This window comes from Ranitomeya variabilis, chromosome 1 (genome assembly GCF_051348905.1).
Source record: "Ranitomeya variabilis isolate aRanVar5 chromosome 1, aRanVar5.hap1, whole genome shotgun sequence".
Classification (NCBI taxonomy): Eukaryota; Metazoa; Chordata; class Amphibia; order Anura; family Dendrobatidae; genus Ranitomeya; species Ranitomeya variabilis.
Genome location: NC_135232.1, coordinates 594,410,327 through 594,554,505, shown reverse-complemented (window position 1 = coordinate 594,554,505; position 144,179 = coordinate 594,410,327). Strand labels below are relative to the sequence as shown.

Sequence of the window (144,179 nt, the reverse complement as noted above, 5' to 3'; positions counted from 1 at the left end):
GCCATCGGGCACTTCTGGCAAATGCCAGAAGGGCCGATGCCAGTCGTGAGCCGCTCGATCCGCCTCCCCCCGCCGCCACCGACTCACCCCCCTGCCGTCGCATTCAATGAATGCAATAATGGAGGAGAGAGCGTCTACAGATGCTCCCTCTCCCATCATTCCCCGGTCTGCCTCTGACACTGCGGGTACGCGATGACGTCATATCATCGCGCACCTGCAGCCGCTGAGACAGGAGCAGGAAGCAACGCGGGCAAGAGGAAAGGTGAGGAGAGTGGGTTTTTTTTGTTTTTTTTTACTGGACTGTGGGGACATTCTCGGGGGGGGGGGGAGGAGGAGGAGGAGGAGAGATGCGGGCTGTGCTGGATATACCACTGTGTGGGCTGTGCTGGATATACCACTGTGTGGGCTGTGCTGGATATACCACTGTGTGGGCTGTGCTGTATATACCACTGTGCGGGCTGTGCTAGATATACCACTGTGCGGGCTATGCTGGATATACTACTGTGCGGGCTGTGCTGTATATACCACTGTGCGGGCTGTGCTGTATATACCACTGTGCGTGCTGTGCTGGATATACCACTGTGCGGGCTGTGCTGGATATACCACTGTGCGGGCTGTGCTGGATATACCACTGTGCGGGCTGTGCTGGATATACCACTGTGCGGGCTGTGCTGGATATACCACTGTGCGGGCTGTGCTGTATATACCTGTTGTGAATTCCGTTCTGGAGCTCCCTCCTGTGGTTGTTAATGGTATTTTTGTGAGTTCTGCCCTTGGGCTCCCTCTGGTGGTTTCGAGTGGAACTGCTGCTCCGTTAGGTAGCTGTAGCAGCTGCCATTACTAATCGCCTTGCCTGGGTTTGTTATTTAAACCTGCTCTGGGCTCTAGTTCATGCCAGCTGTCAATGTCTTAGGTTGGATTTGGTTCTCTCCTTGGATTTCTCATATGGCCTGTCCTTGTCAGCAAAAGATAAGTTTCTGCTAGTTCTTGTTTGTCCATTTTCTTTGGACACTATTGCTTTGCAAATATGTCTCTTTTTGTCCAGCTTGTCACTATGTCATATTCAGGCTAGCTGGAAGCTCTGGGAAGCAGATTTGCCCCTCCACACCGTGAGTCGGTGTGGAGTTCATTTTTGTAAACTCTGCGTGGATTTTTGTAGTTTTTTAATACTGACCGCACAGTATCCTTTTCTCTCTGTCTATCAAGTTTAGTATTGGCCTCCTTTGCTGAAAACTGATTTCATTTCTGTGTATGTCATTTCCCTCTCCACTCACAGTCAATATTTGTGGGGGGCTATCTTTCCTTTTGGGATTTTCTCTGAGGCAAGATAGCTTTCTATTTCCTTCTTTAGGGGTAGTTAATTCTTAGGCTGTGAAGAGGTGTCTAGGGAGAGTCAGGAACATCCCACGGCTATTACTAGTGTTGTGTTGTGGATTCTGTTTGTGGGCTCCCTCTGGTGGTTGCTGCTGGTACTGGGTGACTTTGGTGGGTTGCGGCCTTTGGTTTCCACCTGTCCATCAGAGGCTGGGTGTTTCCTATTTTACCTGGCCTTTCTGTCATTCCCTTGCCGGCTATCAATGTATTCAGATGTGCTCTGTTTGGTTCCTGCCTACCTGCTCCCAGATCTTTCAGGATAAGCTAAGTGCTGATTTTCAGTTGTTTGTTTTTTTGTCCAGCTTGCTTATTATGTCTCTATGCTAGCTGGTAGCTCTAGTGGACTGAGGTTCTCCCCATGTGCCATGAGTTGGCACATGGGTTCTTGTAATCTCAGGATGGTTTTTTTGATTAGGGTTTTTTGCTGACCGCTCAGTCCCCTTTTGTATCGTTCTGCTTTCTAGTTTACAGCGGGCCTCAATTTGCTAAAACTATATATATCATCTCTATGTGTGTGCCTTCCTCTCATTTCACCGTCAATACATGTGAGGGGGCAACTATATCTTTTGGGGTTCATTCCTCTGGAGGCAAGTGAGGTCTTTATTTTCTCTGCAATACTAGTTAGCTCTTAGGCTGGTGCGTGGCATCTAGAACCAACGTAGGCACGCTCCCTGGCTATCTCTAGTTGCGTTTGTCAGGCGTAGGGCAGCGGTCAGCCCAGGTTCCATCACCCTAGAGCTCGTCCGTTATCTATTTGTACTTTGCTTGTCCTGTGCTATCCCTAGCCATTGGGGATTCATGACAGTATAGCCGGCCCACAAAGTGTTAATTGTTTGGGCTGAAGCAGGAGAAAAAGAAGTGTTTAAGGGAAATTTTTTTTTTTTTTTTTCCCTTCAGAGTTTTGCTGCCTAGCCCTTAATTGCTGTCTAGCTGCTTCTTACCTCCTCTTAACCCTTGAATGGCTCTGATCTTAGCTGTTTAACATGGATGTCCAGAGTTTGGCTTCCAGCCTGAGTAATCTCACGGCAAAAGTTCAAAACATACAGGATTTTGTTGTTCACACTCCCATGTCTGAACCTAGAATTCCTATTCCAGAGTTCTTTTCTGGAGATAGATCTACCTTCCTGAATTTCAGGAACAATTGTAAATTGTTTCTTTCTTTAAAATCTCGCTCCTCTGGAGACCCTGCTCAACAGGTCAAGATTGTAATATCTTTCCTGCGGGGCGACCCTCAGAATTGGGCATTTGCATTGGCACCAGGGGATCCTGCATTGCTCAGTGTGGATGCGTTTTTTCTGGCATTGGGATTGCTCTATGAGGAACCTAACCTAGAGATTCAGGCTGAAAAGGCTTTATTAGCCCTCTCTCAGGGGCATGATGAAGCGGAAATATATTGTCAAAAATTTCGGAAATGGTCTGTGCTTACTCAGTGGAATGAGTGCGCCCTGGCTGCAAACTTCAGAAATGGTCTTTCTGAGGCCATTAAGGATATTATGGTGGGGTTCCCTACGCCTACAGGTCTGAATGAGTCTATGGCTATGGCCATTCAGATTGATCGGCGTTTACGGGAGCGCAAACCCGTGCACCAGTTGGCGGTGTCTTCTGAACAGGCACCTGAGACTATGCAATGTGATAGAATTCAGTCCAGAAGTGAACGGCAAAATTATAGGCGGAAAAATGGATTGTGTTTTTATTGTGGTGATTCAGCTCATGTTATATCAGCATGCTCTAAACGCACTAAAAGGGTTGATAAATCTTTTGCCATTGGTACTCTGCAGCCTAAGTTCATTTTGTCTGTGACTCTGATTTTTTCACTGTCTTCCATTTCCGTCGATGCCTATGTGGATTCGGGCGCTGACCTGAGTCTTATGGATTGGTCATTTGCTAAACGCTGCGGTTTTAGTCTGGAGCCTCTGGAAGTTCCTATTCCTCTGAAGGGAATTGACTCTACACCATTGGCTATGAATAAACCGCAGTATTGGACACAAGTGACCATGCGCATGACTCCCGTTCATCAGGAGGTGATTCGCTTCCTTGTACTGTATAATTTACATGATGTACTAGTGCTTGGTCTGCCATGGTTACAAACTCATAATCCTGTCCTGGACTGGAAAACTATGTCTGTGTTAAGCTGGGGATGTCAGGGGGTTCATGATGATGCACCTCCGATTTCAATCGCTTCATCTACTCCTTCTGAGATCCCTGCGTTTTTGTCTGACTATAGGGATGTTTTTGAGGAGCCTAAGCTCAATTCGCTCCCTCCTCATAGAGATTGTGACTGTGCTATAGAATTGATTCCTGGCAGTAAGTTCCCTAAGGGTCGTTTATTTTATCTGTCACTGCCAGAGCATACTGCTATGCGGAATTATATTAAGGAGTCCTTGGAAAAGGGACATATTCGTCCATCTTCGTCCCCTCTGGGAGCAGGTTTCTTTTTCGTGGCTAAAAAAGATGGTTCCCTGAGGCCTTGTATAGATTATCGCCTTCTGAATAAGATTACAGTCAAATACCAGTATCCATTGCCATTATTAACTGATTTGTTTGCTCGCATTAAGGGGGCTAGGTGGTTCACTAAGATAGATCTTCGCGGTGCGTATAATCTGGTGCGGATAAAACAGGGTGATGAGTGGAAAACCGCATTTAATACGCCTGAGGGCCATTTTGAGTATTTGGTAATGCCTTTTGGACTCTCCAAAGCTCCGTCAGTCTTTCAGTCCTTTATGCACAATATTTTCCGTGAATATCTGGATAAGTTTATGATTGTGTATTTGGATGATATTTTGGTGTTTTCTGATGACTGGGAGTCTCATGTTCTACAGGTCAGGAAGGTGTTTCAGGTTCTGCGGGCCAATTCTCTGTTTGTGAAGGGTTCAAAGTGTCTCTTCGGAGTCCAGAAGATTTCTTTTTTGGGGTACATTTTTTCTCCTTCTACTATTGAGATGGATCCCATCAAGGTTCAGGCTATTTGTGACTGGACACCACCTACATCTGTTAAGAGCCTTCAGAAGTTCTTGGGGTTTGCTAATTTTTATCGTCGGTTCATTGCTAATTTTTCCAGTATTGTCAAACCTTTGACTGATTTGACTAAAAAGGGTGCTGATGTTGCTGATTGGTCTCCTGCGGCCGTGGAGGCCTTTCAGGAACTTAAGCGCCGGTTTTCTTCTGCTCCTGTGTTGTGTCAACCAGATGTTTCACTTCCTTTTCATGTTGAGGTTGATGCTTCCGAGATTGGAGCGGGGGCGGTTTTGTCACAGAGAAGTTCTAATGGCTCGGTGATGAAGCCATGTGCATTCTTCTCTAGAAAATTCTCGCCCGCCGAGCGCAATTATGATGTGGGTAATCGGGAGCTTTTGGCCATGAAGTGGGCATTTGAGGAGTGGCGTCATTGGCTTGAGGGTGCTAAACATCGTGTGGTGGTCTTGACTGATCACAAGAATCTCATTTACCTTGAGTCTGCCAGGCGTTTGAATCCTAGACAGGCTCGTTGGTCGTTGTTTTTTTCTCGTTTCAATTTCGTGGTTTCATACCTGCCAGGTTCAAAGAATGTGAAGGCAGATGCTCTTTCCAGGAGTTTTGTGCCTGACTCTCCTGGAGACTCTGGGCCTACTGGTATCCTTAGGGATGGGGTAATATTGTCCGCCGTATCCCCAGACTTGCGACGTGCTTTGCAGGAGTTTCAGGTGGATAAACCGGATCGTTGTCCACCAGAAAGACTGTTTGTTCCGGATGATTGGACCAGTAGAGTCATCTCCGAGGTCCATTCTTCTGTGTTGGCTGGTCATCCTGGAATATTTGGTACTAGAGACTTGGTGGCCAGGTCTTTTTGGTGGCTGTTGTGAATTTGCTTTTTGCTCCCTCTAGTGGTTACTAGTTTTTTGACTCTGGTTTTTCTGTCATTCCTTTTATCCGCACCTGGGTCGTTAGTTAGGGGTGTTGCTATATAAGCTCCCTGGACCTTCAGTTCAATGCCTGGCAACGTAGTTATCAGAGCTAGTCTGCTGAGCTCTTGTCTACTGATCCTGGTTCCAGTTATATCAGCTAAGTCTGCCTTTTGCTTTTTGCTATTTGTTTTGGTTTTGTATTTTTGTCCAGCTTGTTCCAAATCTATATCCTGACCTTTGCTGGAAGCTCTAAGGGGGCTGGTGTTCTCCCCCCGGACCGTTAGACGGTTCGGGGGTTCTTGAATTTCCAGTGTGGATTTTGATAGGGTTTTTGTTGACCATATAAGTTACCTTTCTTTATTCTGCTATCAGTAAGCGGGCCTCTCTGTGCTAAACCTGGTTCATTTCTGTGTTTGTCATTTCCTCTTACCTCACCGTCATTATTTGTGGGGGGCTTCTATCCAGCTTTGGGGTCCCCTTCTCTGGAGGCAAGAAAGGTCTATGTTTTCCTCTACTAGGGGTAGCTAGATTCTCCGGCTGGCGCGTGTCATCTAGAATCAACGTAGGAATGATCCCCGGCTACTTCTAGTGTTGGCGTTAGGAGTAGATATATGGTCAACCCAGTTACCACTGCCCTATGAGCTGGATTTTTGTATTCTGCAGACTTCCACGTTCCTCTGAGACCCTCGCCATTGGGGTCATAACAGTTTGCCAGGCCAGTATTAAATGTTTAATGCATTGCAGAAGAGGGATTATAAGAAAGAAGATTCTGAGTTTTTTTTTTTTTTTTTTTCTTTTTCCCCTTTACCTCAGAGTGGCTATGCTTGCTGCAGACATGAATGTCCAGACCTTGATTACAAGTGTGGACCAGCTGGCTACTCGTGTGCAGGGCATACAAGACTATGTTATCAGAAATCCTAGGTCAGAACCTAAAATACCGATTCCTGAACTGTTTTCCGGAGACAGGTTTAAGTTTAGGAATTTCGTGAATAATTGTAAATTGTTTTTGTCCCTGAGACCCTGTTCATCTGGAGATTTTGCTCAGCAAGTAAAAATTGTTATTTCGTTCTTACGGGGCGACCCTCAGGATTGGGCTTTTTCGCTGGCGCCAGGAGATCCGGCATTGGCTGATCTTGATGCGTTTTTTCTGGCGCTCGGTTTACTTTATGAGGAACCCAATCTTGAGATTCAGGCAGAAAAGGCCTTGCTGGCTATGTCTCAGGGGCAGGACGAGGCTGAAGTGTATTGCCAAAAATTTCGGAAATGGTCCGTGCTGACACATTGGAACGAGTGTGCACTGGCCGCTAATTTTAGAAATGGCCTTTCTGAAGCCATTAAGAATGTTATGGTGGGTTTTCCCATTCCCACAGGTCTGAATGATACTATGGCACTGGCTATTCAAATTGACCGGCGGTTGCGGGAGCGCAAAACCGCAAATTCCCTCATGGTGTTGTCTGAACAGACACCTAATTCGGTGCAATGTGATAGAAAAACCGCAAATTCCCTCATGGTGTTGTCTGAACAGACACCTGATTTAATGCAATGTGATAGAATCCTGACTAGAAATGAGCGGAAAATTCATAGACGCCGGAATGGCTTGTGCTACTACTGTGGTGATTCTACACATGTTATCTCAGCATGCTCTAAACGTATGGCTAAGGTTGTTGGTCCTGTCACCGTTGGTAATTTGCAACCTAAATTTATTCTGTCTGTAACTTTGATTTGCTCACTGTCATCTTATCCTGTCATGGCGTTTGTAGATTCAGGTGCTGCCCTGAGTCTCATGGATCTCTCATTTGCTAAGCGCTGTGGTTTTACTCTTGAACCATTGGAAAATCCTATTCCTCTTAGGGGTATTGATGCTACACCATTGGCAGCAAATAAACCGCAGTATTGGACACAGGTTACCATGTGCATGACTCCTGAACACCGCGAGGTGATACGTTTCCTGGTTTTACATAAAATGCATGATTTGGTTGTTTTAGGGCTGCCATGGTTACAGACCCATAATCCAGTCCTGGACTGGAAGGCTATGTCAGTCTCAAGTTGGGGCTGTCGTGGTATTCATGGGGATTCCCTGCCTGTGTCTATTGCTTCTTCTACGCCTTCGGAAGTTCCGGAGTATTTGTCTGATTATCAGGATGTCTTCAGTGAGTCTGAGTCCAGTGCACTGCCTCCTCATAGGGACTGTGACTGTGCTATAGATTTGATCCCAGGCAGTAAATTTCCTAAGGGAAGACTGTTTAATCTGTCGGTACCTGAACATACCGCTATGCGTTCATATATCAAGGAGTCTCTGGAGAAAGGACATATTCGTCCGTCTTCTTCCCCTCTTGGTGCGGGATTCTTTTTTGTGGCAAAAAAGGACGGATCTTTGAGACCTTGTATTGATTATCGGCTTTTAAATAAGATCACTGTCAAATTTCAGTATCCTTTACCGCTGTTGTCTGACTTGTTTGCCCGGATTAAGGGTGCCAAGTGGTTCACCAAGATAGACCTTCGTGGTGCGTACAACCTTGTGAGCGTTAAGCAAGGTGATGAATGGAAAACCGCATTCAATACGCCCGAAGGTCATTTTGAGTACTTGGTGATGCCTTTTGGGCTCTCCAATGCGCCTTCAGTTTTTCAGTCCTTTATGCATGACATTTTCCGGAAGTATCTGGATAAATTTTTGATTGTTTATCTGGATGATATTTTGGTTTTTTTCTGATAATTGGGATTCGCATGTGGAGCAGGTCAGGTTGGTCTTTAAAATTTTGCGTGAAAATTCTTTGTTTGTCAAGGGCTCAAAGTGTCTCTTTGGTGTACAGAAGGTTCCCTTTTTGGGGTTCATTTTTTCCCCTTCTGCTGTGGAGATGGACCCAGTCAAGGTCCGAGCTATTCTTGATTGGACTCAGCCCTCGTCAGTTAAGAGTCTTCAGAAGTTCTTGGGCTTCGCTAACTTCTACCGTCGTTTTATCGCTAATTTTTCTAGCATTGTGAAACCTTTGACGGATATGACCAAGAAGGGCTCCGATGTAGCTAACTGGGCTCCTGCTGCCGTGGAGGCTTTCCAGGAGTTGAAACGCCGGTTTACTTCGGCGCCTGTTTTGTGCCAGCCTGACGTCTCACTTCCCTTTCAGGTTGAGGTGGATGCTTCGGAGATTGGGGCAGGGGCCGTTTTGTCGCAGAGAGGCCCTGGTTGCTCTGTTATGAAACCTTGTGCCTTTTTCTCTAGGAAGTTTTCGCCTGCCGAGCGAAATTATGATGTGGGCAATCGGGAGTTGTTGGCCATGAAATGGGCATTTGAGGAGTGGCGTCATTGGCTCGAGGGTGCTAAGCATCGTGTGGTGGTCTTGACTGATCACAAAAATCTGATGTATCTCGAGTCTGCTAAACGCCTTAATCCGAGACAGGCCCGCTGGTCATTGTTTTTCTCCCGCTTTGATTTTGTTGTCTCGTATTTACCAAGTTCAAAGAATGTGAAGGCCGATGCTCTTTCTAGGAGCTTTGTGCCTGATGCTCCTGGAGTCGCGGATCCTGTTGGTATTCTTAAAGATGGAGTTATCTTGTCAGCTATTTCTCCGGATCTGCGACGTGTGTTGCAGAGATTTCAGGCTGATAGGCCTGAGTCTTGTCCACCTGACAGACTGTTTGTCCCGGATAAGTGGACCAGCAGAGTAATTTCCGAGGTTCATTCCTCGGTGTTGGCAGGTCACCCGGGAATCTTTGGCACCAGAGATCTGGTGGCCAGGTCCTTTTGGTGGCCTTCCTTGTCAAGGGATGTGCGGTCATTTGTGCAGTCCTGTGGGACTTGTGCTCGAGCTAAGCCTTGCTGTTCTCGTGCCAGCGGTTTGCTCTTGCCCTTGCCTGTCCCGAAGAGACCTTGGACACATATCTCCATGGATTTCATTTCTGATCTTCCGCTATCTCAGGGCATGTCCGTTATCTGGGTGATATGTGATCGCTTCTCCAAGATGGTCCATTTGGTTCCTTTGCCTAAGCTGCCTTCCTCTTCCGATCTGGTTCCTGTGTTTTTCCAGAACGTGGTTCGTTTGCACGGCATCCCTGAGAATATTGTGTCAGACAGAGGATCCCAGTTCGTTTCCAGGTTCTGGCGATCCTTTTGTAGTAGGATGGGCATTGATTTGTCGTTTTCGTCTGCTTTCCATCCTCAGACTAATGGACAGACGGAGCGAACCAATCAGACTTTGGAGGCTTATTTGAGGTGTTTTGTCTCTGCTGATCAGGACGATTGGGTGACATTCTTGCCGTTGGCTGAGTTTGCCCTTAATAATCGGGCTAGTTCCGCCACCTTGGTTTCGCCTTTTTTCTGCAACTCTGGTTTCCATCCTCGCTTTTCTTCGGGGCATGTGGAGCCTTCTGACTGTCCTGGGGTGGATTCTGTGGTGGATAGGTTGCAGCAGATCTGGAATCATGTGGTGGACAATTTGAAGTTGTCACAGGAGAAGGCTCAGCGCTTTGCCAACCGCCGCCGCGGTGTGGGTCCCCGACTACGCGTTGGGGATTTGGTATGGCTTTCTTCCCGCTTTGTTCCTATGAAGGTCTCCTCTCCCAAATTTAAACCTCGTTTTATTGGGCCTTACAAGATATTGGAAATCCTTAATCCTGTATCTTTTCGTCTGGATCTTCCTGTGTCGTTTGCTATTCACAATGTATTTCATAGGTCCTTGTTGCGGCGGTACATTGTGCCTGTAGTTCCTTCTGCTGAGCCTCCTGCTCCGGTGTTGGTTGAGGGCGAGTTGGAGTACGTGGTGGAGAAGATCTTGGATTCTCGCCTCTCCAGGCGGAGGCTTCAGTACCTGGTCAAGTGGAAGGGCTATGGTCAGGAGGATAATTCCTGGGTGGTCGCCTCTGATGTTCATGCGGCCGATTTAGTTCGTGCCTTTCATGCCGCTCGTCCTGATCGCCCTGGTGGTCGTGGTGAGGGTTCGGTGACCCCTCACTAAGGGGGGGGTACTGTTGTGAATTTGCTTTTTGCTCCCTCTAGTGGTTACTAGTTTTTTGACTCTGGTTTTTCTGTCATTCCTTTTATCCGCACCTGGGTCGTTAGTTAGGGGTGTTGCTATATAAGCTCCCTGGACCTTCAGTTCAATGCCTGGCAACGTAGTTATCAGAGCTAGTCTGCTGAGCTCTTGTCTACTGATCCTGGTTCCAGTTATATCAGCTAAGTCTGCCTTTTGCTTTTTGCTATTTGTTTTGGTTTTGTATTTTTGTCCAGCTTGTTCCAAATCTATATCCTGACCTTTGCTGGAAGCTCTAAGGGGGCTGGTGTTCTCCCCCCGGACCGTTAGACAGTTCGGGGGTTCTTGAATTTCCAGTGTGGATTTTGATAGGGTTTTTGTTGACCATATAAGTTACCTTTCTTTATTCTGCTATCAGTAAGCGGGCCTCTCTGTGCTAAACCTGGTTCATTTCTGTGTTTGTCATTTCCTCTTACCTCACCGTCATTATTTGTGGGGGGCTTCTATCCAGCTTTGGGGTCCCCTTCTCTGGAGGCAAGAAAGGTCTATGTTTTCCTCTACTAGGGGTAGCTAGATTCTCCGGCTGGCGCGTGTCATCTAGAATCAACGTAGGAATGATCCCCGGCTACTTCTAGTGTTGGCGTTAGGAGTAGATATATGGTCAACCCAGTTACCACTGCCCTATGAGCTGGATTTTTGTATTCTGCAGACTTCCACGTTCCTCTGAGACCCTCGCCATTGGGGTCATAACAGGTGGCCTTCCTTGTCTAGGGATGTGCGTACCTTTGTGCAGTCTTGTGAAGTGTGTGCTCGAGCTAAGCCTTGCTGTTCTCGGGCCAGTGGGTTGTTGTTGTCCTTGCCCATCCCGAAGAGGCCTTGGACGCACATTTCCATGGATTTTATTTCTGATCTTCCGGTTTCACAGAAAATGTCCGTAATCTGGGTTGTGTGTGACCGCTTTTCTAAGATGGTTCATTTGGTGCCCTTGCCTAAGTTGCCCTCCTCCTCTGAGTTGGTCCCTTTATTTTTTCAGAACGTGGTCCGTTTGCATGGGATTCCGGAGAATATCGTTTCTGACAGGGGATCCCAGTTTGTGTCTAGATTTTGGCGGACGTTTTGTGCCAAGATGGGCATTGATTTGTCTTTCTCGTCTGCATTCCATCCTCAGACGAATGGCCAGACGGAGCGAACTAATCAGACCTTGGAAACTTATTTGAGGTGTTTTGTTTCTGCTGATCAAGATGACTGGGTTGCTTTTTTGCCACTGGCCGAATTTGCTCTTAATAATCGGGCTAGTTCTGCCACGTTGGTCTCTCCTTTTTTTTGTAATTCGGGGTTTCATCCTCGTTTTTCCTCTGGTCAGGTGGAGTCTTCGGATTGTCCTGGAGTGGACGTGGTGGTGGACAGGCTACATCAGATTTGGAATCAGGTGGTGGACAATTTGAAGTTGTCTCAGGAGAAGACTCAGCAGTTTGCTAATCGCCGTCGCCGCGTGGGTCCCCGACTTCTTGTTGGGGATTTGGTGTGGTTGTCTTCTCGTTTTGTCCCTATGAAGGTCTCTTCTCCTAAGTTCAAGCCTCGGTTCATCGGTCCTTATAGGATCTCGGAGATTCTTAACCCTGTATCTTTTCGTTTGGATCTCCCAGCATCGTTTGCTATTCATAATGTGTTCCATCGGTCATTGTTGCGGAGGTATGAGGTGCCCGTTGTTCCTTCGGTTGAGCCTCCTGCTCCGGTGCTGGTGGAGGGAGAATTGGAGTATGTTGTTGAGAAGATCTTGGATTCTCGTGTTTCCAGACGCAAACACCAGTATTTGGTTAAGTGGAAGGGTTATGGTCAGGAGGATAATTCCTGGGTGGTCGCCTCCGATGTTCATGCGACTGATTTGGTCCGCGCCTTCCATAGAGCTCACCCTGATCGCCCTGGGGGTTCTCGTGAGGGTTCGGTGACCCCTCCTCAAGGGGGGGGTACTGTTGTGGATTCTGTTTGTGGGCTCCCTCTGGTGGTTGCTGCTGGTACTGGGTGACTTTGGTGGGTTGCGGCCTTTGGTTTCCACCTGTCCATCAGAGGCTGGGTGTTTCCTATTTTACCTGGCCTTTCTGTCATTCCCTTGCCGGCTATCAATGTATTCAGATGTGCTCTGTTTGGTTCCTGCCTACCTGCTCCCAGATCTTTCAGGATAAGCTAAGTGCTGATTTTCAGTTGTTTGGTTTTTTGTCCAGCTTGCTTATTATGTCTCTATGCTAGCTGGTAGCTCTAGTGGACTGAGGTTCTCCCCATGTGCCATGAGTTGGCACATGGGTTCTTGTAATCTCAGGATGGTTTTTTTGATTAGGGTTTTTTGCTGACTGCTCAGTCCCCTTTTGTATCGTTCTGCTTTCTAGTTTACAGCGGGCCTCAATTTGCTAAAACTATATATATCATCTCTATGTGTGTGCCTTCCTCTCATTTCACCGTCAATACATGTGAGGGGGCAACTATATCTTTTGGGGTTCATTCCTCTGGAGGCAAGTGAGGTCTTTATTTTCTCTGCAGTACTAGTTAGCTCTTAGGCTGGTGCGTGGCGTCTAGAACCAACGTAGGCACGCTCCCTGGCTATCTCTAGTTGCGTTTGTCAGGCGTAGGGCAGCGGTCAGCCCAGGTTCCATCACCCTAGAGCTCGTCCGTTATCTATTTGTACTTTGCTTGTCCTGTGCTATCCCTAGCCATTGGGGATTCATGACAGTGTTGTTGTTAGGATTAGGGACTGCGGTCAGTAGAGATACCACCTCCTCAGAGCTCATCCCATGTTGCGTTTTAGCCACCAGGTCATATCAGTGTGGCCTCTTAACCACCAGGTCATAACATGTGCGGGCTCTGCTGGATTTACCACTGTGCGGGCTGTGCTGGATATACCACTGTGCGGGCTGTGCTAGATATACCACTGTGTGGGCTGTGCTGGATATACCACTGTGCGGGCTGTGCTGTATATACCACTGTGCTGGATATACCACTGTGCGGGCTGTGCTGTATATACTACTGTGCGGGCTGTGCTATATATACTACTGTGTGGGCTGTGCTGTATATACTACTGTGTGGGCTGTGCTGTATATACTACTGTGTGGGCTGTGCTGTATATACTACTGTGTGGGCTGTGCTGTATATACTACTGTGTGGGCTGTGCTGTATATACCACTGTGCGGGCTGTGCTGTATATACCACTGTGCTGGATATACCACTGTGCGGGCTGTGCTGTATATACTATTGTGCAGGCTGTGCTGTATATACTACTGTGCGGGCTGTGCTATATATACTACTGTGTGGGCTGGGCTGTATATACTACTGTGTGGGCTGTGCTGTATATGCTACTGTGTGGGCTGTGCTGTATATACTACTGTGTGGGCTGTGCTGTATACTGCTGTGTGGGCTGTGTTATATACTATGCGAGCTTTGCTATATACTATGCGGGCTTTGCTATATACTATGGGGAGTATATTATCTTCTATGGGGAGGCCATGTTATGTACTATGTGGCTGTGGTACAGTATATACTATTGTGGGGGTATATTATATTCTATGGGGGAGGTTGGGTTATATACTATGGGGGAGGTTGTGTTATATACTATGAGGGGCTGCATTATATTCTATGGGGGGCTACATTATATATTATGGGGAGGTGGGCTGTATTATATTCTATGGGGTTACATTATACTCTGTGGGGTGGCTGCATTATACTCTGTGGGGTGGCTGCATTATATGTGGTTGCCGCTTTATATTGAGTAGGGTGGTGGCTACATTATACTATATGTGGGCTGCATTATACTGTATCGAGGACTATGGGAATACATTATACTATATGAAGGACTATGGGGTGCATTATACTATGGGAAGTGAATTGTACTACATGGATGACTATGGCGGTGCATTATACTATATGGAGCACTATGAGGAGTGTATTATGCTATATGGAGGACTATGAGGAGTGTATTATACTATGTGGAGGACTGAGCAGTGTATTTTAATATGTGGAGGACTATGGGGTGTATTTTACTAAACAAGTAAATGCTGAATATTCAGATTGTTTTTGCCGCAACAAAAATCATTGTTCTCAGCAGCACATCGCCGGTGTAAACTGTAGATGTGCTGCTGATAACATGATACTGTATGGGGATCGGTTAGTGATCTGTTAGTGATCGTTCTGTCCCATCATTCTTTCTCAGACGGTGGAAAGAGGCCGGGAAACAAGTGTTGAACAATTTCAGTACTGTCGATCAAACTCATTTAGCGGCCTGAACTCAGCGCTTGTAAATACAACCGAAATGCTTTTGTGTGATGTGCAATATGTTAGCATTTTGGGCCCCATTTTAAACTTTGCCTAGGCGTAGGGCCCCACTTTGCCTAAAACCGGCCCTGCCTACAAGTGTACAAAGATATTATAAAGTCACCATGTGACAAGTGGGCCTGTGTAACTTCAAATGCCAGGGCTGAATTTTAGTCCCAGTCCGGCCCTGGTCTGTACCCTGGACTGTGGATGCTGAAGCCTCCAGTAAAAGGTAAAGAGACTACAACCTTGTGTCCTCGTTATTCTCTTCGCCTTACATCATCCACCATCACCATCTACACTTCTGGGAAGCCCTGGGGATACACTTCACCTGTGGGAAGGTATACCATCTAGCTGCCATCACATCACCCCAGCGGACCCCTAAGCAGCGTCGGTCACCCTGACCGAATACCACAGGTGGCGTCACAAACTTTATACAAACTCTCCCTTTCATTGGATGCCCCTCTAAGGGCCACGGACCGGGTCACGCCACCGTGACATCCCCCGAACCGAAGGACCCAGTACCGAGTACCCCATTGCCCTGACGTGGGGGCGATCCATACACATCCAGACACACATCTGCAACCTGAACCTCAAGACTTTCCAAAAGACTCACATCCATTCTTTACCTACACCCCAAGATATGTACATCCATCCATGTTGTGATCCGCTTTTTGGGCTCCCCTAGTGGTGGCTGGTGGTACTGGAGACTTGTGTGTTCTTTTCTGCCTCAGCTCACCTGCTTCCATCAGTTTTGGGAGTTCCCTATTTAGCCTTGCTCTCCAGTCACTTCCTTGCCGGTCATCATTGTAACCTGAGTCTTTCAGTTGCATGTTCCTGCTACCAGTCTGCTGATCAGCTAAGTGGACTCTTGACCTTTTTGTTTTGTATTTTTTGTCCAGTTTACAGTTTGTCATTTCCTGTTACTGGAAGCTCTTGTGGACTGAAATTGCCACTCCTGTGTCATGAGTTGACACAGGAGTCTTAAAGTAATTTCAGGATGGGTTTTTGAAAGGGTTTTTCAGCTGACCGTGAAGTCCTCTTTTGTATCCTTCCTCTATCTAGTAAGTGGACCTCGCTTTGCTAAATCTACCTTCATACTGTGTATGTCTTTTCCTCTGAACTCACCGTTAATATATGTGGGGGCTACTATCATCTTTGGGGAATTTCACTAGAGGTAAGCCAGGTCTGTTCCTTCCTCTTCCAGGCGTAGTTAGTTCTCCGGCTGGCGCATGGCATCTAGGCAGCCGTAGGAATGCTTCCTGGCTACTGTTAGTTGTGTGGTAGATTTAGGTCACGGTCAGCTTGAGTTTCCATCACCCGAGGGCTAGTCTGTTATTTTGTGTTTCTGATGTTCCCATGCCATTGGGGAATCATGACAGTATGACCGGCCACTGTTAAAGTAATTGGCAGAAGAAAGGAGAGTAAAAGAAGTCTGTAGATTTTTTTTTTTTTTTTTTTTCCTCACATGTTTGCTACTTAGTTGGCTCAGTTGTATTTCTGCTCTATTTACAGCCTTGCCTTTCTCTCCTTCTAATCCTTGAATGGCTCTGATCTCTCCGGTGTAAGGATGGACTCTCAGAGTTTGGCTGCAGGTTTAAATAATCTTGCTACGAAGGTTCAGAATTTACAAGATTATGTTATACGTACTCCTATTTCTGAACCTAAGATTCCTACACCAGAGGTATTTTCCGGAGATAGATCTCGGTTTCTGAATTTCAAATGTAATTGTAAATTATTCCTTTCTCTCAGACCTCACTCCTCTGGAGATCCTGTTCAGCAGGTTAAGATTGTGATTTCTTTGCTGCGAGGTGACCCTCAAAATTGGGCATTTTCATTGACACCAGGGGATCCTGCGTTGCTCAATGTGGATGCGTTTTTTCTGGCTTTAGGGTTGCTGTATGAGGAACCTAATTTGGAGATTCAAGCTGAAAAAGCTTTAATAGCCCTGTCTCAAGGGCAAGATGAAGCTGAGATATACTGCCAAAAATTTCGTAAATGGTCTGTGCTTACTCAGTGGAATGAGTGTGCCCTAGCGGCAATTTTCAGAGAAGGCCTTTCTGATGCCGTTAAGGATGTCATGGTGGGGTTTCCTACGCCCACAGGTCTGAATGAGTCCATCACAATGGCGATTCAGATTGATCGGCGTTTGCGGGAGCGCAAACCCGTGCACCATTTGGCGGTATCTTCTGAAGGGACGCCAGAGAAAATGCAATGTGACAGAATTCTGTCAAGAAGCGAGCGGCAGAATTATAGGCGCAAAAATGGCTTGTGCTTCTACTGTGGTGATTCCGCGCATGTTATATCAGCATGCTCTAAACGTACTAGGAAGGTTGACAAGTCTGTTTCTATTGGCACTTTACAGTCTAAATTTCTTCTGTCTGTAACTCTGATGTGTTCATTATCAGTTATTACCGTGGATGCCTATGTGGACTCTGGCGCCGCTCTGAGTCTCATGGATTGGTCCTTCGCCAGGCGCTGTGGGTTTGATTTGGAGCCTCTGGAAGTTCCTATACCTCTGAAGGGTATTGATTCTACACCTCTGGCTTGTAATAGACCACAGTTCTGGACGCAAGTGACTATGCGTATGACTCCAGACCATCAGGAGATGATTCGCTTCCTCGTGTTGCATAATTTACATGATGTGTTAGTGCTTGGATTACCATGGTTGCAATCTCATAACCCAGTACTGGACTGGAAAACTATGTCTGTGTTAAGCTGGGGATGTCGGGGGGCTCATGGGGACATACCTTTGGTTTCTATCTCGTCATCTATTCCCTCTGAGGTTCCGGCATTTTTGTCGGATTTTGGGGATATTTTTGAAGAGCCTAAAATTGGTTCTCTCCCTCCCCACAGAGAGTGTGATTGCGCCATAGATCTGATTCCAGGCAGTAAATTTCCAAAGGGTCGTTTGTTTAACCTATCTGTACCTGAGCATGCTGCCATGCGAGAGTATGTTAAGGAGTCCCTGGAAAAGGGACATATTCGTCCTTCTTCATCACCTTTAGGAGCTGGGTTTTTCTTTGTCTCTAAAAAGGATGGCTCGCTGAGGCCTTGTATTGATTATCGACTCCTGAATAAAATTACTGTCAAATATCAGTATCCGTTGCCGCTGCTTACTGATTTGTTTGCTCGCATAAGGGGGGCTAAGTGGTTCTCCAAGATTGATCTCCATGGGGCGTATAATTTGGTGCGAATTAGGCAAGGGGATGAGTGGAAAACCGCATTTAATACGCCTGAGGGCCACTTTGAGTATTTAGTAATGCCTTTCGGCCTTTCTAATGCACCTTCAGTTTTTCAGTCCTTTATGCATGATATTTTCCGTGAATATCTGGATAAATTTATGATTGTGTATTTGGACGATATTTTGATTTTTTCTGAGGACTGGGAGTCTCATGTTCAGCAGGTCAGGAGGGTTTTTCAGGTCTTGCGGGAGAATTCTCTGTGTGTAAAGGGTTCTAAGTGTGTTTTTGGGGTTCAAAAGATTTCCTTTTTGGGGTACATTTTTTCCCCTTCTTCTGTTGAGATGGACCCTGTCAAGGTTCGGGCTATTTGTGACTGGACGCAGCCTACTTCTCTAAAGGGTCTTCAGAAGTTCTTGGGCTTTGCTAATTTTTATCGTCGATTTATAACTGGTTTTTCTGGTGTTGCTAAGCCTCTTACGGATTTGACTAAGAAGGGTGCTGATGTTGCCAATTGGTCCTCTGCCGCTGTGGAGGCCTTTCGGGAACTTAAGCGCCGCTTTTCGTCTGCCCCTGTGTTGCGCCAGCCTGATGTCTCTCTCCCCTTTCAGGTTGAGGTCGATGCTTCCGAGATCGGAGCGGGGGCGGTTTTGTCGCAGAAAAGTTCCGATTGCTCAGTGATGAGACCTTGTGCGTTCTTTTCTCGAAAATTTTCTGCCGCCGAAAGAAATTATGATGTCGGTAATCGGGAGCTTTTGGCCATGAAGTGGGCATTTGAGGAGTGGCGTCATTGGCTTGAGGGTGCTAGACATCAGGTGGTGGTTTTGACTGATCACAAGAATCTGATTTATCTTGAGTCTGCCAGGCGCCTGAATCCTAGACAGGCGCGCTGGTCGTTGTTTTTCTCTCGGTTTAATTTTGTGGTCTCATATCTACCAGGTTCTAAGAATGTGAAGGCAGATGCCCTTTCTAGGAGTTTTGAGCCTGATTCCCCTGGTGATTCGGAACCTACAGGTATCCTTAAGGATGGGGTGATATTATCCGCTATTTCCCCAGATCTGCGACGTGCTTTGCAAGAATTTCAGGCGGATAGACCTGATCGCTGTCCACCTGGTAGACTGTTTGTTCCTGATGATTGGACCAGTAGAGTCATCTCGGAGGTTCATTCTTCTACGCTGGCGGGTCATCCTGGAATTTTTGGTACCAGGGATTTGGTGGCTAGATCCTTCTGGTGGCCATCTCTGTCTCGAGATGTGCGTGTTTTTGTGCAGTCTTGTGATGTGTGTGTTCGGGCCAAGCCTTGTTGTTCTAGGGCTAGCGGGTTGTTGTTGCCCTTGCCTATTCCGAAGAGGCCTTGGACGCACATCTCGATGGACTTTATTTCTGATCTTCCTGTCTCTCAGAGGATGTCTGTTATCTGGGTGGTGTGTGACCGTTTTTCTAAGATGGTTCATTTGGTGCCATTGCCGAAGTTGCCTTCCTCGTCTGAGTTGGTTCCTTTGTTTTTTCAAAATGTGGTTCGCTTGCATGGTATTCCTGAAAATATCGTTTCTGATAGGGGTACCCAGTTCGTTTCTAGATTTTGGCGGGCATTCTGTGCCAGGTTGGGCATTGATTTGTCTTTTTCGTCTGCCTTCCATCCTCAGACTAATGGCCAGACGGAGCGAACTAATCAGACTTTGGAGACGTATTTGAGGTGTTTTGTGTCTGCGGATCAGGATGATTGGGTTGCCTTTTTGCCGTTGGCGGAGTTTGCTCTTAATAATCGGGCTAGTTCGGCCACTTTGGTTTCCCCTTTCTTTTGCAATTCGGGGTTTCATCCCCGTCTTTCTTCTGGTCAGGCGGAGTCTTCGGATTGTCCTGGAGTAGATGCTGTGGTGGATCGGTTGTATCGGATTTGGGAACAAGTGGTGGACAATTTGAATTTGTCCCAGGAGAGGACTCAGCGGTTTGCTAACCGCCAGCGTCGGGTTGGTCCTCGCCTTCGTGTTGGGGACTTGGTGTGGTTGTCTTCCCGTTTTGTCCCAATGAGGGTTTCTTCTCCTAAATTTAAGCCTCGGTTCATCGGTCCCTATAGGATTTTGGAGATTATTAACCCTGTTTCCTTTCGTTTGGACCTCCCGGCATCTTTCGCTATCCATAATGTGTTCCATCGGTCGTTGTTGCGGAGATACGAGGTGCCGGTGGTTCCTTCTGCTGAGCCTCCTGCTCCTGTGCTGGTTGAGGGTGAATTGGAGTACGTTATAGAGAAGATCTTGGACTCCCGTATTTCCAGGCGGAGACTCCAGTATCTGGTTAAATGGAAGGGCTATGGTCAGGAAGATAATTCTTGGGTAACTGCCTCTGATGTTCATGCCTCGGATTTGGTTCGTGCCTTTCATAGGGCTCATCCAGGTCGCCCTGGCGGTTCTTGTGAGGGTTTGGTGCCCCCTCCTTAAGGGGGGGGTACTGTTGTGATCCGCTTTTTGGGCTCCTCTAGTGGTGGCTGGTGGTACTGGAGACTTATGTGTTCTTTTCTGCCTCAGCTCACCTGCTTCCATCAGTTTTGGGAGTTCCCTATTTAGCCTTGCTCTCCAGTCACTTCCTTGCCGGTCATCATTGTAACCTGAGTCTTTCAGTTGCATGTTCCTGCTACCAGTCTGCTGATCAGCTAAGTGGACTCTTGTCCTTTTTGTTTTGTATTTTTTGTCCAGTTTACAGTTTGTCATTTCCTGTTACTGGAAGCTCTTGTGGACTGAAATTGCCACTCCTGTGTCATGAGTTGACACAGGAGTCTTAAAGTAATTTCAGGATGGGTTTTTGAAAGGATTTTTCAGCTGACCGTGAAGTCCTCTTTTGTATCCTTCCTCTATCTAGTAAGTGGACCTCGCTTTGCTAAATCTACCTTCATACTGTGTATGTCTTTTCCTCTGAACTCACCGTTAATATATGTGGGGGCTACTATCATCTTTGGGGAATTTCACTAGAGGTAAGCCAGGTCTGTTCCTTCCTCTTCCAGGCGTAGTTAGTTCTCCGGCTGGTGCATGGCATCTAGGCAGCCGTAGGAATGCTTCCTGGCTACTGTTAGTTGTGTGGTAGATTTAGGTCACGGTCAGCTTGAGTTTCCATCACCCGAGGGCTAGTCTGTTATTTTGTGTTTCTGATGTTCCCATGCCATTGGGGAATCATGACACATCCAACCAACATGTAAAGACTCACATCCAACCATACCGGCTTCTATTCTGCACCAACACTTCAAGATCTACAACCATCCACCAACCTGCTGCTCAAGACCCACATCCACTCCATACTTGCTTCCATACCATATCTACATAGCAAGACCTACACCTATCACCAATCTGTACCTCAAGACCTACCTAGTTAGTATTGCACAGGTGATGGAATTATTGCCTGTGCAGGTAATGTAATTATCACCTGTGCAATACTAAGGAAATCCTGAAAACATGACCTGTTGGTGGCTCTTGAGGACCGAACTTGGGGAACACTGCCTTAGAGAGTCAGAAGGGCCTAAGTGCCTGAAGCGTCCACACGGGCTCTAGGCCCAGGACACCACAGTAGCCACGTAACATTTCAAGTGGAGAATACAGCCATTCAGAGTCCTATAGGGACAGAAGGACAGTGTACAGCAGCAGTTACAGCAGCTTGGAGTGGAGGAAAGTAAGTGGTCCAGGAAGTACAGGGCGCAGATGGTTCAAGATGTGGGAGATTATTGCATTTGCAGATGCACTCAAATCCAGGGCGAAACAGATGAGGGAAACCCCAGAAATAGTGAGTCTGGACAAGGAGAACACTGTGGTACCACCTAAGGCATTATTACCCCGTAATGTACTGAAAGACGTGGAACTGAGTACAGGGAGGATGCAGAATGTGTACTGATGTTTATGCTGATTCTGACAAGAATCTGCTGCAAAGTGTACCAAGTAAAGTTATTCCCTTTGCATTTGAACCGAACTGTGTCTCAATTCTTGTAAAGTCAACTACAGAAAGACCCAGGAGTCCCTGACGGTGAGGTGAGAGAAAACACAGGTATGCTGGTGAAGGAATGTTATTTTTCTGTGATGGGAGGCCAGGACACAAAAGCCCCGGTGTCCTCGGCCATGACTACTGTCCTGGCTGAACCTTACACATACATACTTTACCTACACAACCCATCTGCAACCTTCACGTAAAGACCCACTCCTGTCCAATACCCGTGATTCTAGATAGCTTCAGGTACAGGACAGATCTATCTTCTACCTAAACATATCCGTAATTTGGAGCTTAAGATGCTCATCCATTTAATACTTACATCCAACCACTGTCTACACCTCAAAATATACACCCATCTCCAGCTGCATCTCAAAATCCACTTCAATACCATACATGTACCTCTAGATGTACATCCATTCCATACCTGCATTCACCCTGTGTTGATATCTCACTACACAGCAGTACATCTCCTATACCCATCTTGCACTAGAACCTATACACCCATGGAATGGCTCTGGTGGAACCACTATGCCGTGGTTCGAGGAGAGCCTGGAGGAGCGTAACTAGGTGAGCACCTGACTGTTCACTTGAGCCTCTAGTGATCGGGTTAGGCTTGGCTCCCAATGGGCACGATTGAGCTACACCAGGACAGACCTTGGACACACAGGAGCTGACCCCCCCAGGGGACAGGAAGCTGGAAAGGCCCAGTAGGGAAGTACAGCTGATACAGGCAGGCATGGCATCAACACATGAACCACAGATGTTGGTGGTGTACAGATAGAGAAAAAACCAAAAAGAACTGACAAAGACCTAAAAAATATGTTTTAATATAATGATTAAAACCAAAAAACGATAATACCATATAGACCAATAGTAGAAAACCTGCAGGATCTATGGTCTCCGATATATGATACCGGAAAAAATTGTATATATAGGAAAGCTTTCTCTGGACTGCGTGCAGCGCCTACATCGCCCGCTGCTGATGCCTATGATCGGCATTCCCCTGATGAGCCCCTCTGGACCTCCTGATGGGGTGAAACACGTCGGGTTGAGACATTCGTCTCCTTGAGACATTCGTCTCCTTGAGATAAGTGCACTGAAATTACACACATGTGCTGCTGGGCTGGCGCCTTGTTATTATACCATATGAATATGAGGTTGGTTATTAAGCACAATGTTAACATTATTTGAGTACTTGCTTATCACTGTGTGGAGTACATACTAGTCCTGGTAGGGAGGCTATTGTTACTTATTTATCACATCCCTGGCAATGGTGCCTTTTTATGCTAGAAATATTATTTTGTCTGGCGAGGATGCCATCAATTTTTTTTTGATTAGGTGACCATTTGGGCATTTCCTTTTCTTGTTCTTTGGCGCTGATGCCATCTGAGTATGTATCTGCAAATGGTTTCTATCTGGCGAGGATGCCCTTATATGTGAACATATTAGCTCTCATGATCAGGTGATTGATACTCCGCGCATATATTCTTTTTTTTGGCGTTGATACCACTAAGTATTTTTATGATTATATCTCTGGCAAGAATGCCCCTTATTACATTTGAATAAATTTATTATACATGAGCTATTATCATATGAGATGCGCTCTAACGAGCATTCTTGTATGTGGTTATGCCCTTGACATTTTGACAGTAATGCAAATATTTTTAAGTGTGACTAAGTCTTTATAGCATTTTTTCAACTTTGTCATCTATATAAGTCATACTGTTTTGAAAGGGCATTTCGATGGTGCGTAATCAAATACTATATGGAGGGGCCTGAAGCCTTACTGATGTCCTGAATATTCAAGTGAATATACTTGGGACACTTTTAGTATTATATTACTGATACGTTGGTCTCTCCTCTGTAGTACTTGCACACCATATAATAGGAGGCAAGCATCTTTCTGATAATTGAACATAATATTGTTATCAACCTTTCTAAGCACCAGAATTCATCTTCAGCTCACGCTATACGCCAGAGTTAATTGAGAATAATTCTACTTGTGCCATCTTTGCACCAATAGCCAGCATTTAGCAGCACTGTTAGTGTATACTAACACACTTTTTTCTTTTTCCTTTTTTTTGTGGTGTCATTTTTTGGTGGTGGCTTGTTGGTAGGGATACCTGCCAAGGTCTTTAGGGTCAGTCCACGTTGAGCAGGGGCGCCATATCGCATCCCAGGGTGCCAACCTCCGCTGATAGGAAGGGAATTTTTTAGGGATAGGCACTATCTATCTTCCCTAGCCCTTTCCTATATATACAATTTTTTCCGGTATCACATATCGGAGACCATAGATCCTGCAGGTTTTCTACTATTGGTCTATATGGTATTATCGTTTTTTGGTTTTAATCATTATATTAAAACATATTTTTTAGGTCTTTGTCAGTTCTTTTTGTTTTTTTCTTTAAATATTAAGACATCAGTTATTTGCATGTTGTTTTTTTCTCTGGTGTATAGATAGGCACTGGCAGGCGCAGGCTGCTACAGCTGGTATACAGATAGGCATTGGCAGGTGCAGACTGGTACGACTGGTAAACAGATAGGCACTGGCAGGTGCAGACTGGTATGGTTGGTATACAGATAGGCACTGGCAGGTGCAGACTGGTATAGCTGGTATACAGCAGATACGCACTGGCAGGTGCAGACTGAAAAGGTTGGTATACAGATAGGCATGGCAGGGGCACACAGGTATGGTTGGTATACAGATAGGCACTGGCAGATGCAGACTGGTACAGCTGGTATACAGATAGGCACTGGCAGGTGCAGACTGGTATACAGATTGGCACTGGCAGGTGCAGACTGATACGGCTGGTATACAGATAGGCATGGCAGGTGCAGGCAGGTACGGTTGGTATACAGACTGGCATGGCAGGTGCAGGCTGGTATACAGATGAGCGTGGCAGGTGTCGGTTGGTATACAGATGGACATGGCCGGCACAGAGGCAGGCGGGAACGGCTGATAAGCTGGCAGGTAGGTGCTGGTGAGAACAGTTGAAATACAAGACGAGTACGGGCAGGCAGGTACTGGACAGGTAGACTGAGTGGCGGGTACTGTGGACCTGACAAGTAAGAGAGTAGAAGACTAACTATACACGTAGCTCAGGTACCTCCATTCAGATGGAGGTGCCTTAAAGAGATTGTCCACTACAATGTGTAGTGGACAGATCGATATAAACCTTGGAAAATAATACTCTCTTCAAATACCTTGCGTTTCCAAATGTGCCTGTGAGCGGAGCTATTGCTATCCACTCATGCCCATCACGTGACCCCCAGACTCTCTCCTGCACTGCATAAATTAACAGAGCGCATCAAATCCACGTCATGCTGGTCTGTGACATGCGGTGATGCTCCGTCCACAGTCCAGTCTCTCAGGGAGACTGGGACCCACCTCGGTGATGCCGGGTCACCTTCCAATTCCAGAAGTTGATGTGACAGCTGGGGGGATGAGCGGACAGCAACAGCAGCGTTCACAGGCACTTTTGGAAACACAAGGTATTTGAAGAAAGCCTTATATCCAAGGTTTAAATTTATCTGCCCACTACACATTGTAGTGAACAATCTCTTTAAATAATAGGCGACTCCTAGCCATTGGCTGGGGACACTTTAGGGCGGCACCCGTGGTCCTATTAAGAAGGAGGGAGCGCATACTCAAAGCATAATGCTCAGGTATCTGCACTCCATGTGCAGACCCAAGGCAAAAGCTTGAGAGGGAGGAGGAGGAAGTGCAGGACGGGGGGGGGGCAAAGGCAGTTAGCGAGTCTGCATCCCTGTCGGGGGAGGGGAGAAGCGTGCAGGGACGCCGGCACAACAACCCATGTCCAACCTGTACCTGCCCCTCAAAACCTATTGTATGACCATCCTAAATTTGTACCTAATATTCCACCATCCATCCTGTACCTATATCCCAAGACCTACTGGGTACTCATCCCATACCTGTACCTAAAAACCTACATTGATCCTGTACCTTGAGAACTACATATATTCCCCACCTGCACCTCAAGACCTACACCATTCCCCAACTTGGACATCCAAACCCACAATGTAATGCTGGTGGGTGTGGACCCACTGCACCATGATCCGACTTACCCTGGACGGCATGACTAGATGTCTACCGGATCTACACTAGGGCCTCTGATGGTGAGGATAGGCTGGGCCACCGGTAGACACCAAGTACTTCTCCAGGTGTAGTTGAGGTCGGAGCAGGTGGCACAGGATCAGTAGACGTAGCTGAGATCAGGAACGGAGAGGTCAGACAAAATGGGTATACGAGCCGGGTCGAGAATGGGAGAAATAAAACCACACATGCACTAACAGGACACGCGTAGACAAACTGACTAGGAACCAAACTATTGGTAAAGAGGGTGGGAGGAGCTGCCTAATAAAGCGCCTGCTGGCATGGGATAGGCAGTGGAACCTAATCTCTGCACCATACAGTAGGGTTTAATTCCTGCAGAGACCGGTAACAGCTCTCTAAAGCCAAATGGAAACACTTTCAGGTGCAGCATTGCTGAGGAGGGCTGCAAGAGGCAAAGCTCAGTGAGCTGGCCTGACACGACAAGAAGCTGCGTGTGGCGACCAAGGTGAGAAGAACGACTCTAAGGTAGCTTGTGGGTTACTACCATGACACACAGCCATGGTGTGCCTGGACTCATTCTATATTTACAACCATCCTCCACATGCACCTAAAGACCCACATGCATCCTGTGCCTGTGAAGGAGATGGACATACAGCCCACGTTCCCCCTTTAAGACACGCATATTGCTGTACTGTGTATTGTTTATTGTGACATGTGTCATTAGTAATAGATTGTATTTTGCCTGACAGTTGGGACAGTTAGACTGAACAGTTAGGACTAGCCCATGGTTGGGGTGACTGAAGTTGAGGGACAGTTTCCTGTTATGAGGTCAGATAGGGCCCAGCGTGCAACAGAAGCTGACCTAAGGTCTGACTAGTTGGCAGAGCCACGTGATGTGGGTGTCCCTGACGTGAGTCGAGACTAAGGCTGCTTTCACACATCAGGTTTTTTGTTTCAGGCACAATCCGGCAATTTTTGAAAAAAACGGATGGTTTTTTTACATGCCGGATCCGTTTTTTTCCCCATAGAGTTGTATTAGCGCTGGATTGTGCCTGAAGGACATGCGTTTCATCCGTTTTGTGCCGGATCCGTCCCTTCAGGCTTTTTTGCCTGACACAAAAAACGTTCCCTGCAACGTTTTTTCTGTGCGGCGAAAAAGCCTGAAGGGACGTTTGCGGCAATAAGCGCATGGAACGGATGTGTGAATGAACGGTTCCGACTACCGAATCCGTTTTTTTTTTGTACACTGAGCTCTCTCTCTCTCTCCCGCAATCAGGAAGTCAAAAATCCATGCACAGTAAAGAGAGCCGGATCCAGCTAAAAAGTGGATCCGGCGCATCAGTTTTTCACAATTTACGCCGGATCCGTTTTTTTGTAAATTTGCCAGATTTAGCCTGAAACCAAAAACCTGATGTGTGAAAGTAGCCTAAGGCAGTGGATAGCAAGATCCGGAATAGAGAAAGGAAAAATGACAGAACGACAGAGTGATGCACGGAGACAGGTCCTGGGACAGGACGCTTAGCAGTATGGCTCTGGGTTGGCAAGACAGAGAGGTAATGGACCAGAATGTAACAGGGAACGTGAGAAGAAGAGCGTGCCCCTGGTAGTAGTTCCGAGGTGTCAGCAAGCAGAGTAGCTAAGTATAGGCCATAGTGGCAAACCAGTTTCCCTAGGGGAAAGGAGGACAAGGAACTTGGGGGCAGAAACAAGTCTGGGAGAGGTAAATAGACAGTGTGTGAAGATGCTCCATGCTGTACTTTGTGACGTTATGCACCCGTTATCTATTGTACATAATCCCCAACAAGTTGATGCTCAGTTTAAAAAGGTTTATTGTTGTCTGGTGGTCTCCCTTATTGAACTTCACAACATCTGGTCCTGGCCAGCCGAAGTGATCATGCAGCCTGCAAGGACGTAGCACCCCTGTAGAGAAAAACCCACACAGCTAACAAGGACCCCCATCTTCATGTAGCATGCCGAGCACCTTGCACACGACTACTGTCCCACTCCAAGTTACACCTGCATTTCAAGACCTACACCCAACCCAATCTGAATATCTAAACTGCACCAATGCAAAACTCTACTGTAATTCAGGACATACATTTAACCTGTCCTAAATTAATCTCATACCAATTACCTCAAAGACCTCAAGACCTACTTGCACTCATCTTATACCTACAACTTAATACCTACACCCATCCTTCCTCAACCTGGACGTCATAACTCACCTCCTTCCTTTACCTACACCTACCCGAAAACTACACCTCCAACCCACATCCATTTGTACCTGCTCCCTCCATTCTACAACTGTACATCAAGATCTTCACTTATCCCAATGGCCCCCTCCACGTCTCCTGGTACCGTATATGCTCCACGCCCTGGACGTGGTCTGTGGTCACCCCTTGCAGAACCACTCTTTTATAGGGGCTATCTTGATAATTGACGATCATTTCTACCTTTTGTCTGTTCCATGTGCACAATTGGTGTTGCTTCATAATTGGACATGTTGATTTCACAGGAGTGCGATTGACTTGGGGTTACATTGTGTTGTTTAAGTGTTCCCTTTATTTTTTTGAGCAGTGCATAATGTACTAAGTTTGTACACCCACCTCACTTAATTCTGCCCTAGGTAAAAAAAAAAAACTCATCACACAAGGTGCTAGCACTATTACATATGGAACTAGTACAATAGTAATACCACATGTAATAGTGGTACCAGTATCACAGACTGTAGAACTAGTGTCACACACAGTACTGTTACACACTGACACTAATACTACCATCAGACACAGTAATACCGTCACACACAGTAGCACTACTGACACACACAGTAATACCGTCACACACAGTAGCGCTACCATCACACACACAGTAGCGCTACCGTCACACACACACAGTAATGCTACCATCACACACAGTAGCACTACCATCACATGCAGTAATATTACCATCACTCTCACAGTAGTACTACCATCACACACAGTAATACTACAATCACACAGTAATACTACCGTCACATACACAGTAATAATACCATCACATACATAGCAATACTACCGTCACATACACAGTAGTACTATCATCACACACAGAAGTACTACCATCACACACACAGCAATACTACCGTCACACACACACACAGCAGTACACTACCGTCACACACAGAGCAGTACTACTGTCACACATAGTAGCACTTCCATCACACACAGTAGTCCTAACATCACATACAGTAATACTACCGTCACAGTAGCACTACCATCACACACACAGTAGCACTATCATCACACACAGTAGTACTACATCACACACAGTAATACCACGTCACACACACAGTAATACTACATCACACACAGTAATACTACAATCACACACACAGTAATACTACCATCGCATACAGTAGTACTACAATCACATACAAAGTAGTACTACCATCACATACACAGTAGTACTACCATCACACACACAGTAGTACTACCATCACACACACAGTAGTACTACCATCACACACACAGTAGTACTACCATCACATACACACATAGTAATACTACCATCACATACACAGTAGTACTACCATCACACACAGTAGTTCTACCATCACACACAGTAGTTCTACCATTACACACACGGTAGTACTACCATCACATACACACATAGTAATACTACCATCACATACACAGTACTAACATCACACACACAGTAGTACTACCATCACATACACACATAGTAATACTACCATCACATACACAGTAGTACTACCATTACACACACAGTAGCACTAGCATCACATACACAGTAGTACTACCATCACACACAGTAGTACTACCATCACACACACACAGTAGTTCTACCATTACACACACAGAAGCACTACCATCACACACACAGTAGTACTACCATCACATACACACATAGTAATACTACTATCACATACACAGTAGTACTATCATCACAAACAGTAATACTACCATCACACACAGAAATACTACCATCACATACACAGTAGTACTACCATCACATACACACATAGTAATACTACCATCACATACACAGTACTAACATCACACACACAGTAGTACTACCATCACATACACACATAGTAATACTACCATCACATACACAGTAGTACTACCATTACACACACAGTAGCACTAGCATCACATACACAGTAGTACTACCATCACACACAGTAGTACTACCATCACACACACACAGTAGTTCTACCATTACACACACAGAAGCACTACCATCACACACACAGTAGTACTACCATCACATACACACATAGTAATACTACTATCACATACACAGTAGTACTATCATCACAAACAGTAATACTACCATCACACACAGAAATACTACCATCACATACACAGTAGTACTACCATCACACACATAGTAGTATTACCATCACACACAGTAGTTCTACCATTACACACACAGTAGCATTAGCATCACACACAGTAGTACTACATCACACTCACAGTAATACTATCATCATATACATAGTAGTACTACCATCATACACACACAAAGTAATACTAACATCACATACTCAGCGGTACTACCATCACACACAGTAATACTACCGTCACACACAGTAGTACTACCGTCACACACACAGTAATACTACCACCACACACACAGTAGTACAACTATCACACACAGTAATACTAACATCACACAGTAATACTACCATCACACAGTAATACTATCGTCACACACACAGTAATACTACCGTCACATACACAGTAGTACTACCATCACACACACAATAATACTACCATCACATACTTAGCAGTACTACCATCACACAAAGTAATACTACCGTCACACACAGTAATGCTACCATCACACACCGTGGCTCTTTACCTATGCAGCGCCCCAGAGTCCTGGTCGTTGCAGTATTGTGGCTCCGCCATTAAGGGGGGCTATGGTACGTCTGATGGCACTGAAGGAGTTCATCTGACCAGGTATCACATACACCAATACATTTCACAGTCGGGCCTCCAGGGGGAGCTAAGGGTGCTATTTATTAGGCCACTCCTCACCGTGTGGGTAAACTGGGGGTCAGGCAGGAAGTTAGTTGAGAAAGCTGACTGGGTTGGAACCAGGCAACACCTTGTGGCAGAGGGTGTTGTGGGGAAGATTCGGTAGGGTCCCTGTCAGGTTTGGGACCCTGACAGAGGCCTGGCTACAAGAAAGAACGTCACGGGACCGTGCCTGCTCAGCATAGCGGCGGTGCCCTAAGAAAGGATCAGAAGCGAGATATATTGTGCTGAGTGAGAAACGAGATCAAAGCAAGAAGGAGAATACCAGTAGGAGTCGTGCTGTAAGACCGAGGCAACATCCTACTGAGGCGCACAACCGGCGGCCGGAACGCCGAGGAAGTATTCATATATCTAGCTCCAAGCAATACTTCAAACCAACGGCAGGACAGTCAGTCACAGGCGGGCTGTCTCACCTAAATCACCTATGCAGACTTGGGGGGCAACCGGTGGAGAGGGGCGACTCTAGGGTCCCGGAAGAGCTCCGAGCCTACCCGTCATACGGGTGCGTTCCAACCATAACACCGGGAGGGACGGAGGATTAGCAGAACATCATCTAATCGAGTTGTTGTGAGGGAACACGAGAAACAGACACAACAGTTGTGGGGACTATCCCGTAAGCACAGCAGGGGAGGACCACAACACATAGCGCTAGCAGGAAGGCACAGGTTTCCACCTGCAAAGAGAACTCTGGAGGTGACATTGGACCGGCCGGACTTGCGCAACCTGGTGAACCGTATTCCGGACTGAGGACCCAGAGACCTTCAGTAAAGAGGTAAAGAGACTGCAACCTGGTGTCCTCGTTATTTACTGCACCGCACCACCACCACCATCCACATCCATCATATCTATCACTGTACGCCCCTCAGCAGGGTCACGGACCGGGCCTAGCCACCGTGACAACCCCAGAGCAGAGACCCAGAGGCCCGGTACCGGGTACCCCTCGGCCCTGCGGCAGTGGGGGCGCTACAACTACAGCAGGTCAGATGAGGTGAGCAGTGTAGATGTGATATTTTGTGTATACAGCCATGTGTAAGGCTGGGTTCACATTACGTTTAAGCAGTCCGTTAGACAGACTGCGTTACACCGCGGCATAACGCGGTGTAACGCAGTCCGTTAACGCTGCCATTAAGCATTATTTCAGGCGCATCGCTAGCGCACGCCCAAAATGGGCGTGTACTGGCAATGTGTTGTCATTGAGTGACGGACCCTGGGACGCGGGCTGCAGTGTTTTCGGGTCCGTCACCGCTAGCGCAGATAGAGCATCTGCTAGCTCTATGGCATGTGGGCACTTACTTTAGCGCAGCCCTTTTAGTGCATGTGTTGAACGGGCTGCTTTAACGCAATGTGAATCTAGACTAAGCTTTCGGTGATCTGCAATCTATAAAACCTGAACCACATTCACACAGATCCACAGTGATGTCCACACATAGAATCCTAGAATGTTAGAGTTGGAAGGGACCTCCTGGAACTTTGTGTCCAACCCCCTGCTCAAAGCAGGATTCACTAAACAATCTCAGACAGATGTCTGTCCAGCCTCTGTTGGTAGACTTCCATTGAAGGAGAACTCACCACCTCTGGTGGCAGCCTGTTCCACTCATTGCTCACCGTCACTGTCAAAAATGTTTTTCTAATATCTAATCTGTATCTTCTACTTTTAAGTTTCATTCCATTGCTTCTCATGTTTCCTTGGGCAAATGAGAATAATGATGATCCCTCTACACTGTGACAGCCCTTCAGATATTTGTAGACAGCTATTAAGTCTCCTCAGTCTTCTTTTCTGCAAGCTAAACAATCCCAAAACCTGTATCCGTTCCTCATCGGACATGGTTTGCAGACCGGTCACCATTCTGGTCGCTCTTCTCTGAACTTGCTCCAGTTTTTCAATATCTTTTTTAAAATGTGGCGCCCAGAACTGGACACAGTATTCGAGATGAGGTCTGACCAAGGAGGAGTAGAGGGAGATAATTACTTCATGTGATTTAGACTTTATGCTTCTCTTAATACATCCCAGAAGGTTTTTGCCTTTTTTTGCTGCTGCATCACACTGTTGACTCATGTGCAGTCTGTGATCTATTAGTATTCCCAAGTCTTTTTCACCAGTGCTGTTACTTAGTTTTATTGCTCCCATTCTATAGATGCAATTTTCATTTTTTTCCCCCATGTAGATTCTTACATTCCTCCCTGTTATATACCATTCGATTAGTGCTGCTTATTGTTACATTTTTATATTGTGTGTTATGGGGATGGAGAACCCCGATATGGGCATTCTCTCCAGGACTGTGCTTTATAGAAAGAGTTCCCTGGTAGCATTATCATGTATTTGGACAACTTGCTGATCCCCATCCAATCAGAACCCTTAGAACACTCACCTCCTTAAATGCTCTGTGCTGCGGGGAAACTAGTTCTCTCCTACATTAATCTATCATGTCTCTGCTGTAGCCCCTCTTACTTATCATCTCCACATATGTGCACTTCACACATCAACACCTCCATCTCATGAAATACTCTGTGCTGCTGGGTCATCTCGGATCGTCTGTTATCAGTCTGTGACCTCTAAGAGGATAGTAAAACAAGTATCTGATAGTTGTGCCCTTGACTGGCCTTTCCCTCTGAGATTTCCCACAGCAAAATTAATGGAACAAGTAAACACCCGAAATATTCTATATTTATGTCTCCCTCTTGTGGTGACTCTGCGCTACTACATGCCCTGGTATAAAACAAAACAGCAACTTTGCAATGCTGTTCTGAGTATACAGCTAGCTCCCGGACAAGAGAAAGGAGCAGCAGAACTAAAGGAAAAAGGGTTATTATTAATCATAGAAACACATAAGTCTGCATAGGACCTGCATACACAAAACAGTAAGTGGATGAAAAGGTAGCTAAGTCTACCAAAAAAGCTTTTGACATGTCATGGAGAAGTTTAGAATAGATCAGATCCACAAATGATCAGTAACAGACTCAGGATCCGGATCCCTTCCAATGAATGTGCCCCAAAAAGGGCAGGACATGGGGAGCCAAGGACAAGTTTTCAGATTTCTTTCCTTTAATACAAAAGTCAGATGAGTAGACAAGACAAACTTCAAAAAAATAGAACTTTTTACCATGATTCATAGACTTCACACATAAAGGGGTCCCCCACTTCTCCCACAGCAGCGTCATTTGGGCGCATTTCTTCGTCAGTTTGGGTAATTAGGCCCATATTACGCCCACATAGGGCACCGGTCATGTTAACATTTTTTATGTTTCAAATATTGTATTCAAGATCTCTGCTTGCTGTCAGTGAATGGAAGATGTTAAAAATGAGCTGAAGGTTTGTTACATTGTATCAGTCCTTTGCGATTTAATATTACTTCCACCCTGACAGTTTGTTACATTGTTTCGGTATCTTTAATACTTTTCACAGCTGAGACTTTGCTACAATTGAGTCCCTAACCTTCTGGATGTAAACACAAAGAGTCACCGTTCACTGACAGCAAGCAGTGATCTCGCGAATTTTAAAGAAAGATAAGAAATAGATTAGAAATTTGAGTTAAACCAGGGGACCCCTTTAAAAAGACACACTACTATTCAGAATGGATCATAACTAGAAACCACACGAGGTGACGGCATCACGGTACCGCAAGCTTATAGCCAGAGGACATGTTGAAAATTAGGGAAGGGGTGTTAGATATGCCCCCTCCTATAAAACGTGCAGTTTTGTATAATAGTAAAAACTAAGGAAAAAAAACTCTGTAACATAATATTTGCATATCAAGGCGAGACCGCCGTGGAGCGATAACATCCGTGCCGTGCAATGGGCAGCAAAGGGTAAAGCCATGCCACATGCAGGCAGATCAGATGGCGCCGGGGGGCCCACCCATGCTCCCTCCTAGCAATTCAACTGCATCTCCAGGTTCTCAGGGGTCTCCTTCAGTTTTCATCGTCAGACCACCATCCATGGACACATGGACCATTCGCTCTTCGTCCATCCGGCTCAGGAGCAGCTGCTAAGGCGTCTACGTAGGAGAGTCACCGGCTTCGTCTTCTCGTCCTCCTGGTCGCTTTCGCACTGCCTCTGAAAAGGTTAAAGTTAGAATGAGGTTTGTTCACAGTTTTGGCCAAAAATGTCCAAGTTGGGAATACCCCTTTAAGAGCCAAGCTCGTAGGTCACATGTCTGACCGCGGGCTGGAGACAACCTGTTGTCTGTTTCCAGGGACGATAAGAGGAATTTTGAAAATTGCTCTGGATACATTTGAAATGTGAGAAGTTTCTCTTCATGTCCAACCCCCAGAAATGTTTCTAAGGGTAGTAACAAAGCACCGACACTCTCCTCGATGGCTTCTGCTTACTGGGTGTCAGAGATGACACAACAACATGACATGTGACCACTACAGCCAATCAATGGCCATAGTGCTGACATGTTGACACCACTGCAGCCAGTGATTGGCTGCAGTGATTACATGCCCATCTTGGAAGCTCCTTAAACAGTAACCAGTGTGGGACTATGTAGACATTGGCACAGGAGTGGCAAAAGATTGGCACGATAACTATGAATTAGTATTGATTTAGGCATTATTGTTGTCTCCAGCTCAATCTCACTGTCTGTTGGTATCTGGTGCAGTCTGTAAATCTACATCCTCTTTGTTCCACTGCACACTGTACATCGGCCTGTGCAGATTGGCTGCTGAATATAAGCAGAAGCCCACCCGGATCACCATTACCTGGGGAGTTGATTTACATTACAACAAGAATCAAAGAGATGCCCCTTATTTCTCAGAGAGCAACAGCCACCCCCAACTTCTTGGAGAGCGACAAACAGCCACCCCCAACTTCTTGGAGAGCGACAAACAGCCACCCCCAACTTCTTGGAGAGCGACAAACAGCCACCCCCAACTTCTTGGAGAGCGTCAAACAGTCGCCCCTACTTCCTGTGGCGAAACAAAGACCCACCCGCACTTCCTATAGAGAGACAAAGATCTCCCTCATGTCCTGTAGAGAAACAAATACCCGCCCCCGCTTTCTGTGCAGAGACAAAGACCCAGTTCCTGTAGAGAGATAAAATCCTGTCTCCTGCTCTGTGGAGAAAGAACATCTCCCAACTCCTGTAGAGAACAAGACCAGTGCCCACTTCCTGTAGAGGCAAAAGATGAGCTCCACTTCCTATAGATGGAAAAGGAACCACTCCCACTTCCTGTAAAGATGCAAAGATCCCTCCCTCCCACATACTGTAAAAATACAATGGCCCGCCCACTTTCTGTAGAAAAACAAAACCTCTCCCATGATCTGTAGATAGAGTAAGACCAGTCCTCTCTTGTTGTAGAGAAGCAAACACTGACCCCCACTTCTTCCTATAGAGGGTCAAAGATCCACTTCCTGTAGAGATGCAAAGACCACCCCACTTTCTGTAGAGATACAAAGACTGACACCCACCTTCCTGTGCAGATACAAACACCTACCCCTATTCCTGTAAGGAAAGCAAAGACACGCCCCTATATACAAAGACATAAAGAGCTCTACTTCCTTTAGAGAAACAATTAAAGTCTCCCACTTCCTGTTGAAAGACCAAGAAACACTTCCTGTAAAGATAAAAAGACCCTCTCCCACTTGTTGCAGAGAACAATACCTGCCTCCATGTCCTGTAAAGATAAATAGACCCGCCCCCACTTCGTATAATGATAAAAAGACCTGCCCCACTTCCTGTAAAAATAAAAAACTACCCCCACTTTATGTAAAAATAAAAAGACACACCCTCACTTCCTATAAAGATAAAAAGACCTGCCCCCACTTCAAGTAAAAATAAAAAACCCACCCCCACTTCCTTTAAAAAGACCCATTCCCACTTCCTGTAAAAATAAAAAGACCTGCCCCCACTTCCTGTAAAAATAACAAAAACCACCCCCACTTTCTGTAAAATAAAAAAACCCGCCCCCTTCCTGTAAAAATAAAGACCTGCTGCCACTTCCTATAAACATAAAAAGACCCACCCACACTTCCTGTTAAGAGAAAAAGACACACCTCCACTTCTTGTAAAGAGAACAAGGCCCGCCTCCACTCCTGTAAAGAGAACAAGGCCCGCCTCCACTCCTGTAAAGAGAACAAGGTCCGCCTCCACCCCTGTAAAGAGAACAATGCCTGCCTCCACTTCCTGCAAAGAGAACAAGGCCCGCCTCCACTTCCTGCAAAGAGAACAAGGCCCACCTCCACTTCCTGTAAAGAGAACAAGGCCCGCCTCCACCCCTGTAAAGAGAACAATGCCTGCCTCCACTTCCTGTAAAGAGAACAAGGCCCGCCTCCACTTCCTGTAAAGAGAACAAGGTCCGCCTCCACCCCTGTAAAGAGAACAAGGCCCGCCTCCACTTCCTGTAAAGAGAACAATGCCTGCCTCCACTTCCTGTAAAGAGACCAAGGCCCGCCTCCACTTCCTGTAAAGAGAACAAGGCCCGCCTCCACTTCCTGTAAAGAGAACAAGGCCCGCCTCCACCCCTGTAAAGAGAACAATGCCTGCCTCCACTTCCTGTAAAGAGAACAAGGCCCGCCTCCACTTCCTGTAAAGAGAACAAGGTCCGCCTCCACCCCTGTAAAGAGAACAAGGCCCGCCTCCACTTCCTGTAAAGAGAACAATGCCTGCCTCCACTTCCTGTAAAGAGACCAAGGCCCGCCTCCACTTCCTGTAAAGAGAACAAGGCCCGCCTCCACTTCCTGTAAAGAGAACAAGGCCCGCCTCCACTTCCTGTAAAGAGAACAAGGCCCGCCTCTACTCCTGTAAAGAGAACAAGGCCCGCCTCCACTTCCTGTACAGAGACAAACACCAGACCCCACACTCATAGAGAGACAAAGACCCCCTGGCAGCGGCTCTTTCTGGTGATAATAATCCTCATTACGAGGAAGGAATAAATCTGACTGAATATGTCACCTGCAATGTACATGTTAGGACGTCATGATCACTTACCAACTCCTCCTCAGGTTGCGCAGGATTACACAGCAGCTTCATTCTACAGAGTCTGTTACAGGCTGACACCATGTTATACGAGAGCTGAGGAAACAGCGGTATCAGATTCAGGGCATGCACATCAAACCTATTGTCAGATAAATAATTGGCCAGAAATTCTCCCATGCTTATGGTCTAACCTCTTTACCTTCCACTTCCGCCGTGCGTTAAACTTTTTAAAATTCTTGATATTAATGGACGATCGACTCCTGTTGGCCGCCTGCTTCCTGGTCAGTGGCTGTATACAGAATTACCTTCATAGTGAGTGCATATACATTGGATACATTGTACAAGGCTAGACTGCCACCTGCTGGCTACATGCAGAACTACAGTTAAAATAAAATATATACAGTATGTAAAAACTAGAAGTTTTTTATTTTGAAGTAGTACCAGAATATAATAAATCAGTAATTTTCTTTTTTCTGGTTAAGTTGTTTTACACTTTTTTATTCAGTCACATATAACTTTTTTTAACTTATTATTAAACCCTTGCAGTACCCTCTAGTTTCCAGCAGGTGTCCTAATTGAACCAAATGTAAAAAACAGAAAATTCACTAACCTTAATCCACGGGTGAACGAGACATTCCACCGCTGTCATCCTGTCCCTATAAAAGAGGGAGGTTATTCTTGATTACATTAACTAAAAGCAGCACCATAATGATGCCTGTGCCTTGAGATTTGCATATACAATAGTATTGTACAGGGGTGGTGCAATGATTAAAACACCATCTCCTTCCAATAAGACACACACACTTTTAAAGTATGGTGTGAGTATCAGAAAATTTTTAAAAAATTACAAGGTTTTGCACAAATACAATGTCCACCAAAAATTGTGACTTTTTTTTACTGCTACAAAAATGGTGAAAATTTGATTTTTCAAGGACCGCCCCCGAGGAGCCACTTTTGAATACAGATAGCAGAGGCCTAGCTCCTTTCCAAATGTGAATCAAACGATCATCCCAGAATCAGGACTGTTGGCAAATATGGTACCAGATGCACCAGCAGCTCCATATTGGCCTACCTGGGCTCTTTTATTAGCAGCTGCTGGATGAATTCTTTGGCCATGTCACTGGTGTCTCTGAAATAGCGGTCATCAAATTCGTAGTTGCCCGACACCACGTTTGTCAGCGTTTCTGAGTCTGTTTCACCTTGAAATGGCGACAAACCGCTGAGCCTATCATAAAGAAAGAACTCGTTAGCGCATTAAAGACCCCTACAGGGCCCTAAAAGGGGTCTGCCCAACATAAGGCTGCGGCAGTAATAATAAGGGGTGGAGAATGATTCTGAAAATGTTACAGCAATATGTGCTTCTATTTTCCCACAATTGAGGCAACAAATATATACTTGTGACAGTGTACTTACAGTATATATGTAATTACTCCAATACTCCTGTAAAACAAAAACATGTAAAAAAAATAGGTTAGAAAACATTCGGAAAAAAAATCTAAAAAAATAATGTAAAATTTAAGTCCTCCCACTGGGTGTATTGGAAATTAAACTACCAGAAGCAATATGTTAAAGGACTTAAGTGTAAAAGTAAGAAAAGTTCTGCTGCCCCCTATGACAACACTTCCTGCTGTGGTCATTACCTATTGAGAAAGTGGCATGCTGTGCCCAATATAAAGGTCAGTGGTCCAAAACTTACCACATATCAGTCGCTGGTCCTAGTGGTTCATAGTTTATGACTTCCGGTGCTGTAAAAGAAAAAAAACACAAAAATTAATTGGAATTATATCCTCCTTGGAATTGTCATCATTTTGTTTCATCGTACTCGTGTATAAACCCCGAAGAACAATGATCGTGCTCAGTAAAAACAAAGTTGAAAACAAGATGCGCCCTGCATGAAATATTAGAAAAAGAAAATGGAAACAGCAGCTCCAATCAGAATTCATTTACAAAGTCCCGCCCCTGAGGAGCATTTGGAATAGCTAAATTGCTAATAAGATTGATTGTGATTGTGTCATGTAGAATACGGTCATATATTAGAATAATTCAACTGAACTCTTCCACTATTAACCGATAGCAGTGCAGGCTTAAGATTAACCCAATATTCCCTTAAATGGGTAATATATATAGAGAGAGAGGGAGAGAGAGAGAGAGAGACAGCTATAAATTACCAATATATTGAGGAGTCCCGCATAGGCTCTTAAAAACTGCTCCTTCTTCAATTTTCTGCGCTAACCCAAAGTCAATTATTTTGATCTTCGGGTGTGGCACTTCTTTCTCTAGCAGCATAATGTTTTCAGGCTGAAAGAGAGATTGAGCCAATTAGAGTAAATGTAAAATAGAGACCCGGACTAAAGGTTTTCAAAATATTTAATCCTGGAGCATGATGAGAGTGAATATTTAAGCTTCTCTAATTGGAAAACTTATGGTGCAAAGATTAGTTCCATCTACCATCATATATACTGTAACTACATCTTATAATAAAAACTAGGTTTAATTTTAATAAAAAATATATATATATATATTGTAATAGTCTGCATGACCACTAAGTGGCACACTTACAATAGAAAATCTATACGAGTTATATTTATGTACGATATATATTTATTATAATTTTATTTACACTGTTCCTTTAAGAGCAAGAGTATTTACTAATCCCAAAATATTGAATTTCTTATTGCCAAAAATAATTCCAAACAGCAAGAAATAAATTATGAAAAATGCACAAAATTAGATCTGACCTCTTCCCATTCGGAGACACTTAAATGAACATATGACATTCTCTGTCATTAAAGGGACAACGTAATTTATATTTTATTTCTTTCATCAAAGCCAAGTTAAAGAGACCTCCATTAATTTGCAACCTATGTATTCTTTAAAGTTGCAGGTTCTTTTAAAGGGAACCTGTCACCACGTTTTTGGAAGATGGGATAAAAATAGCGTTAAATAGTGGCAGAGGTGGGCGTTACATTAGTGTGTGTGTTATGCGTTTATTACCCACCTAAGTTGCCGAAATAACTTTGCAAAGTCTCCGTTTTCGCCTGTCAATCAGGCTGGTCAGGTCGCATGGGCGTTGTCTTCCCCCAGATTTGGCGTAGTTTTCCGTTGGTGGCGTAGTGGTGTGCGCATGCCCAAAGTCCGGAATCCTCTTCCAGGGGATTTAAAATAGCGCGGTGTTCGTTATTGCATTGGTGATCGGTGGGCGCGGCCATCTTCCTTTGGCCGCGCGTGCGCAGAAGCGGCGCTCTGCTGGCCGCGGCTTCAGGAAAATGGCCGCCGCGATATCCATCTGCGCACGCGCGGCATCCCGCGGCCATTTTCCTGAAGCCGCGGCCAGCAGAGCGCCGCTTCTGCGCACGCGCGGCCAAAGGAAGATGGCCGCGCCCACCGATCACCAATGCAATAACGAACACCGCGCTATTTTAAATCCCCTGGAAGAGGATTCCGGACTTTGGGCATGCGCACACCACTACGCCACCAACGGAAAACTACGCCAAATCTGGGTGAAGACACCACGCCCATGTGACCTGACCAGCCTGATTGACAGGCGAAAACGGAGACTTTGCAAAGTTATTTCGGCAACTTAGGTGGGTAATAAACGCATAACACACACACTAATGTAACGCCCACCTCTGCCCCTATTTAACGCTATTTTTATCCCATCTTCCAAAAACGTGGTGACAGGTTCCCTTTAAGGCCTACCAGTTCACTAAGGGACAGGATATTGAGAGTGTGATCATGTGATTGGACACAGCAATTAAAGTCTTATACAGTCAGAGGTAAGTTATGGAGAACTAACCACGCCCATGAGGAGCCTGCTGCTGCCTAGAAACAGGAAGTTGTGACACTTATAAGCTCAACCACCACGCTGTCAGATGGAGCAGCAGACTGGATACTTGGGAAATGTCCTGATCCTTCCATGATAACCTGGTCAACCGATGCCTCAAAATGGGAGGGGCTTAGTAAATCCATACCTCCAAAGTGTCTTGATGGCTTCCGTGGCCATTTGAGAAAAGACTAAAATGGCATAATTTGTTAGCTGTAGGTCACAGTGGTCTTGCATGTTCACCTGTGCTCTATTGACTTTGGGACCCCCGTTCCCAGGATCGTTGGGAGGACAAAAGGTCACACCCACAAGGATCTAATTTTTTCTTACAGCTGCGTATACTACAATGGGATCAGATCCTGTGAGGATATGCATATCAGCAGCACAAATCTCTCTGATAGTTTGCTACAATGTATCAGTACAGTCTTAAGCTCAAGGAGGAATAAGCCCAGAGAGCCCTTTTAAAAAGTTTTGAGAAATAAAATAGCAGAAAAAATAAAAAAAAACAAAAAACAAAATACTAGCGGCAAGTTGCTCAGGAAGTCTCACCTTAAGGTCAAAGTGTGCGATGCTTCTGGAATGCATGTAAGCGACTCCCTTCAGGATCTGCTCCAGGAACACGATGGCGTCCACCTCCGACAGCGCTTCCTTCTCAGCGATGAAATCAAACAGTTCCCCCCCTCTGATCCTAAAAATTGGGGACAGCAGGAAGGGGGTGAGACATTACGCACCATATGTAGGTCCATGAGGAAGGGAGATGACGATTTTCATGGAAATTGCCAGATTTTCATGTTTTTTTTTCATGAAAAGCATAGGGGCCACCCAAAGCGCAGGCAGCTGTGTAAACAAGGAGCCGCCCGCCTGTGTTTAACCCGCTGCCGGACAGTGCAGTGCTCCAGTATAACACCATGTAATCGGCATCAGAATAGACAGCTGGAGCGTAATTACTGTTATTGTACACAAGAAGAGAAGTAGCGGGCACCACAATAAATGAAAAAAAATCAAAAAATCCGGGATCAACCATATGCATATATAAGAACCATGAAACACTAAACAAGAAAAAGGATATGCATACTACTGGGATCAACCAGAAAATAATTTTATTAATGCAAAAAACACACAAAGCAAGGTAGAACATACACTTAAAAACATTTAAAATCCAAAAAACAAACACATGGTCCATACACTATGTGTAAAACCCCCAGCAGGTGGAACCCAAATGCCACCAGCACCCAATAAATTACAATATATCAAACAAATGGCATTTATATATACACATCCAATCAAAGACCACCCATCTGCTATCGGCTATACCCTACCTATATCCTGCAAATGGAACACTCAATAGTGTAAGGAATCGGACACAAATTTCATATCCTAGGCATAGTTACCAAAGTCGTGCCCCACCAAGGCATGTGCCATGAAGTAGTTAATAGGCGTGACCCCCAAACCTGGGAGCAAAACAAATACTAAGGTCCAGGATCCTAACAGTAAAACTCACAAAGATAGGCGCCTATCTTTCATATCTAGGATATGAAATTTGTGTCCGATTCCTTACACTATTGAGTGTTCCATTTGCAGGATATAGGTAGGGTATAGCCGATAGCAGATGGGTGGTCTTTGATTGGATGTGTATATATAAATGCCATTTGTTTGATATATTGTAATTTATTGGGTGCTGGTGGCATTTGGGTTCCACCTGCTGGTGGTTTTACACATAGTGTATGGACCATGTGTTTGTTTTTTGGATTTTAAATGTTTTTAAGTGTATGTTCTACCTTGCTTTGTGTGTTTTTTGCATTAATAAAATTATTTTCTGGTTGATCCCAGTAGTATGCATATCCTTTTTCTTGTTTAGTGTTTCGTAATTACTGTTATTGTGAACAGTTAAGCAAGTTTAAGATGAAATTATCTCTAAAAGGTCTAAAAATAAAGATGACACATTTCATCTGCATTTTAGGCAAAATATATATATATTTTCATGTTTTACATTTTAAAAATTAGAAAAAGGAAAATGGGCATATGCAAAAGTTTGGGCACCCTGCATGGTTAGTATCTAGTAGTAAGCACCCCCTTTTGTAAGTATCACAGCTTTTTGAAGCCCAACAAGAGTCTTTAAATTCTTGTTTGAGGGACTTTCATATTCTTCCTTGGGAAATTCTTCAAGGTCTGTGGGATTCCTGGGTCGTCTTGCTTCCTCTGCTATTTTGAGGTCTAGCCACAGATTTTCAATGATGTTCAGATCAGTGGATTGTGAGGGCCATTGTGTTCTATTTTAACCTCATCGGTCCACAGGACTTGTTTCCAAAATGCATCAGGCTTGTTTAGATGTTCTTTTGCATACTTCTGCCACTGAATTTTATGATGAGGATGCAGGAGAGGTTTTTTTCTGATGACTCTTGCATGAAGGCCAAATTTGTGCAGGTGTGTTTGAACAGTAGAACAATGTACCACAACTTCAGAGTCTGATAAATCTTTCTGAAGGTCCTTTTGCAGTCAAGCGGGGGTTCTGGTTTGCCTCTCTAACAATCCTACGAGCAGCACTTACAGAAATTTTGCTTGGTCTTACACACCTTATCTTGACCTCCACTGTTACTGGTAACTGCCATTTCTTAATTACATTTCGCACTGAGGAAAGGGCAACTTGAAAATGCTTTGCTGCCGTCTTATAGCCTTCTCCAGCTTTGTGGGCCTCCACCATTTTCAGAGTGCTCGTCAGCTGCTTAGAAGAACCCATGGCTGTTGTTTTTTTGGCACAAGGTTAGAGGGGGCTGGGTTATTATAAAGCTGGCAATTTTGCTTCACCTGGCCTTTCTTGCCAATGATGGTGAACAAGCCATAACCCTAACAGGCTAATTAAGGTCTGAAACCTTGATCAAAGTTATCTGAGAACACAAGTATCCATGGGTACCCAAACGTTTGTATCGGCCCATTTTCCTTTTTGCAATTTTTAAAATGTAAAAATGTACAACTTTTTTGAAGGGACTAAAGTACAAAGGAAATGTGTCATCTTTAACTTTAGAATTTTTAGAGATCATTTAACCTTCAACTTGCTTAACTGATCGCCGTAATAGTAATTTTGACCAGGGGTGCCCAAACTTTTACATGTTACTGTAAGTAGAGCTCTACAATCTATGGATCTCTATCAGCTAGTTCTGTCTGGTACGTACAGTTCCAGGATCAGCACCATTTCGGCTTTGCTGGCGAAGACATCATGGAGCCTCATGATACTGGGGTGCTCCAGCTGCTGTAGGATGAACACTTCCCTCTCCACCTGCTCACGGTCCAGCCCCAGACGACTTCCTTTACACTTGCGTGTCTTGATGAACTTCCCGGCATAGAATGTTCCCGTAGTCTTCTCTCTGCATTTCTTTACTTCTCCAAAGTGACCACTGAAAAACCAAGAGGACTGAGCAATGGGGTGTATCTAATCCTATCACATTGTATCCAAGCCAGCATTGTACACAGCATGATGCATACATGACAGAAGGTCAGGGTTGGTTTTATGGGGCAGGTCATTTCCTTCAGTAGGAAGTACCCGGGGACATGTCCTGCGATTGTGTGATTGATGGGGCTCATACAGGACAATAGGAAGAGACAAACATTTCCTGTTTATAGGACATTACTGATATAAGCTCAGCACAGAACACAAAAGAGATCAGTCCTGCTCAGATACAGAAATCCGTCCTGGCTGTCCGGCAGCAGCCTGACCCTATAATCGGACCACAAGTCTCCACAACAAGGCCCTCCCTGTACAGGCAAAATAATTTACTTGGGGTCAGTTTGGTCCATAAGACGATCCATCTAATGGGAAACTAACAGTATCTGTGAGCAGAGGACATTGTATGGCAGTATTATCTGCACATTGTATAGCGGTATTATTGGAGCTCTCTAGTCAGTATAATGGCATCATTTGAGCACTCTGTATTAGGGTTGAGTGACTTTTGCTTTTTTAGGATCGAGTTGGGTTTTGTGAAACCCGACCTTCTCTAAAGTCGGATCGCGTGAAATCGGCCGATTCTACTGTAAACCCAATGCAAGTCTCTCTCTCTCTCCCCCTCCCCCCCCCCCCCCCAGGCCGGAACCTATGTCATCACGCTGCCCACACTCCTTAATTTGCTGAAAAAATGGCAGGGAAGGCGTCATACAAAAGACGACTTTGGCGCCAAGATCGCCGACCACGTGGCCGATCCCACGCTGGGGTCGGGTCGGGTTTCACGAAACCCGACTTTGCCAAAAGTCGGCGACTTTTGAAAATGAACGATCCGTTTCGCTCAACCCTACTCTGTATGGTTGTATTACTTGCATAGTATAAGTTGTATATTGGTATTATTTGGGTGCTGTATGGTGGTATTATTTGAGTTCTGTATGATATAATTATTTTGATAATATATAGTATTTGAGCACTGTAGGTAGCACGGTAGTATTGGACACTGCAGCTGTATTATGTGTTGTATGATAATATTGCTTTGGTACAGATCGGTTGTATTATTTTTAGAATATATTTTGTATGATAGTATTATCTGATCGTATTATAAATATATGTATAATATCTGAGCACAGTATGGTGGTGTTATTTGAGCACTTTTCAGTTTCACTATTTTGGTCATATATGGTATTGAAAACTTTATGTAGTATTATGGAATTATCTGGGCACAACTTTGCATTGTTATTTTGATGATATATAATATTTGAGCATGGTAGGTAGTATTATTTGGGCACTTTGTGGTGGTATTATGTGTACACTATGTTGTAAGATGATATTGTTTTGATAGAGTTTAGCTGCGTTATTTCCATTATATACTTTGTATGATGGTATTATTTTGGCACTCTGGGGCTATAATATTTGAGCGCAGTATGGTTATGTTATTTGAGCGCTCTTCAGTTTCACTATTTTGGTGATATACTGTATGGTATTGAGTTTTCAGCACTTTGTGCAGTATGATCGAATTATTTGAACACTATATTTTCATACATTTGGCGAGAGTGTGTTTTTGTTTAAGTACTTTATGTAGTACAATATATTTTGGCACTCTATGGTTGCAATATTTGACAACTCTGTGTTGTATATCGGTATTATTTGAGCACTGTCTGACTATAATATTTGAGCACTCTATGGTTTCATTATTGGGGTGATATGGTATCATTTAAACACTGCATATAGTACGATAGTAGTATTTGGGCACTGTACAGTTATATTATTTGCACACTGTATATTAAATGGTATTATTTGGACACTGTGGATATATTATTTCCACACTATGATATTTTTACGGTATTATTTGGATACTGTGTGGATGTATTATTTAAGGACTGTTCAGTCTTGTTTGAGGCTATATGGTATTATTTGAAGATTGTACATAGTGTTAAAATAATACCACTGTGCTATGTATTATTTGCACAGTGTTGTATGACGGCATTATTTGGATACTGTGTGATGTTATTATTTGAGAACTGTATGGTGATGGCTTTTAAGTCACATATTGCTTTATTATTTTGGGGGCATATAGTATTATTTAGTAAAGTATGATAATTATTAAATGAGACAAAAAAAAATCATATATGGCCATGTGGTAGATTTTTATCATTTTACTAATCCGTCGTGTTTTTCCACACTGCTTTATAATATATTCTCTTTCATCTCCATAAAATCATCATAACAATTTTATTTTCTCATGAACGATATGGTGTAATAATAAGCACCATGGCTATTAACCAGCCCGTTGCATCCTCTGTCATCACCTGTTTTTTTTTGTATTTTTAGTGTGAGTTTTATGGCTTTCCTCCTCCCCATTAGGCTCGGAGATCAGTTTGGTCCCTGAATAATTGATCAGTTTATACATAATTTAAGGATTCTAGCACGTAACGAATTGTAATAAATCAAAGGCCCCTAAAGGAAGATGTGATACCGACCAAAGTAGTGAGCGGATCCTCTCTTTTAAGGGCGGAAACCAAAATAAGCTCCAGCAGAACCTGCACCCTGATGACAATCGGATGGACGCTCTGTGAGCTCATGTACGTGACAAAGATGCACTGGATAGCGTAATAAATGGGAAGGCCTCCAATTCCAGGGGAATTGGGGTTGCTTTGCATCCAAAAAACAACAGCACCAGGTAGTAAGACAAGAACAGCAACAGTGGGACTGTCAAGCCCTGCCCCCCAACACTGCCCAGGAGCAACCCCCTAAAATACCACACCTACTTTTCAGTGTGGCTTTGTTGAGCCCCACCTCTGCAGGCCAATTATAGAACTGCCTCTGCAAAATTGGGACTGAGAGTTACATGTGTGATGGTGTTTCTCTCTAAGTGAAGCCACACACTCCTGCCTGACTCCTCCCGAATTGGGATTTGGGGAAAAACATAGGGCTGTAATCAGGGTTTCCTAAATTACTTTTTTCCTCAGTATTGCATGGAGTCCTACTCAGATAACCATGACTCTCACTCCATGGTTTACAGCCATGACTTGGCCACTAAGCTGGCTTCACACCTCTTGGCAGTATTATCTACCAAATTACCATGTGATAAATGCTCACTTGTCAAACCGTACATGAGCAGTGTGATCACAATACGTCCATCACGAACTCTCCAGCAGCTGATGGTTTAAGAACAGAACCCTCTCCAGATGGGTATGGCAGCCATGGTGGTATCTCCAAGCGGCCAACCCAACTACCACATGAAAACAGTAACCTAAAGCAACACTGGAACCACTACAAATATAAATGCATATGAGTTGTCATTTAGGTGATGCCTAAACTACTTACCTGCCCAACTTCTCCAGAAGCTCATAGAGGTCCTCCACATTCTCATGCTTAAACGAGGTCATGTTTGGATTAAAAACTTCGTCTTCAAGGTTTACAAGTTCTTCATCATCTCCTGAAAACCTTACTTCTTCCGAGGACTGGGAGAAAGTAAGGAGAGGATTATTTACTAGGTGTTACCTTAGAGAAGAATCAGGATCCTCATATTGTCTTCGTTAAGTCTTTGGCATTGAGACAATTCTAGCGTCAGATGACCAAAACACGTGATCTGTTCAGAGATCCTCGCTCTGTGCATGTCGCTGACAAACTGAGGAATTTTAAACTGATTTTCTGCCAACTACTAAGAACATTACAACACTTATTTTAACTCTTTTTAGATCTAGTTCTTCTCATCATCTGTGAAACATCTTCAAATTTACCACAAGCACCACATTAATCGATGCATTTTACCCTGGTTCCTTTGTTGGTGGTCGGAGGGTAGGTTTTATAGATATTGGGGTTCTGGGTATCAGGCAAATTAGGGAAACTAACACCTCAATAACTGATTCTTTTAGTTATTTTTCCCTGGTGATCCAGAGTAGTTTATGGGTTCAATTTATATTCACTGATCATCTAGATTAGTTTGTATGTTCATTTCATGGTTTAGAGTAGTAGAGGGATTCATTTTCCCTTGGGGTCTAGAATAGCGGAGGGTATTATTTTTTTTTCACTGGTGGTCCCTTGTAGTGGAAAGTTGCATTCTTCTGTATGTTCCCTGGTGCTCTAAAGTAGTGAAATGGTTTAATTTTATGTTCACCAGTTGTCTGAAGAAGTGCAGGGGACTATTTTATATGCCCTTGTGGTCTAGAATAGTGGAGGGCTTTACTTTACATTCCCTGGTCATATACAATGGGTACGGAAAGTATTCAGACCCCTTTTCACTCTTTGTTTCATTGCAGCCATTTGTTAAATTCAAGAAAGTTCATTTTTTTCTCATTAATGTACACTTTGCACCCCATCTTGACTAAAAAAAACAGAAATGTATACATTTTTGCAAATTTATTAAAAAAGAAAAACTGAAATATCACATGGTCATAAGCATTCAGACCCTTTGCTCAGTATTGAGTAGAAGCACCCTTTTGAGCTAGTACAGCCATGAGTCTTCTTGTGAATGATGCAACAAGTTTTCACACCTGGATTTGGGGATCCTCTGCCATTCTTCCTTGCAGATCCTCTCCAGTTCCGTCTGGTTGGATGGTGAACGTTGGTGGACAGCCATTTTCAGGTCTCTCCAGAGATGCTCAACTAGGTTTAGGTCAGGGCTCTGGCTGGGCCAGTCAAGAATGGTCAGAGTTGTTCTGAAGCCACTCCTTTGTTATTTTAGCTGTGTGCTTAGGGTCATTGAATTGTTGGAAGCTGAACCTTCGGCCAAGTCTGAGGTCCAGAGTACTCTGGAAGAGGTTTTCATCCAGGTTATCTGTGTACTTGGCCGCATTCATGTGTGATGTATTGTACACAGTCTATTTAGAGTCTTGTGCTTGGGTGCGAGGAAGACACAGTAGACACAGGTTTAGTTATTACTTGCTTGTATTACTGCATACAAGTATGCCACAGGGAAAAAGGTTTTACACAATTGCAGGTACACAGGCAGGAGACACGGCAGGTCAGAGTAAACGTTAAGTTCAACATTAAGCACAAGCTGGTTCAGAGTCTCTCTGTTACTTCCCTTGCAAATGTAGATTAGCACGTAGCAGAGTTCCAGTGTCCACAAGTGTCCCAGAGATCCACAGTAGGAGATGGAAGGAATACTAAGTCCAAGACTTCCAGCAGTAGGTCACAGACTAACTGCAGACATGATTCAGAAGCACTGATTGAACAGCTGAGGCTGCTTAAAAAGGCAAGAGGCGGAGAACAGGGCAGAAACATAGAAGCTAGAAACTCCATGCAAAGTAGCTGCAGCAGGCCAAAGCAAAATGGCTGACGGAAAAATTAGGTTTCAATAACAGAAAACAACAGCAGATATAGCAAAAGATACTGAGAACCTTACATTATGTTTCCTTTAATGACAACCAGTCATCCTGTCCCTGCAGCTGAAAACACCCCCATAGCATGATGCTGCCACCACGTTTCACTGTTGGGATTGTATTGGGCAGGTGATGAGCAGTGCCTGGTTTCTCCACACATAACGCTTAGAATTATCACCAAAAAGGTCTATCTTCGTCTCATCAGACCAGAGAAACTTATTTCTCACAGTCTGGGAGTCCTTCATGTGTTTTTTTAGCAAACTCTATGAGGGCTTTCATATGTCTTGCACTGAGGAGAGGCTTCTGTTGGGCCACTCTGCCATAATTCCCGACTGGTGGAGGGTTGCAGTGATAGTTGACTTTGTGAAACTTTCTCCCATCTCCCTACTGCATCTCTGGATCTCAGCCACAGTGATCTTCGGCTTCTTCTTTACCTCTCTCACAAAGGCTCTTCTCCCACGATTGCTCAGTTTGGCTGGGCGGCCTGGTCTAGGAAGACTTCTGGTGGTCCCAAACTTCTTCCATTTAAGGATTATGTAGGCCACTGTGCTCTTAGGAACCTTGAGTACTGCAGAAATTATTTTGTAACCTTGGCCTGATCTGTGCCTTTCCACAATTCTGTCTCTGAGCTCCTTGGCCAGTTCCTTTGACCTCATGATTCTCATTTGGTCTGACATGCACTGTGAGCTGTGAGGTCTTATATAGACAGGTGTGTGCCTTTCCAAATCAAGACCTATCAGTTTAATTGTTTAATTACACACAGCTGGCCTCTAATGAAGGAGTAGAACCATCTGAAGGAGGATCACAAGGAAATGGACAGCATGTGACTTAAATATGAATGTCTGAGCAAAGGGTCTGAATAATTATGACCATGTGATATTTCAGTTTTTCTTTTTTAATAAATATGCAAACATTTCTACATTTGTTTTTTTTCAGTCAAGATGGGGTGCAGAGTGTACATTAATGAGAAAAAACTGAACTTTTTTGAATTTACCAAATGGCTGCAATGAAACAAAGACTGAAAAATTTAAAGGGGTCTTGAATACTTTCCATACCCACTGTAGAGTAATTTAGGGGATCATTTTACATTTCCCGTTGGTCTAGAGTAATACAACAGTTCATTTCCTGGTCATCTAGAGTAGTGAAGGGGAATAATATTACATTTCTCGGTGATCTAGAATAGTTGATGGGGTCATTTCATGTTTCCTGGTAGTCTATAAATTTGGAGGGGGTCAATTTACATATCCTGGTGGTCTACAGTAGCAGAATGGTTCATTATAGGGTGGTCTAGAGTAATTAATGGGGTTCACTTTACACTCCTTTATGATCCACAGTAGTGTATGAGATTTTACATTCCCTGGTGGTCTAGAGTAGGGGAGAGGGTTTAATTTTATGTCACTCATGTTCTTGAGTAGGTTCATTCTATTGTATGCTTCCTGGTAGTATTAAAAAATAAAGGGGTTATTTTACAACCACTCATTATCTAGAGAAGACGACGGTTTCATTTTATAGAATAGAAGAGGTTTTTATTTTACATTCCCTGGTGGTCTAGAGTAGTGTTAATGGACTAACAAGGCAAAAGGAGGAGAATTCATCTGTTAGCTTAGTAAAGCCAATGGACACGCTAATTTTGGTCAATTATTAGACGGTGGGAGCATGAACTGTCACTGCCCCCTCTTTTCTGTATGTATATTCAAGATTAATCACAATTAACGCTAATAATTACAAAGAACAGAAGTTTTCCCACACTTGGAACAAGCCGTTAATTATTAAATACATGTTGAGAGCCGGTGACATGGCAGTCGGAGACATATTTAATGAGCACACACAGCGGGATCGGGTTTTTTGTGCCATATGGTGCAGCTGAAATTTTGAGAAATGTTCAAAGCTGCCTACGATTGTAAGAAATAACATGAGTGCTGCAGACAACACAACAGTGCCATGTCCTGGAAGTGGGCGATCTCCATGACATCTAGCTAGAAAGCTAGATGTCATGGCGGAGCTAAAACTACATTTTCAAAAAGGTATCACAATTTCCAAAGAAGAATAACTCTTGCAATGTAAATTAAAATCTACAGCATCCCTCATCCAAATAATGATACCTAATAAATAATTTCCTTCTAATGTCCCGCCCCCGAGGAGCACATCCGAAAGATATTTTTTTATTTCACCTTATATTATAAAGTATTATTTCTGTTTTCTGCCCTATTATCTTTCGGATATCAGCTCTTGCATCTCTTCCATGTGTGCTTCAGAAATCAGTGATACAGATATATATGAAGAATTTGTGCCGCATGCATCTGGCAGATCACAGTGTGCGTTGAATGATCGGATGGCAATCACGCCAATAATGTGGAGAAGCCAAGCGGAACATACACGGTGCAAGACTGAGGCCATGCAGAAAACCCATACATTACATCTTACTTACAATGTACCAGTTTTAGTTTACTCAGGTTTTCTTCACTAGTTACAGTTAAAAGTAAACCCAGTATTTTGCATTGAGGGACCTCGGGTAATAGTTGGAGAGTAAGGGGGGGGGGGGAGTAAGGTTTCATAGGTAAAAGTTTATCCTTCTCAATTTCATAATTTCTGACCTCTAGTCTGTGGTAATATTGTACATACTCATAGAAGCCTACATGAGAAGGAAGAAAGAGGGACAGCAGATGCCTGAACCACTGATGGAGGGGAAGGATTTTAGACCACCACAAACTACCCTTGAGCAGTGAAGTTTAGCTGGAGTCACAGGTCATAGCTGGACGTAAAGGCCCAAACCAAAATCAAGAGAATCCAGTGCTTCCGGCTTAGCCACTGGCCACACAGATTTTGGTCAAGTGTCAGAAATACCTTTCCCAGGATAGGTGAGAATACGAGCCATCATTGGATGGGGGCTTTTGTGTGTGTGCCACGGGGACCCCAATATATATATATATATATATATATATATATATATATATATATATATATATATATATATATATATATATATATATATATTTATATATACACACACACGGATGCTTACATGACACCTGGTAGGTTTACAAACTCGTTTTGAGAGCTTACTAACAAGTGAATTTGTGGTGAACTTGTACTTACTCATAAAGGCCTACAAGGAGTACAAGGAGGAGCTGCAGAAAGGAGGGACAGCAGCTGCCTGAACCACTGATGGAGGGGAAGGATTTTAGACCACCACAAACTACCCTTGAGCAGTGAAGTTTAGCTGGAGTCACAGGTCATAGCTGGACGTAAAGGCCCAAACCAAAATCAAGAGAATCCAGTGCTTCCGGCTTAGAAAAGCCAATGGCCACACAGATTTTGGTCAAGTGTCCGAAATACCTTTCCCAGGATAGGTGAGAATACGAGCCATCATTGGATGGGGGATTTTGTGTGTGTGCCACGGGGACCCCAATATATATATATATATATATATATATATATATATATATATATATATATACACACTCACCGGCCACTTTATTAGGTACACCTGTCCAACTTCTTGTTAACACTTAATTTCTAATCAGCCAATCACATGGCGGCAACTCAGTGCATTTAGGCATGTAGACATGGTCAAGACAATCTCCTGCAGTTCAAACCGAGCATCAGTATGGGGAAGAAAGGTGATTTGAGTGCCTTTGAACGTGGCATGGTTGTTGGTGCCAGAAGGGCTGGTCTGAGTATTTCAGAAACTGCTGATCTACTGGGATTTTCACGCACAACCATCTCTAGGGTTTACAGAGAATGGTCCGAAAAAGAAAAAAAATCCAGTGAGCGGCAGTTCTGTGGGCGGAAATGCCTTGTTGATGCCAGAGGTCAGAGGAGAATGGGCAGACTGGTTCGAGCTGATAGAAAGGCAACAGTGACTCAAATCGCCACCCGTTACAACCAAGGTAGGCCTAAGAGCATCTCTGAACGCACAGTGCGTCGAACTTTGAGGCAGATGGGCTACAGCAGCAGAAGACCACACCGGGTACCACTCCTTTCAGCTAAGAACAGGAAACTGAGGCTACAATTTGTACAAGCTCATCGAAATTGGACAGTAGAAGATTGGAAAAACGTTGCTTGGTCTGATGAGTCTCGATTTCTGCTGCGACATTCGGATGGTAGGGTCAGAATTTGGCGTAAACCACATGAAAGCATGGATCCATCCTGCCTTGTATGGAGCATCTTTGGGATGTGCAGCCGACAAATCTGCGGCAACTGTGTGATGCCATCATGTCAATATGGACCAAAATCTCTGAGGAATGCTTCCAGCACCTTGTTGAATCTATGCCACGAAGAATTGAGGCAGTTCTGAAGGCAACAGGGGGTCCAACCCGTTACTAGCATGGTGTACCTAATAAAGTGGCCGGTGAGTGTATATATATATATATATATATATATATATATATATATATATATATATATATATATATATATATATTTATATTTATATATACACACACACGGATGCTTACATGGCACCTGGTAGGTTTACAAACTCGTTTTGAGAGCTTACTAACAAGTGAATTTGTGGTGAACTTGTACTTACTCATAAAGGCCTACAAGGAGTACAAGGAGGAGCTGCAGAAAGGAGGGACAGCGGCTGCCAGAACCACTGATGGAGGGGAAGGATTTCAGAACACCACAAACTACCCTTTAGCAGTGAAGCTAAGCTGGAGTCACACATCATAGCTGGATGTAAAGATCCAAACCAAAGTGGATCCAGTGCTTCCAACTTAGACAAGCCAATGTCTACACTGATTTTGGTTAAGCATAAGACATACCTTTCATATGATAAGTGGGAACATGAGCCATCATTGGATGGGAGCCGTCTTTTTTCTTTTGTGTGTGCCATGTGGCCTCACGTTTTTCTATATATACACAGGTGCTTAGATGGCAGCCAAGAGGTTTACAAAAGCATCTCGGGAGCTCTACCCTTTTTACTAGGAGCCTCCCAGATATTTTGTTTGCCCAAAAGCCACCGTACACATTATCAACTCGGATGAATGTTCATGTGTTCTTAATACAGACAGAAAAACAAGGAAAACATCTCTGGGGCCCGAATATTTCACTTTATTCCACCTCTCGATCTGGCCCACAGGGCTCATTCTCAAGACAGATGGAGGTCTGAGCGGTGAGACAATTTTGGAAAGAGGGACAACACCTCTAAGTTTTTTTTATATTTGACCTTGATGAATAATTCACAGTTTCCCGCTCTCTCTCAGTTTGACGCTTTGCTTTATCAGTAATCCTGTGTGATGGATGACGTGGGAGAAATGTAGATAAGTTCAAAGTCAATGGTGAAAATGCTGCTCTGTGGGTGGAAATCTGAAACCACAACTCAATGTAAAAATGTACTTTATTTGACTCCAGGTTATATCCCTGGAAGGTACAACATCAGGACGTGCAGAATCCAGCCATAGAGGAATGTAAGGCTGACGGGCCCACAAAAAGCCTAGTAACTCTCATACAAGTGGAGACCTTACAATTTACGAAGAAAACATCACTCATATGGCCCAAGAAGACACCCATCAACTCTCGTGGGACTTGGGGTCACCGAAAAACTTCTGAATATTACAGTTATATAATGTATGATGTGACAAAGCAGCGATCAGATCACGTGGCAATCAATCATAGCAAGCGAAAAAACTGTGATTAGAGCAAGAAACCCAATGTAATGCCCACCGGGACAGACGAGAACCCGGATTATAAAAAAGCAGAGCAATGATCAGCAGTTTCCAGCCAATGATTATGGTCAGCAATGCCCAGCCACCTTTAGTATCAGAGGCTTTGCTCCATGAAGGAACAATCTCACCTTTGGCCCTCCTGAAGGGCCCCTTTCCCCCATACTGGCAAGATATGGTATCCTGCCAATGTGTGCCAACGGCTGAAAATACAAAACATTAATAGTTAGCCTGAAATTTCAGGAAAAGTACTTGGGATGTATTATAGAAGTTATACTTGTACATATGGGTAGTCTTAAAGTAGTTATATTCTTGTATATAGGAGCAGTATTAGAGTAGTTATATTCTTGTACATAGGAGCAGTATTATAGTAGTTATATTCTTGTACATAGGGGCAGTATTATAGGAGTTATATTCTTGTACATAGGGGCAGTATTATAGGAGTTATATTCTTGTACATAGGGGCAGTATTATAGGAGTTATATTCTTGTATATAGGGGCAGTATTATAGTAGTTATATTCGTGTACATAGAAGCAGTATAATAGTAGTTATATTCTTGTACATAGGAGCAGTATAATAGTAGTTATATTCTTGTGCATAGGGGCAGTATTATAGTAGTTATATTTGTGTACATAGAAGCAGTATAATAGTAGCTATATTCCTGTACATAGGAGCAGTATAATAGTAGCTATATTCTTGTACATAGGAGCAGTATAATAGTAGTTATATTCTTGTACATAGGGAGCAGTATTATAGTAGCTATATTCTTGTACATAGGAGCAGTATTATAGTAGTTATATTCTTGTACATAGGAGCAGTATTATAGTAGCTATATTCTTGTACATAGGGGCTGTAATAAAGTAGCTATATTCTTGTACATAGGAGCAGTATTATAGTAGTTATATTCTTGTACATAGGGGCTGTAATAAAGTAGCTATATTCTTGTACATAGGAGCAGTATTATAGTAGTTATATTTGTGTACATAGGAGCAGTATTATAGTAGTCATATTCTTGTACATAGGGGGCAGTATTATAGTAGTTATAGTCTTGTACATAGGAGCAGTATTATAGTAGTTATATTCTTGTACATAGGGGCAGTATTATAGTAGTTATATTCTTGTACATAGGGGCAGTATTATAGTAGTTATATTCTTGTACATAGGAGCAGTATTATAGTAGTTATATTCTTGTACATAGGGGCAGTATTATAGTAGTTATATTCTTGTACATGGGGCAGTATTATAGTAGTTATATTCTTGTACATAGGAGCAGTATTATAGTAGTCATATTCTTGTACATAGGGGGCAGTATTATAGTAGTTATAGTCTTGTACATAGGAGCAGTATTATAGTAGTTATATTCTTGTACATAGGGGCAGTATTATAGTAGTTATATTCTTGTACATAGGAGCAGTATTATAGTAGTTATATTCTTGTACATAGGGGCAGTATTACAGTAGTTATATTCTTGTACATGGGAGCAGTATTATAGTAGTTATATTCTTGTATATAGGAGCAGTATTATAGTAGTCATATTCTTGTACATAGGGGCAGTATTATAGTAGTTATATTCGCAGGAATAATAGCAGAACATCACCAGATTCAGGAGATCAGCAGCATTTACACAAGGTAAAAACAATTCCTTATTTATGACAACTCCTCCTGACCAAGGTCTTCAGGATATCAGGGAAGATCAATCTATGGTAATCACCTACAGAGAGTGGTATATAGAAAAACAATGACACAACCTGAACCACACGGGCTCAGCAATTGCTTATACCTTCACGATCTTGTCAATCTTTATAAGACATCTGACGATCTTCTTCTCCTAATGTTGGTTTTCGGCATCAAACCCAAGATCTGGAAAGAAAAAGATCCCTTCAGTCGGGACACAAAACTTGAGAGATGGGTCAGAGGGTGACCGCTGGGTGTGGGAACAAAAGTTTACAAAAAAAACAAACAATGACCTCTTCTTTACTTTATTATAAAGATGATTGAGGAATAATACCGTATAATTATAAGAAGATAGTAGACTTCCGGGAGAGGAGATTATATAGCAGGACTGGGCTCCGAAGAGGCCAGGGATATGACATTGAATAGCGACAGTTTCTACAGGTGGAAAGGAAGAAAGAGCCCATGAATAAAAGAGGACAGTGCGCCCCGAGCATGGGCGGTGGGACAAAAACTGGAACATATGGAATCAGATCACCTTTTCTTGGTAGCCGTAGAACTAAGGATGTCAGCTACTCCTTCCTGAACAGGTTGCAGCAAATCGAGCTTCACGTGCACAGATCAAGATGTTCTATAAAGAGAAAAGACACATCAGCTGCTGCAGAACCGCTTTTTTAAGACAAAAAGGAAATGTTTTCTGCTTTGATTTTCTTTTTTTTTTTTGCTTACTTGGCATGTTCCCATTTTTTTTTTTTTACAAAGCAGTTCTGCAGCAGAGACACAAATGTATAATACACACTGCAGAGAACTGAACAACTACATGCCAGTCAGCGGTTGGCACAGGAGAAGGAACTTTCTGAAAAAGTTATATTTATCCAATTGTGAGGGTGGGCACGTAACTGCATCATACTTATATTACCTAACTATGGGGAAATGGGAAAAACTCCGAAAGGACGATCAAAGCAATAGGATTATGGAAAGATGATTGGGAAACCACAAAAGTGTCATGTCATATGCCATAAAAATGTATTTTTTTACCTGATGTAAATGCCGCCTTTCTCCTGAATCCGACGCTGCTTTTCTTTTGTTCCTGCGCCTCTCCATTCCTGAGATATGGCTTTGTAATCCCTGTATATAAATCTAGTCTTGTTAGCCATGTAGGCGAGGCCCATAAGAACACGCCCACAACAGAGTTGAGCTCCACCCCCACTTAAAGAGATTAGATTTATACACAGGGATTACAAGGCCATATCTCAGGAATGGAGAGGCACAGAAACAAAAGGAAAACATCACTATATTCAGGAAAACAGCGGTATTTCCACAAATAATTAAATGTACAAACTATTTCTAAAATCTTGCCATTTAGTTGATAGCTGTATTGTGATAAGAAGAAGGACCGGAGAACAGATAGATCATTACAGTGCCCTCCTTCTCTCCCAGTGACGCACGCCAGTGCCCCCCTCTTATCTGGGCAACGCCATCAGGAGTCAGAGTCTGAAGAGGAGCATCTTGTCTCCAATACATGGACACTTGACTCCCTCTTTGCTCACCCAAGGGAGCTGGAATCAGTCCAACACTGTCACTTCAGAGAACAAAGCTCAGTGTAAAAATACATTGTTAGTCCGCAAAGCCTAGCGGAGACCTAGTGCACTTGGCATGTGTGCCAAGCCTGGGATCCTCCTTTAACCTCCTCACATACACAAGTTTGCACCCCTAATACACCAGGACACAGACTGTCTCCTGTGCATAGGCACATGTAGATGATGTAATAAATAATTTAATGCAAATTGTTCTTTTTTTTTGCAGTCAAAGGCATTGAACTGGTTAAACAGCAGATGTCTAACACAGCGAGAAACGGCCCTGTGGGAAGCAGGTTCAGCTCCTGAGACCACACCATACTTTCACATGGTAGGAGACCTTGGTGCATAAGGGGAAAGTGTACCCTAAAGACACGGAGACTGCTGTTTATACAGGTGCTTCTCACAAAATTAGAATATCATCAACAAGTGAATTTATTTCAGTTCTTCAATACAGAAAGTGAAACTCATATATTATATAGCGTCATTACAGACTGATCTATTTCAAGTGTTTATTTCTGTTAACGTTGATGATTATGGCTTATAGCCAAAGAAAACCCAAAAGTCATTATCTCAGTAAATTAGAATACTTTATAACACCAGCTTGAAAAATGATTTTAAAATCCAAAATGTCGGCCTACTAAAACGTATGTTCAGTAAATGCACTCAATACTTGGTCGGGGCTCCTTTTGCATCAATTACTGCATCAATGCGGCGTGGCGTGGAGGCGATCAGCCTGTGGCACTGCTGAGGTGTTATGGAAACCCAGGTTGCTTTGATAGCAGCCTTCAGCTCGTCTGCATTGTTGGATCTGGTGTCTCTCATCTTCCTCTTGACAATACCCCATAGATTTTCTATGGGGATAAGGTCAGGCTAGTTTGCTGGCCAATCAAGCACAGTGATACAGTTGTTTTTAAACCAGATATTGATACGTTTGAAAGTGTGGATAGGTGCCAAGTCCTACTGGAGAATGAAAGTTCCATTTTCAAAAAGCTTTTCGGCAGAGGGAAGCATGAAGTGCTCTAAAATTTCCTGGTAGAAGGCTGCGCTGATTTTGTACTTGATAAAACTCAGTGGACCTACACCAGCAGATGACATGGCTCCCCAAACCATCACTGATTGTGGAAACTTCACAATAGACCTCAAGCAGCTTGGATTGTGGCCTCTCCACTCTTCCTCCAGACTCTGGGACCTTGGTTTCCAAATGAAATGGAAAATTTACTTTCATCTGAAAACGACACCTTGGACCACTGAGCAACTGTCCAGTTCTTGTTCTCCTTGGCCCAGGTAAGAAGCTTCTGGCATTGTCCATAGGTCAAGAGTGGCCTTACACAAGGAATGTGACACTTGTAGCTCATGTCCTGGATACGTCTGTGTGTGGTGGCTCTTGAAGCAATGACTCTAGCAGCAGTCTACTCCTTGTTAATCTCCCCCGAATTTTTTGATGGCCTTTTCTTAACAATCCTTTCAAGGCTGTGGTTATCCCGGTTCCTTATGCAACTTTTTCTACCACATTTTTCCTTCCACTCTGAACAGCCAGCTTCTTTAGCAATGACCTTTTGTGGCTTACCCTCCTTGTGGAGTGTGTCAATGACTGCCTTCTGGACATCTATCAACTCAGCAGCCTTCCCCATGATTTTGGAGCCTACTGAAACAGACAAAGGGACCTTTTTAAATACTTAGGAAGCTTTTGCTGGTGTTTTTTTGTTAATTATTCTCATTTACTGAGATAATGACTTTTGGGTTTTCATTGGCTGTAAACCACAATCATCAACATTAACAGAAATAAACATTTGAAATAGATCACTCTGTTTGTAATGACTCTATATAATATATGAGTTTCTCTTTTTTATTGAAGAACTGAAATACATTAACTTTTTGATGATATTCTAATTGTGTGAGATGAGATGAGACGAGACGAGATGAGACGGCAATATATACTACACATGGGAGACACAGACTACTTCATACACCACAGACATTAAAACTGCTATACACAACATATAGTAGACACAGATACTAAGCGATACACATCACATAGGGGACACTGAGACTGCTGTATATACATCACATAGTAGAGACCGAGACTGCTCTATACATCACATAGGAGACACTGAGACTGGACTATACATCACATAAGAGACTGTTGTATACATGACATAGAAGAAAACCAGGCTGCTCCATACATCACATAGGAGACAAACTCTTGCATATATCACATCCATGAGGATGGTCCGAGTGCCCGACATATACAGATGGGGGTTCGCTCACAGCCCAACACCATGCAGGACGCTTGGCATTTGCCACAGAACACCAGGATTGGCAAATTCGCCACTGGCGCCCTGTGCTCTTCACAGATGAAAGCAGGTTCATACTGAGCACATGTGACAGACGTGACAGAGTCTGGAGACGTCGTGGAGAGCGATCTGCTGCCTGCAACATCCTTCAGCATGACCAGTTTGGCAGTGGGTCAGTAATGGTGCGGGGTGCCATTTCTTTGGAGGGCCGCACAGCCCTCCATGTGCTCGCCAGAGGTAGCCTGACTGCCATTAGGTACCAAGATGAGATCCTCAGACCCCTTGTGAGACCATATGCTGGTGCGGTTGGCCCTGGGTTCCTTCTAATGCAGGACAATGCCAGACCTCATGTGGCTGAAGTGTGTCAGCAGTTCCTGCAAGATGAGGGCATTGAAGCTATGGACTGGCCCGCCCATTCCCCAGACTTGAATCCGATTGAACACATCTGGGACATCATGCCTCGCACCATCCACCAATGTCACGTTGCACCACAGACTATCCAGGAGTTGGCGGATGCTTTAGTCCAGGTCTGGGAGGAGATCCCTCAGGAGACCATCCGCTGCCTCATCAGGAGCATGCCCAGGTGTTGTAGGGAGATTATTCAGGCACGTGGAGGCCACGCACACTACTGAGCATCATTCTTTGTCTTGAGGCATTTCCACTGAAGTTGGATCAGTCTGTAACTTCATTTTCCACTTTGATTTTGAGCATCATTCCAACTCCAGACCTCTGTGGGATATTAGTTGTGATCTACGTTGATCATTTTTAGGTTTTATTGTTCTCAACACATTCCACTATGTAATGAATAAAGATTTTAAACTGCAATATTTCATTCCGTGATATCTAGGATGTGGGATTTTAGTGTTCTCTTTATTTTTTTGAGCAGTGTATATATATGTATATATATATATATATATATATATATATATATATATATATATATATATATATATAATACATAGGAGAAACGGAGACTTCTATATATGGAGCGCCCCCACACCGCCGCAGGGCCGAGGGGTACCCGGAGCCGGGCCTCTGAGTCTCAGTTCTGGGGTTGTCACGGTGGCTAGGCCCCGGCCCGTGACCCTGCCGTGGGGCGCACAGTGAATGATAGGTGTGGATGTTGGTGGTGCAGTTGTGGGGTGCAGGTCGCGGTAAATAACGAGGACACCAGGTTGCAGTCTCTTTACCTCTTTACTGGAGATCTCTGAGTCCTCAGTCCAGAATACGGTTCACCAGGCTGCGCAAGTCCGGCCGGTCCAATGGCACCTCCAGAGTTCACTTCACAGGTGGAAATCGGTGCCTTCCTTCTTAGCGCTATGTGTTGTAGTCCTTCCCTGCTATGCTTACGGAAAGTACCCCACAACCGTTGTGTCTGTTTCTCGTGTTCCCTCACAACTCGATTAACTGATCTTCTGCTAATCTTCCGTCCCTTCCTGATGTTACAGTTAGAACGGCACCCGTTTGTCGGGTAGGCCTGGAGTTCTTCCGGGACCCTAGAGACGCCCCTCTCCCGCAATTGCCTCCCAAGACTTCATAGGTGATTTAGGTGAGACAGCCCGCCTGAGACTGACTGTCCTGCCGCTGTTTAGAGTATTGCTTGAAGCTGTCTAATGAAATACTCCCTCGGCGTTCCGGCCGCCGGTAGTGCGCCTCAGTAGGATGTTGCTCCGGTCTTACAGCACGACCCCTACTGGTATTCTCCTATTGCTTGATCTCGTTTCTCACTCAGCACAATCTATCTCGCTTCTAGTCCTTTCTTGGGTCCCGCCGCTTCCCGGAGCTGGCGCGGACCCGTTACGTTCTTTTCAATGCCAAGCCTCTGTCAGGATCCCACCCCTGACAGAGACCCTACTGTCTCTTCCTCCACAACACCCTCTGCCACTAGGTGTTGCTTCGTCCAATCCAGTCAGCTTTCTCATCTAACTTCCTGCCTGACCCCCAGTTTACCCACTATGGTGGGGAGTGGCCTAATGAATAGCACCCTTAGCTCCCCCCGGAGGCCCGGCTGTGAAATCTATTGGTGTCTGTGATACCTGATCAGATGAACTCCTTCAGAGCCATCGGACGCACCATGGCTCCCCATAGTGGCGGAGCCACAGTACTGCAACGACCAGGACTCTGGGGCGCTGCACTCCCCCCTGGTTAAACACAGTACTCCGGGACTGGGAAGAAAACAACAATACAGGTTAGCAAAAAGACATACAATTTTTGTTGAGTGCAAATAATAATAAGTATACTTGAACAGAGCTTCCCTTTATGGGAGGTGAGGACACTTGAACGTTACAAACATGGTTAACATTATAAATTACAGGCTATAAATAACTCCTGTTACCCAACCGGGTATTCTACTAAGTACAAAATTGTTGAACAATAATTTAACATTGCCTTTAAGGATTCACACTCTAAATCCACTAAAGACCTTCCTATAATCACATTATAAGGTATTTTAACTTTCCCATTCGCCTTCTTTAAATCTGCAGGACCGCCTGTCCTATCGGCACCAGACCTACTGCCTCTCCTTTCTGTTACAGGACCGCCCCGTTCAGCCAGGGCCTACTGCATTTTCAACTACTATACACAGTATAGAACATAACATTACTTTCAGTTTAAGAGCACTGAGTCATCTCTACATGACTCCTATGAGGACTCAGGGTTTACCTTCTATCCTAACTATCCATCAACATTATCTAAACATTTTCTATCGAACATTAAGCCTTCTCATTATCTTTCTTCCTTTCTTGCATGCTGGACACCACATCTATCTCTACGGGCCCACTGCATCCTTCTTCTATCTTTCACCTTTTAATTCTCAGAGCACATCATCAGTATTTCTTCACATTTAACTAATTAAACACATATAACTTTCTCGTACAAACATTATCATCACTTTTCTCTCATCAACATTATTGCTACTTGTCTTAAGCAATATTACTATCGAAACGCGACAAATGAACATCCCCTTTAAGAGGGGACCAAGTCTCTGTGAGGTAGCGCGTCTTCTCAAGCTACCAGTCCATACTCAGCAAAGGTTCCAGTGCGGTATCTTCGCAAAGAGTCTTTCTTTAAGTAAAACCAGTAGGGAGCGCCTTTAATAAGGTGCAAACTATTTACAAGAAGTTTGTATCATGCATTGTTCATGATTCAGCAGTTTTTATAACATTGTGGAACAAAAAAAGCAAAAATGAAAGTGAAAGCAAAAATAAAAAGCAATAGGGATCCCGGGTAAACAAAGGGATCCCTTTAAGAGTTAACCCAGGACGGGTTTTAGCAGCAAAACAGCAAGGAAATAAACAGTTAACTATTTACAGTTTCAGGTTTCCGAGGCTTAGTTGGACGGCTTCCAGGGCTGCACCTGGCACTTTACCCCTCTTGGCCCGGGAAGGGTGAAGTCCAGGGTTGCACCCAGTGCTGGACAAACGCCGTTAATCCGTCTCTCATGTACGGTTAGGTCATGCACAGCGATGGAGGTCTGCGCAGCTTGAGTAGGGGCATTTGCGGCAGCAGAGGCAGCGGATGCTGCAAGATCAGTCACTGGAACGGAGTCAGCAGCTGTGGCACCAGCAGTCACGGGAGTGGTGTCAGTCATCAGGGCAGGGTCGTCCTTCATACCTGCTTCAGATGCGGTCCCTCCGGTGCCGGTCTGCTCCGTCTGCGCTGGGGTCTGGAACGCTGGTTGCAGGGCCTTGTGCTGCGACGTTGTCATCTCTGCTTGCAGCACCTCGCTTTCCGGCAGGGCCTTGCTTTCTGGCTTTGGAGCGCTGGAACTTCTTTCTTGCTCCGGACCAGACGAGGCTGCCGACAGACGTCTGGCGAGGCTCCCGATGATGGTCTTCTTCCATCCGGCCTCAGTGCTCAGCTGCATCCGCCGGGGTTGGTGGATCAGCTCGTCCGCTCCGGTCTGCAGGAGGTCAGCGTCAACTGTGGAGGTCTGGCTGCGATGCCTCTCCGGGTAGCTGGGGGAGTCCTCGGCTCCGACCCCACGCTCCGGCTCCGGGCGGCTGGCCATGGCGTCCTCCATGTTGCTCGCTTCTTCTTCCTGGTCCTTTTCCCGCTCTCTTCTTCGTGGGCGGTGTCGTTTTCTCGGTCTTCGCCCTCCATTGAGGATTAGGAGGCGGATCTCTGCCGCTGACGGACACGTCCTCACCATGCAGAAATATTTAGACTGGGCGGCCATTGTTTTTCGCGCTCTCCAGCTTGCCTACGCCCACTCCACGCCCCTCTTCTCTTCCGGCGCTCTCCTCAGCGCTGCAATGGCGGCGGATTTTGGCGGCAAGTGGCGCAGCACACAGTCTTTGCAATAAAGTACAGTCCAAGCACAGTAAATCACAGTTCCAAGGCACACATGACCTGATTCTTCAGGCTTAAGTACATCCTGTTCGTGACGCCAAATTGGAGCGCCCCCACACCGCCGCAGGGCCGAGGGGTACCCGGAGCCGGGCCTCTGAGTCTCAGTTCTGGGGTTGTCACGGCGGCTAGGCCCCGGCCCGTGACCCTGCCGTGGGGCGCACAGTGAATGATAGGTGTGGATGTTGGTGGTGCAGTTGTGGGGTGCAGGTCGCGGTAAATAACGAGGACACCAGGTTGCAGTCTCTTTACCTCTTTACTGGAGATCTCTGAGTCCTCAGTCCAGAATACGGTTCACCAGGCTGCGCAAGTCCGGCCGGTCCAATGGCACCTCCAGAGTTCACTTCACAGGTGGAAATCGGTGCCTTCCTTCTTAGCGCTATGTGTTGTAGTCCTTCCCTGCTATGCTTACGGAAAGTACCCCACAACCGTTGTGTCTGTTTCTCGTGTTCCCTCACAACTCGATTAACTGATCTTCTGCTAATCTTCCGTCCCTTCCTGATGTTACAGTTAGAACGGCACCCGTTTGTCGGGTAGGCCTGGAGTTCTTCCGGGACCCTAGAGACGCCCCTCTCCCGCAATTGCCTCCCAAGACTTCATAGGTGATTTAGGTGAGACAGCCCGCCTGAGACTGACTGTCCTGCCGCTGTTTAGAGTATTGCTTGAAGCTGTCTAATGAAATACTCCCTCGGCGTTCCGGCCGCCGGTAGTGCGCCTCAGTAGGATGTTGCTCCGGTCTTACAGCACGACCCCTACTGGTATTCTCCTATTGCTTGATCTCGTTTCTCACTCAGCACAATCTATCTCGCTTCTAGTCCTTTCTTGGGTCCCGCCGCTTCCCGGAGCTGGCGCGGACCCGTTACGTTCTTTTCAATGCCAAGCCTCTGTCAGGATCCCACCCCTGACAGAGACCCTACTGTCTCTTCCTCCACAACACCCTCTGCCACTAGGTGTTGCTTCGTCCAATCCAGTCAGCTTTCTCATCTAACTTCCTGCCTGACCCCCAGTTTACCCACTATGGTGGGGAGTGGCCTAATGAATAGCACCCTTAGCTCCCCCCGGAGGCCCGGCTGTGAAATCTATTGGTGTCTGTGATACCTGATCAGATGAACTCCTTCAGTGCCATCGGACGCACCATGGCTCCCCATAGTGGCGGAGCCACAGTACTGCAACGACCAGGACTCTGGGGCGCTGCATATACATCACATAGAAGACACAGACTGCTGTATATATAACACACGAGACACCGTGGCTGGAGTTTAGACATCACATAGGACACACCGGGGCTGTGGCACAGATGTCACCGGAGCATGGGGCTACCATATGTGCATCAAAGGAGACATGGGGCTGCGGTATGTTCATGACAGAGACATGGGACTTAAGTATAATCACAGGAGACACTGGGGTTGCGGTATAGACATCATAGGCGATGCTAGAGCTGCTGTATAATTACAGGAAATGCTGGATCTATGGTAGACACATTACAGGAGACACTGGGGCTGCGGTATTATCATCACAGGAGACATGGGGCTGTGGTATAGACATCACAGAAGATGCTGGGGCTGCGGTATAATCACAGGAGACGCTGGAGCTGCAGTATAATTATCACAGGAAATGCTGGGGCTGTGGTATAATCACAGGCCGGGCCGCCATCAGGGCATTACTGCCCTGACTGGCGTATGTGGCCCGATGAGCAGAGGTGGTCCAAGACACAGGTTGAGTTAAACTCTATTGCCGTGAGAGCCCGCACAGCAATAGTTTAAAGCCGTCAGCCAATTGGTGACTAACAGCTGATGTCAGCGCGCATGCCGACGTATGACATCATTATCATTCGCTGGCGAGTCCGCGTTTGAAATGCCTGGAGAGAACATCGCCGCTAGACTGCGGCCAGGTAAGGAGAACGTTTTTTTTTTTTATTCAAAGCGGCAAGCCACAATATCTTTCGATGGCAGGATGGAGACACATGGACCATGTGTCTCCATCCTGCGCCATCTGTCTTCATCCTGCCCCATAATCCTGCACCATGTGACATGGGGCAGGATGTAGACACATGGTGCAGGATCATGGGGCGGATGGAGACATGGGGCAGATGGAGACATGGGGCAGGATGGAGACTTGAGGCAGGATGGAGACATGGGGCAGAATGGAGATACGAGGCAGGATGTAAACACATGGTGCAGGATGGAGACACATGGTGCAGGATGGAGACATGGGGCAGGATGGAAACACATGGTGCAGGATGGAAACATATGTTGCAGGATGGAGACATGGGGCAGGGCGCTATTCCCAGGCGCCGGGTGCTAACTACAACTGTCATCATCCTTGCCTGGTCTCCCTGCGAAGCATTTCTGCTGTATTTACATGCGCTGATCTCAGGCCACTAAACGAGTGTGATCGACAATAGTGAAGTCATTCGCTTGTTTCCTGGCCTCTTTACACCAACTGAGAAAAAAATGAAGGGAACAGAACAATCATAATTAGATCAATCAGTCCCTATACAGTATCATGTTATCAGCACTAAAGTTTACACCGGCGATGTGCTGCTGAGAACAAGGATTTCTGTTCCCACATAAACAATCATATCACTCAATGAATAGGCAGCATTTTGCTTGCTTAGTATAATACACCCCATAGTCCTCCATATATCATAATGTGCACCTCAGTCCTCCATATAGTATAATACACTCCTCAGTCCTCCATATAGTATAATACGCTCTTCAGTCCACCATATAGTATAATACACTCCTCAGTTCTCCATATAGTATAATACACTCCTCAGTCCTCCATATAGTATTATACACTCCACATAGTCCTCCATATAGTAGAATACACTCCTCATAGACCTCCATATATTAAAATACACTGCAATTCCTCCATATAGTATAATACACTCCTCCATATAGTATTATACACGCCACATAGTCCTCCATATAGTATAATACAGTCCTCCAAATAGTATAATACATTCCTCAGTCCTCCAAATAGTATAATACATTCCTCATAGTGCTCCATATAGTATAATGCCCTGCCATTGTCATCCATGTAGTACAATTCACTTCCCATAGTATAATGCACCCCATATTTCTTCATATAGTATAATGTATTCCCCATAGTCCTCAATACAGTATAATGCAGCCCACATATAGTATGATGCCACCTCAGAGTATAATGCAGCCACCCCACAGAATATATTGTAGCCCACTGAATATAATGTAACCCCCCAGAGAATATAATGCAGTCCCCTCATATAGTATAATGCGGCCCCTGCATATATAATATATGGTAGCCCCCTCATAGAGCATAATGCAGCCCCTAATAGAATATAATGTAGCCCCTCCATAGAATATAATACAGCACCCCATAGAATGTAATACAGCCCTCCCCATAGAATGTAATGCAGCCAGCCCCCCATAGAATGTAATGCAGCCAGCCACCCATAGAATGTAATGCAGCCAGACACCCATAGAATGTAATGCAGTCAGACACCCATAGAATCTAATGCAGCCAGCCACCCATAGAATGTAATGCAGTCAGCCCCCATAGAATGTAATACAGCACAGACCCACAGAATGTAATGCAGCCAGCCCCCATAGAATGTAATGCAGCCAGCCCCCATAGAATGTAATACAACACAGCCCCCATAGAATGTAATACAGCCAGCCCCCATAAAATGTAATGCAGCCAGCCACCCATAGAATGTAATCCAGCCAGCCCCATAGAATGTAATTCAGCACAGCCCCCATAGAATGTAATGCAGCCAGCCCCCATAGAATGTAATGCAGCACAACCCCCATAGAATGTAATACAGTACAGCCCCCATAGACTGTAATGCAGCACAGCCCCCATAGAATGTAATGCAGCACAGCCCCCATAGAATGTAATGCAGCACAGCCCCCATAGAATGTAATGCAGCACAGCCCCCATAGAATGTAATGCAGCCAGCCCCAATAGAATGTAATGCAGCCAGCCCCTATAGAACATAATACAGCACAGCCCCCATAGAATGTAATACAGCACAGCCCCATAGAATGTAATGCAGCCCCCCCAATAGCCCCACAATCCAGTTATCACTCAGTGATGTATTTAAAAAAAAAAAAAAAAAAACACTCACTTCTCCTCGTGCCCCGCGCTGCTCCTGGCTCCGGTCTCAGCAGCTGCAGTCTGCCCGGTCACACAGCAGGTGCGCGATGATATGATGTCATCGCGCACCCACAGTGTCAGCGCCAGGCAAAGCGGGGAATGATGGGAGAGGGAGCGTCAGCAGACGTTCTCTCCTCCATCATTGCATTCAACTGTATCGGCGTCTATGTTGCCGATATAGTTGAATGCGGTGGCGCTGGGGTTGGGTGAGTCAGCGGCAGGGGGGAGTCAGCGCTGGTGAGCGGCACACGACTGCCACCAGCCCTTCTGGCATTTGCCAGAACTGCCCGATGGCCAGTCCGGCCCTGGACATGGTGCAGGATGGAGACTTGGGACCGGATAGAGACAGATGGGGCAGGAACTGGGGCAGGATGGAGACAGATGGTGCAGGATCATGGGGCAAGATGGAAACATGGTGCAGGATGGAGACAGATGGGGCAAGATGGAGACACATGGTGCAGGATCGAGACACGGTGCAGGATGAAGACACGGTGCAGGATGGAGAGAGATTGTGCAGGATCATGGGGCAGGATGGAGACATGGGACAGGATGGAGACAGATGGGGCAGGAACATGGGGCAGGATGAAGGCAGATGTGCAGGATCATGGGGCAGGATGAAGACAGATGGTGCAGGATGATGGGGCAGGATGGAGACTGATGGGGCAGAATGGAGACAGATGGGGCAGGATCATGGGGCAAGATGGAGACACATGGTGCAGGATCATGGGGCAGGATGGAGACATGGGGCATGATGGAGACATGGGGCAGGATCATGGGGCAGAATGGATACGATGGAGACAGATGGTGCAGGATCATGGGACAGATGTGGAAGGATCATGGGACAGATGGGGCAGGATCATGGGACAGGATCATGGGACAGATGGGGCAGGATCATGGGACAGTTGGGGAAGGATCATGGGACAGATGGGGCTGGATGGGGAGATCATATGTGGCAGTATGGGACATCACATGGGGCAGAATGGATTCTCATGAGGGTAGGACATATGGGGCCAGGATGGGAGAATATATGGCTGGAGCCAAGAATGAGACACACGGGGGCCAGGGGGTAATTAAGGGATATTATTACTGCAGTGACGTATTTATTTTATTTTTTGAGGATACCATTTTAAAAGGGGGCGGTCCTTCATACACCACAGACATTAAAACTGCTATACACAACATATAGTAGACACAGATACTAAGCGATATACATCACATAGGGGACACTAAGACTGCTGTATATACATCACATAGTAGAGACCGAGACTGGTGTATATTCATCACATAGGAGACACCGAGACTGCTCTATACATCACATAAGAGACTGTTGTATACATGACATAGAATAAAACCAGGCTGCTCCATACATCACATAGGAGACAAACTCTTGCATACATCACATCCATGAGGATGGTCTGAGTGCCCGACATACACAGATGGGGGTTCGCTCACAGCCTAACACTGTGCAGGACGCTTGACTTTTGCCACAGAACACCAGAATTGGCAAATTCGCCACTGGCGCCCTGTGCTCTTCACAGATGAAAGCAGGTTCATACTGAGCACATGTGACAGACATGACAGAGTCTGGAGACATCGTGGAGAGCGATCTGCTGCCTGCAACATCCTTCAGCATGACCAGTTTGTCAGTGGGTCAGTAATGGTGCGGGGTGACATTTCTTTGGAGGGCCACACAGCCCTCCATGTGCTCGCCAGCATGACCAGTTTGGCAGTGGGTCAGTAATGGTGCGGGGTGCCATTTCTTTGGAGGGCCACACAGCCCTCCATGTGCTCGCCAGAGGTAGCCTGACTGCCATTAGGTACCAAGATGAGATACTCAGACCCCTTGTGAGACCATATGCTAGTGCGGTTGGCCCTGGGTTCCTCCTAATGCAGGACAATGCCAGACCTCATGTGGCTGAAGTGTGTCAGCAGTTCCTGCAAGATGAGGGCATTGAAGCTATGGACTGGCCCGCCCGTTCTCCAGACTTGAATCCGATTGAACACATCTGGGACATCATGCCTCGCACCATCCACCAATGTCACGTTGCACCACAGACTGTCCAGGAGTTGGCGGATGCTTTAGTCCAGGTCTGGGGGGAGATCCCTCAGGAGACCATCCACTGCCTCATCAGGAGCATGCCCAGGTGTTGTAGGGAGGTTATACAGACACGTGGAGGCTACGCACACTACTGAGCATCATTCTTTGTCTTGAGGCATTTCCACTGAAGTTGGATAAGCCTGTAACTTCATTTTCCACTTTGATTTTGAGCATCATTCCAACTCCAGACCTCAGTGGAATATTAGTTGTGATTTACGTTGATCATTTTTAGGTTTTATTGTTCTCAATACATTCAACTATGTAATGAAAAAAGATTTACAACTGCAATATTTCATTGAGTGATATCTAGGATGTGGGATTTTAGTGTTCCCTTTATTTTTTTGAGCAGTGTATATACACTCACCGGCCACTTTATTAGGTACACCATGCTAGTAACGGGTTGGACCCCCTTTTGCCTTCAGAACTGCCTCAATTCTTCGTGGCATAGATTCAACAAGTTGCTGGAAGCATTCCTCAGAGATTTTGGTCCATATTGACATGATGGCATCACACAGTTGCCGCAGATTTGTCGGCTGCACATCCCAAAGATGCTCCATACAAGGCAGGATGGATCGATGCTTTCATGTTGTTTACGCCAAATTCTGACCCTACCATCCGAATGTCGCAGCAGAAATCGAGACTCATCAGACCAAGCAACGTTTTTCCAATCTTCTACTGTCCAATTTCGATGAGCTTGTACAAATTGTAGCCTCCGTTTCCTGTTCTTAGCTGAAAGGAGTGGTACCCGGTGTGGTCTTCTGCTGCTGTAGCCCATCTGCCTCAAAGTTCGACGCACTGTGCGTTCAGAGATGCTCTTAGGCCTACCTTGGTTGTAACGGGTGGCGATTTGAGTCACTGTTGCCTTTCTATCAGCTCGAACCAGTCTGCCCATTCTCCTCTGACCTCTGGCATCAACAAGGCATTTCCGCCCACAGAACTGCCGCTCACTGGATTTGTTTTCTTTTTCGGACCATTCTCTGTAAACCCTAGAGATGGTTGTGCGTGAAAATCCCAGTAGATCAGCAGTTTCTGAAATACTCAGACCAGCCCTTCTGGCACCAACAACCATGCCACGTTCAAAGGCACTCAAATCACCTTTCTTCCCCATACTGATGCTCGGTTTGAACTGCAGGAGATTGTCTTGACCATGTCTACATGCCTAAATGCACTGAGTTGCCGCCATGTGATTGGCTGATTAGAAATTAAGTGTTAACAAGAAGTTGGACAGGTGTACCTAATAAAGTGGCCGGTGAGTGTATATAATACATAGGAGAAGGATAGGAGATCATGGGACAGACAGTGCAGGATCATGGGACAGATGGGGAAGGATCATGGGACAGATGGGGCTGGATGGAGACAGATGGGGCAGGATTATGGGACAAATGGGGCAGGATCATGGGACAGATGGGGCAGGATCATGGGACAGATGGTGCAGGATCATGGGACAGATGGGGCAGGATCATGGGACAGATGGGGCAGGATCATGGGACAGATAGGGCTGGATGGAGACAGATGGGGCAGGATGGGGAGATCATATGTGGCAGGATGGGACATCACATGGGGCATCACATTACTGCAGTGGCGCATTTATTTTATTTTTGAGGATACGGTTTTAAATGGGGGGCGGTCCTGTTACTGTGCAGAGCGACACTGTCACCTTTTTTTCTTCATCTGGTGTAGTGTAGAAGTTTGGAAAAAAATTAAGTAATGTGCTCTGCAAGTGGTACTCTACATAACTTATTTCCTGCAGAGACGAGCCCTGGCTGGAAGAAGTGATGGAGGTCTGTGCTGAATGAAGATGAAAAGTGAAGATGAAGGACTTCACTTAGAGACGTCACTGGTGAGTCAGTGTGTTACCTGTACACTGACACTATACACTGTATACTATATACAGAGGTCCTGTGTAGAATGTCATTGATCACTGTGTAGCCTGTACAATACATACAGCGCTCGTGTGTATAATGTTCCTGTTGATCACTCTATTACCTGTACACGGACACTGCATACTAAGTACAGATCTCCTGTGTATAATGGCACATATAGTGATATTAGTATTGTGTTTTTTTATTAATTATCAGTATTGTAGTATTCGGTCACTATGTGGTGGCAATATGTTGTCCGGCTATGGTGTGGCTGTATTTGTTCTTTGTATGTGGTATTACAGGTCACTATGTGGTGGTAATATGGTGTCTGGTCCCCATCTGTCTTCATCCTACCCCATGATCCTGCACCATGTGACATGGGGCAGGATGTAGAAAACATGGTGCAGGATCATGGGGTGGATGGAGACATGGCGCAGGATGGAGACATGAGGCAGGATGGAGACTTGAGGCAGGATGGAGACATGGGGCAGGATGGAGACATGGGGCAGGATGGAGACACGAGGCAGGATGGAGACACGAGGCAGGATGGAGACATGGGGCAGGATGGAAACACATGGTGCAGGATGGAGACACATGGTGCAGGATGGAGAGATGGGGCAGGATGGAGACAGATGGAGCAAAATGGAGACTTGGGACAGGATAGAGACAGATGGGGCAGGAACATGGGGCAGGATGGAGACATGGTGCAGGATGGAGACACATGGGGCAGGATGGAGACATGGAGCAGGATGGAAACACATGGTGCAGGATGGAGACATGGGGCAGGATGGAGAGAGATGGTGCAGGATGATGGGGCAGGATGGAGACATGGGACAGGATGGAGACAGATGGGGCAGGATCATGGGGCAGGATGGAGACACATGGTGCGGGATCATGGGGCAGGATGGAGACATGGGGCAGGATGGAGACATGGGGCAGGATCATGGGGCAGAATGGATACGATGGAGACAGATGGGGCAAGATCATGGGGCAAATGGAGCAGGATCATGGGACAGATGGGGAAGGATCATGGGACAGATGGGGAAGGATCATGGGACAGATGGTGCAGGATCATGGGACAGATGGTGCAGGATCATGGGACAGATGGTGCAGGATCATGGGACAGATGGGGCAGGATCATGGGACAGATGGGGCAGGACCATGGGACAGATGGGAAAGGATCATGGGACAGATGGGGCTGGATGGAGACAGATGGGGCAGGATCATGGGACAGATGGGACAGGATCATGGGACAGATGGGGAAGGATCATGGGACAGATGGGGAAGGATCATGGGACAGATGGGGAAGGATCATGGGACAGATGGGGCAGGATGGGAAGATCATATGTGGCAGTATTAGACATCACATGGGGCAGAATGGATTCTCATGAGGGCAGGACATATGGGGCCAGGATGGGAGAATATATGGCTGGAGCCAAGAATGAGACACACGGGGGCCATGGGGTAATTAAGGAATATTATTACTGCTGTGACGTATTTATTTTATTTTTTGAGGATACCATTTTAAATGGGGGGCGGTCCTGTTACTGTGCAGAGCGGCACTTCACATTTTTTTATTCATCTGGTGTAGTGTAGAAGTTGGGAAAAAATTAAGTAATGTGCTCTGCAAGTGGTGCTCTAGATAACTTATTTCCTGCAGAGACGAGCCCTGGCTGGAAGAAGTGATGGAGGTCTGTGCTTAGTATTGTGTTTTTTATTAATGATCAGTATTGAAGTATTCGGTCACTATGTGGTGACAATATGTTGTCCAGCTATTGTGTGGCTGTATTTATTCTTTGTATGTGGTATTATAGGTCACTATGTGGTGGTAATATGGTGTCTGGTCATGGTGCGGTGGTATTTGTCCCTTGTATGTGATATTATTGGTAATTTTAAAAATTGAAAAATAAATAAAAATATACCTAAATTGTATTGCATATCTTAACAAATGTTTAATAGGTTAGAGTAGAGTAAGCCCCGGCCAAAAGAGTCTACCTTGTTGTGGTGGCAGATTAAAAATTGTTTTGGCCAAAACAAAAGCTGCTGGCTATGTTTGTGATCTGGTGATGGGAACTGTTCATGTTTGATTGGTGAGAAGTTGAGAAGTGGAGTTTTTCCAAGAGAGCGGCGGGACTGTGAACAGTTCAAGCGGTGAATGCTGGGCTGGGGTGGAACCTGGGCAGAGTCTCAAGGGGGCCCTGACAATTTTGCCAGTATGGGACCACCGAAATTCCTAGTGGCAGCCCTGATCACAGGAGATGCTATGTCTGCAGTATAATTATCACAGGAGACATTGGGGTTGCTGTATAATCATTAGAGGAGAGACAGGGGTTGTGATATAGACATCACTAGAAACATTGGAGCTGCTGTATAATTACAGGAGATGCTGGATCTGTGGTATAGACATCACACAAGACGCTGGGGCTGCGGTACAATCATCACAGAAAATGCTGGGATTGTGGTATAATAATGACAGGATACATGGGGCTGCAGTATAGACATCAAAGGAGACATTGGGCTGTTGTATAATCATCATAGAAGAAATGGGGCTGCTGTATAGACATCACAGGAGACATGGGGCTGTGGTATAATCATCACAAGAGACAAGGAGCTGCGATATAGACATCATAGGAGATGCTGGGGCTACGGTACAGACATCACAGGAGACACTGGGGCTATGGCATAGGCATCACAGGAGACATGGGGTTGCGCTGTTGGCATCACAGGAGACATGGGGCTGTGGTATAATCATCACAGGAGATTTGGGACTGCGGCATAGAGATGCTTGGGCTGCCGCTGTTGTCTACTTCTGTTGGGAAAGCACATCGTGCACTAACGCCGCCAACAGAGTAAGTCCATGTACAGGATGTAATCTTTCATTGCACGTGCCGCAGCGTTCAGTAGTGAACATGAACTCGCAAAGAAGAAGTAATTAAAGGATCAGCAGCCATCAAAACGCAGCTGCCAGTCCGAGACTATCTTCCTGGGGGTCGGAGAAAAGGTAATTGTGGACTGTAAATGGCCTGCGGGTCTGAGGTTCCCCACCCCTGGTCTATAGGGTACAACTGCAACACCACATGCTGTTTCCAGAAAGGATTCTCCATTGTGCTCCAAGGGTATAAACATAATCTGAAAGCACCCCTATATAATACGGTTGAGAGAAAAAATCTCTCCCCAAATGCCTCAAGGGCATCCACTCTCCAGGACAACTCCCAAAGCAGTATAACACAAAAAAACAGAGTAACACAGTCCCAAGCAGCATAATAAAATAAGTACACAGTTTATTTAAACAATAACCATAAAATCTTACAAACATGTATAGGTGATATGGCAGGGAAACATCCCTACAGTGTGCACTAACATCAATGTCTACTTGCTAGGTAAAGAGGACAGCAATAATAGCTCACAGAGCATTAACAACACACATCAAGCTGTCCCCCACAAATGACCATACGGCAAGCATGAATATTATGACACGTGCACACTTACCCATATATTAAAGGGGTACCCCGCCACACGCCACCTGGAGGCCCTGGACGCGCGTTTCGCGTTGAGCTTTTTCAACAGGGAACTAGCAAGTAGACATTGATGTTAGTGCACACTGTAGGGATGTTTCCCTGCCATATCACCTCCACCTGTTGTACTACTATGTCCTCCAGTTTTCACACTCTTGTTTGATGTATGCTGCGTACAGCAGACATACACTCACCGGCCACTTTATTAGGTACACCATGCTAGTAACGGGTTGGACCCCCTTTTGCCTTCAGAACTGCCTCAATTCTTCGTGGCATAGATTCAACAAGGTGCTGGAAGCATTCCTCAGAGATTTTGGTCCATATTGACATGATGGCATCACACAGTTGCCGCAGATTTGTCGGCTGCACATCCCAAAGATGCTCCATACAAGGCAGGATGGATCCATGCTTTCATGTTGTTTACGCCAAATTCTGACCCTACCATCCGAATGTCGCAGCAGAAATCGAGACTCATCAGACCAAGCAACGTTTTTCCAATCTTCTACTGTCCAATTTCGATGAGCTTGTACAAATTGTAGCCTCAGTTTCCTGTTCTTAGCTGAAAGGAGTGGTACCCGGTGTGGTCTTCTGCTGCTGTAGCCCATCTGCCTCAAAGTTCGACGCACTGTGCGTTCAGAGATGCTCTTAGGCCTACCTTGGTTGTAACGGGTGGCGATTTGAGTCACTGTTGCCTTTCTATCAGCTCGAACCAGTCTGCCCATTCTCCTCTGACCTCTGGCATCAACAAGGCATTTCCGCCCACAGAACTGCCGCTCACTGGATTTTTTTTCTTTTTCGGACCATTCTCTGTAAACCCTAGAGATGGTTGTGCGTGAAAATCCCAGTAGATCAGCAGTTTCTGAAATACTCAGACCAGCCCTTCTGGCACCAACAACCATGCCACGTTCAAAGGCACTCAAATCACCTTTCTTCCCCATACTGATGCTCGGTTTGAACTGCAGGAGATTGTCTTGACCATGTCTACATGCCTAAATGCACTGAGTTGCCGCCATGTGATTGGCTGATTAGAAATTAAGTGTTAACAAGAAGTTGGACAGGTGTACCTAATAAAGTGGCCAGTGAGTGTATATATACATATACATGTTTGTAAGATTTTATGGTTATTGTTTAAATAAACTGTGTTACTCCGTTTTTTTGTGTTATTGTGCTCCAAGGGGCACAAAGATCTAAGAAAGAGCCATAAGAATAATCGTAGTATCCGCAACAAACACAGTCCTATCTGCAGCACATCCTGGTGCCTTGGCTCGCACAACAAAAATCATTTATTACCAGCGACTCACTGGCAGATAAAACATTTATTTTGTTAGGCCTATCATACCCTGAACTAATTTACTGCTCTATGAAAACATCAGTGACCCAGAGATCGCAACACTATACACCACAAACATGAAAAAAATGCAAATAACAAAACACCTCATTTACGTGAGCACACCCTAGAGCTTAATGCCAAGCCCCAAAGCTTAATGCCCCACTCCAGAGCTTAATACCACGCCCCAGAGCTTAATGTCACGCCCCAGAGCTTAATGCCACACTCCAGAGCTTAATACCACACCCCAGAGCTTAATGCCACTCCCCAAAGCTTAATGCCACGCCCCAGAGCTTAGTGCCATGCCCCAGAGCTTAATGCCATGCCCAAGAGCTTAATGCCATGCCCCAGAGCGTAATACCACACCACAGAGCAATGCCAGCCCCAGAGCAATGTCAGCCCCAGAGCTTATTGCCATGCCCCAGAACTTAATGCCATGCCCCTAGGCAACTTTAACATAACATTCAGAGCAGTAGACTGTTTTCTTAGCCTTAGAGTTGTAGAAATCTTCAGACTGCGCTTGAGAAAATGTTACCTAAAAAGGAACATCTGAGCTTTTTTTCTTGGTATCTTGTTTAAAAATAGTAACAGGAAGTCTGTAAAATAAAAGTACAGAGCTTAAAAAAAATATATAGGTCATGGTTCCAAAAACAAAAAGCAATTAAAATGTTATAAATTTACTAATATGTACCGTGAGTTAAGATTACTTCCATCCATGTAATATAGCACCCCAGATATTCCACTAATGTTATGGATTCCTCCAAAAGGAAACAGTCAGCAGTTTAACCAGTCTTTCCACTTTTACCAGCGTTTGATGAAACATAGACAACATAAAAGTGTAGTATTGGACCACTCCCTTATTCTACAAACAGGAAGCCAGCAGCGGCCATGTCTTCATAAGGCAATTTATGCAGGTGTACTAGGGGGCTCCTCCGAAGAGGAAATCCTCTGCCTGGCACCAGCAGGGAATCTTACTCCAGTGCACCCTGGATCAAGACTGGCGTATAAAAGACCAGTCTGAATTAATCAGCCCAATAGTGCCTAAATAATACTACCGTACAGTGCTATATTATTCACATCTACTTCCTAAATTATAATACAACACAGTGCTCTAATAATAGTACTATTTACTTCCTAAATTAAAATGCCACACAGTGCCCTAATAATAGTACTATCTACTTCCTAAATTATATTATACCGTATATAATATAGCGCCCCAATATTAGTACCATATACCATACGTGATAAATTATAATGCCACACAGTGCCCCAATAATAGTACCATATACCGTATGTCCCAAATTATAATGCCATACATTGCCCTAACAGTACCAAATACTTCTATAAATTATAATGACACACACACTCTAATAATAGTACAATATACTGTATGTCCTAAATTATAATGCCATACGGTGACATAATAGTACCATATACCGTACGTCCCATATTAGAATTCCACACAGTGCCCTAATAATAGTACCATATACCGTACGTCCTAAATTATAATGCGATACAGTGCTCTAATAATTGTACCATCTACTTCCTAAATTATAATGCCATACAGTGCCCTAATAATAGTACTAAATACTTCCCTAAATTACAATGCCACACGGTGCCAAAATAATAGTACCATATACTGTTCGTTCTAAATTATAATGCCACACAGTGCCATAATAATAGTACCATATACTTCTAAATCATAATGCTACACAGTGCCCTAATAATACCATACACTTCCTAAATTATAATGCCATACAATGGCCCATTATTAGTACCATTAACTTCCTAAAGTATGTCATACAGTGCCCTAATAATAGTATTACCTACTTCCTAAATTATAGTACCACACAATGCCAAATGTTAGAACCACACACTGTCAAAATAATAATGCGGTAGCGCACCCTAAATATACTCTGCCCTAATGCTAACATAATACAAGAGATATATAATGAAATTCAGTGCTCTAATAAAAGCACTATGCCCTGAATAATAACGACATAGAGCCCTAATGTTAGTATCATATAATACCTACAGTGCCACAATAACAGCATCATACAGTGCCTAAATAATAAAGCCATACAGTGCCCAATAATAGCACCAAACATTGCCTAAATATTAAAGCCATACAGTGCCTAAATAATAAAGCCATACAGTGCCCAATAATAGCACCAAACATTGCCTAAGTAATAGAGCCACAGTGCCCCAATAATAGCACCACACATTGCCTAAATATTAAAGCCATACAGTGCCTAAATAATAAAGCCATACAGTGCCCAATAATAGCACCAAACATTGCCTAAGTAATAGAGCCACAGTGCCAAAATAATAGCACCACACATTGCCTAAATATTAAAGCCATACAGTGCCCTAATACCAACACCATACAGTGCCCCAATAAAAGCACCATACGTTGCCTAAGTAATAAAGCCATACAGTGCCCCAATAATAGCACCATACATTGACGAAATAATAGAACCAGTGCCCCAAAAATAGCACCACACATTGCCTAAATATTAAAGCCATACAGTGCTGCAATTATAGCACCATACAGTGCCCCAATAATAGCACCACACATTACCCCAATAGTAGCACCATACAGTGGCCCAATAAAAGCACCATCCAGTGCCCCAATAAAAGCACCATACACCGTCTAAATAACAATGCCATACAGTGCCCCAATAATAGCACCATACATTGCCTTAATAATAAAGCCATACAGTGCCCTAACAATAGCACCATGCATTGCCTAAATATTAATGCCATACAGTGACTCAATAATAACACCATACGTTGAAAAGTATGAAAATTATTTGACTTCTGTTACAGGTTGGAATGGGGGCAGATATACAGCGTGATAGAATGCTGTATATCAGCCCTGAAAGGTGATGGCCGTATGTCTTATCGGACAAACCTGGTGACAGGGTCCCTTTAAAACAAATGAAAAACTGCTCTACAAAAGAAGCAGGAAATCACAGGAATAAAACATAACCTTTAGTCCTACAAAAGTGTTACAAAACAAAGTGCTACAATAGGTAAAAGATACCACAGAGATGTACTGTATCTGCATCAAATCTAGATCTGAAGAGAAGCACATGGAGGATGACTAAGCAATTGCATCACCATAAAAATATCTAAGAGGAAACTGCATCAGTGACACACAAATACTCCAAATCTAAGAATAATACCAATATACAAATCCACTATCTTCTGCAGACACTCCCTTCCAAATACTGTATATCTGCAAATATGTGAAGAATAGAAGATATGTTCCTATTTATGGGGCAGTATTATAGTGGTTATATTCTAGTACATGAGGGCAGTATTATAGTAGTTATATTCTTGTACATTGTACATGGGGCAGTATTATAGTAGTTATATTCTTGTACATGGGGGGGCAGTGTGGTAGTAGTTATATTCTTGTACATAGGGGCAGTAATACAGTAGCTATATTCTTGTACATAGGAGCAGTATTATAGTAGTTATATTCTTGTACATAGGGGGCAGTATTATAGTAGTTATATTCTTGTACATAGGAGCAGTATTATAGTAGTTAAATTCTTGTACATAGGGGGCAGTATTATAGTAGCTATATTCTTGTACATAGGAGCAGTATTATAGTAGTTATATTCTTGTACATAGGGGGCAGTATTATAGTAGTTATATTCTTGTACATAGGAGCAGTATTATAGTAGTTATATTCTTGTACATAGGGGGCAGTATTATAGTAGCTATATTCTTGTACATAGGAGCAGTATTATAGTAGTTATATTCTTGTACATAGGGGGCAGTATTATAGTAGTTATATTCTTGTACATAGGAGCAGTATTATAGTAGTTATATTCTTGTACATAGGGGCAGTATTATAGTAGTTATATTCTAGTACATGAGGGCAGTATTATAGTAGTTGTATTCTTGTACATGGGGGGGCAGTGTGGTAGTAGTTATATTCTTGTACATAGGGGCAGTATTATAGTAGTTATATTCTTGTACATAGGAGCAGACAGTATTATAGTAGTTATATTCTTGTACATAGGGGGCAGTATTATAGCAGTTATATCGGGCCACCATCTAGTAGTAGGTATATTCTTGTACATGGGGGGCAGTATTATAGTAGTTATATTCTTGTACATAGAGGCAGAATTATAGTAGTTACATTCTTGTACATAGGGGGCAGTATTAAAGTAGTTATATTCTAGTACATGAGGGCAGTATTATCTATATATATAATTGTCTAAGGGGTACTTCCGTCTTTCTGTCGGCAACTTCCGTCACGGATATTCATTCGCTGATTGGTCTCGGCAGCTGCCTGTCATGGCTGCCACGACCAATCAGCGACGGGCACAGTCCGATTAGTCCCTCCCTACTCCCCTGCAGTCAGTGCCCGCTCCATACTCCCCGCAGTCACGGCTCACACAGGGTTAATGCCAGCGGTAACGGACCACGTTATGCCGCGGGTAACTCACTCCGTTACCGCCGCTATTAACCCTGTGTGACCAAGTTTTTACTATTGAGGCTGCCTATGCAGCCTCAATAGTAAAAGCATCTAATGTTAAAAATATTTAAAAAAAAAAAAAACATTATATACTCACCTTCCGCCGCCTTTCCGACGCTCCGGTGACTGGTCCATGCAAGCGGCAGGTTCCGGTGCTAAGGTTGGTGTGCGACAAGGACTTGCCATGACGTCACGGTCATGTGACCGCAACGTGATCACAGGCCCTGCGCGAGAAGGACCTGCCATGACGTCACAGTCATGTGACCGCGACGTCATCACAGGCCCTGCACGCCTGCGCGAGAAGGACCTGCCGTGACATCACAGTCATGTGACTGAGACGTCATCGCAGGCCCTGCGCGCCTGCGCGAGAAGGACCTGCCGTGACGTCACGGTCATGTGACCGCGACGTCATCACACCCTCGGACCGGAAACTGCTGCCTGAACCGAACACAGGCGACAGAACTACAAGGGGCCCCTCCAAAGGTGAGTATATGTTTATTTTTTAACCTGTGACATACTTGGCTGGGCAATATACTACGTGGCTGGGAAATATACTACGTGGTTCTGTGCTGTATACGTCACTGGGCAATATACTATGTGGCTCTGTGCTGTATACTACATCACTGGGCAATATACTACGTGGCTCTGTGCTGTATACTACGTCACTGGGCCATATACTATGTCACTGGGCAATATACTACGTGGCTCTGTGCTGTATACTACATCACTGGGCAATATACTACGTCACTGGGCAATATACTACGTCACTGGGCAATATACTACGTAACTGGGCAATATACTACGTCACTGGGCAATATACTACGTCACTGGGCAATATACTACGTCACTGGGCAATATACTACATCACTGGGCAATATACTACGTAACTGGGCAATGTACTACGTCGCTGGGCAATACACTACGTGGCTGGGCAATATAGTATGTAACTGGGCAATATACTATGTCACTGGGCAATATACTATGTCACTGGGCAATATACTACGTCACTGGGCAATATACGATGTCACTGGGCAATATACTACGTCACTGGGCAATATACTACATCACTGGGCAATATACTACGTCACTGGGCAATACACTACGTGGCTGGGCAATATACTACGTCACTGGGCAATATACTACGTCACTGGGCAATATACTACGTCACTGGGCAATATACTACGTCACTGGGCAATATACTACATCACTGGGCAATATACTACGTAACTGGGCAATGTACTACATCACTGGGCAATACACTACGTGGCTGGGCAATATAGTATGTAACTGGGCAATATACTATGTCACTGGGCAATATACTATGTCACTGGGCAATATACTACGTCACTGGGCAATATACGATGTCACTGGGCAATATACTACGTCACTGGGCAATATACTACATCACTGGGCAATATACTACGTCACTGGGCAATACACTACGTGGCTGGGCAATATACTACGTCACTGGGCAATATACTACGTCACTGGGCAATATACTACGTCACTGGGCAATATACTATGTCACTGGGCAATATACTATGTAACTGGGCAATATACTACATCACTGGGCAATATACTACGTCACTGGGCAATATACTACGTCACTGGGCAATATACTACGTCACTGGGCAATATACTATGTGGACATGCATATTCTAGAATACCCGATGCGTTAGAATCGGGCCACCATCTAGTAGTAGTTATATTCTTGTACATAGGAGCAGTATTATAGTAGTTATATTCTTGTACATAGGAGCAGTATTATAGTAGTTATATTCTTGTACATAGGTGCAGTATTATAGTAGCTATATTCTTGTACATAGGAGCAGTATTATAGTAGTTATATTTTGGTACTTGAGGGCAGTATTACAGTAGTTATATTCTTGTACATAGGGAGCAGTATTATAGTAGTTATATTCTTGTACATAGGGAGCAGTATTATAATAGTTATATTCTTGTACATGAGGGCAGTATTATAATATATTATTGTATATACATAGCGAGCAGTTATATAGTAGTTATATTTTTGTACATAGGGGCAGTATTATAGTAGATACGGTATATTTTTGTACATAGGAGCAGTATTATAGTAGTTATATTATTGTACATAGGGGAAGTATTATAGTAATTATATTCTTGTACATAGAGGCAGTATTATAGTAGTTATATTCTTGTACATAGGGGCAGTATTATAGTAGTTACGGTATATTCTTGTACATAGAGCAGTATTATAGTAGTTATATTCTTGTACATAGGAGCAGTATTATAGTAGTTACGGTATATTCTTGTACATAGGGGCAGTATTATAGTAGTTATATTCTTGTACATAGGAGGCAGTATTATAGCAGTTATATTCTTGTACATAGGAGCAGTATTATAGTAGTTATATTCTTGTACATAGGGGCAGTATTATAGTAGTTATATTCTTGTACATAGGGGCAGTATTATAGTAGTTATATTCTTGTACATAGAGAGCAGTATTATAGTAGTTATATTCTTGTACATAGGGGACAGTATTATAGTAGTTATATTCTTGTACACAGGGGCAGTATTATAATAGTTATATTATTGAACATAGAGAGCAGTATTATAGAAGTTATATTTTTGTATATAGGGGCAGTATTATAGTAGTTATATTCTTGTACATAGGGGACAGTATTATAGTAGTTATATTCTTGTACACAGGGGCAGTATTATAATAGTTATATTATTGAACATAGGGGCAGTATTAAGGTAGAACAAAATAGGAGTTGGTTTTACCCTTCCTTACCCCATTTCTATCATTCAGTGTGGTAAATATTGGAATCTCTGCGTTCGTTCTGCCCTGAGAATATGTACCTGCATACCTCGCCCCCAGCTCTTGTGTTTGAATTGTGACAACATGGATATCGCTGTTATAGACCATGGCGCCTAATGAAATTCTATGGTAAATTGTAAGTTCCCTACAGACTGGCACACGGTGTATCTGCATCTGGCATGCTGGTACAGTGTCCCATGGGCTAACGACAAGATGGCACAGGCTGAGACGGTTATTACGGGTTGGTGAGGTATATTTATAGGAATTATAGGGTGGCATAATGTATGGTATGTTAGTATGGAGCTGGGGGTCATAGGTTAGCATGATAGGTCTCCCACACCACGTTGTCCTTCATACCCCGGCTGCCTGACACAGGGAGGTTTACAGATTGGCACAGGAGCACAATTGCTGCACTTTTGCAGACCATCTCTCCATGAGATACCCTGCAGATAGTTCGCGATCTCATTATAAATCTGCTACCCCTCGGAGAAGATTCTCCTGGCCTGGATTATACAGGAGAAAAAAAAAGTAACATCTGAAAATAGAAGCGGAGAAGACACCAGGAGACGTGCCCGCATTATTAATGGCCGCAGCTGACTCACACCTCCTCATCCTCACCTTGTGTATGGGAGATACAGATCAGGGGGATGAATCATCAGATACATGGAGAGACGGGACCTGAGGGATAGAGAGGAGGGGAGGGGGGAGAGACAGCTGCAGGTGTCTGATGTACAGTATGGAGGAGACAGGAATTTTGTTTGTAGCTGTAAAGCTTTGATTGTTTCTAACACGGACAAGTAATAAAAAAAATGAAACGGAAAAAGAATCTTCTCTCAGTACAGCAACAGACATCATGGGGAGGCTGAGCCCCTGAGGAAGCAACCTCCCCATCGCACAGGAAGAGGCCACTGCACCAGTCAGAGAGGACATAATACATCGTCTGCAGTCATGGTGAAAGTAACATTATGGAGGAAGCTGTGTGGCTATGTCTTCATTTATCTTTTTATGGGTCATTATAATTAAAATGTTTTTCTGTCTGCGGTCACCACTAGAGGGGGCACAAAATTCAACTGACAATATATCAGTACACAGTGAGCTCCCTCTAGTGGTGGATATGGTAGAATTGTATTTTATTACTATCATTATTATTATTATGATAAGGAGCTGGAGTTTTTCTGTCTTAAACCACCACTAGAGGGATCACACTCTGATTGTATAAGTCTGTACGCAGTCATCTGCCTCTAGTGGTGGGTATAGGTGTAGCAGAATTGCATTAAGATTAATAGCTGGAGGTTTTCTGACTGCAGCCACCACTAGGGGAAGCACACATTAAACTGATTGTGTGCAGTGTGCTCCCTCTAATGGTGAGTGAAGGAAATTTGTGTTATTAAAAGAAGCAGCTGGAGTATTTCTGACTGTTGCCACCACTAGGGGGATCACTCATTAAACTGACTGTATAAATCTGTTTGCAATGTTCTCCCTCTAATGGTGAGTGAAGGAAAATTGTATTAGTAAATGAAGCAACTGGAGCTTTTGTGACTGCTGCCACCACTAGGGGGAGCAATCATTGAACGTGACTGTAAAAATCTGTATGCAATGAGATTCCTTTACTGATGGGTGTAGATGTAGCAGAATTGTATTAAGAGAAGCAGATTGAGTTTTTCTGCCAACATTGACTATAAATCTCTATATAGTGAGCTCCCTCTAGTGGTGGGTGTAGGAATAGCAGAATTGCATTGTTAAGAGAAGTAGCTGGAATTTTTCTCCTTTTGGACACCACTAGGGGGAACATATATTGACCTGCTTATATAAGTCTGTATGCATTGAGCTCCCTCTAGTGGTGGGTGCAGATGTTACAGAATTGTAGTACGAGCTGGAGTTTTTCTGACTGTGGTCACCACTGGGGGAACACTCATTAAACTGACTGTATAAATCTGTATGCAGTGAGCTCCCTCTAGTGGTGAGTGTAGAAAAATTGTTTTATTAAGAGTCTTTCTGCCTGTGGCCACCACTAGGAGCTGAATATATAAATCTGTATACAGTGAGTGCACTCTGATGGTGGGTGTAGATGTAGCAGAATTGTATTGTTAAGAGATACAGCTATACAGCTGGAGTAGTTTAGTGCCACGTCCTCCTCATCAAGTAGTGGGGTACATCTATATAGCATTTACCCCACTGAGTTTGTCTGGAACCGTATTAAGCTGATAATTGGAGAGAAATCAGATGAGCATTAAAGTCATACACCGGCATCAGTGTCCCAACCACCCAGGAACAGAAGGACAGTACAGAAAGTTTCTTGGGTGCCACCAGAGTCTACCAGAAAGCAGCTTTTCTGTAAAGTTTCTTGCACCATACTGGGCTGTTATCTGGGGCCACGGCAGAAGCTTCTTCTCCATAGCAAAAATGATATTCCATCCAAACTACTATACAAGGCGAGTGCAGGGACGAGAGCGATAAATGTGGGATTATGTGACAGACACCAGAGACACGGCCCTAACGCATCAGCACAGATTTCCTCCAAGTTTGGTATTTTCCAGAGACGTGCACAGTTTGGCCACAGACCGAGGTGGGGAGACAGGTTTTTTGCTTGTTTTTTTTAGCTCTATAATAGGAATTGACTTGAAAATCTCTTACCTAATGCAACAAAAAAAAACCTCTTACATAGCAGCACACGAAAAATACTACATAGGTGGCGCTGTTGCCTATGTACAGCCTCCATGGAATGACTTCGCTGCTGGAAGGTTCGGGTTAATCTACAAGTAATGTGATGAATGCAGAATAATAGAGCGGAATAATGGAATCCATCATCATAATGAGCCCGCGACAGGGTTCACTTACTAAATATTGATTACTGCAGAAAGTGCAGCACAGATCACACTGCAAGTGCATAAATCAGCAAGAACGGATGAGGAGCAAGCCAAGGACGCGGACACACAACTATGAGCCAAAGACCTGATCTGTCCCTCCGGCACACAGCCTCAGCTTTCTCTGCTCTTCACGCTTCAGTCAGTCACTATAAGGCTGTAGGGGACAGGGACCTGGTGAGCTGTGCAGACGGGTGGAACCATTGTTGCCGGGAGTCGGGGTTCCGGGGGACGGATTTGAGGGGCGCATGGGAAGCCAGGCTCATGTGACAGGAGGCAGAGTGACGCAGGGAGAGAAGAGGATAAAAAGAAAAACGCGCGAAAGCAGGGACAGAGAAGCGCGGGAAAACTCTGAGGAGAGGAAACTGCAGCGCAGTTGTCGTGTGTGTGCAGGCCGCAGTGAGACTTGCTGGAAGCAGGGGGAAAACGTACAACAGACACTGCGGGCAATTACCAGAGCCCCCAAAAAGAGACGCATTCGTCGTCAGCGACCCCCCAGGCAGAGGGGTAGTGCTGATCAGCTCAGGGACAGTATTACCGCGCTCCCCGGGAGCATCTTGCCACAGAGTGCTCCGGATCCTCCTGGGTTTTTCTTAGCTGTGACTGATACTGATAATTCTGCTAATTCTCCTCAAAAAGACTCCTCTCTGGACGTGGAAACGGTTATCTCGGATCAACGTCCGCCTGCGGGAGGTAACGCAGCACCGCAAAAGACATTCTGGACTCGAATCTACACCTGGGTTCGACGTCGGAGGACACCGCCTTCCCTCACCACTAGGACTACGTCGCTGACGGAGCCTCACCACCGGGACTACATCGCTGAGACAGCACTGATAAGTGAACGTTGTTGACTTTACCTTAGTAGGAGAGGTACTAGTGAGGCGCGGCCGCGTTCTTCGGGTATAGTTCAGGCCTCCTATATAGTAGTTAGGATTTACTGTGATATTGTATACTTGTACTCAAGTTCCCTGCGTGGAAAACTGTTGTTATATTTTTGGGTTGGGAGTTAAAAGAAAAGTTAAAAACGCTGTTTGCTTTCTGGCTCCCATTTGTCCCTGCATCCTTCTTTACCTGCGGTCTCTACATTTGGCGTAGTCGGCAGGATGCAGGATCCAAAGAGGGAGCCAGAAGATACGGAGGATGGGGCTGGCCCGAGAGCGTCTCTCTCATTGGGGGCCATGTTGAATAACCTGCCCAAGTTTAATGGGAGCCACATGTTGTTGTGGAGTTGGACTGAAAGGATGCGGGGGCTGCTGAGGATGCATCCTATGACCCCGGCCCTGGAAGCAGAGGTGGCCATTATGGCCTTAGACGGAGAGGCCCGAGATTCAGTGATGTTGAGACCCCCCACAGAGCGGAATACTTTTACCGGGGTGTTAAATGTGTTAGAGGGGACGCACGGGGATCCCACCGACGTGGGAGAGCTGCGGGCCCGGTTGTTTGGACGGCGACAAAAAGAAGGCGAGACTGTCACTCAGTACATGAATGCTCTGCAAGAGCTAAACATTGCAATCGTGCGGAAAGATGGTATGGGGATGGGACATGTTGACGTGACCCTGCGTGACCAACTGGTGATGGGACTGCGAGATGAGTTGACCAAACAGGCTCTACGTGAACGAGTACAGGTCGACCCGCGCCTGACTTTCTCCGACATAGGCAATGAGGCCCGCACCCGGGAGCAAGAGAGGGGGGTGACGGTCCTGACAGGAGAGACTCGGGTTATCCAGACCGCTGCACCAGGAGGGGGTGAGCCGTCGTGGGTTCAGGAGATGCGGCAGGAGCTCAAGCAAATCAGGGACGAACTGGCTGAAGTTAAAAAGAATGCGCTAAAAAGAATGCGCGAAGCCCAAGGGAGCTACCCCGGGGGCAAGGGTCTGGGAGTCCAGCTCGTGGCGCTCATCCAGGATATTATCCGGTCCCCGGTGCTTGTTATGGTTGCGGGGAGGCAGGACATTTCGCACGGGAGTGCCCCCGGAGAGGGAGGGCCTCGTCCCGTCAGGCGTTAAACTAGAGGGCTCCGAGCTAAGGGGACGACGCTCGGAGCCAGAGTCCCCGCGGATGGGTGGTGAAAGTCCCGGAAATTTGGTTGCCAGCTGCCCCCTGGTTTGGGCAGAGTTTGAAGGGCGGGCTGTCCGTTGTCTGGTGGACACCGGGTCCCAAGTCACGACTATGCCCGAGGCTTATTTTAGAAAACACTTTCCTTTGACAGTCAGACCCCAATGGGGTCCCGTAATTCGGTTACAGGCCGCCAATCACCTGCCCATCCCAGTGGAAGGGGTCACCTGGATGCAAATATCTTTATGTGGGAAGGACCTGGGCCGCCGGGGGGTTGTGTTAACTCGGGGAGATCCCAGCCCACAACATACCGTGACCTTGGGGATGAACGTATTGAAAGATTTTGGCAGTTTTCTGTTAGGGGAGACTACGCAAGAGACACTCAATCAGTGGGGGACCAGTACACCTCAGGGCTCCGTGTTCAGACAGTTAGTGAGAGAAGTCCGGGTACAAGAGACCTGTCAAGAGGGAGACATACTAGGGAGAGTGATTACTTCCCCGACAGCTAAGGTGACGTTCCCCCCAGGACAGACTGTTATATCCCTGCCCATACGAGCCCGCATCCCTCTAGAAGGAGTACAAGTACAGATTGAGCCCACCTTTACATCCCCTTTGCCCACAGGACTGCTGGTGGCCCGATCTCTGGCTACTGTTAAAAATGGAGCCGTACCAGTGCGATGTGTGAATGTGGACGAACACGATGTCGTGCTACGGGTCCGAAGTGAGATGGCCAAAGTGTTACGACCTTTAGAAGTGATGCCCCCTCCAGATACTTTGCAGTTAACGGTGGATTCCCCTGATCCCTGGATGGTCAGTGTCCGGTCTACGCAGGATCCTGAGCCAATAGCGTTTCGAAAGGGTCAAACTATTCTGGAGCACATGCGGACGGAATTGTCGGGCCTGGATCCATCACAGATCTCACAAGTGCAGCGACTCCTTGGACATTATGCTAAAGTGTTCGCACAACATGAAGATGATTTTGGCTGTACCACGGCCATCGAACATGGAATTCCGACCGGAGATACAGTGCCCATCAGGGAGCGGTACAGACAGATTCCCCCGCAGATGTACCAGGAAGTAAAGACGTTGTTAGGCCAGATGCTACAAAAGGGAGTGATCCGCGAGAGTCAGCCCGTGGGCTGCCCCGATCGTGCTGGTGCGGAAAAAGGACGGCACGCTCCGGTTCTGTGTGGACTATCGTAAGCTAAATGCATGCACCGTCCGAGACTCTTATCCACTTCCCCGTATCGAGGAGTCTCTCTCCGTGCTGGGTCGGGCCAAATATTTTTCCACCTTAGACCTAGCCAGCGGATACTGGCAGGTCCCGATGACAGAAGCAGATCGTCCTAAGACAGCGTTTATCCTTCCCATGGGACTATTCGAGTTCAATCGAATGCCGTTTGGGCTGGCCAACGCTCCAGGCACCTTCCAACGATTAATGGAGCGGTGTCTGGGGGATTTGAACTTCGAGGCCACTCTCATTTATCTGGATGACATCATCATCTATGCTCCAACATTCGAGGAACATCTGTGCCGACTGGAGCAAGTACTAGACCGGTTGCTGAAATACGGGCTTAAGGTGAAGCCCCAGAAGTGTCACTTGTTCCGGGAACAGATCGAGTACCTGGGGCATGTGGTGTCCGCCGAAGGAGTCCGGCCATCGCAGGAGAAGATTGCCGCAATCCAGGAGTGGCCCACACCGGAGACCGCCAAGGATGTACGGGCGTTCTTGGGCCTCGCTGGGTACTACCGGCGCTTCGTGAAGAACTTTGCTCGCCGTTCTCACAATCTACAAGTCCTGCTGAAAGGAAGCTCCCCCAAGGAACGGGGAAAGAAGATACAATGGCAGGAGCCACAAGAAGCAGCGTTCCGGGACTTGAAGACAGCTCTCATGGAGCCGCCGGTGTTGGCTTATGCGGACTTTTCGCAACCGTTCATCCTACACACCGACGGCAGCTCTCAGGGATTGGGGGCTGTGTTGTCTCAGGTTCAGGATGGGCGGGAGAGAGTGATCGCCTATGCGAGTCGGTCTCTTCATGACTCTGAGTTGAACCCGGACAATTATAGTTCTTTCAAGGTGGAGCTGTTGGCCGTGGTGTGGGCTATGACGGAGCGGTTCGCTGAGTACCTGGCCGGTTCCGAGGTGCTGATACGCACGGATAACAACCCATTGGCACATCTGGAAAATGCGAAATTGGGTGCCCTGGAACAGCGCTGGGTAGCCCGGATGGCCAAGTACAGATACCGTATCCTCTACAAGCGAGGAGCGGAGAATGTTCATGCTGACGCGTTCTCGTCTGCGGAAGAACCCCCCAAGAACTAACCGAGATGAGGAGCTGGAGGGAGAAGAAATCCCCTACGCCATCGGGGGCGCTGCTCGGACGGCTGTGAGCCGGGAACAGACCGGGAACGGAACGGCTACAGGACTGTTGGTTCAGAGTCGGGACGAATGGATACGGCTGCAACAGGAAGACCAGGAACTAGCTCCATTGCGACAGTGGATAACGAATGGTCTATTGCCCGTGAGAACCCCTGGACAAACTCTCCCGTCAGACCTGAACCTTCTTCTGCGGCAGTGGGAGCGCCTAACTCTTCAGGACGGGCTCTTATGCCACTTAACCATGGCTCAGGCAGATTCCGAGCCGACCTGGCAGATGGTCTTACCAGGGCCCGTGGTGGCCGCAGTTGCTAAAGAAGCTCATGAGTCCGGGGCACACTTCGGAGTGAAGAGGACGTTTAAGTGGCTGCAAACTCGGTTCTATCATCCTCGGCTGCTTGCGGAAGTACAAACTGCCTGTAGACAATGTCGACAATGTGAGCTAACCAAGTCACCGGAGGAAAGGGCGCCTGTGCAGAGCATCACGACGTCTGCCCCTTTTGAAGTATTATTGATAGACTACATTACCATTGGAGCAGCGCATCAAGGCTACGAACACTGCCTCGTTATGGTAGATCATTTTTCAAAATTCGCGGTAGTCACCCCTACCCGTGATCAGACGGCTGAGTCGGCGGCGAGCGCTATCTGTAAGAACTTTATTCAAGTTTACGGCTGTCCGAGGCGAATACATTCGGATCAAGGCGCCTGTTTCTTGGGCAAAGTCATGGAAGAGCTGCATCGCCTCTACGGCATTGATAAGTCACGCACCACACCGTATCACCCCCAGGGAAACGGGGCTTGTGAGCGGTTTAACCGGACTTTGCTTCAAATGCTGCGTGCGCTAGAACAAGATCAGAAGGCCCGCTGGCCGGAGTATGTGTCTGACCTAGTGTGGGTCTACAACAATAGAGTTCATCAAGTCACAGGACGCACCCCGTATGAAGTGGTCTTTGGGCGCCCAGGAAAAGGCATGACAGATCTGGAACTGTCTTCGGAGGAAGAAGGCCCCCGAACAGGGATGGCTTCGTGGGTGCGTGATCATCGGCATCGGCTGCAGACCTTACACCGACTGGTACACACTCGAATTCGGGAAGTGGAGCATCGGAGCACCCCTACAGCAAAACCCCCAGAGTTCCGGCCAGGTGATCGAGTACTCGTTCGAGAGCAAAGACCGCAAAACAAGTTAGACCATCGTTGGGAAAAAACACCCTATCGGGTGCTTCGCCGTATAGACCCGCATGGACCTGTATATGAAGTGCAGTCTGAGGCCCACGGAAGTACAGGTACTCGCATTCTTCATCGCAACATGCTCCGGTTGTGTCGCTCTGTTGACTCGGACACCCCGGAATCCGCAATCAGGGAAGAGCCACCTACGACTGAGTCCCCCAACAACCATTGGTGGGATGAAGAAGATGATGAAGAAGAAGAACGGTGTCAAAATACTCCCCCTATCTCGACTACTACACTACCCCTGACCAGTCACCCTTCCGCTGACGACATTCCCCCAACACCCCCTACACAGGGACCCGAGCCACGACGTTCTGAACGTTCTACTGCCGGTAGACCCCCAACTCGCTACAGTCCTGACTTACACACTAGACAGACCCAAGTGTGGAACAACCCGTCAGATGGGCGACCTGTCAGTGTGAAGGCCTCGCCCGGGGACTGGCGAGCATACAGGGTGGGGGAATGTAGGGGACAGGGACCTGGTGAGCTGTGCAGACGGGTGGAACCATTGTTGCCGGGAGTCGGGGTTCCGGGGGACGGATTTGAGGGGCGCATGGGAAGCCAGGCTCATGTGACAGGAGGCAGAGTGACGCAGGGAGAGAAGAGGATAAAAAGAAAAAACGCGCGAAAGCAGGGACAGAGAAGCGCGGGAAAACTCTGAGGAGAGGAAACTGCAGCGCAGTTGTCGTGTGTGTGCAGGCCGCAGTGAGACTTGCTGGAAGCAGGGGGAAAACGTACAACAGACACTGCGGGCAATTACCAGAGCCCCCAAAAAGAGGCGCATTCGTCGTCAGCGACCCCCCAGGCAGAGGGGTAGTGCTGATCAGCTCGGGGACAGTATTACCGCGCTCCCCGGGAGCATCTTGCCACAGAGTGCTCCGGATCCTCCTGGGTTTTTCTTAGCTGTGACTGATACTGATAATTCTGCTAATTCTCCTCAAAAAGACTCCTCTCTGGACGTGGAAACGGTTATCTCGGATCAACGTCCGCCTGCGGGAGGTAACGCAGCACCGCAAAAGACATTCTGGACTCGAATCTACACCTGGGTTCGACGTCGGAGGACACCGCCTTCCCTCACCACTAGGACTACGTCGCTGACGGAGCCTCACCACCGGGACTACATCGCTGAGACAGCACTGATAAGTGAATGTTGTTGACTTTACCTTAGTAGGAGAGGTACTAGTGAGGCGCGGCCGCGTTCTTCGGGTATAGTTCAGGCCTCCTATATAGTAGTTAGGATTTACTGTGATATTGTATACTTGTACTCAAGTTCCCTGCGTGGAAAACTGTTGTTATATTTTTGGGTTGGGAGTTAAAAGAAAAGTTAAAAAACGCTGTTTGCTTTCTGGCTCCCATTTGTCCCTGCATCCTTCTTTACCTGCGGTCTCTACAAGGCCACGTTCACACATTCAGTATTTGGTCAGTATTTTACCTCAGTATTTGTAAGCCAAAACCAGGAGTGGGTGATAAATACAGAAGTGGTGCATATGTTTCTATTATACTTTTCCTCTATTTGTTCCACTCCTGGTTTTGGCTTACAAATACTGATGTAAAATACTGACCAAATACTGAACATGTGAACGAGGCCTAAGGGGCATACAGCTGGCTCTCATCACGGTCATGTACGGACGTCCTGCACTGACCCGCACACGTCTCCCCCATTAGTCGTAGACTTGGGAAAATGAAAGTCAAATTATATAATAAGCCGACACTACACATAACACACCTGTATAACAAACATGTGAGCACCGTAGAGGTATACAGGATAGCATGCCGTATACTCTGCCCTGTAAGCAAATAGGGAGGTTCCCAGAGATTTTATACACTAGTCATACTGAACCCAAAGTGTCATTATCCTGTACCCCAAGTGTCAGTGTCCTTATCCTGTACCCCAAGAGTCAGTGTCCTTATCCTGTACCTCAAGAGTCAGTGTTATTATCCTGTACCCCAAGTGTCAGTGTCCTTATCCTGTACCCAAAGTGTCAGTGTCATTATCCTGTACCCCAAGTGTCAGTGTCATTATCCTGTACCCCAAGTGTCAGTGCCATTATCCTGTACCCCAAGTGTCAGTGCCATTGTCCTGTACCCCAAGTGTCAGTGTCATCATCCTGTACCCCAAGTGTCAGTGTCATTATCCTGTACCCCGTGTGTGTCATTATCCTGTACCCCAAGTGTCAGCGTCATTATCCTGTACCCCAAGTGTCAGCGTCATTATCCTGTACCCCAAGAGTCAGTGTCCTTATCCTGTACCTCAAGAGTCAGTGTTATTATCCTGTACCCCAAGTGTCAGTGTCCTTATCCTGTACCCAAAGTGTCAGTGTCATTATCCTGTACCCCAAGTGTCAGTGTCATTATCCTGTACCCCAAGTGTCAGTGCCATTATCCTGTACCCCAAGTGTCAGTGTCATTATCCTGTACCCCAAGTGTCAGTGTCATTATCCTGTACCCCAAGTGTCAGTGTCATTATCCTGTACCCCAAGTGTCAGTGTCATTATCCTGTACCCCAAGTGTCAGTGTCATTATCCTGTACCCCGAGTGTCAGCATCATTATCCTGCACCCCGAGTGTCAGCATCATTATCCTGCACCCCAAGTGTCAGTGTCATTATCCTGTACCCCAAGTGTCAGTGTCATTATCCTGTACCCCAAGTGTCAGTGTCGTTATCCTGTACCCCAAGTGTCAGCGTCATTATCCTGTACCCCAAGTATCAGTGTCATTATCCTGTACCCCAAGTGTCGGTGTCATTATCCTGTACCCCAAGTGTCAGCGTCATTATCCTGTACCCCAAGTGTCAGTGTCATTATCCTGTACCCCAAGTCTCAGTGATATTTTCCTGTACCCCAAGTGTCAGCATCATTATCCTGCACCCCAAGTGTCAGTGTCATTATCCTGTACCCCAAGTGTCAGTGTCATTATCCTGTACCCCAAGTGTCAGTGTCGTTATCCTGTACCCCAAGTGTCAGCGTCATTATCCTGTACCCCAAGTGTCAGCGTCATTATCCTGTACCCCAAGTGTCACTGTCATTATCCTGTACCCCAAGTATCAGTGATATTTTCCTGTACCCCAAGTGTCAGCGTCAATATCCTGTACCCCAAGTCTCAGTGTCATTATCCTGTACCCCAAGTGTCAGTGTCATTATCCTGTACCCCAAGTGTCAGTGTCATTATCCTGCACCCCAAGTGTCATTATCCTGTACCCCAAGTGTCAGTGTCATTATCCTGTACCCCAAGTGTCAGTGTCATTATACTGTACCCCAAGTATCAGCGTCATTATCCTGTATCCCAAGTATCAGTGATATTTTCCTGTACCCCAAGTGTCAGCGTCAATATCCTGTACCCCAAGTGTCAGTGTCATTATACTGTACCCCAAGTATCAGCGTCATTATCCTGTATCCCAAGTATCAGTGATATTTTCCTGTACGCCAAGTGTCAGTGTCATTATCCTGTACCCCAAGTGTCAGTGTCATTATCCTATACCCCAAGTCTCAGTGTCATTATCCTGTACCCCAAGTGTCAGTGTCATTATCCTGTATCCCAAGTATCAGTGATATTTTCCTGTACCCCAAGTGTCAGTGTCATTATCCTGTACCCCAAGTGTCAGTGTCATTATCCTATACCCCAAGTCTCAGTGTCATTATCCTGTATCCCCAGTGTCAGTGTCATTATCCTGTACCCCAAGTATCAGTGTCAAATAAAATAATTCTTGGCACTCAAGAGAAATTTGTAGAAAAAGTTCAAAAAGTAGATTTTTATTTTAGTGCATCCAGCTCAACATATAAACGTTTTCGGTCTCGACAACTGAGACCTTCATCAGATATGGTTGTCAAATGCTGGAGAATACCGGTAGTGTGTGTGCTGCAGCCCCGGGAGCGCCTCCTTGCACAGCAGCGCAGCGTCTTCCCCACCCCTGGCAGCGGCACCATACAGCGCTCCTCACCCTGCGAGTACCTCGCATTATCACAAGCGCCATATACTGCCGTCCAGTGTTACAGACGCTTTGCATTCCCGCTCCTTGGCTACACACGCTGTGTGTGACCCACACACACTACCGGTATTCTCCAGCATTTGACAACCATATCTGATGAAGGTCTCAGTTGTCGAGACCGAAAACGTTTATATGTTGAGCTGGATGCACTAAAATAAAAATCTACTTTTTGAACTTTTTCTACAAATTTCTCTTGAGTGCCAAGAATTATTGTATTTGCTACTTACGGGTTGGATCCCCTACTTGAGCACCTCCCAAGAATCCCTGAGTGCCGTGGTCACTACTTTCCAAGTATCAGTGTCATTATCCTGTACCCCAAGTGTCAGTGTCATTATCCTGTACCCCAAGTGTCAGTGTCATTATCCTGTACCCCAAGTATCAGTGTCATTATCCTGTACCCCAAGTGTCAGTGCCATTATCCTGTACCCCAAGTGTCAGTGTCATTATCCTGTACCCCAAGTGTCAGTGCCATTATCCTGTACCCCAAGGTTGGAGGTTGGGGGGGATATTGTCTATTGTTATGTCTATCTCCGTCATTATGGCTCCTTGCAGGGTCAGACGCATCCACTGTGGGATGTATTCAGAGACTGGTGACATCGTCTCATCAATCACACAACACAGTGGCTACAATACGTCACATTCACTGAGTAGGGACTGTTATTACATTGACTGGAAAGGGTTAACATTGTAAAATTGGGTGACACCATAACATTTTGGAGTAATTTTGCATCAGATCTCATTTCTTCCAGCAGATCCCTCCATTACACCTCCATCTACACTGCAGCGGCCTGAGGAGCTGAGGAAAATAATCAAGTGTAATCGTGTCTCACTGAAGACTAATGGTCCCAGAGTGTCATCACTCGGCTGCGTGGGAGGAGAGGAGCATCACAAATCTAATGCGGCTCCCTCTACCAAGGATGAAATAGGGAGTTACGCTTCTTAAGGAGACCAGCTGTGTATCAGCAGAGCTTCATGGGTAAAAATATGCAAATGCTGTTCTCTCCTAGTGAGCGTGTGCACCACCACTCTTTAAACAATGAATGGAGACCCCGTCATCAGAGGTGGTCATCAGGTCATCAGTAATCATACGTCTGTGATGTAACAGTAACAGTTAAAAGCAAAGCACATATAAACATACACAAAGAGGTGCAGTCTTACCACCTAATACATTCCATTTAAAGGGTTATTCACATCTTCATAGTGATGCATATTATCAGATAGTTCCTGTAAAAACGAGCACTTTTGCAATTTAATGTTTTTTTAAATTTTCAGCCATTTTTGAGATATTCACATTTTTCTTTTATTTACAGTTTGTTACCTAAGAAACCGACCACCACTGCTGTCTAATTTGCAAGCACTTTGTTGATGCTGGTAGGGATTAAGAGGTAATGGCGTTCTCCAGAGATGCTGGCCAGCTTCAAAACAGTGCTAATGAGCTCAATAGAAAATATATTGTAAGCGCTGTGATTGTTTTGTTGTTTAACAGAGGTGGTCGGTCTCTGAGACAATGAACTGTAAACAAAAGAAAAACGTTAATGTCTCAAGAACGGCTGAAAATGATTAAAATCAGTAAATTACAAAATTACTTGTATTTACAAGCTCTATCCAACAATACCCTGTTTGTGAAGATGGCAAAAAACACTTTAAATCACTGGAGAAGCCATATTTCTTTTTCAAGGTGACTCTTTAGACTGTACCCAGGACAGATAATAGGAAGAGGCGGCCAGAAAGCAGAGCGAGGACAGAACAGCTGGTTCTTATAAGCCTTTATGTGGAAAGAATTGGCAGTTCTAAGAAATGGTGGAAAGAACAGAGGACTGGGAAGGTCTGAGCAGCCGGACAACCTGAGGGGCAGTAAAGTCACTGCTGAAAAAACAAATTAAAGAAAAGTGTAGAGTGACTCACCCCAATGTCACCCTGTCCTTACAGAGGACCTGGCTCTTCTGTCATTACAGCAGACACTAAGCAATACAACGTGAACGTATGTGAGCCTGAATGTCTCAATGCTTGAGTTTCATCGGAAAAGGGATGGGTTCAGGTCAAGGCAAGCACTGTTTGTCCCTTATACAGGGTGATGGGAATAGTGACTGACTTCTCAACATTTTTTACAAAATTAGATCATTTAAGGGGTTATTCCTCCAACATGTATGACCTATCCACAAGTGGGGGTGCGGGTGTAGTGTCCCACATGAGAAGGGAGCGGTAGTGCGCATGTGCGACCTCTGTTCTATTCACTGTCTATGGAAGCGGTGGTGACACATGGGCACTACGACAATGCGGGACTCCCAGTTTTGGAATCAATAGTGTTGAAGCACCACAGATCGTACATTTACAACCAATCCCAAGCCACTCCCCCAACTCCTGGGCTTTATGCAAACCCCAAGAGTCACCAAAAATTAGGAGTCCCCAAAAATCCAGGACAGTTTCATCTTCTTCACTAACCAGCAACTTGCCGTTCCCATTTCTTGTAGATCGTCTATTTGTTTCCTAAAATACTGATGTAAACCTGCAGTTGCATCCCCCTCCTCTCCCTCAACCTGTTTTCTACTAACAATTTTACACCACATAGATTTTTTTGAGGGGGGGACTGTGGAGGCTTCTAAATATTTAACCTGGTGTCACATCTGTGTATCATGGACCGTGTACAGGTCTCATGACGTAAACTAAACAGCATCACATATGCCCATGAGGCTGCTGAGTCTGTGATGGTCCATACTCGTCCACAGATGTGTAAAACTGGCTCAATTGTTCAAAAACCTACTCAGTCGCCACCACAAAAATCCATTTAGTGTGAAATCATTAATAAAAACAAAGGAAGAGGGGGATGTAGCTGCAGATTTAACATTTGTATTTTAGTGAAATAATAGGATATTTTAACTGATCAAAGCCATTAATTGTTGAGAAAAACATTTAGATACATGTCTTTTTTTTTTAAACTATCAATAAGCTGAAGCTGTAAAGACCATGGGGGTAAACTTAAATGTTAGGTATGGTGGTAAAATAGTATAAAAAGTAAAAAAAAAATGAATATTTTATTAAAAATAATAAAAAAAAAATCCTACAATTCATGACTATCAGTTCAATTAAAAAATTCGAATAATCCGGTTTACTATTTCATAATAAAACGTTGTCTTTTTTTGTAAATTACTGGTAGATTTTTGCAGAAAAAAAAAATGACAGAGAACAGATTTATTTTTCACACTTAGGTTAAGATGACCCTGAGAAAACTACATATTACTAACAATATAAACTTTCAGGCAAGGCGAGTGTCCCAACCTGAAGAACACGTTACCTGACAATGGGCCTTAAGGAATGAATGTTATGGCCACTTGTGCTACGTAACCAACATACTTCACCTCGTCATCATCCGGAACGCAGGATTTACACACAAGAAAAACAAACATATGCAACACAAAAATAGCAGCGCGCCCGAAAAAATCAGTTTTTGTTTTTTTCTAAGCTGAGACCTAGCCCTAAGTGATTTGGGAAAATGATAACGTGCACTGATAGCGGTGCCCAGTACAAGATAGTAAGGACATGTTCACACAGAGGGAGGGATTTGTTGGTTTTTTTTAGGAAATTTTTTGAACAGATCCTCTTTAAAATCCTGCTCTTTGAAAACTCTTCAAATTTATTTAAATGCAGTTTATTTGAGAAGCTTTTTGAGCTTTATATTTTTTTTCAGTCTTTGAGAAGGATTTGAAGAGTTTTTGTCTGTTTTCAGCTCCACAAACTCCTCACATACCCTCAGAGGTTTTCAAAAAAATATCTAGCAGAAAAAAAGTGCACATCATGGCTCCTGATGGAAAGTGCTCCAAACTAGGCACTCTCTTATCCAAAGACTACAAAAAAAGACTTCAGGAAAAAATCTTTAAAATAGCTTGAAAAACTCGTCATTTAAAAAGAAAAAAACAACTCAGCAAACACAACGCCTTAGCGTGTATTCACAATCTTTTTGCTGAGTTTTTGGAGCAGAAACCGAAGGGAAGATCCAAGTTTTTGAGGAGGATTTTGAAGTTTCCCCTCCAAAAACACCCCAGCACTACAAAAAAAACTCCACATGAAAATACCCTAAGGCTATGTGCACATGGAGACTTTTTGATGAGTTTTCAGCATGGAAACTCCACCTTTTTGAGGAGTTTTGAGATTTTGTTGAGGATTTGGGTCTTATTGTGGGAAAAAAAGGAAACTCTCACTTGCACCACCCATGAGGAAGCTAATTTGCATGTTTTACCCATAAAGCATTGCTATTCTTACCTGGTTTCCATAAGGAGTTACAGCTTCTCCCTAAAGTAATTTCATTTCAGAAAATAATTAAATAACCATCAACCTGCTCGGTTCTTTCAATATGTACGTACCTTGGAGCTCACTTCAAAGTCAGATAAGATTTGATCTGTTAAACAAGTGACGTTATTGGTTCCGGCTGTCCCCACAGAAGTTCTGGCTCGGTTCTTTCTTATTGACTTTTCTTGCTGGATTGTTACACAGATCTGTCTACAACAGGCAGAATTCCTGACCAAGTCTCAACCTGCCCTGAGCCACGGAAAGGACACAGCGAGGAGTTCAGAAAATTCTCACCGGGGAACGCCCATGTTATCTGTCATCAGGAATTCACGCGACCAAGTCTCTCCCTGTCTCTCCAGATGTAGTCGTCAATTATAGGTGATAAAGAAATCAATTAAATAAATCCGATCATTTTTAGACCTGGCGTCATGACCTCTGTCTCTCCTCGTTAATGACGATAATTAGCGGTGTGACACATCGGGGTGATATGTAGAATGTCTCTATCCATATACCTCAGAAACTCTACTAGCTTCCTATGAACATGACTTCATTGTTCACTTGAGGCATTTATCCCTTTTCTCCACCTCAATCTACAATAATGCTGCCATCTCATGCCATATGGCTCTATTATATTTAATCCGCAACTACGATACCAAAAGGGTGAAGGCCATGGCTTAAAACATCTGCTGCTCACTAGTGGTGCTGCCAGTTTTGGTGGCCCAGTCCTGCCCTTCTTTACACACACTAGTAGGCTTTATGGTTGTTCTGGGTAGAAAAATACTGAAATCTATGGGAAGATGCAAAGAAAAAAAAACACAACAGCAATGCTCCATAGATATGCACCAAAATTAGGGGTACAGAACACACCAAAAAGTCACCATATTGAATTTTTGCTAACAATCCCAAATTTGCCAAGACTAACCCGATTTAATTCAGTATTCCGGCTCCCTCGGGGGCTGTCCTGGATTAAAAAGGGGTGGGTTTTTATTTAAAGCTGCCAAAAAGAGGGCAGTCCTGCTTGGATTGGGGGCGTTCTCCAGCAAAAGGCACAACTTAAAATTCCCTACCATCCCAACACTAACACTGGTAAGTAGCATTTTCTGTCCAAAAAAGGTATGAAACCAGCCTAAAAGGTAACTGTGACCACACCAAAAGTGGCCAGTTTTTTCTCTTATTTTATTCACATTGCCCCCTGAATATTCAATGTTGCTGTTATTTTTATAATACGACATCCAGTTCCAGAGATATGGACATTTTTATTTAATGCTGATTTTTATTCTCTTCACCGAGGGGGCATGGCTTAAAGGAAATACGTAAAGACACGCCCAAGAGGATCATGTGAGCCACACCCACTAGAGACCATACAAATCAGTGTGAAACAAAAAGACCCATATATATGGAACAATATGGCAGATTTTATTTTATTTATTTTTTTAAGGGAATACTCAGAGGAACAGCCGGAATAAAATAAGAACAAATACTGGACACCTTTGACGTAGTGAAGAGTCCTCTTCAGAATCTTCCATCATTTTATTTTTTTCTTCCACGTATAAATCCTTTTTTACAGGTCTATCTAATAAAATAAAAGTAAAGGGAACTGACTACTATTTCTAATCAGCACACAAGTATGCCTATAATAGATTAGATAGGTTCCCTCTCTGAAGATTCATTTCTCCTTCCTCACCCGACTTCTGAATAATCACCGCAGCAGCTTCATGACCACTTGTGACAATTCCTCTAAATGCACGTGTGTTAATGATATTCGCAGCTCACTTTACAAACTGTACTTTACAACTTTAGCTATACTGGCCCTTTAAGAGGTAGGGCATATGCCAACCTTTTGATCTGTGTAACTAAGTGAGAGAGATCTGATTACAATTTGATAACGTATATGAAAATACACGGCACTCTGTAAGAATATGGGTATAGGTGCTGAAGTAGGGTCTTCAGCCCGTTTAGGAAAATATGTAGAAAAACTTGGCACTCAATCATTTCTTGAAGAAGGATAAGGTTGTTTATTTCACATCCAGACAAACAGATCAGTTGCTACTGAGCTGCTTGTCTGGATGTAAAATAAACAACCTTATCCTTCTTCAAGAAATTATTGAGTGCCAAGTTTTTCTACATATTTTACAATTTGATAACAAAATGATCACACATTTTATTCTCAGTAAATGCGATGCAGATAAAAATCTCATGGGTATGGCCAGCTCTAGTGTGATATACACATATCTCATTCTTTGGCACTTAAAGGGTTATTCCCATCATCATATAGCTGTATACTGTCAGCTAGTACTGGTAAAAACAAGCATTTTTGCAATTTACTGCTTATTGAAATTTTCAGCCGTTCTTGAGATATTATCACTTTTCTTTTGTTTACAACTCGTTGCCTAGGAGACCGACCAACGATGCTGTCTAGATTGTAAGCAGTGCACTGAAGATGGCCAAGGTTAGACAGTAACAGCATGCTTTAGCGATTCTGGACAGCTTCAAAACAGTGTGCAATACAGACCAAACGTTTTGACACACCTTCTCATTTAAAGATTTTTCTATATTTTCATGACTATGAAAATTGTACATTCACACTGAAGGCATCAAAACTATGAATTAACACATGTGTAATTATATACTTAACAAAAAAGTGTGAAACAACTGAAATTATGTCTTATATTCTAGGTTCTTCAAAGTAGCCACCTTTGCTTTGATGACTGCTTTGCACACTCTTGGCATTCTCTTGATGAGCTTCAAGAGGTAGTCACCGGGAATGGTCTTCCAACAATCTTGAAGGAGTTCCCAGAGATGCTTAGCACTTGTTGGCCCTTTTGCCTTCACTCTGCGGTCCAGCTCACCCCAAACCATCTCGATTGGGTTCAGGTCGAGTGACTGTGGAGGCCAGGTCATCTGGCGTAGCACCACATCACTCTCCTTCTTGGTCAAATAGCCCTTACACAGCCTGGAGGTGTGTTTGGGGTCATTGTCCTGTTGAAAAATAAATGATGGTCCAACTAAACGCAAACCGGATGGAATAGCATGCCGCTGCAAGATGCTGTGGTGGCCATGCTGGTTCAGTATGCCTTCAAATTTGAATAAATCCCCAACATTGTCACCAGCAAAGCACCCTCACACCATCACACCTCCTCCTCCATGCTTCACGGTGGTAACCAGGCATGTAGAGTCCATCCGTTCACCTTTTCTGCATCGCACAAAGGCACGGTGGTTGGAACCGAAGATCTCAAATTTGGACTCATCAGACCAAAGCACAGATTTCCACTGGTCTAATGTCCATTCCTTGTGTTCTTTAGCCCAAACAAGTCTCTTCTGTTTGCTGCCTGTCCTTATCAGTGGTTTCCTAGCAGCTATTTTACCATGAAGGCCTGCTGCACAAAGTCTCCTCTTAACAGTTGTTGTAGAGATGTCTGCTGCTAGAATTCTGTGTGGCATTGACCTGGTCTCTAATCTGAGCTGCTGTTAACCTGCTATTTCTGAGGCTGGTGACTCCGATAAACTTATCCTCAGAAGCAGAGGTGACTCTTGGTGTTCCTTTCCTGGGGCGGTCCTCATGTGAGCCAGTTTCTTTGTAGCGCTTGATGGTTTTTGCCACTGCACTTGGGGACACTTTCAAAGTTTTCCCAATTTTTCGGACTGACTGACCTTCATTTCTTAACCCCTTAGTGACAGAGCCAATTTGGTACTTAATGACCGAGCCAATTTTTACAATTCTGACCACTGTCACTTTATGAGGTTATAACTCTGGAACGCTTTAACAGATCCTGCTGATTCTGAGACTGTTTTTTTCGTGACATGTTGTACTTCATGCTAGTGGTAACATTTCTTCGATATTACTTGCGATTATTTATGAAAAAAATGGAAATATGGTGAAAATTTTTAAAATGTTGCAATTTTCAAATTTTGTATTTTTATGCCCTTAAATCAGAGAGATATGTCACACAAAATAGTTAATAAATAACATTTCCGACATGTCTACTTTACATCAGCACAATTTTGGAAACAAAATTTTTTTTTGTTAGGGAGTTATAAGGGTTAAAATTTGCCCAGAAATTTCTCATTTTTACAACACCATTTTTTTTTAGGGACCACATCACATTTGAAGTCATTTTGAGGGGTCTATATGATAGAAAATAACCAAGTGTGACACCATTCTAAAAACTGCACCCCTCAAGGTACTTAAAACCACATTCAAGAAGTTTATTAACCCTTTACGTGCTTCACAGCAACTCAAACAATGTGGAAGGAAAAATGAACATTTAACTTTTTTTGCAAACACTTTAATTCAGAACCATATTTTTTTATTTTCACAAGTGTAAAAACAGAAATTTAACCATACATTTTGTTGTGCAATTTCTCCTGAATACGCTGATACCCCATATGTAGGGGTAAACCACTGTTTGGGCGCACCGCAGAGCTTGGAAGAGAAGGAGCGCCGTTTGACTTTTTCAATGCAGAATTGGCTGGAATTGAGATCGGATGCCATGTCACGTTTGGAGAGCCCCTGATGTGCCTAAACAGTGGAAACGCTCCACAAGTGACACCATTTTGGAAACTAGACCCCTTAAGGAACTTAACTAGATGTGTGGTGATCACTTTGAGCCCCCAAGTGCTTCACAGAAGTTTATAACGTAGAGCCGTGAAAATAAAAAATCGCATTTGTTTACACAAAAATGATATTTTCGCCCACAAATTCTTATTTTCACAAGGGTAACAGGAGAAATTAGACCACAAAAGTTGTTGTGCAATTTCTCCTGAGTACGTCGATACCCCATATGTGGGGGTAAACCACTGTTTGGGCGCACCGCAGAGCTTGGAAGAGAAGGAGTGCCGTTTTACTTTTTCAATGTAGAATTGGCTGGAATTGAGATCGGACGCCATGTCGCGTTTGGAGAGCCCCTGATGTGCCTAAACAGTGGAAACCCTCCACAAGTGACACCATTTTGGAAACTAGACCCCATAAGGAACTTAACTAGATGTGTGGTGAGCACTTTGATCCCCCAGGTGCTTCACGGAAGTTTATAACGTAGAGCCGTGAAAATAAAAAATCACATTTTTTCTACAAAAATGATCTTTTTGCCCCAAAATTTTTATTTTCCCAAGGGTAACAGGAGAAATTAGACAACAAAAGTTGTTGTGCAATTTCTCCTGAGTACGTTGATACCCCATATGTGGGGGTAAACCACCGTTTGGGCTCACTGCAGAGCTTGGAAGAGAAGGAGCGCCGTTTTACTTTTTCAATGTAGAATTAGCTGGAATTGAGATCGGATGCCATGTCGCGTTTGGAGAGCCACTGATGTGCCTAAACAGTGGAGACCCCCCACAAATGACACCATTTTGGAAACTAGACCCCTTAAGGAACTTATCTAGATGTGTGGTGAGCACTTTAAACCCCCAGGTGCTTCCCGGAAGTTTATAACGTAGAGCCGTGAAAATAAAAAAGTCGCATTTTTTCTACAAAAATGATCTTTTTGCCGTGAAAATAAAAAAATCCTTTTTTTTCACTCAAAAATGATTTTTTAGCCTGCAATTTTTTATTTTATCAAGGGTAACAGGAGACATTGGACCACAAAATTTGTTGACCAGTTTGTCCTGAGTACGCTGATACCCCATATGTGGGGGGAGGGCACTGTTTGGGCACCCATCAGGGCTCGGAAGGGAAGGAGCGCCGCTTGGAATGCAGACTTTGATGGGGTGGTCTGCAGGTGTCATGTTGCATTTGCAGAGATCCTGATGTACCTAAACAGTAGAAACCCCCCACAAGTGACTCCATTTTGGAAAATAGACCCCCCAAAGAGCTTATCTAGATGTGTGGTGAGCACTAGGAACCCCCAACTGCTTCACAGAAGTTTATAATGTAGAGCCATGAAAATAAAAAAAATCATTTTTTCCACAAAAATGATCTTTTCACCCCCAAATTTTTACTTTCACAAGGGTAACAGGAAAAATTGGACCCCAAAATTTATTGTGCAATTTATGCTGAGTAGGCTGATACCCCATATGTGGGGGATAAACCACTGTTTGGGCGCATGGCAGAGCTTGGAAGGGAAGGAGCGCCGTTTTGGAATGCAGACTTTGATAGAATGGTCTGCAGGCATTATGTTGCGTTTGCAGAGCCCCCGATGTACCTAAACAGTAGAAACCCCCCACAAGTGACCTCATTTTGGAAACTAGACCCCCCAAGGAACTTATCTAGATGTGTTGTGAGAACTTTGAATGCCCAAGTGCTTCACAGAAGTTTATAATGCAGAGTCGTGAAAACAAAAAAAAATATTTTTTTCACAAAAGAGATTTTTTTAGCCCCCCAATTTTTATTTTCACAAGGGTAACAAGAGAAATTGGACCCCAAAAGTTGTTGTGCAATTTGTCCTGAGTACACTGATACCCCATGTGTGGGGGGGACCACTGTTTGGGCGCATGGCTGAGCTCGGAAGGGAAGGAGTGCCGTTTTGGAATGCAGACTTTGATAGAATGGTCTGCAGGCATTATGTTGCGTTTGCAGAGCCCCCGATGTACCTAAACAGTAGAAACCCCCACAAGTGACCTCATTTTGGAAACTAGACCCCCCAAGGAACTTATCTAGATGTGTTGTGAGAACTTTGAATGCCCAAGTGCTTCACAGAAGTTTATAATGCAGAGTCGTGAAAACAAAAAAAAATATTTTTTTCACAAAAAATATTTTTTTAGCCCCCCAATTTTTATTTGCACAAAGGTAACAAGAGAAATTGGACCCCAAAAGTTGTTGTCCAATTTGTCCTGAGTACACTGATACCCCATGTGTGGGGGGGACCACTGTTTGTGCGCATGGCTGAGCTCGGAAGGGAAGGAGTGCCGTTTTGGAATGCAGACTTTGATAGAATGGTCTGCAGGCATTATGTTGCGTTTGCAGAGCCCCCGATGTACCTAAACAGTAGAAACCCCCACAAGTGACCTCATTTTGGAAACTAGACCCCCCAAGGAACTTATCTAGATGTGTTGTGAGAACTTTGAATGCCCAAGTGCTTCACAGAAGTTTATAATGCAGAGTCGTGAAAATAAAAAATATTTTTTTTCCACAAAAAAAGATTTTTTAGCCCCCAAGTTTTTATTTTCACAAGGGTATCAGGAGAAATTGGACCCCAAAAGTTGTTGTCCAATTTATCCCGAGTACACTGATGCCCCATATGTGGGGGTAAACCACTGTTTGGGCGCACGGCAGAGCTCAGAAGGTAGGGAGCACCATATTACTTTTTGAGCACAAAATTGGCTGTGGCGTTTAGAGACCCCCTGATGTACCTAAACAGTGGAAACCCCCCAATTCTAACTCCAACCCTAACCCCAACACACCCCTAACCCTAATCCCAACCCGATCCATAATCCTAATCACAACCCTAACCCCTAAAACACCCCTAACCCTAATCCCAAAGCTAACCATAACCCTAATCAAAACCCTAAACCCAACACACCCTAATCCTAATCTCAACCCTATCCTCAAAACCTAGCCCTAATCCCAATACACCCCTATCCTTAATCCCAACCCTAGCCTTAACCCTAATCCCAAACCTAACCCTAATCCCAAATGTAACCCTAATGCCAACCCTAATCCAAATCCTAATCCCAACTCTAACCCTAACTTTAGCCCCAACCCTAGCCCTAGCCCTAACTTTAGCCCCAAACCCTAACTTTAGCCCTAAACCTAGCCCCAACCCTAACCCTAACTTTAGCCCCAACCCTAGCCCTAACCCTAGCTCTAACCCTAATCCTAGCTCTAACCCTAACCCAAGCCCTAACCCTAACCCTAAGGCTATGTGCACATGTTGCGGATTTTGCTGCGGATCCGCAGCGTTTCCGCAGCTGTGGGTCCGCAGCAGTTTCCCATGAGTTTACAGTACAATGTAAACCTATGGGAAACATAAAACGCTGTGCCCATGCTGCGGAAAAAAACACACGGAAACGCAGCGGTTTACATTCCGCAGCATGTCAATTCTTTCTGCTGATTCCGCAGCGGTTTTACACCTGCTCCATAATAGAAAACCGCAGGTGTAAAACCGCAGTGGAATCCGCACAAAAACCGCGGTACATCCGCGATAAATCCGCAGGAAAAATGCAGCGTTTTGGTCCTGCGGATTTATCAAATCCGCTGCGGAAAAATCCGCAGAGAACCATTCTATGTGTGCACATATCCTAACCCTAACCCTACCCCTACCCCTAACCCTAACCCTAGCCTTAACCCTAACCCTAACCCTAACCCTACCCCTAACCCTACCCCTAACCCTAACCCTACCCCTAACCCTAACCCTATTTGGAAAATAGAAATTCATACATTTTTTTTATTTTATTATTTTTTTCTTACTAAGGGGGTGATAAAGGGGGGGTTATTTACTATTTTTTTTATTTTGATCACTGTGATAGGATCTCACAGTGACCAAAATAAAAAAAGAGGAAGAATTTTCTTCTGCCGGCCGGCAGATCATGGCGGGCGCACTGCGCATGCGCCCATTTTCTTACCGGAGCAAGAAGCCGGCGGCCAGCAGAAGAAGCAGGAGGACCCAGGGACACCGGTAAGTATAACAGGGTCCCCGAATCCCCCTATTTCTCTGTCCTCTGATGTGCGATCACATCAGAGGACAGAGAATGACATCGCTTTTTTTTTTTTTTTTGCGGTCGCCGGTAAACAGTTAATTACCGGCGATCGCAAAACAGGGGTCGGTAAAACCGACCCCGATCATGTTCTTTGGGGGTCTCGGCTACCCCCGGCAGCCGAGACCCCAAAGAACATCCGGGTGCCGGGCGGCGGGCGTACTGCGCATGCGCCCACCATTATTTCCCCGGAAAAAGATGGCGGCGCCCATCGGGAGCCACGAGGGGCACCGAGGGAGGTAGGTGAGTATTGGGGGGCTATCGGGGGCTATCGGGGACCACATTTCTCTGTCCTCACAGAGAAATTAAATGGCAAATCGCGTTTTTTTTTTTGTTGTTGCGACCGCCGGTAAACGGTTAATTACCAGCGATCGCAACTCGGGGGTCGGTAAAAAACCCCCGAATCATGTTCTCTGGGGTCTCGGCTACCCCCGGCAACCGAGACCCCAGAGAAAATCCAACTCTGGGGGGGCTATTCACTTTTTCCACAGCGCCGTTAATTAACGGCGCTGTGGTTTAAGTACCCTTAGCTGCCGCCGTTAAAAGGCGTATCGGCGGTCGTTAAGGGGTTAAAGTAATGATGGCCACTTGTTTTTCTTTACTTAGAATTTGTATTATGGCAAGAAAAAAGCAGCTAACAGTCTATTCAGTAGGACTATCAGCTGTGTATCCACCAGACTTCTGCACAACACAACTGATGGTCCCAACCCCATTTATAAGGCAAGAAATCCCACTTATTAAACCTGACAGGGCACACCTGTGAAGTGAAAACCATTCCTGGTGACTACCTCTTGAAGCTCATCAAGAGAATGCCAAGAGTGTGCAAAGCAGTCATCAAAGCAAAAGGGGGCTACTTTGAAGAACCTAGAATATAAGACATAATTTCAGTTGTTTCACTTTTTTTTGTTAAGTCTATAATTCCACATGTGTTAATTCATAGTTTTGATGCCTTCAGTGTGAATGTACAATTTTCATAGTCATGAAAATACAGAAAAATCTTTAAATGAGAAGGTGTGTCCAAACTTTTTCTCTGTACTGTATATAAGCTTAAAGGGAATCTGTCACTTCATTTTTCGCATATAAGCTGCGGCCACCGCCATTAGGGGCTTATCTACAGCATTCTGTTTATGCTGTAGATAAGCGCCCCCCCCCGATGTATCCTGAAAGATAAGATAAACAAGTTACATTATACCGACCCAGGGGTGGTCCAGTGTGGTCCGGTCTGATGGGCGTCGCGGTCCGGGGCCTCCCATCTTCATACGATGACATCCTCTTCTTTGCTTCCTGTCGCGGCTCCGGCGCAGGCGTACTTTGTCGGCCCTGTTGAGGGCAGCGTAAAGTACTGCAGTGTGCAGGCGCTGGGCCTCTCTGACCTTTCCCGGCACCTGCGCACTGTAGTACTTTACTCTGCCCTCAACAGTGCAGATCAGTACGCTTGCGCAGGAGCCGCGACAGAAACAAGGAAGAGGAGGACATTGTATGAAGATGGGAGGCGTCGGACCCGGACCGCGATGCCCATCGGACCGGAGCGCCCCTGGGTGAGTATCTAAAGGCCCTGTCTCACTAAGCGATTTACCAACGATCACGACCAGCGATACGACCTGGCCGTGATCGTTGGTAAGTCGCTGTGTGGTCGCTGGGGAGCTGTCACACAGACAGCTCTCTCCAGCGACCAACGATCAGGGGAACGACTTCGGCATCGTTGAAACTGTCTTCAACGATGCCGAAGTCCCCCTGCAGCACCCGGGTAACCAGGGTAAACATCGGGTTACTAAGCGCAGGGCCGCGCTTAGTAACCCGATGTTTACCCTGGTTACCAAAAAAAACAAACAGTACATACTCGCCTTTCGGTGTCCCTTGCCGTCTGCTTCCTGCTCTGACTGAGCCGCCGTACAGTGAGAGCAGAGCGCAGCGGTGACGTCACTGCTGCGCTCTCACTTCTCACTGTACGGCCGGGAGTCAGTGAGAGCAGGAAGCAGACGGCAAGGGACCTGACGGACATCAGAAGGCGAGTATGTATTGTTTTTTTTTTTTTACATTTACGCTGGTAACCAGGGTAAACATCGGGTTACTAAGCGCGGCCCTGCGCTTAGTAACCCGATGTTTACCCTGGTTACCAGTGAAGACATCGCTGGATCGGTGTCACACACACCGATTCAGCGATGTCAGCGGGGCCTCAACGACCAAAAAAAGGTCCAGGCCATTCCGACACGACCAGCGATCTCGCAGCAGGGGCCTGATCGCTGGTACGTGTCACACATAGCGAGATCGCTATGGAGGTCGCTGTTGCGTCACAAAACTTGTGACTCAGCAGCGATCTCGCTAGCGATCTCGCTATGTGAGACGGGGCCTTAACTTGCTTTTCTTATCTTTCAGGTTACATTGGGGGCTTATCTACAGCATTACAGAATGCTATCTAATGTGTATGGGTAGACTTAAGGTACCTTCACACTAAGCGACTTTGCAGCGAGAACGACGACGATCCGTGACGTTGCAGCGTCCTGGATAGCGATCTCGTTGTGTTTGACACGCAGCAGCGATCTGGATCCTGCTGTGTTATCGTTGGTCGGAGCTAGAAGGCCAGAACTTTATTTCGTCGCTTGATCACCCGCTGTCATCGCTGTATCGGCGTGTGTGACACTGATCCAGCGATGTGTTCACTGGTAACCAGGATAAACATCGGGTTACTAAGTGCAGGGCCACGCTTAGTAACCCGATATTTACCCTGGTTACCATTGTAAAAGTAAAAAAAAAAACACTACATACTCACCTTCTGATGTCTGTCACGTCCCCCAGCGTCCACATGGTTACGCGCTGCTGCACAGTGACGTCACCGCTGTGCTCTACTTTACAGTCAGTGCAGGAAGCTCTGAGCAGCAGCGCGTAACCATGTGGACGCGCTGGTTATCCGGGTGCTGCAGGGGGACTTCGGCATCGTTGAAGACAGTTTCAACGATGCCGAAGTCGTTCCCCTGATCGTTGGTCGCTGGAGAGAGCTGTCTGTGTGACAGCTCCCCAGCGACCTAAACAGCGACGCTGCAGCGATCGGCTCGTTGTCTATATCGCTGCAGCGTCGCTGAGTGTGACGGTACCTTTAGGCTATTCCTCTGGAACCGATTCCTATACATATGCATGTGTTTATGACAGGGAGAGGGGAATAAGTGGTTACCAGACACCTCTTGTATCAGCTTATCTTCCTTGTGAGTAAAAAGATTGGGCATATTGATGTTCAACATGCCCAATTCCTCTTTTTTCCTGAATACCTCTAAAATTAGGAAACCCTTTTACACATTAGAAGGTTGACTGGTCCCACAGTAATCACAGGTTCGGCTGAGTCGCACCCAAGCACATGGGGAGCTCGGAAATAACAGTTTTGACCGATTTGGCTCGGGTGTGACCGCTACCTCTGCACCCACTGTAGCTGCGCCCCTGACAGGCATGAATAATGTCAGTGGACTGTAGACATCTGGATAAGCTCTATCCTATTTTCATCACTGGCCCTTCTGGTTTTTATTACTGGGGAATTTGTTAGGGGTTTCTGGAGGGTAAATTAACAAACAGATGTTACCAGCAAATGCAGCGCATCAGTACAAGGAGCCTTTCATCCAGCTACACAAACACGTTGTGTAATCCACAGAATGCCAAAAACTGCATTCACAGCAGAGATAAATGTCGCACTGTCCAGCCATAAAAGCCCAAAATGACATTACTTCCACTGGAATTACCATAAACTCACAAGTATTCCTGGAATGAAACCATCAGGCGGTTGGATATTTTTCTTGTGACTTCTGAGTGTTAACAGTGTAGTAGCCTAAAAACGAAAAAAGGATTTCGGCACACCTAAAATAGTTCCCTGAAAAACTCAACACAGGGGTCATTATAGTCCCTGGGGGTCATCAAAATGAACACAGACCATAAACACAGAAAAAGAATACAGGTCAGGCAGACAACTCATAATTAATAGGGAACACCTTCCAAGACATATGGAATATAAGAAATCATTTCCCTGCTGCACAGCCACTACAAAATAAGTTTCAATAGCTTTCACAATGTGACCTGCTGTATAATTTTTCTCCGGCGAGGGATTCTGAGACCGATCTGTGAGCGCCATGTTGTAGAGCAGGAGGAGCTGAGTAAATTGATATATAATTTTAATGGGAAAAATAATTTGTATCATTTGTATTAAATTTATTTTAGGTTTCCAGGAGTCCAGTGGGTGGTTCCACTCCCCAAGTAAGACCGCCCACTGGACTCCTTAGTCTAAAACTAAAAAAGAGACAAGTTGTACTAAATATTTTCCCATAAAACTACAGTGGGGAAAATAAGAATTTGATACTCGGCCAATTTCGCAAGTTTCCCCACCTACAGAGAATGGAGAGGTCTGTAATTTTTATCGTAGGTACACTATACCTGTGAGAGGCAGAATGTAAAAATAAAAAACAGAAAATCACATTATGATTTTTAAATAATTATATTGTATTTTATTGCATGAAATAAGTATGTGACCACCTACCAACCAGCAAGAAGTCTGGCTCACACAGACCTGTTAGTTTTCTTTAAGAAGCCCTCCTCTTCTGCACTCATTACTTGTATTAATTGCACCTGTTTGACCTCGTTACCTGTATAAAAGACACCTGTCGACACACACAGTCACTCTCCAACCTCTCCACCATGGCCAAGACCAAACAGCTGTCTAAGGACACCAGGGACAAAATTGTACACCTATACAAGGCCGGGATGAGCTAGAGGACAATAAGAAAGCAGCTTGGTGATAAGAAAACAACTGTAGGCACAATTATTAGAAAATGGGAGAAACATAAGATGACTGTCAATCTTCTTCGGTCTGGGGCTCCATGCAAGAATCTCTCTTCGAGGGGTAAGGATGATTCTGAGAAAGGTCAGGAATCAGCCCAGAACTACTCAGGAGGACCAGGTCAGTAGCCTGAATAGAGCTGGGCTCACAGTCTCAAACATTACTGTTAGTAACACACTACCACTACGCTGTCATAAATTAAAATCCTGCAGGGAACGCTAAGTAGGGGACTCAACACCAGCACATGTCCAGGCATGTTTGAAGTTCGCCAATGACCATCTGGATGATCCAGAGGAGGCATGGGATAAGGTCATGTCGTCAGATGAGACCAAAATAGAACTTTTTGGTACTGACTCCGCTCACTGTGTTTGGAGGAAGAAGAAGGATAAGTACAACCCCAAGAACACCATCTCAACCATGACGGTGATGCATAGCGGGGGAAGCATCATAATTTGGGGGTGCTTTTCTGCAAAGAGGGCAGGACAACTGCATCTTATTGAAGGGAGGATGGATGGGGTCATGTATTGCAAGATTTTGGCTAATAACCTCCTTCACTTAGGGCATTGAAGTTGGGTCGTGGCTGGGTCTTCCAGCATGACAATGACCCGAAAGACACAGCTAGAGCAACTAAGGAGGCGGCACCGTAAGAAGCATTTCATGGTCCTGGAGTGGCCTAGCCAGTCTCCAGATCTGAACCCAATAGAAAATCTTTGGAGGGAGCTGAAACTCAATGTTGCCCAGTGACCGCTACAAAAGACTTGGAGAAGATCTGTATGGAGGAGGGGGCCAAAATCCCTGCTGCAGTGTGTGCAAACCTGGTCAAGAACTACAGGAAACGTCTGACCTCTGTAATTGCAAACAAAGGGTTCTGTACCAAATATTAGGTTTATTTCTCTATTGTATCATATACTTATTTCATGCAATTATAATGCTAATTAATTACGGTATGTAAAATCATACAATGTGATTTTCTGGATTTCTTTAAGATTTTACCTCTCACAGGTGAATCTTACCTATGATAAAAATTACAGACCTCTCCATCCTTTGAAGGTGGGAAAACTTGAAAATCAGCAGAGTATCAAATACTTATTTCCCCCACTGTATATATCAATCTGCCCTTCTCCTGCTCTACAACATGATGCCCACGGATCAGACAGCATTTTTATCGTAACAGATTCCCTTGACTGAGAAAAATTATAAAGCAAGTCAACGAGTAACATTGAATATCTCCCAAGATATCTGGAAGATAAGAAATAATTTCCATGCTGTACAGTCACTTAAAAAAAATTAGTGTCAACCATTTTCACACTTTCCATCAAGTAACTGACCTGCTGTATTTTTTTTCTCAGGTGAGGGAACCTGTGTCCGATCTGTGAGCACCATGTTGTAGAGCAGGAAGAGCTCAGGAAATGGATATATAATGTTGTAGGAAAAATATTTAGTAAAACTTGTGATTTGGTTTTCCCATAAAACTATACAGTGGGGCAAAAAAGTATTTAGTCATTCAGCAATAGTGCAAGTTCCACCACTTAAAAAGATGAGAGGCGTCTGTAATTTACATCATAGTTAGACCTCAACTATGGGAGACAAACTGAGAAAAAAAAATCCAGAAAATCACATTTTCTGTTTTTTTTAATCATTTTATTTGCATATTATGGTGGAAAATAAGTATTTGGTCAGAAAAAAAAATTCATCTCAATACTGTAATATATCCTTTGTTGGCAATGACAGAGGTCAAACGTTTTCTGTAAGTCTTCACAAGGTTGCCACACACTGTTGTTGGTATGTTGGCCCATTCCTCCATGCAGATCTCCTCTAGAGCAGTGATGTTTTTGGCTTTTCGCTTGGCAACACGGACTTTCAACTCCCTCCAAAGGTTTTCTATAGGGTTGAGATCTGGAGACTGGCTAGGCCACTCCAGGACCTTGAAATGCTTCTTACGAAGCCACTCCTTCGTTGCCCTGGCAGTGTGCTTTGGATCATTGTCATGTTGAAAGACCCAGCCACGTTTCATCTTCAAAGCCCTTGCTGATGGAAGGAGGTTTGCACTCAAAATCTCACGATACATGGCCCCATTCATTCTTTCATGTACCCGGATCAGTCGTCCTGGCCCCTTTGCAGAGAAACAGCCCCAAAGCATGATGTTTCCACCACCATGCTTTACAGTAGGTATGGTGTTGGATGGATGCAACTCAGTATTCTTTTTCCTCCAAACACGACAAGTTGTGTTTCTACCAAACAGTTCCAGTTTGGTTTCATCAGACCATAGGACATTCTCCCAAAACTCCTCTGGATCATCCAAATGCTCTCTAGCAAACTTCAGAAGATGATACATATTTGTATCATCTTCTATTGGCTACTGACTTATTGAGTGTATATAGTCCAACCGAGCAACATCTAGTCCTAGTGCGAATGTAAGTAAATTCTGATATATCAGCGTAAGGAAGGAAGGAAAAGGCCAAAACATGCAGTCTGTGGTCTACACACACTATCTGATCTTGTGCTGCACTGGCCAAAATATTGTATTCTCCGACTGTGCAGGAAATCGTTAAAAGGCTTTGTGGGAGAGTAAAAAGCAATATGGGTACAAATGGCTGAAGAGAAAACTCACATCTTGGAAAGTATTGTTCTTTGCACTCAGATTACTTCCTTTACTCTTTAGTCATATTGTAGTAGGAAACTTTATGATCCTGTAGTTGTCTGCCAAGCTCCTTGTCTTGAAAGCGACAAATCCCTCAGGTGTGTCCAGTCTCTCCGCTCCCTGAGGAGTCTCCTAGTAGGCTCTTTTCTCTTTGAAGACCTGTTTAATAAGGTCAAGATAGCAAAAGGTGACATTCCTGAGAATGCTTTTTCTGCAGCTGGAACCTCCACCCTCACGGATGCTAGAAGTGCCATAGCAGATCCATACTACCCTGGTGATAAAGCCGCAGCTGAAGAAAGATGGCACAACCCAGTTAGGAGGTCAGAGAGAACCATATAAATGTCATACCCATGGCTACCAGAAAGTCTTCACCTCTCAAATGCAACCTGGTAATGTAAAGGTGGGCAGAATACCACAAAGAATACCTCAGTCCACTGCCACAGACGCTTGGCCGATACAGTCCACTGGCACAGACGCTTGGCCAATACAGTCCACTGGCACACAGACGCTTGGCTATTACAGTCCACTGGCACAGACGCTTGGCCGATACAGTCTACTGGCACAGACACTTGGCTGTTATTACTATTTCCTGTTGCTTATTTAATATTAACATTCCGCAGTGTTGTACAGAGATTGTCACCATTGGCATCACATCATAACTTACAGTATTGCAACATGCAAACATTGGTGGGCACATTATAGGCTTGGTTCAGTTTTAATCTCTAGCTACACTTGCAAGCGGGGGTGATGGACCTTCAGCCCACATAACAGAAGCAGTGGAAGTGGTCCGCAACCACTTAGCTAGGAAACACATAGACTTTGCCTTTTCAATGATGCATGCTGCCAGGCTCCAGTACTCTTAAAAGATCACTGCCACAGACAGAATAGCCTACATACATACAGACACATGACCAGAGACCGCCCTTTGCTTTCATGTTCAAAATATTCAGCATCAATAACTAAAAATACCGCCTTCTGTAAATCAACAAGATTAGAAAGACATGGATGCTCACTTCCAAAATCAGCACCACTCGTCTACTGGATGAGTGTGATACTGCATCTCGGCAACATTAAAGGGAACCTGTCACCCCCAAAATCGAAGATGAGCTAAGCCCACCAGCATCAGGGGCTTATCTACAGCATTCTGGAGTGCTGTAGATAAGCCCCCGATGTATCCTGAAAGATGAGAAAAAGAGGTCAGATTATACTCACCCAGGGGCGGTCCCGCTGCGGTCCGGTCCGATGTGCGTCACGGTCCGGTCCGGGGCCTCCCATCTTCATAGGATGACTTCCTCTTCTTGTTTTCACGCTGCGACTCCGGCATACTATGTCTGCCCTGCTGAGGGCAGAGCAAAGTACTGCAGTGCGCAGGCACTGGGAAAGGTCAGAGAGGTCCGGTGTCTGCGCACTGCAGTACTTTGCTCTGCCCTCAGCAGGGCAGACAAAGTACGCCTGCGCCGGAGCCGCAGCGTGAATACAAGAAGAGGACGTCATCCTATGAAGATGGGAGGCCCCGGACCGGACCGCAACACCCATTGGACCGGACCGCAGCGGGAACGCCCCTGGGTGAGTATAAGGGTTCACATTGCGTCCTGGCAGTCCGTCTAACGGACTACGTTACACCGGGGTATAAACGCGGTGTAACGTAGTCCGTTACGGCTGCCATTGACTGCAATGTCGGACGCATCGCTAGCGCACGCCCACATACAGATACAAACATCTGGAAAATATTAACTTATAGACAAGTTACGATGTTGGGATTCTCAACCTGGACAGCCAGTAAACAAGTCAGTCTACATGTTGGCCGCCTTCAGCCGCACTGTCTACAAGTCCAATATAACCTCCATTCGTATCCTCCAATTCCCAAATGTCCTAACAAGGGCCTCTGGTGACAACAGCCTGCACCCTCCAACGTGCCAGAATGTGAAATCTAAGTATTTCTTGTCTTCAGCACATTCCTCGGATAGTCCTCAGGGACTATAGTAGGAACCTGGCAGGAATCATTCATGCAACATTACTCAGAATGGCAGATCCAACTAACCGTTTCGTCCCCCGCGCAGCTCCTACATCTGCAGAGTGTAAATGTGGAAGAGACCCTGCCCGGAAATTCTCCAAATTAGTTCCTGATCCCAATAATTCCTTAAGGAGTCATTTTCTGGTGAGGAGAAGTCAATATGCTCTGCTCACATCTAGAGAGACTCCAACTCTTCTATTCCGGCTGCGCAGTGACAAGATTATGACCAAGCGCCCCTTCATCCCCAGAGCTACAGTTTTTTGAGCAGGGAATCTCATGCCTTTATGCTTGAGTTCCCCTTTAAGTAAAGCACTCTGACAATTGCTATTGGTGGTACATTTTTTGAGTATGTCTATGATGCCAGAGCAAGCACGAGAGCTGTGGTGTGTTCCCCCAGAGGACTTCTTTAACTAACGAGACAATGAGGCTGGAGTCACACATGGCGTAAGACAATACGCCACGTATTATACATCCGTACTACGGCCGTAATACGGAGAAATGTTCCCAAAATATTGATCCGTAGTCAGGGTGTTTCAGCGTATTTTGCGCATGGCATCCTCCGTATGTAATCCGTATGGCATCCGTACTGCGAGATTTTCGCGCAGGCTTGCAAAACCGACATCTAATGGATTTATGTGCTCAAATGTTAGGGAAAACATATATACAGTATATATATATATATATATTTGTCATTGAGACACATATATATATTCTGTATTTAGATTTCATTCAGCGCGATATCTGTTAACAGCCGGTAATTCAATTGCCGGCTTTTCATTTCTCCTGCACAAACCCGACAGGATATGAGACATGATTACATACAGTAAACCATCTCATATCCCCCTTTTTTTTTGCATATTCCACACTACTAACGTTAGTAGTGTGTATGTGCAAAATTTCAGCGCTGTAGCTGCTGAAATAAAGGGTTAAATGGCGGAAAAAATTGGCGTGGGCTCCCGCGCAATTTTCTCCGCCAGAGCGGTAAAGCCAGTGACTGAGGGCAGATATTAATAGCCTAGAGAGGGTCCATGGTTATTGGCCCCCCCTGGCTACAAACATCTGCCCCCAGCCACCCCAGAAAAGGCACATCTGGAAGATGCGCCTATTCTGGCACTTGGCCACTCTCTTCCCACTCCCTGTAGCGGTGGGATATGGGGTAATGAAGGGTTAATGCCACCTTGCTATTGTAAGGTGACATTAAGCCAGATTAATAATGGAGAGGCGTCAATTATGACACCTATCCATTATTAATCCAATTGTTGGAAAGTGTTAAAAAACACACACACACGATTAAAAAGGATTTTAATGAAATAAACACAGCGGTTGTTGTAATAATTTATTGTTCTCGCAATCCATTTCCAGGCCCTCGCTTGGCAAAATAATAAACACACAAGATACATACCTTCTGATGTCAGATCACGTCCCACGAAGTAATCCATCTGAAGGGGTTAACTAATATTACAGGCAGGAGCCCTGCTAAATGCAGCTGTGCTCCGTGCCTGTAATCCCCGGGTGCTGAAAGGAAAGCAGTGATCTGTACTTACATTGAGTCGCGGTGAGGCGCCCTCTAGTGGATGTTCTCATGAACTGCAGCCTGGGAACTTTTTCCCACGCTCCAGGTCATATGAGGACATCCACCAGGGGGCGCATCAACGCGACTGAAGGAAATGTAGGTCAATGACCTACATTTCATTCATTCGCCGGGGATTACAGGTACGAGCGAGTGGTTTATCGCAGCTCGTGCCTGTAATATTAGTTAACCCCTTCAGATGGATTACTTCGTGGGACGAGACGGTTCACCAGAAGGTATGTATCTTGTGCGTTTATTATTTTGCCAAGCGAGGGTGTTCCTGATGGATTGCGAGAACAATAAATTATTACAACAACCGCTGTGTTTATTTCATTAAACTACTTTTAAATCATGTGTGTGTGTGTTTTTTAACCCTTTCATACAATTGGATTAATAATGGATAGGTGTCATAATTGACGCCTCTCCATTATTAATCTGGCTTAATGTCACCTTACAATAGCAAGGTGGCATTAACCCTTCATTACCCCATATCCCACCGCTACAGGGAGTGGGAAGAGAGTGGCCAAGTGCCAGAATAGGCGCATCTTCCAGATGTGCCTTTTCTGGGGTGGCTGGGGGCAGATGTTTGTAGCCACGGGGGGGGGCAATAACCATGGACCCTCTCCTGGCTATTAATATCTGCCCTCAGTCACTGGCTTTACCATTCTGGCGGAGAAAATTGCGCGGGAGCCCACGCCAATTTTTTCCGCCATTTAACCCTTTATTTCAGCAGCTACAGCGCTGAAATTTTGCACATACACACTACTAACATTAGTAGTGTGGAATATGCAAAAAAAAAAGGGGATATGAGATGGTTTACTGTATGTAATCATGTCTCATATCATGTCGGGTTTGTGAAGGAGAAATGAAAAGCCGGCAATTGAATTACCGACTTTTCACTAACACCGCTGCGTATTTCTCGCAAGTCACACTGCTGGTCCGTGTGGAATCCGTATTTTTCTCGCCCCCATAGACTTTCATTGGCGTATTATTTGCGCAATACGCTGACAAACGCAGCATGCTGCGATTTTGTACGGCCGTAGAAAGCCGTATAATACTGAACCGTAATATACGGCTAATAGGAGCAGCCCCATTGAGAAGCATTGTGCCGTATGTAATGCGAGTTTTACGTACGTAGTTTTTGCGCTCTTACGTACGTAAAACACGCATGTGTGACCCCAGCCTAAGAGATAGAGATTAAATTAAGCATTACACAGATTATTGCCAGCCCCGAAGCTTGAAATATAATTACCACACGAATATAAATACACGTTACAGCTAATTTAATCAGAAACCAATTAATAAGATGGTACACAGGTCTGTAATATTCAGAAGACTACCTGGGATGTCATCAGAAACCACACAGATCATGGCCGCAGACCCTCTCCTATGGCAGAACTGAACATAATCTATGCAGCTGCTGTCATTTTAAATCGCTTAACTAGCAATTCCCTATCAGTTCATTATAGCGCCCCCAGTGGACACAGGCTGAAATTACAATATTCAAAAGTTGGAGAAGTACTTTACAAATGAGATTTCTCCTCAGTGAACTTCATATAAAGTTTCCAATATGTCTATATGGTGTCACTAAATCAGAAGTAGGGAACTGGTGCGGCCTCCTGTATAGGAAGAATCGTAATAGTTCTGATAAGTATTAATCTGTAACATAAAGTAACTGCAATAACGGATCGCAACACACACATCATGCCGCGATCCAAAGAAATTCTAAAACATATGAGCTACAAAGTACCGTATATACAGTGGGGCAAAAAAGTATTTAGTCAGTCAGCAATAGTGCAAGTTCCACCACTTAAAAAGATGAGAGGCGTCTGTAATTTACATCATAGGTAGACCTCAACTATGGGAGACAAACTGAGAAATAAAAATCCAGAAAATCACATTGTCTGTTTTTTTATCATTTTATTTGCATATTATGGTGGAAAATAAGTATTTGGTCAGAAACAAAATTTCATCTCAATACTTTGTAATATATCCTTTGTTGGCAATGACAGAGGTCAAACGTTTTCTGTAAGTCTTCACAAGGTTGCCACACACTGTTGTTGGTATGTTGGCCCATTCCTCCATGCAGATCTCCTCTAGAGCAGTGATGTTTTTGGCTTTTCGCTTGGCAACACGGACTTTCAACTCCCTCCAAAGGTTTTCTATAGGGTTGAGATCTGGAGACTGGCTAGGCCACTCCAGGACCTTGAAATGCTTCTTACGAAGCCACTCCTTCGTTGCCCTGGCAGTGTGCTTTGGATCATTGTCATGTTGAAAGACCCAGCCACGTTTCATCTTCAATGCCCTTGCTGATGGAAGGAGGTTTGCACTCAAAATCTCACGATACATGGCCCCATTCATTCTTTCATGTACCCGGATCAGTCGTCCTGGCCCCTTTGCAGAGAAACAGCCCCAAAGCATGATGTTTCCACCACCATGCTTTACAGTAGGTATGGTGTTTGATGGATGCAACTCAGTATTCTTTTTCCTCCAAACACGACAAGTTGTGTTTCTACCAAACAGTTCCAGTTTGGTTTCATCAGACCATAGGACATTCTCCCAAAACTCCTCTGGATCATCCAAATGCTCTCTAGCAAACTTCAGACGGGCCCGGACATGTACTGGCTTAAGCAGTGGGACACGTCTGGCACTGCAGGATCTGAGTCCATGGTGGCGTAGCGTGTTACTTATGGTAGGCCTTGTTACATTGGTCCCAGCTCTCTGCAGTTCATTCACTAGGTCCCCCCGCATGGTTCTGGGATTTTTGCTCACCGTTCTTGTGATCATTCTGACCCCACGGGGTGGGATTTTGCGTGGAGCCCCAGATCGAGGGAGATTATCAGTGGTCTTGAATGTCTTCCATTTTCTAATTATTGCTCCCACTGTTGATTTCTTCACTCCAAGCTGGTTGGCTATTGCAGATTCAGTCTTCCCAGCCTGGTGCAGGGCTACAATTTTGTTTCTGGTGTCCTTTGACAGCTCTTTGGTCTTCACCATAGTGGAGTTTGGAGTCAGACTGTTTGAGGGTGTGCACAGGTGTCTTTTTATACTGATAACAAGTTTAAACAGGTGCCATTACTACAGGTAATGAGTGGAGGAAAGAGGAGACTCTTAAAGAAGAAGTTACAGGTCTGTGAGAGCCAGAAATCTTGATTGTTTGTTTCTGACCAAATACTTATTTTCCACCATAATATGCAAATAAAATGATAAAAAAACAGACAATGTGATTTTCTGGATTTTTTATTCTCAGTTTGTGTCCCATAGTTGAGGTCTAACTATGATGTAAATTACAGACGCCTCTCATCTTTTTAAGTGGTGGAACTTGCACTATTGCTGACTGACTAAATACTTTTTTGCCCCACTGTACTTGTGTGTAAGCTGAGTTTTTCAGCACATTTTTTTGTACTGAAAACGCCCCCCTCGGCTTATACTCGAGTCATTGTCCCAGAGGATGGAGGGCGAGCAGCGGAGCAGCGGGTCACAGGAGGCAGGAGCCGGTTGCTGCGGCTAACTACTGTGTTGGCAATGAATATTCATTTTTCTTATATCGTGCACAGTGTCAACTGCAGCAGCCAGCTTCCTGCAGCTGCCGGGCAGTCACATGTGACCGCTACTTAAGAGAAATTAATATTTACGTCTCTCCACTCCCATAGGCATGGAGAGAGGTGATTACTCATTCCCGTAAGTAGTGGAGTCATGTGACCGAATGGAGGCTGCAGATGACACTGTGCGTGCTACTTAATAGCAATGAATACTCACTGCCCTCCACGCACATAGTCCCGGCGTGGAGAACAGTGAGTATTCTGGCAGCTGTTCTCTGCTTGTAAGCAGTGCATGATGTCCCTGTCATGCACTGCTTACAAGTATAAAGCAGCTGCTGGCATCGGAACAAGACGCTGCGAGGAAGAGCCGAGAAGGTAAGTGTAATGGCTTTTTTTTTTATGATTATTTGATGGGAGCCATGCATACAAGAATAGGGATGAGGGGCCATGCGTACCAGAATAGGGATGAGGAACCATGCAGTCAAGGATGGGGATGAGGGGGCCATGCATACCAGGATAGCGATGAGTGGACCATGCATACCAGGATAGGGATGAGGAGCCATGCATACCAGGATAGGGATGAGGGGGGCATGCATATCAGGATAGGGATGAGGGTGCCATGCATACCAGGATAGGGATGAGGAGGCCGTGCATATCAGGATAGGGATGTGGGGGCCATGCATATCAGGATAGGGATGTGGAGGCCATGCATATCAGGATAGGGATGTGGGGGCCATGTATATCAGGATAGGGATGAGTGAACATTGCATACCCGGCTTATACTCGAGTCAATAAGTTTTCACAGTTTTTCGTGGCAAAATTAGGTTCCTCAGCTTATATTCAGGTTTTATTATACTCGAGTATATACAGTAACTAGCTGTACTACCCGGCTTCGCCCGGGTTAATGACTGCTGTTAGCAAAATAGAATGTGTTAACAAAAATGTATTCTGCACACAAAAACCACAAAACAAATAGATAGAAATGTAATTATTAAAAGGCAAAAACTAAGCTAATAGAAGAATTTCACAACATATATTAGCTTTGTTATACTGAGAATGTCTTTGTTGCCTATATTAACCAATCAGAGCTCAGGTTAATTAACTGTAGCAAAATAGAAGCTGAGCTGTGATTGGTTGCTATTGGCAGCCTGATAAATCCCCAGCCTACAGGAAGCCCTCCCCCCTGGCAGTATATATTAGCTCACACATACACATAATAGACAGGTCATGTGACTGACAGCTGCCGTATTTCCTATATGGTACAGTTGTTGCTCTTGTAGTTTGTCTGCTTATTAATCAGATTTTTATTTTTGAAGGACAATACCAGACTTGTGTGTGTTTTAGGGCGAGTTTCATGTGTCAAGTTGTGTGTGTTGAGTTGCGTGTGGCGACATGCATGTAGCGACTTTTGTGAGATGAGTTTTGTGTGGCGACATGCGTGTAGCAACATTTTGTGTGTCGAGTTGCATGTGACAGGTTAGTGTAGCAAGTTGTGTGCAGCAAGATTTGTGCATGGCGAGTTTTGCGCGTGGCGAGTTTTATGTGTGGTGCGTTTTGAGTATGTGCAAGTTTTGTGTGAGGCAACTTTTGCATGTGGTGCAACTTTTGTACATGTGGCAATTTTTCTGTGTGTGCAAGTTTTGCATGAGGTGAGTTTTCCATGAGGTGAGTTTTGCACGTGTGGCGAGTTTTGCGTGAGCCTAGTTTTGCATATGGCGAGTTTTGCATGTAGCGAGTTTTGCGCGTGGCGAGTTTTGAGTGGTGACTTTTGTGTTTCGACTTTTATGTGGGGAGGTTGGTGTGTGTGTGGTGAAATGTGCGCTGAGGGTCGTATATGTGTTCAAGCACGTGGTAGTGTGTGGCGCATTTTGTGTTTGTGTTCATATCCCCATGTGTGGTGAGTATCCCATGTCGGGGCCCCACCTTAGCAACTGTACAGTATATAATCTTTGGCGCCATCGCTCTCATTCTTTAAGTCCTCATTGTTCACATCTGGCAGCTGTCAATTTTCCTCCAACACTTTTCCCTTCACTTTTTCCCCCATTATGTAGATAGGGGCAAAATTGTTTGGTGAATTGGAACGCGCGGGGTTAAAATTTCACCTCACAACATAGCCTATGACGCTCTCGGGGTCCAGACGTGTGCTGTGCAAAATTTTGTGGCTGTAGCTGCGACGGTGCAGATGCCAATCCCGGACATACACACATACATACATACACACATTCAGCTTTATATATTAGATTGAGATGTATCAGTCTGAGAAAGGTTATAAAGCCATTTCTCAAGCTTTGGGACTCCAGCCAACCACAGTGAGAGCCATTATCCACAAATGGCGAAAACATGGAACACTAGTGAACCTTCCCAGGAGTGGCCAGCTGACCAAAATTACCCTAATAGCGCAGCAACAACTCATCCAAGAGGTCACAAAAGACCCCTCAACAACATCCAAAGAACTGCAGGTCTCACTTTCCTCATGACTCCACCAACAAGAGACTGGGCAAGAATGGCCTGCACGGCAGAGTTCCAAGACAAAAACCACTCCTAAGCAATTAGAACATAAAGGCTTGTCTTAGTTTTGCCATAAAACATCTTGATGATCCCCAAGACTATTGGAGAATTCTCTATGGAGTGATGAGACAAAAGTTCAACTTTTTGGAAGGTGTGTGTCCCAGTACATCTGGCGTAGAAGTAACGCAGCATTTCAGAAAAAGAACATCACACCAACAGTAAAATATGGTGGTGGTAATGTGATTTTCTGAGGCTGTTTTGCTGTGTAGCACCCGCATCTCTGCTTGCAGTCCCTCTCTCCCTGCAGAGTCACCAGCGTACTCACCACCAAGGCTCACGTCCTGCTCCTTCCGGGTCTGCTGCTGCCCGGGGTGCGTACACTCTTAGCAGGTCTCGGGGCACTGTGCTTAGGGCGCACGTGCATGCACCCCTCCTCTTTCTTAAAGGGGCTGCGCACTTTCCTCTAAAGTATCCCCAGCCAATAACTGGAGGTCAGTTGCTATTTAAAACGCATCCTCTAACATGAAGGAGCCTGTGCAATGTTGTTTGTTCCTAATATGGTTGTCAATTCTCAGGTCCCAGTACTTGTGTCCTAGCCTTCTGAACCCGCAAGTGCCCACCTCAAAGGCAGCCAAGCCAGCTGCACCCACCAGTGCTCATCTCTCTGTCAGGCTGTCCTGTCTGCACCTGCGGCTCCTGTCATGTTCTCTGCCTACCTGCATCTGTTGGACATTCCCCCGAGGCCATCCCAGCTACCTGTTCCTAGGGGTCAGCTGCCATCTACCCAAAGTCTGTCCTGGAGTAGCACCTGAATCACCTCCCTTGTCTCTCCACGGACCGCGGTGTTGTTAGCTGCTGCGTGTCCGTGGTCAGATTGGGTGAAGCTTCTAGTCACGCTCCTCAAGGTCTTCCTTGGGCTTTAGCACAGTGGTTCCAGCACCCAGCCCGTTACACGATGCTTGAGGACCTTGAAGACTTGCTGTGGTAAATGGAACCATGAATACTGCTGTCTACCAAAAAATCCTGACTGAGAATGTCCAGCCATTTGTTCATGACCTCAAGCTGAAGTACACTTGGGTTATGCAGCAGGACAATGATCCAAAGCACTCCAGCAAGTCCACCTCTGAATGGCTTAAGGAAAACAAAATTATGACTTTGAAGGGGCCTAGTCAAAGTCCTGACCTTAATCCAATTGAGATGCTGTGGCATGACCTTAAAAAGGTGGTTCTGGCTCTGAAACACTCCAATGTGGCTGAATTACAACAATTCTGCAAAGGTGAATTTGGAGATACGGGAGTCAGCAGGTGCTCTAGTCCGGTTGTTGAAACCTGATGGACCAGGAATCATCCCACCGAACGCCTGCTCTCCTTTTAATGTGGCACACTACCCAGACAACACAGGGTGGGAGTAACACAGTTTGGCAGTACTTTATTGATCCACAAAACAGGCAAATAACACATACAACAGTCCCAGCAAAATACCCCAAGATGGTGCGCATTACAGAGTCTCACCCTTCTGCTGACTCTCCGGGATAAAAGCAACTTCAGAGTTACAGGGTTACCCCACCGGTGACACGCACAAAGAGGATGTAACAACAAGCTTAGGAAGCTGACGGCCCATTGAGGTACAAGGCCAGGTGACCAGAGGGTCACAACCTGGCTTCTCCGAACACCTCCATGGAGCCAGGTGACTGGCGGGTCGCAATCCTGGCTTTCCCATAAGTATCCATAGGGCTCAAGTCAGGAGAGGGGGTTGATGAGATTAACTTGCATTGTTTGATTATTTAATCATATAATCATACTTTTTCCTCCTCTGTTTTGAAGCCACAGGACCCACACAACAGTCATTCAACATATTAAGCAAACATCCATTGTTCAATGACCCTGCATCACTGTCTTACAAAGATAGCAGACAATAAGCTCTAGGAGCTGATATAAGAGGTAAACATCAGCCATTTAAAAATACTAAAAATCAACGTTAAGACTCATATGACAACAGTGTATGGTTCTTGACCAACTGAAGAATAAACGCATAAATTCAAAAGTCAACATAGAGATAACAGTCTATGCCTCGTGCATTACTGAATTTACATCTAGATAATTAAGATTAAATGCTATGTTGTCATAATGAGTGGGCCAAAATTCCTCTAGAGCATTGTAAAAGACTCATTGCCAGGTATCTCAAAGGCTTGATTGCAGTTGTTGCTGTTAAGGGTGGCCCAACCAGTTATTAGGTTTAGGGGGAAATCACTTTCACACAGAGCCCTGTAGGTTTGGATTTTTTTCCCTTAACACAAGAAGACCTTAATTTATAACCTGCATTTTCTGATTACTTGTGTTATCTTTGTCTAATATGTCAATAGGTTTGGTGACATACATGCACACATACTATATGTTGGTATTGCTGGAAGTTGTCTTTCTTCACAGTACACACCAATCTTTACCCGAGACAAGCAATTTTAGATGTAACAATCCCCATACGGTATCAGTAAACCCCCTGTCATATATGCGCCACATTACATAATAACTCAGCAGTACAAATGGGAATTACTCTGCAATTTGCTCTGTGGAAAAAGTTTTCAATGGCAATGTTATGGCTGACATGTACGGTAACATAGATCTCATAGTCCCTGCACCTATACAGCTCAATGCTAAAAGTGCTTCCATATCCAGCGCTGAGCAGCTGCATTCACACGTTGCTTTTTTGGTCACAATTATAGAAAAAAAAATTTTTGGAACAATTTTTGAAAAAGTGCAAGAAAAGAAAAAATGCAATGCCTAATGTGCTCAGCTAACTGAAAGCATAAATCATGGAGCCCAAACTTTTTTTTGGTTTAGAACACAACTGCCAGTGCAGGAAACAGTTAAATTGATTTGCCTCCAGGTTGTTACAGTGTAATCACATTCCAAACACAAACATTCTAGAATGTTACAAAACAAACAGAAGACAAATGTAACCAGAAAGCAGGGGAAGGGGGCACTTACCAGCAGACTGCCAGCTCCTCAAGACTGTGGGGGGCTCCAGATAATGGCCCCCCTTCTGCCTCAATTCTCTGCAGTTTTTGCTCAGTTCTGAAGCCAAACTGCCTGCAGCTAATCTGTTGGGTGAAACTTTTCATATTCCAGCCTCCAAATGAGGAGTCAGGGTGGGGAGGGGGGAATGGAGCTCCTGTTTGGCTATTGTGCAAACCCAATGGCATGGGATTTTGGGGGGGGTTGGAACTCCCAGGTGGGGGGCAGGTAGCAATCCTGGCAAGAAGGGGTTACTGCAGTGCCTAGCTGGAGGGGGAGAGGAGCCTACCTTGTCCAGGCTGGAGCTCTGCTCCCTGCAGATGGAGGTCACAGGGCATTCTGCATGGTGGATCCTCATCTGCTGGTGAAGTTCTGAGCAGGGATGGCTCACATTTGGTCTCCAGGGCTGGGGCCTTGCAGAGCAGGGGAAGGGGGAGGTCAGGAAGCTGTTGTGACAGATAGTAATAGGCAGACTTGAATGCAATGTGTTTTTGCTGGGGAAGCTGTATGGCGATAGTATGCAGCAACCAGGAAGGGACTGGGCTCTTAAAGGTGCAGCCCTGCAATAATAATCAGTATGTATGAATCACATGCATTACCTGCAGAGGAGAGAACACACAACAGTGACTCCCCTGCGAAAGCTGCCTACAGAATGGGATATTCCCAAAGTAACTCTGCAATTTACCTTTTATTAAAAATGTATGTTCCGGCTTGTTGCCTAGATTACTGGCAACCCCTGGGGCTTTAACCCCTTAGTGACAGAGCCAATTTGGTACTTAATGACCGAGCCAATTTTTACAATTCTGACCACTGTCACTTTATGAGGTCATAACTCGGGAACGCTTCAACAGATCCTGCTGATTCTGAGATTGTTTTCTCGTGACATATGTTAGTGGTAACATTTCTTCGATATTACTTGCGTTTATTTATTAAAAAAATGGAAATATGGCGAAAATTTTGAAAATTTTGCAATTTTCAAAATTTGAATTTTTATTCCCTTACATCAGAGAGATATGTCACACAAAATGGTCAATAAATAACATTTCCCATATGTCTACTTTACATCAGCACAATTTTGGGGAAAAAAAAAAAAATATTAGGGAGTTATAAGGGTTAAAATTTGACCAGCAATTTCTTATTTTTACAGCAAAATTTACTAAACCATTTTTTTTAGGGACCACCTCACATTTGAAGTCAGTTTGAGGGGTCTATATGGCTGAAAATACCCAAAAGTGACACCATTCTAAGAACTGCACCCCTCAAGGTGCGCAAAACCACATTCAAGAAGTTTATTAACCCTTCAGGTGGTTCACAGCAGCAGAAGCAATGTGGAAGGAAAAAATGAACATTTTACTTTTTTTCACAAACATTTTACTTCAGAACCAATTTTTTTTATTTTCATAAGTGTAAAAAAATAAAATGAACCACATAATTTGTTGAGCAATTTGTCCGGAGAATGTCGATACATCATATGTGGGGGGGGACCACTTTTTGGGTCCACAGCAGAGCTCCGAAGGGAAAGAGCGCCATTTGACTTTTTCAACACAGAATTCCCTGGAATTGAGATCGAACACCATGTCGCGTTTGGAGAGCCGCTGATGCGCCTAAACAGTGGAAACCCCCCAAAAGTGACCCCATTTTGGAAACTAGACCCCCTAAGGAACTTATCTAGGTGTGTGGTCAACACTTTGAACCCCCAAGTGCTTCACACAAGTTTATAACGTAGAGCCGAAAAAATTAAAAATCTTTTTTTTTTCACAAGAATGATCTTTTCACCCCCAATTTTTTATTTTCCCAAGGGTAGCAAGAGAAATTGGTTCCCAAAAGTTGTTGTGCAATTTGTCCTGAGTATGTCGATACCCCATATGTGGGGGTAAACCTCTGTTTGGGTGCACAGTAGAGCTCAGAAGGGAAGGAGCGCCATTTGGCTTTTTCAACATAGAATTCCCTGGAATTGAGATCGGACACCATGTCGCGTTTGGAGAGGCGCTGATGTGCCTAAACAGTGGAAACCCCCCACAAGTGACACCATTTTGGAAACTAGACCCCCTAAGGAACTTATCTAGGCATGTGGTCAACACTTTGAACCCCCAAGTGCTTCACACAAGTTTATAACGTAGAGCCGAAAAAATTAAAAATAATTTTTTTTTCACAAGAATGATCTTTTCACCAACCATTTTTTTATTTTCCCAAGGGTAGCAAGAGAAATTGGTTCCCAAAAGTTGTTGTGCAATTTGTTCTGAGTATGTCGATACCCCGTATGTGGGGGTAAACCTCTGTTTGGGCGCACTGCGGAGCTTGGAAGGGAAGGAGCGCCGTTTGACTTTTTAATCTCTTAATTGTGAGAGCCGACGCCATTTTGGGTTTGTAGATGTGCCTAACAGCAGAAACCCCCCACAACTGACCCTGTTTTGGAAACTACACCCCTCAAAGAATTTAATCAGGGGTATATTGAGCAATTTGAACCCACATGTACGACACAGAGTTTGATAACATTAGGTCGGCATACTGAAAAAATTCATTTTTTTCCACGAGAATCTTGTTTTAGACCTGAATGTCTCACTTTTTCAGAAATAACATCAAAAAGTGGACCCCACAATTCGTTACCCACTTTATTATGAGTGCAGCGATATCCCATATGTAGTCAAAAAGTTCTGTTTGGACAAATGGCAGGGCTTGGACAGAAAGGGGCACAATGTGACAAATTTGGCTTTATTTGAAATTGAAGATCCAGGACCCATTCAAAGCTTCTAGAGACATTGAGCAAAAAAGAAAATCCTTCCAGGAATTATTACTCACAGAGGGAGGCATGCTCCTAAAACACATTGGCTGACTATAAAATTGGTCTTGCTAACAAAACAGTTGTCCCGCATTTGCATATATTGTAGCAGGAAGAATAAACTGTACTGGAATGAAGGGCAAAATGTGGAGGAAAATGCAGCCAACTAAGTGGCAAAGCGGAGTTTGTTCCAAAGATGAAAGAACACCATCAGGGCTAGAATGGCAGACACTTTCAGAGACTGGTCGTACAACGTCCTTTTAGCTCCATCAATCCCTATATGGGGACAAATGTGCCAATAGACGTGGTACACCATAGCAAGCTCCCACCCGCCAAGGTCAGAACCGCTATATGCACAAAACAACCAGTTCTCTATAGAAAGTATTGTCTGGTACCAGAGGTTCGGCAAGAACCATAAAGTAAAGCCCATAGTGTATAAGTACGGAACTTCCTAATTTTTTTAGAAATCCTACAATAAAATGATCATGCCCGTATCATCAACATAAATATAAGTAATATAAATGGAAGCCAAAGTTTTGTGTAGCAAGACAGTCATAAAAAATGGTCAAAAATAGATAAATGGTCAAAAATGTTTGTGAGTAATCAAGTCCTAGAATTCATTTTCAGATGATCTCACTTTTCAAGATCATTTCTGGGGTCCACATTCTAACGCTTATTGACATGGGTACGTGGACGAGAATTTGTTGGAATAGTAGTTTGGCATGGGATTGATCAAGTTCTAGAATTGTCAGATGACCTGACTTTGCAAGAACATTTGTGGGGTCCACACTCTAGAGTGTACAGACGTGGGTACGTGGATGAGAATTTGTTGGGATAGTAGTTTGGTATGGGATTGATCAAGTTCTAGAATTTTCAGATGACCTGACTTTGCAAGAACATTTGTGGGGTCCACACTCTAGAGCGTACAGACGTGGGTACGTGGATGAGAATTTGTTGGGATAGTAGTTTGGTATGGGATTGATCAAGTTCTGGAATTAATTATGAAATGGGGTAAAATGGGATCTACTAATTAAAATAATATTTATCAATTGTTCCAAATTGTACTACTTGGGCCACTAAGCAGAAAATAAAAATTATTGAAAAAAACAAACAAACTAATAATTGTAGGTGGTGTGGTAGGTCTCAAAACAGGGGGAGATACAAAGGCCTGGTTGGGATGGGCATGTGGGGCAATAGAATCGGGAATCACTCCGTCTGCCATGCTTTCTGCAAACTCTGCACCTTTTTTGAGGATACCTTTGGGTGGGAGTGACAGGGACAGGGTGAGGAAAATGGCGTTCTGAAAGTCTCCGGGAATCCTCAGAGTCGAAGGATTCCCCCGGTGCCATGGACTCAAATATGAGGCTCTCTACAACTTTTTCCTGAAAGTGCAGGAACGTAAGTGGTCCTTGTGATTTTTTATATAGGACAAAACTGTTATATGTGGCAGTTTGGATTAGATAGATTGCCACCTTTTTATACCATGCCCTGGTCTTCCTCTTGACCAGGTATGGTTGCAGAACCTGGTCTGACAAGTCTACGCCACCCATGTGTTTGTTGTAGTCTGTGACGCAGACAGGTTTTTCTTTGTCCCTGGTGGCACCCCTCTCTCTGACCGTCACAGTGGTGTCCGTATGCAGTGTGGAAAGCATGTAGACATCCTTCCTGTCTTTCCACTTCACTGCAAGAAGTTGGTCGCTTGCAAGTGAGAATGACGCCCCCCTCTCCAAGCGTCTGGACACCAACTGTGACGGAAGCCCCACTCTATTTTTCCTCACTGTCCCACAGGCCCCTGTATTTGCAGCATGGAGGGATTTGTATAGGGGGATGCTCGTGTAATAGTTGTCCGTATACACGTGGTACCCTTGATTGAGAAAGGGCGTCATTAGCTCCCAGACAATTTTGCCTGGGATACCAATTGTCTGGGGGCAGTTTGGGGGGTTTATTTGGCGGTCCCTACCTTCATAAATTAAAAAGGTGGACGTGTACCCTGATGAGCTCTCGCATGCTTTGTATAATTTTATGCCGTATTTGGCTCTCTTGGAGGGAATAAATTGGCGGAATGACAGACGGCCCTTGTAGCTCATCAAGGACTCGTCGACTGCCACATTTTGCTCTGGGGTATAGGAATTTAGAAAGGAAGTTTTTAGGAGGGAAATTAGGGGTCTTAATTTATTTAGCCGATTGTAGTTGGGGTCAGTTCTTGGGAGGGCTTGGGAATTGTCACTAAAGTGGAGGAATCTCATCAGGGCTTCGTAACGGACTCGGGTCATGACTGCTGCAAATACAGGGGTGCTGTGGACAGCTTTTGTTGCCCAGTAAGAGCGGAGAGTGGTTTTTTTTACTATACCCATATTCAGGGTGAGGCCTAAGAATTTTTTTATTTCGGGGACATTTGTGGGGATCCAGGAACGGGAATGAAAGGCATTGGGTTTTTTGGAAATATACTGGCGGTCATATAGGTTGGTTTGGTGGACGATTAATTGCAGGACTTCGGGGCTAATGAAAATTTCAAAAAAATCAATGGGGGTAAAATTGGCGACATTTACTTTTATTCCAGGGACTGCAGAAAAAGGGTGAATTTGAGGGGAAAATGAGGTGTCATTATACCACAGCGGTGGGGGGACTGCGGTACTTGGTCCTGCCTCTGAAGCTTCAGCAGTGACGACCAACTCCGCTACCATCGGGCCGGGGGATCCCGTGGAGGAAGAGTCGTCATCACTGTCTGAAAACTGCTCAGCTTCAGAGGCAGATTCTGTTTCACTGCCGGAGCTGCCGGAGCAAAGCAGGCTGTAAGCTTGCTCCGCGCCGAAAGTTCTGCGGGCCATTTTATTTATTTCCAACCCCAACCCCAACCCCAACCCTAACCCTAACCCTAAAAAATTTTTTAAAAAAAAATTATAATATTTTTTTTTTTTTTTTTTTTTTTTTATAATCCCCTGCTTATGATGCAGGGATTACGGAGAACGGGGGTGGGTAAATTCGATGCTGGCGGATATAGAAATGGCTTTTTTTATTACTGACAGGGCAGCGCTTGATATGTAGTCTCTCTCTCTTCTCTCCCAGAACAACTACAAGGAGAGAAGAGAGAGGTACAGCCCAAGTGCTGCCATATTTATCAAACATTAGGGGTTTTGATTACTGTGATAGGACATATCACAGTAATCAAAACCCAGCAGCCTATGAGAAAATTCTCACAGGTTGCTGGGTCTCTGCTGGCAGATCATGGCAGGCGCACTGCGCATGCGCCCGCCATTTTCTTCCAGCAGAGAAGAAGAAGGGGGGCCGGGAGCTGTGGGCTGGGGACCTTGGACCGGGGACCTGGGACCGGGGACAGGGGGACACACCGGAGGTATGGTGGGGGGCTCTGGGGACTCTATTTCTCGCCCTTCTGATGTACGATCACATCAGAGGGGAGAGAAATGAAAAGCAAACTTTTTTTTTTTTTTTACAAACTATATGCAGCGATCGCAACCCCGGGGGTCTGTAAAGACCCCCGGGATTGCGATCGCTCCAGGGGTCGGTAAAAACCGACCCCAATACACTGCGGGGAGGCTGGGTTCTGGCGGCCGGAGTTATGTTTTGGCGGGCGCATCTGCTCATGCGCCCGCCATTTTGGAGCACTAGGAAGGAGGAGGAGGGTCGGGGACCGGGGGGGGACCTTTTTCGGTACATAAGGTACCGTGGGGGGCTCGGGGGACCCTATTTCTCTCCCCTCTAATGTGCAATCACATTAGAGGGGAGAGAAAGAAAACGCAAGTCCGGATTTTTTTTTTTTTTTTGCGATCGCCGGTAAACGGTTAATTACCGGCGATCGCAAAAGCGGGGTCGGTAAAAACCGACCCGAATCATGTTCTCTGGGGTCTCGGCTACCCCCGGCAGCCGAGACCCCGGAGAATATCGGACTGTGGGGGGCGCTATACACTTTTTCCACAGCGCCGTTAATTAACGGCGCTGTGGTTTAAGTACCCTTAGCGGCCGCCGTTAAAAGGCGTATCGGCGGTCGTTAAGGGGTTAAAGACATCACTGTCATCATCAGTATAACTATGGAGCGTGGGGTATGATCTCAAGACCCCAGCAACTGCAAGGCTACAGTACTAACCACTGAGCCACCATGATTCCCTTCCGATGCTGTTGCTCTGCCTCTGCTTGCTACATGGGAGAATGTCCAAACTGTCAGTCATCAAAACTGCATGTCCACCAGGAAGCCTAGAGGCAGAGGAGCAAAGCACTCCTGATAGAAGAACATGAGAAAAAAACCTAAGTGATGGTAGATTTTCTGATATGCGGGATGGCCGTATATTAAGACAAGGTGACATGCATCAGTAGGTCCATTAATTCTGCATGTCCTATCCCCACTCCAGTATCGGTTCTGGGACATCCTATATAACATTTTCAGACCATTATAGGGATAGTCTGCGTAATGCCCACCCTATTATCTCAAGTATGTGTCTGTGAATAAAGGAAATGGAGGATCCAACTTTTCTGGGGAGAGCCACCTCTTCTCCACACTCATCCAATCCTTTATTTCATGATGCCCTTTTGTTGCCACTCCAAGAACCATCCACTGTCCGCACTATCAGATCCAACCTTTCTTGATGCCCTTTTGTTGCCACTCTGTGGGCTATCCACTGCTCCCACTAAGTAGGGTCCCCACTATTGGATTAATCCATTCTTGATGCCCTTTTGTTGCCATATCGTGGACCATCCACGTAGAGTGAGCCCACCTAGACATAGCTTTACAAAGATGGTGTCTACAAACCTCCCAACCTCTTTCTACATGACTGTGGTGTACAGCAAAAGGACAGAATGTGTGACCACTTTAGGACATTTCGCTACCTTGCAGTGCAGCCTTCACAGTTCCATCAGGCAGAACTCTGCAGCCCATCAGCTGACTCTGATGGGCTGCAGTGGTCACGTAATATGACAATGTCTCTAGTGAGCGTCAGCATTGCTGAAACAGCACCGGTCTGGGAGTGGAGGATGCTTTTTTGTTCTTTAACATTTTTACATGACTTTTCAGATCAGATCTCCACAGCCAAGGTTTCACCCTACAGAAGTAAGCATCATTTGTCACAATGTATCAGTTCCTCGTCTGTATTTTCAGCTTCGCTCTCCCTCCACGTTCAGTCCTATCTCTTTGCTTTTTATGGAGCCCTGTAACGGGATCTGAGGATATTTATCCAGATCAGACACTGCACAACCCTCCGACTTCTAACAACCAACAAGGGCAGTACTCTTGTGTTCTATGCCACGTGTTTCGCCTAGAAGAACCTCGATTCCATTTTTCTCATGATTCTCGGTACTTCCTTTTGGGAATAGATGTGTGACCTTCTCCTAGAGATGATGATAGCACCGTCCAATGTTCGACTAATTAACCCTTTACGTATAGTTACGTCTAAGGTGGGATGTTCTTCTCACTAAATTAGAATATCATCAAAAAGTTAATTTATTTCAGTTCTTCAATACAAAAAGTGAAACTCATATATTATATAGAGTCATTACAGAGTGATCTATTTCAAGTGCTTATTTCAGTTAATGTTGATGATTATGGCTTACAGCCAATGAAAACCCCAAAGTCATTATCTCAGTAAATTAGAATTCTTTATAACACCAGCTTGAAAAAATATTTTCCAAAATGTCGGCCTACTGAAATGTATGTTCAGTAAATTCACTCAATTCTTTGTCGGGGCTCCTTTTGCATCAATTACTGCATCAATGCGGCGTGGCATGGAGGCGATCAGCCTGTGGTACTGCTGAGGTGTTATGGAAGCCCAGGTTGCTTTGATAGCAGCCTTCAGTCTTCCATGGAGACTATTGAAGCAGGTGTGAAGTAAAAAAATGTTTTTAAAAATATAAAATTACACACATATATATAGATAGATAGATAAAAAAAGAACACAGCAGTACATGTACATGAATCTAGGCCATGTGAAAACACAGACAAATATTCAATATGAATTATACCTCTCAAAAATATTTTTCACAAATTTTTTTAAAAAAAATTTTTTTCATAAAACTTACAGTAATAGATGAAATGAAGATTCTTAGCGCATAAATTGGCCAATTCATGTGTGCCCATCACCACGGCAAGGTGATCTCCCTCTGATGGGTCCTACTCAGGGGAGTAACTACCGCGGTCGCAGGGGTCGCAGCTGCGACGGGGCCCGGAGTGCTTAAGGGCCCGCCCAGTCCAGCAGACTGGGCGGGCCCCTAAGAACTCTGAGCTACAAAATGGGCCGGCGGCCCTTTAAATAAACCTTCTTTACAGGCCCTGGTGCGCGTACACTCTCTCAGTGCGTGCGCGATCACGGGTGGGACTGCACTTGTCCCGCAGCAGAGCCCCTCCACTGCAGAGAGCCGCACACTACTACTATAGCTGCCGCTGCTCTGTGCGCACAGGACCTGTGATGAGGTCACAGGAGGGGAGGAGTCGGAGTCACATGATCAAGGGCTTCCGTGTAGTGCAGGACTGTAGTGCAGTGCTGGTCGTCATGGTGCCGCAGGAGGGTAAGCTTTTGTGTGAGGTCAGGAGGGGTTTGTGTGGATGTAGCAGAGCAGTATGTGTATGAAGTGTACAGAGCGGAGCCGTGTGTGCAAGGTGTATAGAGCGGAGCCGGGTGTGTACGAGGTGTATGGAGCGGAACCGTGTGTGTATGAGGTGTACGGAGCGGAGCTGGGTGTGTATGAGGTGTACGGAGCCGTGTGTGTACGAGGTGTACGGAGCGGAGCCGTGTGTGTACGAGGTGTACGGAGCGGAACCGTGTGTGTATGAGGTATACGGAGCGGAGCCGGGTGTGTATGAGGTGTACGGAGCGGAGCCGTGTGTGCAAGGTGTACGGAGCGGAGCCGTGTGTGCAAGGTGTACGGAGCGGAGCCATGTGTGTACGAGGTGTACGGAGCGGAGCTGGGTGTGTGCAAGGCGTATGGAGCGGAGCAGTGTGTGTATGAGGAGTACGGAGCTGAGCTGGGTGTGTGCAAGGTGTACGGAGCGGAACCGTGTGTGTATGAGGTATACGGAGCAGAGCTGGGTGTGTATGAGGTGTACAGAGCGGAGCCGTGTGTGCAAGGTGTACGGAACGGAGCCGTGTGTGTACGAGGTGTACGGAGCGGAGCCGTGTGTGTACGAGGTGTACGGAGCGGAGCCGTGTGTGTACGAGGTGTACGGAGCGGAGCTGGGTGTGTGCAAGGTGTATGGAGCGGTGCCGTGTGTATGAGATGTACGGAGCGGAGCTGGGTGTGTGCACGGTGTATGGAGCGGAGCCGTGTGTGTACGAGGTGTACGGAGCGGAGCTGGGTGTGTGCAAGGTGTATGGAGCGGAGCAGTGTGTGTATGAGGTGTACGGAGCTGAGCTGGGTGTGTGCAAGGTGTACGGAGCGGAACCGTGTGTGTATGAGGTATACGGAGCAGAGCTGGGTGTGTATGAGGTGTACGGAGCGGAGCCGTGTGTGCAAGGTGTACGGAGCGGAGCCGTGTGTGTAGGAGGTGTATGGAGCGGAGCTGTGTGTGTACGAGGTGTACGGAGTGGAGCTGGGTGTGTGCAAGGTGTATGGAGCGGTGCCGTGTGTGCACGAGGTGTACGAAGCGGAGCTGGGTGTGTACAAGGTGTATGAAGTGGAGCTGTGTGTGCAAGGTGTATGGAGCGGAATCGTGTGTGTACGAGGTGTACGGAGCGGAGCCGGGTGTGTACGAGGTGTACGAAGCGGAGCTGGGTGCGTACGAGGTGTACGGAGTGGAGCCACGTGTGTACGGACCGCAGCCGCGTGTGTACGAGGTGTACGGAGCAGAGCCACGTGTGTATGAGGTGTACGGAGCAGAGCCGCGTGTGCAACGTGTACGGAGCTCATCCGTGTGTGTGTAGGAGTAACCATGTGTGGCCATTATACTGTAGGCAATATCATTATATACAGTATGGAGCATCATGTGTGGCCATTATACAGTATGGAGCACCATGTGGGGCCATTGTACAGTATGGAGCTCTGTGTGCATTATACAGTATGGAGCATCATGTGTGGCCATTATACAGTTTGGAGCATCATGTGTGGCCATTATACAGTATGGAGCATCATGTGTGGCCATTATACAGTATGGAGCACCATGTGGGGCCATTATACATTATGGAGCACTGTGGCCATTATACAGTATGGAGCATCATGTGTGGCCATTATACAGTATGGAGCACCATGTGGGGCCATTATACAGTATGGAGAACTGTGTGTGGCCATTATACAGTATGGAGCATCATGTGTGGCCATTATACATTATGGAGCACTGTGGCCATTATACAGTATGGAGCATCATGTGTGGCCATTATACAGTATGGAGCACCATGTGGGGCCATTATACAGTATGGAGCACTATGTGTGGCCATTATACAGTATGGAGCACTGTGTGGCCATTATACAGTATGGAGCATCATGTGTGGCCATTATACAGTATGGAGCACCATGTGGGGCCATTATACATTATGGAGCACTGTGGCCATTATACAGTATGGAGCATTATGTGTGGCCATTATACAGTATGGAGCATCATGTGTGGCCGTTATACAGTATGGAGAACTGTGTGGCCATTATACAGTATGGAGCATCATGTGTGGCCATTATACATTATGGAGCACTGTGGCCATTATACAGTATGGAGCATCATGTGTGGCCATTATACAGTATGGAGCACCATGTGGGGCCATTATACAGTATGGAGAACTGTGTGTGGTCATTATACAGTATGGAGCATCATGTGTGGCCATTATACATTATGGAGCACTGTGGCCATTATACAGTATGGAGCATCATGTGTGGCCATTATACAATATGGAGCACCATGTGGGGCCATTATACAGTATGGAGCACTATGTGTGGCCATTATACAGTATGGAGCATCATGTGTGGCCATTATACAGTATGGAACACCATATGGGGCCATTGTACAGTATGGAGCACTGTGTGGCCATTATACAGTATGGAGCACCATGTGGGGCCATTATACAGTATGGAGCACCATGTGGGGCTATTATACAGTATGGAGCACTATGTGTTGCCATTATACAGTATGGAGCATCATGTGTGTCCATATTTTTTGTTTATAATTATTGTTTATGAAACAGTGTGATCAGCAGTGCTAAATGGGTGTGGTTGGGACGTGGATTTGGGTGTGACTAGTTGTGAAATGGGTGTGGTCAGAGGCGTGGCCTAAAATTTGACACGACCCGCTGCACGCGCCGCAACTTTGTCCCTCTTTTCCTTCTTCAAAAGTTGGGAGGTATGGAGTACACATGTCATGTACTCTGCGGGCAGGAGCTTAGAGGTGGTGTGGGACCCATGCACCAATTTATGGGATGCAGATTTCCGGCTGGGTGCGGCCGTCCCATAATGATCCCCCATAGCCACAGAGCAAATATTATAGCCATATGCATAGTGGAGCAGAGTCTGGCTAGCTGCAGACATCCCATAATGATCCCACATAGTCACATAACACATATTATAGCCATACACATACCCAGCCCACGACTAATTCTGTAATGGTGCATGTATTACTAATGCAGATGACGTTTGTGTGTCGCCATTTCTAATTCACCTATATATTTTGGTATGGGGGGCCCCATTTGAAAGTTCGCATCGGGGCCCATAACTTTTTAGTTACGCCACTGGTCCTACTCTACCGTACATGCCACTTTTGGGCCACCAGCCTACAACTATGGACAAAACATGTCACTCTGGGCTAAACCTACAATTTATGGGCAGGTAGAGTTGATTACCGCCACCTGCAAGGTCAATGGGAGGAGTGCAAGATCAGTCTG

At 45.1% G+C, this 144,179-nt stretch overlaps 1 protein-coding gene across 6 annotated transcripts; it reads right to left on the bottom strand.

Moving 5' to 3' along the window:
• Nucleotides 1–33,810: 33,810 nt before the first annotated feature.
• LOC143769773 (death-associated protein kinase 2-like) lies at nt 33,811–132,264 on the bottom strand. Of its 6 annotated transcripts, XM_077258654.1 has the most exons (16): nt 131,890–132,131; nt 79,326–79,386; nt 58,166–58,258; nt 57,737–57,816; nt 56,087–56,158; nt 48,290–48,426; nt 44,700–44,921; nt 42,079–42,217; nt 39,875–40,004; nt 39,403–39,451; nt 39,120–39,146; nt 38,779–38,931; nt 38,317–38,362; nt 37,906–37,995; nt 37,719–37,802; nt 33,811–34,843 (listed from the first exon to the last, which is right to left on the bottom strand). In XM_077258654.1, the coding sequence occupies exons 5-16, from the start codon at nt 56,117–56,119 to the stop codon at nt 34,763–34,765; spliced, it is 1,191 nt and encodes a 396-aa protein (XP_077114769.1). In that variant the 5' UTR covers nt 56,120–56,158; nt 57,737–57,816; nt 58,166–58,258; nt 79,326–79,386; nt 131,890–132,131; the 3' UTR covers nt 33,811–34,762. The 6 variants fall into 6 exon arrangements, with proteins under 6 accessions (XP_077114769.1, XP_077114741.1, XP_077114750.1 ...); XM_077258626.1 differs by lacking the exon at nt 79,326–79,386 and having other exon boundaries at nt 131,890–132,178; XM_077258635.1 differs by lacking the exons at nt 79,326–79,386; nt 131,890–132,131 and adding an exon at nt 131,574–131,718.
• Nucleotides 132,265–144,179: the final 11,915 nt, after the last annotated feature.

Coding starts and splice junctions, on each gene's coding strand:
- LOC143769773 (XM_077258626.1), bottom strand. CDS start 56,119: ATGGGGGAAAGGGGCCCTTCAGGAGGGCCAAAG. Junction 40,005..42,078: donor TCGCACACTTTGACCTTAAG/GTGAGACTTCCT, acceptor TCTCTCTTTCAG/CCTGAAAACATTATGCTGCT. Junction 38,932..39,119: donor GGAGTAATTACATATATACT/GTAAGTACACTG, acceptor TCTTTATGATAG/GCTCAGCGGTTTGTCGCCAT.